General features: G+C 40.4%; 4 protein-coding genes across 4 annotated transcripts; 2 read left to right on the forward strand and 2 right to left on the reverse strand.

Moving 5' to 3' along the window:
- Positions 1–6,286: 6,286 nt before the first annotated feature.
- On the forward strand, positions 6,287–23,516 carry RPF1 (ribosome production factor 1 homolog). Its single transcript, XM_062191635.1, has 9 exons — positions 6,287–6,539; positions 7,853–7,909; positions 9,420–9,500; positions 14,582–14,677; positions 15,240–15,393; positions 21,503–21,585; positions 21,965–22,146; positions 22,340–22,466; positions 23,237–23,516. Exons 1-9 carry the CDS (start codon positions 6,312–6,314, stop codon positions 23,276–23,278), a joined length of 1,050 nt encoding a protein of 349 aa, XP_062047619.1. The 5' UTR covers positions 6,287–6,311; the 3' UTR covers positions 23,279–23,516.
- Positions 23,517–24,511: 995 nt separating this feature from the next.
- GNG5 (G protein subunit gamma 5) lies at positions 24,512–32,782 on the reverse strand. Its single transcript, XM_062191636.1, has 3 exons — positions 32,589–32,782; positions 29,758–29,896; positions 24,512–24,735 (listed from the first exon to the last, which is right to left on the reverse strand). Exons 1-2 carry the CDS (start codon positions 32,667–32,669, stop codon positions 29,771–29,773), a joined length of 207 nt encoding a protein of 68 aa, XP_062047620.1. The 5' UTR covers positions 32,670–32,782; the 3' UTR covers positions 24,512–24,735; positions 29,758–29,770.
- On the forward strand, positions 32,042–89,861 carry SPATA1 (spermatogenesis associated 1). The gene is given in 14 exon segments (XM_062191633.1): positions 32,042–32,155; positions 39,896–40,069; positions 43,898–44,004; positions 47,772–47,889; positions 57,811–57,864; positions 57,960–58,188; positions 66,863–66,965; positions 67,714–67,768; positions 77,632–77,743; positions 78,508–78,633; positions 83,831–84,009; positions 87,464–87,562; positions 89,688–89,740; positions 89,742–89,861. Coding segments are annotated over 13 exon segments (1,371 nt in total). The 5' UTR covers positions 32,042–32,155; positions 39,896–39,967; the 3' UTR covers positions 89,776–89,861.
- A 2,969-nt stretch (positions 89,862–92,830) lies between these two features.
- On the reverse strand, positions 92,831–109,764 carry CTBS (chitobiase). The gene is made up of 7 exons (XM_062191634.1): positions 109,545–109,764; positions 106,097–106,235; positions 104,691–104,899; positions 99,833–100,004; positions 98,152–98,249; positions 97,658–97,819; positions 92,831–93,654 (listed from the first exon to the last, which is right to left on the reverse strand). Exons 1-7 carry the CDS (start codon positions 109,719–109,721, stop codon positions 93,454–93,456), a joined length of 1,158 nt encoding a protein of 385 aa, XP_062047618.1. The 5' UTR covers positions 109,722–109,764; the 3' UTR covers positions 92,831–93,453.
- Between the last annotated feature and the right edge of the window lie 34,415 nt (positions 109,765–144,179).

Genomic DNA, 144,179 nt, shown 5'->3' on the forward strand with positions numbered 1-144,179 from the left:
ATCTTGTTGCAATAAATCTTTTGGTATCACTTAGTATGGACTCAACTTTTTCTACAACAACGCATAGAAAAAGGCTTATTTTGTTACTAAATCTACCAGTTAGAGAAGCTTACCCTGAACAGCAGAGAAGCAATTTTCTAAATGGTCTGCTTAAACGTATCAGAAGAAACTAATGGATCAAGACTAGTGCGCTGGTGCCAGCACTGTGGCATAGTAGGTTAAGCCTCCACCTGTGGCGTCGACATCCCATATAGGTGCTAGTTCGAATCTCAGCTGCTCCTCTTCCTATCTAGCTCTCTTCTTATGGCCTGGGAAGGCTTGTTACCTGAGTTTTTAGAATCATATCCAAAAAACCACTGTCAAGACCAATGTCAGGAATCCTTTTCACTATGTTTTTTCTGAGTATTTTAAAATTTCAGTCTTACATTTAATCGTTGATCCATCTAGAATTGATATTTAGTATAAGAACCTGATTTCATTCCTTTGCATATGGATTTGCAGGTTTCCCATCTCTACTTATTGAAGAAGCTAACTTCTCCATTATCTACCTGATTGGCATCCTTCTTGAAGATAACGTGACTCTATATGTATAGGTTCATACCTGGACTCTATTCTGTTTCACTGCTCTGTGTGTTTGAAAGGAGAACTGACATTGTAGGAGTCCAACTGACACTCTGAATTCCTGTAATAACATTTCAACAGCCTTCCAGGGTCAGTACAGCCTGGAAAACAAACTTCATTAGTCACTAAGATAACATAAGGTACAAAGAAAAAGAGAATTCTCAAAATTCCTTAGAATAAGTAGTTCAAATGCCAAAAAAACACTTGGATAGTACTGCAACATCAATAGATGAAAGGTCAGTTTTGTAATGGTTATATTGTTTTGGGGTTTTTATTTATTGATTTTTAAGATTTGTTTATTTGAAAGGCAGAGTTACAGAGAGGCAGGGGCAGTGAGGGAGAGAGAGAGAGGTCTTCCATCCACTGGTTCACTCCCCAGATATCTCCAATGGCCAGAGCTGAACTGATCCGAAGCCAGGAGCCAGGAGCTTCCTCTGGGTCTCCCAGCCAGGCACAGGATCCCAAGGACTTGAGCCACCTTTCACTGCTTTCCCAAGCCTTAGCAGAGAGTGGGATTGGAAGTAGAACAGCCAGGACTCTAGTCGGTGCCCATATGGGATGCCAGCACGGCAGGCAGTGGATTTATCTATTAAGCCACAGCGCCGGCACCCCATCCCCCATTTTTAATAGTTATATTGTCATTATCAATGTTCCTATACTGAATGGCATAATTCTTTATTTATTTATTTATTTATTTTATGTTTATCAAAGAGCTATACCATTGTAGATAAGGAATGTGTTAATCTAAAACTGATGCTTCCTCATTCTCATGCAATAAATTCATATTTTTGTGCCTTTGGAATGGTTTCTAAGATGTACAGAGCTTAAGTCCGATTGTAAAATAATAAAGCAAATTTTCTTTTTTTTTTTAAAGATTTATTTATTTTAAAGTCAGTTACACAGGGACAGAAGGAGAGGCAGAGAGAGAGAGAGAGAGAGAGAGAGAGATCTTCCATTTGCTGGTTCACCCCCCAATTGGCTGCAACAGCCGGAGCTGCACTGATCTGAAGCCAGGAGCTTCTTCTGGGTCTCCCACACGGGTGCAGGGGCTCAAGAACTGGGCCATTTTCCACTGCTTTCCCAGGCCATAGCAGAGAGCTGGATTGGAAGTGGAGCAGCCAGGACTCGAACTGGTGCCTATATGGGATGCTATGCCACAGCACCAACAGAAAACCTTCTAAACTGAATCTTGATTTGAATCTTTGAATTCATCTGGTGTCTAACAGTGATATTCTAGGGTCCCCCAAATGTCTGAATCAAAACAATAAACAAAAAATTAAATAATTTTATTTAAAAATAGCAATTATATTGGGGCTGGTGCCATGGTGCAGTAGGTTAATCCTCCGCCTGCGGCACTGGCATCCCATATGGGTGCCAGTTCTAGTCCCAGCTGCTTCTCTTCCAATCCAGCTCTCTGCTGTGGCCTGGGAAAACAGTAGAACATGGCCCAAGTCCTTGGTCTCCTGCACCCATGTGGGAGACCGGGAAGAAGCTCCTGCTCCTGGCTTCAGAACGGCACAGCTTCAGCCATTTGGGGAGTAAATCAAGGGAAGGAAGACCTTTCTCTCTGTCTCTCCTTCTCACTGTCTATAACTCTACCTCTCAAATAAATAAATAAAATCTTTAAAAAAAATAGCAATTATTATATTGAGACTGGGCCCTGAGAATAAAAATGGGCAATAAAGCAATTAGTAAGAAAAAGCGAAAGTCTGAAATACACTTGGTCGCGCACCCTAGCCTGATCTCTATTTATCATTTGACACACTAGAATTTCATCTTCTTCTAAACTATACACTATTGAAGGACAAACGTGATGTCTTTTTCTTCTACACTGCTTATCAGTCTCTATACCTAGAAAAAGCAAAATTTAAATATTATTAAATGTATCTGATTCTTTAATGTACACAATCTCTACTCCTTCCTATAGAAATATGTGGTAGAATAACTGGTCCTAGTTTGCAGATGCAGAAATTGAGATCTCAGTTTACAGATATCATATCACAGAGATAATGTGATGGAACTGATATTTTATAAAATTTAAATGAGTTGGCCGGCGCCACAGCTCAATAGGGTAATCCTCCACCTGCAGCGCAGGCACACCGGGTTCTAGTACCGGTTGGGGCACCATATTCTGTCCCGGTTGCCCCTCTTCCAGGCCAGCTCTCTGCTGTGGCCCGGGAGTGCAGTGGAGGATGGTCCAAGTCCTTGGGCCCTGCACCTGCATGGGAGACCAGGAGAAGCACCTGGCTCCTGGCTTTGGATCAGCGCGGTGCACCGGCCGCAGTGCGCCAGCGCGGTGGCCATTGGAGGGTGAACCAATTGAAAAAGGAAGACCTTTCTATCTGTCTCTCTTTCTCACTGTCCACTCTGTCAAAAAAAAAAAAATTTTTAAATGAGTCAAGATCTGAACACAGAACTGATTCACTGCTCCCACCATATCTACCAACTTGACTTATTTAATCTGTAGCATAAAATACATATTCATTGAATTGAAATGATGTTTTTGTGACTTCTTCAGAATAAAGATTGTATTCTGGCCATAGACGTCCTTTCAACTCATACAACTATTATTATGAGTAAGGCATGAAGGAAATAGAGGAAGTCTCAACTTACGGTCTCATTTGTACAGCACCACTGAATAAAATTAAAACAGTTACTTCAGTCTTTCAGGATTTTGTGTTCTTATGAAGAAAAGATATATTTAGGGAGATGGACTATTGAGTCTAGAATACACATCCAAAATATTTTTCAGCTTGTATTTTACAGATGAAGTTCCGTCTTTTCTTCCTGCCCCTCCTCCCCCTTCTCTTCTTTTTGATTATTCTTTTGAAAATAAATTACACCTGAAATTTATGCTTTATTCAGCCAAACCCATATCAGTGATTTAAAAGCTCAGCATCATTTTTATTGTATAATTCAAATCCAATGTCAAATCTAAACATTATGGTTTTAGCTTTTTAACTGTAATTTTAGACTTGTAGCTTAATAGCAGGATTTGATAAAAGATGTAGTTTTGATAGTTTTAATACTCAGTTTTTGTTAAAAAGAACTTGAATGGGTAAAAAAATGAAGTATGACCACCAAAACACTAGATTATTAAAAGGCTCGTTGCAGACAATGGGATTTTTGAGCATATCAAGAAAACTGACTCCTAGCAGTAAACCAAAAGAGCTCTTTTGTCTGTTTGGAGGGAATTCTCATAAAATTAAAATGGATACAGCAAATTTAAACAATGGGGAACCCCTTTCTTTTTTTAAAGAAAAATTTATTTATTTAAAAGTCATAGTTACAGAGAGAAGGGCAGAGGCAGAGAACCAATTTCCCACTTGAATTCCATGACCCTTTACTCTCAATTTTCTCAGTCTTCTTTTTTAACGGGAGGCGGGGTGTGCATTATGGCACAGTGAGTGAAGCCACAGCCTGTGACACCAGCACCCCATGTGAGCATGGGTTCAAGTTCTGGCTGCTCTATTTCAGATCCAGCTCCCTAGTTTTGTGCTTGAGAAGGAAGCAGAAGGTCCCTAAACTCATGGGAGACCCAAATGGAGTTCCAGGCTCCTGGCTTTGGCCTGGCCCAGCCCCGGTCATTGGGGCCATCTGGGTAGTGACCCAATAGATGGAAGACTAATTCTAGCCCCTCTCCCCAGTTCTGCCTTTTGAATAATCTTTTCGTTTAAAAAAAAAATATATATATATATATCTAAAAGTTGAAGTTACAGACAGAGAGGGAGAGAGAGACAGCATGAGAGAGCTCTTCATTCAGTGGTTCACTCTTCATCTTCCAATCCAAGATTCATCCCCCAAATGGCTGTAACAGTTAGGACTGAGAAAGACTGAAGCCAGGAGCCTGAGCCAAAAATTCCAGACAGATATTCCACGTGGTTGGCAAGGACTCAAATACTTGAGTCATTGTCTGCTGCTTCTCAGGCACATTGCCAGTGAGTTGGATTGGAATGGGAGTAGCTGGGGCTCAAACCATCACTCTGATTTGGGATGCAGACATCTCAAGGGCAGTTTAATCTGCTATACCACAATGCTTGCTGCTTCCTATTCTCCTGTTTTGAGTCAAACTTTTCTTGCCAGGTTTTCAAATCTTACTGTTCTGTGGTTTAATCCTTGGCCCTCACCTCTTTTTTCAGTTCATCTATAACTACTCTAATGCTTTGAAATATTTATATGCCAACAACTCTCAAATTTTTATCAATAGTTCACACACCTCTTTCTTGCTGCAGAACAATACATACCAATGGATTACTGGACAATATCAACTTGATATTTCCAAAATTGAAATCCTGAATTTTTTTATTTATTTATTTGACAGGTAGAGTTAGAGACAGTGAGAGAGAGAGAGAGAGAGAGAGAGAGAGAAAGGTCTGCCTTCCATTGTTCACCTCTCAAATGGCCGCTACGGCCAGAACTGCACCGATCCGAAGCCAGGAGCCAGGTGCTTCCTCCTGGTTTCCCATCCAGGTGCAGGGGCCCAAGCACTTGGGCCATCCTCCACTGCTATCCCAGGCCACAGCAGAGAGATGGACTGGAAGAGAAGCTGGGACTAGAACCTGGCACCTATATGGGATGCTGACGCCGCAGGCGGAGGATTAACCAAGTGAGCCACGGCGCCGGCCCCTGAAATCCTGATTTTTTAAATATTTATTTATTTGAAAGGTAGACTGACAGAGAAGGAAAGACTGAGAGATTGTCATCTGCTGGTTCACTCCCCAAGTGGATGCAACAGCTGGGGCTGAGCCAGGCCAAGGCATGGAGCCAGGAGCTTCATGTGGGTTTTCCACTTGAGTAGCAGGGGCCTAAATACTTGGGCCACCTTCTACCATTTTGTCAGGCACATCAGCAGAGAGCTGCATCAGAAATGGAGCAGCCAGGACTCTAGGGCACTCATGTTTCTCCTTTTTACCTTTTATTTATCTGAAAGGCAGAGAGATCTCCCATTTCTCTGGCTCACTCTCCAAATGCGGGTAACTTCTGAGCCAAGCCATCATCTGGGGCTTCCCAGAGAGCACATTAGCAGGAAGCTGGAATCTGGTGGTGCCAGAGCTCAAACCCAGACAGTCCAATATGGGTGTGTGTGTGTGTCTGTCTGAGTGTCTGAACTTCTATGGCAAATGGGGCCCCTCCATGGTGTTTCTTGAACAGGCCCTACATGGGTCTCTGGCCTAGACTTTTTTCCTAGATAATCAGCTTTGCTTGCATTAACAGCTCTTCCCCTAGTTAATCCATTACTTTTCACGTAACTTTTTCAATGATGCTTACTCTGAGAATCCTATTTAAAGTTGCAATGTGTCACTCTGCCCTCTCATCTTTTTATTCTATTTTTTCCATACTGTTTTGCCCTATAGCTCCCCCACAGAACTTGTGCACTCATTTTCTTTCTTTCCAATAAAACGTCAGCGAAGTAGGGCAAAGATTCTTTTGTTTCATTATTTCGAAGAGTTGGCACACAATGGACGCTCACTAAACGAGTCCGCACACTGATCATCTCGCTGTTCACACAGCTGGGCAAGTCACCTAAAAGTCCTTCAACCCTCGGTTTTACAATCTTCTAAAATAGCTAAAACTCACTAAGGTTTTTTTTTTTTTTTCTCCCAAGTTCGCGACACCGGAAGTAAACCTGTAAGGCGGGGCTCAAAGAAATACCACTTCCGTTTCCGTGCCGACGCAAAGAACCAAAGAAAATGGCGAAAGCCGCGGATAAGACCGGCAGTGGGGGGAAGAAAAACCTGAAAAGGAAAGCCGTTACCGAAGAACCGCAGGAGGCCACAGTCGCTGGGGATGAGGCGACAGAAAGCGGGGTTCAGCCCCCGAAAGCGGCTGCGTTTCCGCCAGGTTTCAGCATTTCCGAGATTAAGAACAAACAGCGGCGACACTTAATGTTCACGCGGTGGAAGCAGCAGCAGCGCAAGGTAGGCGACGGGCGGAAGCGGCCAGGGCGCGTGCGCAATGTGGCTCGCGCGTGGTCGGGACGGAGGCGGGGAGCGCACAGGCGTCTTCGTCTCTTCCCGGGGGACCCGAGTGGGTGTCAGTTGCGCCCGAAGGGTTGTCCGGAGGGGCGCCTCTTTGCTCTCGTGTTAGTGGCGCTCTCGCTGTACTTTGGGAACTGCATGTTCAGCCGTTTGAGCCTCAGGGTGGAGTTTTCCCTTCCGTGGCGGCCTCCGCCAAAGGAAAGCCGGCAGTCCTGCTCTCCTAGTGGAGAGTACCCGCTCTTGACGTCTCGGTCCCCCGCTTTGCCACTCTACACGACGTTGGTGAACTTTGAGAATCTGTAATGTAGACTGTACAGAGCAAGTCCAAACAGCTCTTGATTAAATTAGTAATGTGGGCTGGGCTGGTGGTTGGATTTGTTCTTTGCAACCTTTCCCTCATATCATTCTGGGAGGTTAAGGATAAGCTGAAAAGTGGAAATGTTTATTTGCCCGGCGTCACAGTGCTCAATTCTGGTTAAATCTCAACGAGAGGAAAGCATTTACTCATCATTTGTACGATGGAAGTTCACACACAATATTCTTTATATTTGCCTGCCCTCTTTTACTCTACTGTAGGGTCCCTGGACTGATTGTACTCACCGTTACGTGTGTAGGTGCTAACGGAGTACATACAACGGGCATCTGACCCTACCAGGATGCGGGATGTCTTAGGAGACTTGACACTGTGATTTCTAATCTGCCTTGATGGGTTGAGGGTCAGGAGACGCTAGAGACAGCAAGAATGTCAAGCATTCTGTTTAGAAATCTCCAGAAGATACTTTACAGTACAAATAATCATAACCAACATTGCAAGTTCTTACTGATATTAAAAACAGATTTGGTATGTGGATAACTAGCGTTGGCTTTATCGGAAACCTGAAACCCATCTTTCTTGTGTTTCTTTGCATTTTTAGCACCTTACAGAAAAACAAGCAGCTTGGTAAAACAAAACAACTGTGCTGGTTTAGATTTTACATTTTCTTTAATTTAACTTGCTTTATAGTAAGAGCTAATGCTAGTGAAATTTTAAATGCTGAAACTTACCAATTTAGATTTTGTTAAGGTGCAAGATCTGATTTTATTGACCAACATGTTTGGCTTAACGTTTAGGTATAAAATCTTTGTCCAGGTGGCTATGTTATTATATCATAAAGATTACCTAATTTAAATACACATAGCATTACTAGTTGGTAGTTTTGGTGTATATGTGATGTAACTGGTGGTTTTTCAATATTTTGTTTTCAACCTTTTAGGAAAAGTTGGCAGCTAAGAAAAAACTTAAAAAACAGAGAGAGGCTCTTGGTGATAAGGTAAATAAATTTTTTGCCATCTGCTTTCTGTTTTATATTAAGGAATACTTCCTAATTGTATTTGCAGTGACTTCTAAAGTTTATGAAATATTTCACATGTATAAAAAGTTATAAAAATTATGTAACAACTCCTTTTATATTTTTTACTCAGCTTAAGAAATAATACATTAGCAAATAACATTGGGATGCCCTTGTCAGTTTTTCCTGATTACTTTCCCCTCCAGACATACCCACGAATAGGAAGTTATTTTTCCTATGCACTGTTTTATATTTGTACTAATGCATTTCTGTATCTGAACAATAAGCAGAGTGGTAGCATTTCACATGTGATATTTTTGAAAGGAAGAGGCACCACTCCCTAGCTTTGGGAAAGGGGAATCTTCCCAGTCTAGGCCTAATGTTTCAGTTTTTGTAACTTAAAGCAAAGGCTCTTTGTCAGGGGAAAGACAGGACAGAGCTTCATCTGTAGTAGAATGAGCTTAGTAAGAATGAGAGCTGACACAGACGATATGAACCTGTGAAGAATGAGAATGGGACGAGGAGCAGGGTGAGACCTGGATGGATTACGGCAAAGAGAAGTGGAGAAAACATCAAGAAAAGACTTGGCTGTTTTTGTGGTATTAAGTGAACTCTTTCTGTTGAAAACTTCTAAAAGAACTACTAAATAAATATTATTTGTTGTATAGCTAAGTAATTTTCATTTTGTTACGTTTTGTTAGTAGTTACTCCCAGGTTACAGTCTACACTTGCAAATTTTAAAAATGTTCAATTCCCCAATTCACATCTGTTAATACAAGGAACCCAATAAGAATTAGTGTTTTTGAGGCGAGGAAATAAAGACTATATATTCATACAGAAACTCTGATCAGTTACAGCAAGTGAACATGTTGATCACCATTTGAAAATATCACCATTCTTATTTTTTGGACTGAAGGATGACTTCCTTGAACTATGTCCCTTAAAAGATTACTCAAAACTTAATGTTTGTTTCATAGTGTAATAAAAAAATCCCAAATGGTTATCAGTTCACATTTTTTCCATTTCTTTAGTAGTATACCTCTGAAGTTACATACTGTATTCTTACAGTTCTGTTTTCCTGCTCCTTAATAGTTCATTTATGCAGGTTGAGTCTGTATGATTGCTGATTGTAACAGTATTCCAGTCATTATTGATGTGCTGTTTGCTATTTATTTACATTATGAATAGTGATTCTTCTATTTCCATTATATTTTTTCTTCTTTTTTTTTTTAAATGTTTGTTATTTTTCTCCTTAGTGGATAATTATCTTGATTCCTCTTTCTTCTCTCTGCTACTTTCGCCAAACTCAAAGTTAGCCATTCTTCCAGTAGATGTATTCTTCTGCCCAGATTAAAAAGCCTCTTATTTAATATTATTAGAATCATTGTAAGCAGTAGCAGTGGGTTGAGATGAGAAACAGATTGTGTGTCCTATGGATGGATTTCTGTTCTTTCTTATAGATTCTTTTAGATTTCTTTTCTCTTGTATTTAGGCTCCACCAAAGCCTGTACCCAAGACCATTGACAACCAGCGCGTGTATGATGAAACCATAGTAGACCCTAATGATGAAGAGGTAATGTTAAAAGTCTTAAATGCGTTGGAATGATCCCGCTGGATAGATTATATGTTGATATTGTTGATATTTAAAGTGTTGGCTGGAAAAGTTGTATAATGAACTGATTCATATGTGATGTCGGTATATCTTTTTGTTTGGTACAGATTATTTCATAATTGATATTCTCAATGCTATAGGAAAAATGTGGTAAATACTTATTTCTCTGGAAATGTATTTTATGCCTAGATAAACTTAAAGGTTTTAAAAGAATTTCTCAGACTATAGATTTTTATAGTATTTGTTAAAGACATTTTGATAACCTAAGGGTAACATTTGATGATTTTTTTGATGTCTTCATAAAACTCTTGGTTTCAAAGTAATTTTCCCTTTGCATGTTTTCTCTCTTTAAAAGATTGTAACAGTGCAGTGAGAAAAAAATTGAGATTTTAAAACTTTGTGTATTTTCACATTTTTTCTAAAGGAAACTTGGTTTGGTAATGTTTGTTAGTTTGCTTTTAAACAGTGGTACTATCACTACTTTTTAACATACATCCTCATACAACCCAATGTAATTCATTCAGTCTTACAGCAAATATTTTTTGATTGCCTAAGTATTGAATATTTTAAGCATTAAGATAATGTTTTAGGGATTTGACATCCATCAGTGAACAATACACTCTGTCTGGCTCATTATTCAGTGCTTTGCTTAATTGCCAATGTCTGAGGACTTTCTAGATTTTTCTTACCATCACTTTCTAACTTAATTGTGGAACATAGAGCACTTTGTTCGATTTAAGTCCTTTCCAAGACGTTATCTTTGCTCTATTGTTTATTCTGAGAAGGTCTGTGTAGCTTTTGAAAAGGTGTATTTTTCTGTTTTGAGGATGGATTATTATGTATATGAGAATTATTTCAAAACATGTATTCTGTTGGGATGGGTTGTTGTGAATGTCAGAGTTGGTTTGAGTTGGTTGATAGTATTGTTCACATCTTGTATATTCTTTCTAAGTTTTTATCAAGTTCTATTAGTTGTTGAGCAAGAAGAATTGAGATCTTTAACTAGCTGCATTGTTCTATTCCTTTCAGTTTTTGCTTCACATATTTGAGGATTCTTTTGTTGGGTACATATACTTTTATAATTCTAACTTTATATACACATAATTACATAATTATAAGTACATCTTCTGGATGTATTTACCTTTAACCCAATATAAATTCCATGTATTTATTCCATAAATAGAATTCTGTGTCTAGCAGTATTTCTTTTTTTAAATGTCTATTTTGTTTAATGTCCATGTAGCTCCTTAAACTCTCATTACTGACTGCGTGGTACATCCTTTTTTAAAAATGCTTTTACTGTTAACTTACAGCTTTGTACGATTTATTTATTTATTTGTAAGGGAGAGGGGAGAAGAGAGAGAGATTGATCTTCCATTCTCTGATTTACTCTACCAATGCCCACAACAGCTAAAGCTGGACTAGTCTGAAGTCAGGAGTCAGGAACTCCATCTGGGCTCCCATGTGGATGGCAGGAACCCAAGTTCCTCACCCCCTAGGTACTTTCATGTCATATGCAGCATCGCAGTCTCAGGGGTGGCTTAGCCTGCAATGCCACAATGCCCACCCCCAATTCACATCTTTGTACTTAGGTTATACCACCTACAGATACCATCTGGTTGGATCTTGCTTTTTTATTCAGTCTGACAAACATTTTAAGTTGGTTATTGATATACGTCTACCATTTTGCTTTGATCTCAAAATATCTTGTATCTCTATTTTTCCTGTTTCTCCTGGACTGATATCCTTGGTATTAAATATTTTTTAGTATGCCATTTTTATTCTTATTCATTTTTAAGTTTTTGTTTGTTTGTTTGTTTTCTTTTTGACAGGCAGAGTGGATAGTGAGAGAGACAGAGAGAAAGGTTTTCCTTTTTGCCGTTGGTTCACCCTCCAGTGGCCGCTGCGGCCGGCGCATCTCACTGATCCAAAGCCAGGAGCCAGGTGCTTCTCCTGGTCTCCCATGAGGGTGCAGGGCCCAAGGACTTGGGCCATCCTCCACTGCCTTCCCGGGCCACCGCAGAGAGCTGGCCTGGAGGAGGGGCAACCGGGATAGAATCTGGTGCCCCAACCGGGACTAGAACCTGGTGTGCCAGTGCCACAAGGCGGAGGATTAGCCTGTTAAGCCACGGCGCCGGCCTATTCTTCATTTTTAAAGCTACAATTGAGTTCTTGGTCACTTTAGGAATTGCAGATTGCATCTGTATCACAATTAACTTAAAAAAAAATACTGACACAGTTCTGGAAAATATGGCAGGTTTGTACTAAGACAGTTTTGTTCCTCTACCTTTTTCTTATTATCATATACACTACATTTTTGTGTGCTATAAACTTAGTGTTATAATTTCTGCTTAAACAACCTCATGTTTTTTAAAAGAAATGAAGAATTATGTACATACACATATAGTGTTATATTTATCTACCTATTTACAATTAACAGTTTTCTTCTTTTCATCTTCCGGATCTCAGTTGCTGTCTGATGTCATTTTCTTTCAGCTTATAGGACTTTGTTTCGTCTTTGTTTTTATAGCAGATTTAATAGCAACTATTATCTCAGTTTTTGTTTATGTGAAAGTATGCTTCTTTTGTCTTCATTTAAAAAAATTTTTTTAAGGATTTATTTATTTATTTTGAAAGAGTTGCAGAGAGATATTGAGAGTCAGAAAGAGATCGTTGATCCATTGGTTCACTCCCCAGGTGGCCATCTTCTATTGCTTTACCTAAGGCATTAGCAGGGAGCTGGATCAGAAGTGGAGCAGCTGGAACACAAGCTGTTATACATATGGGATGCCAGCATTGTGGGTCATGGCTTTACCCACTGTACCTCAATGCTGGCCCCCCAAATTTTCTTTTTTCATATACTTGAAAGGCAAAGCAATAAAGAGATCTTGCATCTGCTGGTTCACTCCCTATATGCCTGCAATAGCCAGGGTTGTGCCAGGCCAAAACCTTGGAGTCTGGAACTCCATCTGGGTTCTCCACATGGGTTTTCCACGGGGGCCCAAGCACATGAACCATGATCTGCTGCTTTCCATTATGCATTTACAGGAAACTGGATCAGAAGCAGAGTAGCCAGGACTCAAGCCTGTGCTTTGATATGGAATAAGGGAGTTCCAAGAAGTGGTTTAAACCCCTGTACCATAATGCCTGCCTGCCTGCGCCTTCATTTTTAAAAGATAATTTTGCAAGATATAAAATTCTTAATTGTCCTTTTTTCCTTTTAGTACTTTGAATGTACAATTCCACTGCATTTTAACCATTTGTTTCCACTAATTATCAGTGTTTTTCACTATATCTTATTTCAGAATTGTTTCAGCTTTTAACTATTAGCAGTTTGGCTCTGATGTTTAGGTATTGTTCTTTTCATCCTCCTTGGGATTTATTGAGCTCTTGGACTTTTTTTTATGCTAATATTTTTCATCAAGTTTGGGGTATTTCCAGCCATTATTTCTTCAGCTATAACTGCCCCTTTGGGACTCCCTCTACATGTACAGTCATGCATCACTTAACAAAAGGAATACATTATGAGAAATGAGTCTTTAGCTGATTTCATCATTGTACAAACTTCTTTAGGTTGCTTATATAGACCTAGATGGAGCCTACAATGGACCTAGGCTACAGATATATAAAAGTGGTGTAGTCGATTTCTTCCAGAGCCATGATGAACAACTTTAGATTAAATAAGCACGAGAGAAAATGATGCAAACAAAAGACTACAATAAACATGAGGCAGGTGGCTACTGCTACATAACACTTTTATACAACTGCCAAAGCCTTAGTTTGTTTATACCAACATTGTACTTCAGCCTCACTGTGTGTTTTTCAACTCCTTTGTATCTTAGAGGATCACTGACTTAAGTAGTCCATAGTTGACCGGAGCACCATGATTCAGCATATGACTGAACTCTAGAAGTATCTGACATTGTCCAGTTTTATACTTGTATCCTGCAGACACGAAATCATCCAACCTATTCATGTTGCCATTAATACCAGTCCTTTTGTAAATGCCCTACCAGTTAGGTAATCAGTGTCAGAATCCTTTAAAATTCTGGACCAGTGGGAGACATTTGGCTTGATGGTTAAGATATCACATGGAATGCTCATGTTCTATATCAGAGCACCTGGGTTTGAGGTAGCAGGTGGTGGCTCAAGGAGTTGTGTTCCTTCCTCCCACAGGGAGACCCTAATTTGAGTTCTGGCTTTGGCCTGGCCCAGCCCTGACTTTCATGGGCATTTGGGAAGTGAATCAGCAGATGAGAGATCTTTCTCTCTTACTCTGCTTTTTTTTCTTTAAAGATTTATTTTATTTATTTGAAAGAGTTATATAGAGAGGTAGAGACAGAGAGTGAGGTCTTCCATATCTGCTGGTACACTCCTAAATGGCTGCAACAGCTGGTGCTGAGCCAATCTGTAGACAGGAGCTTCTTGCAGGCCTCCCACTTGGGTGCAGGGGCCCAAGTACTTGGGCCATCTCTGCTGCTTTCCCAGGCCATTAACAGGAAACTGGATCGGAAGTAGAGCAGCTGGGACTTGAGCCAGCACCCATATGGGATGCCGGCACTGAAGGCCAGGGCTTTAACCTGCTGCACCACAGTGCTGGCCTCACTCTGCTTTTAAAATAAATCTTAAAGATAAAAATCTGGGGGCCAGTGCTGTGGCACAGTGGTTTAACATCCTGGCCTGAAGCGCTGGTTCAAGACCCGGCTGCTCCACTTCCGATCTAGCTCTTTGCTAATGCCTGGGAAAGCAGTAGAAGATGGTCCAAGTACTTGGGCCCCTGCATCCACGTGGGAGACCTGGAGGGAGCTCCTGGCTCCTAGAGTCGGATTGGCGCAGCTCCAGCCGTTGCGGCCAATTGGGGAGTGAACCATCAGATGGGAGACCTCTCTCTCTCTCTCTATTTCTCTCTCTCTCTCACTTTCTCCCTCCTTCCCTCCTTCTGTGTAATTCTGACTTTCAAATAAATAAATAAAGAAAGAAAAGATAAAAATCTGGTCTAGTAAAGTATTTGTTGTAAAATTATCTCTCATCTCTGTTCTTAGGTTGCTTATGATGAAGCTACAGATGAATTTGCTTCTTACTTCAACAGACAAACTTCTCCCAAGATTCTCATCACAACATCAGATAGACCTCATGGGGTAAACAAATTGATTAGTGTAGCTCTTAAGTTCTTAATTTTCTTACATTAGTTTTACAGTTTAAAGTATTCTGCTCAGAAGAGTTAATTATTTAACTGCCTTATATAATGGAACTGAATAAGCTAAATGTACTGGTGATATGCTATAGATAAACTAACCATGATTCTTCTAGATAGGCTTTCTCAACCTCAGCACTATTAACATTTTGGGCTAAATAATTCTTTGTTATAGTGAGCTATCCTCTTCATTATAGGATGTTTATCAGCATGCCTGGCCGCTACCTATTACCAACCATCTGCCACCAATCATAACTACCAAAACTGTCTTTAGGGCATTGTTAAATGTTCATTGGTGCAGCAGAATCACCCCTGGTTGAGAACCACTGCTTTCGGACGATCAGCCTTTGGTAAAAGATGAGAAACATTGTTATATTTCATTCTTTCCCATCTTGCTTTCAGAAATAGCACTGGCTTATAATCATCATTGTTTCTTTCATAATGAATATTATACCATGTAAGATTTTATTCTGTCTCTTGAGAATTTTTGTTGCTTTGTTTTACAGAGAACAGTAAAACTTTGTGAACAGCTCTCCACAGTTATACCAAACTCACATGTTTATTACAGAAGAGGACTGGCTCTGAAAAAAATTATTCCACAGTGCATTTCAAGAGATTTCACAGATCTGATTGTTATTAATGAAGATCGTAAAACACCAAGTATCCTTTTTATTATTATTGTAATATTAAAGAAGTTTTCCTTTTTTCATTAAGGAGGCATTTCTGTACCTTCCCTCACCCCCTTTAAAAATGTGTTTTAAAGAGCAGGCATTTAGCCTTGCAGTTAAGATGCTCATGTATCACATCAGGGTACTTGGCTTGATTTCTAACTCCAGCTTCTTACCAATGCAGACCCTTGGAGGCAATGGGGATGGCTCAAAAGTAATTGGGTTCCTGCCACCCTCATGCGACATACAGATTGTGTTCATGGTTACTGGCTCCAGCCCAGGCTAACCTCAGCTATTTGTGAGCATTTGGGGAGTGACCTAATGGTTATATATATTAAGAGTAAGGAAATGGTCCCTCTAACTTTAAGGACTTTTTTTTAATTTAATACATTTTTACATAGATACAACTTTAGGAATATAGTGGTTCTTTCCCTCATGCCCCCCACCCTGCTCCCTTCCCACCTCCCATTCCCTCTCCCATCTCCTTTTTCATTATGGATCATTTTTAGTATGACTTTATATGTAGAGGACCATCTCTGCTAATCATAGAGTTCAACAATTTGCCCCCACACCCACACCCAATATATAGAGTACAGTTTGGGGAGAGAATTTGCAGTCGATTCTCATATTGCAATTCAATAGGGACAGAGGTCCTACCTGGGGAGCAAGTGCACATTGACTGCTGTTGTTCCTTTAACAATTAACACTTGTGTTATGACGCCAGTGATCACCTGCTGCTTGTCATGAGCTGCCAGGGCTATGATGGCTTTTTGTGACCATAGACTCCGTTGTTATTTGGACACAACCATAAGCAAAGAGGATGTTCTCTCCCTTCAGAGAAGAGTGTCTCCTTCTTTGATGACCCTTTCTTTACTCTGAGGTCTCGCAGAGATCCTCTGTGTAGGGTTGTTTTTTTTTCTGCAGAGTCTTGTGTTTCCATGCCTGAGATGCGCTTGCAGACCTTTCAGCCTGACCAGGAAGCCTTATGGGTTAATTCTGGGGTTAGAGTGTTATTTACTGCGAAAGTCATTCTAGGAGTCTACTGTGCAGACTGCTTCCCATGTTGGCACCTCCTTCCTTTTTTAATTCTATTATTTTTACTTTTTTTTTTTTTTTTTATTTTGATGTTCTTTATGTCGTCCCTTATAAACTTAGACTGGTCTATCTGTTGCCTTTAACGCTTAAGTTTATCATTGTAACACTGAAGATGGTGTTTATACCACCGGTTCTTATGGGTTTGGAGCCCCATGATTAGTTCTTAGGCTGTACCGTTAGAGGTGAGTCTGTATGCTTGTATGCATAACTATACTTTTTTTTCACAGTTTTAGATTACCTCCTCCATCTCTTATTCCCTCCCTTTTTTTATAGCTGGTATCTTTTTTCCAATTGCTTTAAAATACATATAATTAACTCTGTGTTACATAGAGAGTTCAGCCTACAGTGTGAGGTAGATGAGAGAGAGAGGAAGAAAACAGAGGAAAAAGAGAAAAGAAAAACAACCAACAAAACAAAACCATAGGGATATACACAGTAAAAAGTAACAATAGTTAACTGTCTCTCAACAATCAGGTCGAGGTTTCTTGAGGACATTAGTTCTGAAGGTGACATTATATATCTCTGTCTAAGACTCTTGAAATCGATTTTTCCTTTTTATTCACCATTTATCAGTTATATGCTCCAGTCAAGAAACTGTTTCAATGCTTAATAAAAGATGCGGAGATAAGAGATAGTCAAAGAATTTATAGTTGGATTAAACAGATTGATCTATTCATTGTTGGATTAAATAAATTTGGTCATCTAAAAATGACCAGTTAAATGAATTAAAATATCAGTGAACAGTTTTAAGTTAATAAAATATAGTATGGCTTAAACAGTTAAAGAGAGAAATGTAGGACATAGTAGAAATCCTATGTCTGGTAAAACAGCACTTTAGGATATCAGGGAGAGGGAGAAGCTCTTACTGGTTTCAGGAAGACAAGGGTGAGAGTTTAATAATGCAGATTAAAGGTGCTCGGGCAGTGGGAGAACCGTTTGGAAAGATAGAGACTTGAAAGGGCAGACCCAGTTAGGGATCTGCGTGTATTTTAGTATGGCTATATATTATATTGTCAGAGGTGGTATCAGGATTGTTTTTGAGGTAGGGATTTAAGCTGATTGGTAGTGTTTCAGCGGCCAGAGACAATCTGAAACTTTTTCTGTGAGTCTCAGATCTGAATTGAATGTGTCATTTAAACTCAAAAGTATTTATTTCTGTTTTGAAATAAGAAATCACATAAGAGATATCTAGGTTTATTTTTGTTGTTGGTGGTGGTTTACTGTGAATTCATAACTCTCAAGATGACCAATTAAATGAGTTATTAAAATATCAGTGAATACTGTGCTTAAGTTAATGGCTTAAAAATTATTTTTTTAAAAAATAACTTATGGCTTTTATTGTGTTCTATGTAGCTTGAATGTATTACTTTTTTTATTATTATTATTATTTTTTTTTTTGACAGGCAGAGTGGACAGTGAGAGAGAGAGAGAGAGAAAGGTCTTCCTTTGCCGTTGGTTCACCCTCCAATGGCCGCCGCGGCCGGTGCACCACGCTGATCCGATGGCAGGAGCCAGGTGCTTCTCCTGGTCTCCCATGGGGTGCAGGGCCCAAGCACTTGGGCCATCCTCCACTGCACTCCCTGGCCACACAGAGAGCTGGCCTGGAAGAGGGGCAACTGGAACAGAATCCGGTGCCCCAACCGGGACTAGAACCCGGTGTGCCGGCGCCGCAAGGCAGAGGATTAGCCTGTTGAGCCACGGCGCCAGCCTGAATGTATTACTTTATCCACTTGTACCTGTAACTTTCTAGAAACTGAAACAGACAAAACCCAACTTTGTAATAGTATGTTTATTGCCAAAAGTTTAGTCAATGTTAAGTACCAGAAAAGATGTATTATTAAGGTAGCTGCTGCTATTTTTTTAATCCCCCCCACTGCAAATAAAGTAGTAGGGTCTGTTTTCATTTTTGGCAGTTAAATCATTTTAGGGTTGCCAGAAACTCTGCTAAGCAACCACTCATCAATGAAACTTTTTAATCTTTGTTTTCTCTGAAGTGTTATACACATAAACAAATTTCACTTACACCATCTATTTCTTTCAGCTACACTGCCTTTTCTTTCTAAGAGTGTAATTTTTTAGTCAAAATGTATTAATAGTTTGCTATTTGTCATATTGGGTCTCTTGTAGGGTTAAGTAGGCAACTTTTCCTCATTATTGATAGAGGGCATGTTTGGTTAGGGATTAGCAATAACATTAATAAAGCTTGTACAATGGAAGTACTCAGGAAAGCAAGTTATATAGAAACTGATATATTTGGGATTTGTGCTTTGCTTTCAACATAAACCACAACTTAGTGTGAATGTTGCAGAAAGGAGTCAAGCCTTGATTTTGGTTGGAAGAAATGACTTTTATATCTCCTAGTCCTGTGAATATTTTATGATTTTCACATGTGCAATTGATAGAGCTTGTCTCGGCTTACTTCATTAAGATGAATCTGGGGAAAATCTTTAAAAAGGGGAAGAATGGTAATCTGCCACGTGGTAAGCACTAATATCTGTAAGAAACAGATCTATTTCCAAAAGTGAACAGATCAGTTAAGAAAGGGATTGTCATAATTGTAACTCAAATTTAAGTGATGAATGTTATGTTAATTAACCTAACATTTAATTAGAACTCTAATCTTGAGTAAAACGAGGTGGAATTTGAGGTGAGCCTTAACAGATAAGTAATACAAGTATTTGAAATAGCTTGAGCTAAAAATGCATGATACTAACATATACAGTGCATGAAATTGTGAATATCTGCAAAACAGCTTTGGGGGCCACAGGGTTAAAAAAACAGGTTAGAACAGTAGATTGTACCCAAGAGTGCCATACTTATGTCTTTTTTTTTTTTTTTTTTTTTTGACAGGCAGAGTGGACAGTGAGAGACAGAGACAGAAAGAAAGGTCTTCCTTTTGCCGTTGGTTCACCCTCCAATGGCCGCCGCGGTAGCGCGCTGCGGCCAGCGCACCGCGCTGATCCGATGGCAGGAGCCAGGTGTTTATCCTGGTCTCCCATGGGGTGCAGGGCCCAAGCACTTGGGCCATCCTCCACTGCACTCCCTGGCCACAGCAGAGAGCTGGCCTGGAAGAGGGGCACCCGGGACAGGATCGGTGCCCCGACCGGGACTAGAACCCGGTGTGCCGGCGCCGCTAGGCGGAGGATTAGCCTATTGAGCCGCGGCGCCAGCCATACTTATGTCTTAGTATGGGTGAATCTGTGGCAAGACAATGAAAGAATCTAGTTTTTCACTTAGCACATGAGAATCCATGGTACAGATATAACAGCCAAATCCCATAGCTGATTAGTTACAGAACCAAGGCCTAACTCCAGATTTGATTTACAGCCTCTTGTAGATGTTATACTTGAAATGGTGAGAGAGAAAGTAGGACCAATCAGTATACTGCTTTAATAATTTAGATGGAAAAATCCACGGGCCTTCAACAAAGACTCTAATGGTAAGAGTAAAAAGGAAGCTGAAGGGTAAAAAGAGAACTTGTGAAAAGAAAAGCAGTTAAGATTTAGTGAGAGATGGAGAAGTTGAAGATAACTAAAATAGCAACATCTGTTTTGTAAAACAGATTATGTTCATATAGACTTGAGAAACAGTTTTCATTTTGAGCAACATTAATGCTGTTCCTGAATCAGATGTTCGAAAATTTTTCTTAATCTAGAAAAGCATGCTATAAATTGAAAACTGAGTCTACTGCTATCAGTTCTGCCTGCTTATAGTGCTGTAAAATAAGAGCCTTAAGTTATTCATTGAGAAAATAAAGGTGTTGCATGTCGTGAAGTTTGAGCAGTGTTGAGGCAGTAATCTTCAGTTTGCTGCAGCCAGAATTTTGAGAGCTTTTGGGCAGTGAAACCTGATGATTGTAGGTAGGTATCCTGTATTTATTTTAGCCTAATTATCTGATCATAAGTAGTAAATGGTTATTAATCAGTTGATTATAATTTATGGCACAATAATTCTAAGAGCTTATCTTTTCAGAACTATTAATAACCTTGATTTCAGGAGCATTTAGGAGTGTACTCTTGGGGTGATATTTATTTTTTTAAAGATTTATTTATTTGAAAGTCAGAGAGAGGGAGAGATGAGAGAGTTTCTACCCCCTAGTTCACTCTCCAGATGGCCACAATGGCTGAAGCCATGAGCAGGGAGCTTCTTCCAGGTCTCCCATGTGGGTAGCAGGGGCCCAGGCACTTGGGCCATCTTCCATTGCTTTTTTTCCCAGGCCATTAGCAGGGAGCCAGATTGGAAGTGGAGCAGCCAGGTCATGGCTTTCTCTGCTGCACTATGACTCCAGCCCCTTGGGGCAATATTTAAAGCATACCCTAACCATACAAACATGAAGGTGGTATTTGTAGGGCTGGAAGTCTTCTGAACATGGAGATAAACCTGTATTGACAAGGCTACATCATTCTAGGATCTCATCCTTTCCTATCCCTGGCTGAGTAGTGGTCATTAAATAGCCTTTTCATCTACTTTGGAAACTCAGATACTCTATTAAAGCTATGTATTGCATTGTGAAAAGAAAAAAAAAAAAAAAGGACTATTTTCTTAAAATATTTATGTTACATGTTTTGTGTTTGGTATGGGAGGAATACTTAACTCAGTGGAATACATGCATCCAGCTATTCACTTAGCTACTGATTTGAGGGTCTGATAAAGGATCAGTTAAATTTTTTACCTATTTGAAAAGGAGAGAGGGAGGGAGATCTCCCATTCTACTGATTGACTCCCTAAAATGCTTATAACAGTTTAGTCTGGGCCTGGCCAAAGAGAGGAGCCAGGAACTCAGACTCTCACATGGATGGCAGGAACCCAAATACTTCAGCCATCACCTGCTGCCTCCCAGGGTGTGCATTAGCAGGAAGCTGGATCTGAAGCAGTCAGGACTTGAACCCAGCTCTCCATCATGGGATACTGGAGTCCTAAGTGGCATCATAACCACTGCAACAAATGCCTGCCACTACATAAACACGAGTTAAACTTTAATGTGTTTTCTTAACTTTCATAAACAGATGGACTGATTTTGAGTCACTTGCCAAATGGTCCAACTGCTCATTTTAAAATGAGCAGTGTTCGTCTTCGTAAAGAAATTAAGGTGAGTTTTATGTGTTCCTTCGTTAGCACTGTTCACAAGGTATTTGATTGTCATACAGACCTAATTGATTTTTAATAATATCCACTTGTTTTCCTAATCAAAGAAGTTTCTATTTACTGATAGTTTTCTTGTGGGATTATGGATTAAGGTTGTGGTGGATAGGAATAGTCAATACCACAAAACATGTTGGTTTTCTAGACTTTCCTGCTCTGTCCATAGCCTATTAAAGTAACTGATACATCGTTATCCATCAATTTGGTAAACCTGTGGTAGCTTGCCATTCACAAAAATTTAAAAATTATGTAAATTCCAATACTTGAAATTGCATCAAGATGTGTTATTTGCTAATTAGCCTAATTCATTATTGTATTTTTTCTAGAGAAGAGGCAAGGACCCCACAGAACACAGACCTGAAATAATTCTGAATAATTTTACAACACGGCTAGGTCATTCTATTGGTCGTATGTTTGCTTCTCTCTTTCCCCATAATCCTCAGTTTATTGGAAGGCAAGTTGCTACATTCCATAATCAGCGGGATTTTATCTTCTTCAGATTTCACAGGTGAGGAAGGTATTTTTAACTTGGATTTTGACTTCCATCATGAACTTTGTTTTCAATGTGAAAACTTTCTAACATACAAGTTTCTAATATATTGTGACAAATACTGAAGAGAAGAAATACTTGTAATATTAAAGAAATGACAGTTGGATTCATTGAGACTAATTTCTAGCTTTAATTTCTTTTGTCTTTAAAGATACATATTCAAGAGTGAAAAGAAAGCAGGAATCCAGGAACTTGGACCACGTTTTACCTTAAAATTAAGATCTCTTCAGAAAGGAACCTTTGATTCTAAATATGGAGAATATGAATGGGTCCATAAGGTATGCCCTTACTGTTTAAAAAATCATTTCAAAAGTATGGAATGAGAAGACAACCATGAACAACTTTGAGTGTTCATGTTTTAATTTATACTACTGAATTACTGCCCCATTAGCTAGAAAGAACAGATCTGCTTTGGTATCTGGTTCATTTTAAGTATTCCTGAGAATTATTGCAAGAGGCTTTACACAAGACTACAGATTATCACCTTAAATGTAAATATTATTATAGAATGTTTTCTGTCTGGTGTGTAGCTCACTTAAGTACATTTTTGGGGCTAGCATTGTGGCCTAGCAGGTAAAGTCTCTGCCTGCAAGGCCAGCATCCCATAAGGGTGCCGGTTTGTGTCACAACTGCCCTGCTTCCCATCCAGCCACCGGGTGGTTTGGGAAAAGCAGCAGACAATGAATGGCCCAAGTGTTTCGGCCCCAGCACCCATGTGGGAGACCCAGATGAAGCTCCTGGCTTCAACCTGGCACAAACCTGAAAAGTTGCAGCCATTTGAGGAGTCACCCAGGAGATGGATCTATCCCTCTCTCCCTGTAACTGACTTCAAATAAATGAATCATTTTCTTTAAAGTAGTATTTATTTATAATTATGCACTTACACATGGAATAACAACTGGCAAAATTTTTATATTAGTCCTGAAGTAGAATATTTAGGGTCTCAAACTCAAGTGTTTTTCAGAACTAGTGTTACTTACGAAGATCTAAGAAAAGTTAATTTTTATTGTGTTATCTGAGTAATTCATTTTTTCCTTTTAATTTTCAGCCTCGGGAAATGGACACAAGTAGAAGAAAATTTCATTTGTAAAGTACTGAGGGGATAACTTGGATTTTGCTGAACAGGCTTATCTTGAACTTGGTAAATTATTTCTGAATGGAATACCTTTTTTCAAAATGGCATTTACTGATTTCAAAAACTCCCTTTCATGTCTGGACAAAAATGACCAAGTACCCTGGACTGCCATTGTTTATATAGTAAATATAAGTCATTTTGCTGACAGTTTAAAGTGGTCATTTAGGTTTAATAAACCTTTTGTTTCATAATTGCCATGAGTCAGATTGAATTAAATCTAAATTTAACTTTCATTTGCATTTTCAAAGAGCACATGGGCTGGAGATAAAGTGGTTGATGGATACTATGCTAGATTAATCTTGGTATCTGACACATAGTTTGAAACTGGAGATAAGGTTTTTGGAATATTTTAACATTCTTTAAGCCTTTCAGAAGGGCAGAAGATTTAAAGCAATATGATTGATCAGGATTTGAAGGAAAGTTTCAAAACTGAAGCTAATCTTTTCTTTGTGCTTCATTACACATAGTACTTGAAGGATTTAAATTCTTTACTTTTGCTAATGAAATTATTTCAGTCTCTAACTGTTCTTGTTAACAAAGCCATGTGTTACGAAGTAACTTATTTTTAGGTACAATCAATAATACCCCTAAAAGGAGTTCATCTGAAATATTTGTTACATGGGTGCTGTGGCGCAGTGGGTTAAAGCCCTGGCCTAAAGCGCCCGCATCCCATTTGGGCATAGGTTCTAGTCCTGGCTGCTCCTCTTCCAATCCAGCTCTCTGCTATGGCCTAGGATAGCAGTGGAGGATGGCCCAAGTCCTTGGCCCCTGCGCCCACGTGGGAGACCCAGAGGAGGCTCCTGGCTGCTGGCTTTGGATTGGCGTAGCTTCAGCCATTGTGGCTATCTGGGGAGTGAACCAGTGGATGGAAGACCTCTCTCTCTGTCTCTAACTCTGTCTTTCAAATAAATAAAGATACATCTTTAAAAAAAGAAAAAAATATTTGTTACAAAATTAATCCTAAAGATGAAAAGCCAAAACTTTTTTGCACTGAAATAAATTCATGAGTAGAAACTGCAGAACTTAAAAAAGCCTCATCCTGACATAAAAATAATAAAGGTTTGCAACTTACATTTAATTTCCTGGTAGTCTACAAATTCATAGCATATCAGGTTTCTAAATGTTGGTGGAGCAAATACAAAAAACTTAACCCCAAGGTGTTTAAGACAGACTAATAAAGGACAACACTTTTATATTAAGTATTTTATTGTATGCTGCTGCCAGTGTATATAAAATAATTATCCTTGTGAAATAGAAATTCATGAAAACTCAGAGAGGTAGATGTTAGGACTGACAAAAGTAGAAGTTTGTATATTGTGGCACGTGTTAAGGGAAGCTTTTGTACAGGCTTCAAATTTAGCTCTCTTGAATGAATGAATATTCACCGGTTAATGAGAAGTGGTTCAGGAACCCTGAAATAGGTGGGGGGAAAAAAAAGGATGAATTAGGGTTAAATAGCAAAGAGCATGGTTTCTAAAAAACTTTTCATGAGTAATCCTGTTTTTTTAACTGCAGTTTATTAGAAATTGCTCGTGTCTTTTACCTACTTTTCTGAACATGGCACATCTGTGCAAGACGGTACAATCCAGACTTGTGATATATGTTCCATACAAACCATACTTCAAGTTTTGAATCTTCTTTATCTTTTTCTGGACTAGTGGTATAAAGCCTCCAGGCAGTCCCACAATAACAGTACTCTATATTGTGTTGCTGAACTATAATGTCCAGTAGAGGTTAGGTATATTAAATGCATTTTCAACTTGGGATGGATGTAACCTTAATTTAACTCAAGGAGCATCTGTACTGCTTTCATGGGATTCATTTAAATGTCAGTTTATAAAGGACTTTCAACTACATTAAGCTGTGTCCTATCAGTAGTTTTTAAAAAACAAAACAACAGGAGTTTTAAGAAAAAATGAGCATTAGGATGGAAAATGCCTGTCCTGTAGTAGGCAGTAAAATGTAATTTCGTCTTAATTTTCATAGCTACTCTCCATTTTATAAACCAACTTACAGATTAACTTGCTAAGATTACTGCCAAAATATACTCTATCAAATTCAAAAAGTTGATATAAAAATACTTTAAATCAAAAATATGAACAGTAGGAAAATTAGCTAGAATATTTAGGAGAGTAATTTGGCAGTATCTAGTTAAGTAAAAGATGCAACAATACTTCTATTTACCTAAACAAATGTACATAGAAAAAACATGTATAGGACTTTGAGTTTACAGTAGTGCTTTTAATAGCACAGAATGGGAAACAGCCTAATGTAACTCAGAAGAATAGATAAACTAACATATGTGATACAATACATATAACTATTAAAATGGCCAATCTATATGGCTAATATACCAAAAATAAAAAATTAAGCTATTCATTACCAAATAAATTATGACTTCAAACTATAAAATACAGAAAGTATATGTAGTAAAAAATACCAACTTCAGAGTAGGTTCTCTCTAGAGAGAGACAGCAAAAAGTATTAACTTTTATTTCTTTTAAATAAGTTAAAGTGTTTAATTCAGAATGGTTAGATGCAATGTTCATGAGATACAAACAAAATACTCTGGTACAAAACCATAAGTATTTAGCCTCACTTAGAATAACAGCAAATGGACAACTAAGGTTTGTTGGGCAAGGGCTGAGCCAAAGCTGATGGAAGACCAAGGAATACGGGCAGTGGTGATCAAGTATTGTATTTCTAAATATTCACTCCTTATTCATCAACTTGACCCATTTCTAGGAGTAAAGTATAAATATATGAATACAAAGGCACATCAAAAAGTTCATGGAAAAGGGAATTCAAAGATGAACTTAGGAGGGTGGACACTTTGGACACTTGGCACCGCTGTCAAGACACTGCCTGAAATGTCTCCATCCTATATACAGTGTCTGGATTCAAGACTCAGCACCTCTTCTGTTTGCAGCTTCCTGCTAATGGGCACCCTGTGAGACAGCAGTGATGCCTCAAGTACTTGTGTCCCTACCACCCACATGAGAGACTTGAACTGAGTTCTGGGGTCCTGGCTTTGGATTGGCCAAGCCCCAGCTGCTCTAGGCATTTGGGAAACAAACCAGCAGATACAGGATCTCTCTCTCTATTTATTTGATAGGCAGAATTTACTAAGAGAGATCTTCCATCTTCTGGTTCACTCTCCCAAAAGGCTGCAAAGACCAGGGCCCAGGGCCAGGACCTTCTTCCGGTCTCCCACATGGGTGCAGGGGCCTAAACACTTGGGCCATCCTCCACTGCTTTCCTAGGCACATTGGAAATGGAGCATCCAGGACTCAGACCAGCACCCTAATGGGATGCAGGTGTCATAGGCCATGAATTTAACTGCTATGCCACAGCACTAGCCCCACAAAGATAAATTTTTTAAAGGGGTATGTTTGATGCCAAAAATTAACCCATATTGGTTTTTCATAATACTTATTTTCCATAAACTTTGAAGACACTGCATAGACATTCATCTCACTGTAGCTTCAAATTTGGAAACAAATCTTTATTATTCAATGAAATACAACTAATGATACAACTACTAGAACTTCATGAAAAATGTTTTATGAAATAAGTTTTTAAATGTTTTTATAAAGCAGAATGAAAAACTCCACATACCCTTATTCTTTAAAAGTAAAAATATTATAAAGAAATGTGGGCCAGCACCGTGGCATAGTGGGTAAAACCACCGCCTGCAGCAGCATCCCATGTGGGCACTGGTTCAAGTCCTAGTTGCTCTGCTTCTGATCTAGTTTCCTGCTAATATGCATGGGAAAGCAACAGAAGATGGCCCAAGTCCTTGGGCCCCTGTACCCACATGGGAGACCTGGGAAAAGCTCCTGGCCAGCTCAGGCCATTGTGGCTATTTGGGGAGTGAACCAGCAGATGGAAGACCTCTCTCTGTTTCTCCCTCCCTCTTTCTAGCTTTCTAACTGTGCCTTTCAGATAAATCTTTTTTAAAAAAATAAAAATATAAGGAAATGCAATTCTGTTAACAGTGGTATTTCTAAGTGTGCTGCATGATGGTAATTTCTATTTTTCTTGTACCATGTTATTTTTAATTATGAAAAGCTACATTTACAAGTATGAAATCCTCAAAGTATTACAAGTATGAAAACTCCATGTATATCCTACATACATGCCTAGGACAGTAGATATCAGATGTATAACATAGGCGCTTTAAGAAATTCAAGTTCTATGGCGATACTTCAGACCTAGTAAATTCTAAGTTGTATTTTACAAGGTGGTTTGTGGATAAGTTCAAGTTTAAGAAGCAATACTTCTATATTCAAATATTCTGTCCTTGACCCAAACTACTTCAAATCATAATAGCCACGAAGCTTTTTTGTTATGCTGCAGGGATAATGGAATAATATCCATTGTTTTACTTTGAAATCTGTATTATTATCCCAACCATATTTGTAAACTTGACCAAGTTATTTAAAGAAAGAAAAATACTGACAGCTGCCCAGGCTTCTTAACAGTATTCTGTGTCAAATGAAAATAAACCACTTTACTTTGCACTTTTGTAAGGCAAATACAATAGGACCTGAGTTTAAAAACAATCTGTAAAAATACAAAGTTTCCAAAAACTGCCAGAAAGAATTAACTATGGGCCAGTGTATTTCATTCTATAACTTCCTGTACACTCCCAAGTCCACAAAGCTTTACTGGGGAGTACACAACCATGTAACAAGATGTTTTAGAAAGCAGCTTCCTGGGGCCAGCACTGTGGCATAGTGGGTAAAGCTGCCACCTGCAGTCCTGGCATCCTATGTGGGCACTGGTTTGAGTCCTGGCTGTTCCACTTCTGATCCAGCTCTCTATTATGGCCTGGGAAAGCAACAGAAGATGGCTCAAGTCCTTGGGCCCTTGCACCCGCGTGGGAGATCTGGAAGCAGCACCTGGCTCCGGGTCAGTGCAGCTCTGGCCCTTGTGGCCACCTGGGGAGTGAACCAGTGGATGGAAGACCTCTCTCTCTCTCCCCTTCTGCCTCTCTGTAACTCTGCCTTTCAAATAAATAACTAAATCTTAAAAAAAGAAAGCAGCTTCCTGAACTTTTTAAGTCAAACCACTGGTAAGGGATATATTTATTTGAAAGGTAGAGTTACAGATAGAGAGGGAGAAGCAAAAGATCTTTGGTTGGCTGGTTCACTCCCTAAATGGCAGCAACAGCTGGGGCTGGCCTAGAAGCCAGGAGCTGCTTCTAGGTTTCCCATGTGGGTGCAGGGGCTCAAGGACCTGGGCCATCTTCTGTTGCTTTCCCAGGCCATTCGGAGCAGCTGGGACCTGAACCCGGAGCCTGTATGTGACGCCAACATTGCAGAACAAGGCTTAACCTGTTAGGCCATAGTGCCAGCCCTAAGTCTTTTTAAAGCAGTAGCTTAATTTTGCTATTCATGGGTCAACACTAGTGAATATGCACTCCAAGAACACTTCAAAAAAGCACATACAAAAAATGGAATTAAAAGTGTAATTTGACCTCCCCCACCCCGGAATTTTGAAATCCATACAAATGAAGGGGGTCTTAAAATAGTTCAGGGACAATGTGTATTATGAAAAAACTCCATGTATTCAAGAAAGAATTTCTGCACCAAAAATTATCTTTTAATTCCACTTTCTACAACTTTTTTGACATACCCTCATAATAAGGATTTATGAAAGATTATATCCTTAAATTATACAAAGCAGGTTTTTGGTCATATCTCTTTTGAACAACCATATTTTGCATGCAGGGCATCTGACCTGGAAGGTACAAATTAACATATAGGAACATGCCTTAGTAATACACTAAAGCTAGCAAGTCTTTAGTTTCTTAATCCTTTGAAGTCCAGTCCACTACCTATTCGCCACCATGAACTCAAATACTTCATTTTTCTCATTTTACCTTTGTCCAACAAATGAGAAAAAGTAAAACTCTTAACTCTATATTCCAAATGCCTAAATCATGCTGGCTTATTCAACTCCTGATTTTCTTTGGCATTCCCAATTCTCAATTCTGTATTATCCAAACAGCTGAGTTCTATTAGAACAGAAACATCAGATTTAATATAAATTAATTGGTAGTTACTTAAAAATCATCCCTATAAACATTGCAGGTATTTTTAAAACTGTCTGAATTATTTGTTACACACACAAAAATTAAACTATCCCTCAGGGACTCCAAAATTAATATGCCATTTTAGGGCAATATTATAAAAAATAGCACATGGCTTGTCTCAGTACTGAAACTGTGTTTTAGGAATGCTATTATTAATTCCTCTATTTAATTCTTTTAATGATTAAAAAACTGTTTTTGACTACTGAAATACCAAGTTTCATCAATCCTCACTTTCCTTACAAAACAGAAGAAGTCTATAAACTTGGAGTGCCAAGAGACTTGACTACTCATCCCTACACTGTTTGTTTTGTTTTGTTTTTTTAAGTAAACTTACCTCTGAAGGATTCCTACAAAAAGGAACAGACTTTCTGGGGTCTGAAGGGATTTGTACTCGAAGATACTCCAGTCAGCAGGGGGTCGTGTTGAGCATTCTGCAGACAAAACTGTTTCAAGTCTGCAGCTGCCTGAGAAACCTACACATAACAAAGAGGGGAAAGTGCCAGGTTTTAATGAAGGTTTTTCGAAGATCTTTGTAAATGCTTGGAAAAAACCGCACTTCTCCTGCCTCAAAAGAGAATGATATGTACTCATTAAAGACTAACAGTAAATATGAGTTTTTATAATACTTACAGCACTATTGTAAATAAGATTGGTTTAAACTATGTTTTCTTGTTGCTTACAAATCACAGCACATTTTACTTGCTTATTAATAACCAGCTTTTCAAATGCAAGCCTGCAGGTTCTAAACATCTTGTTTTTTACATTAAAAGCATCAAGAACATTAACATTCTAACAATTACTTTATCTTAAAAGCATTATTACTGGAAAAATGCTACTGTGAATGATCATAACATAGAATACAGAAAACCCAACACTGTAAGAATACATTCAGTATATTAACTGATAAGACCTATACTCTCCTTTTTGTATTAATCTGAAACAGGCATGCATTAAAACGGGCATGCATTCATTCACTTAAACATTTGCTATTTGTATAAAGAGATGTAGAATTAAAAAAAAAAAAAAAGTTGAGCCATACAAACTCTTTAGGTCCTGGTTTTGGTGGCACTGCATACATATATGAATATTGGTCAATCACACTTAAAGGCAAATACGGATTCTTAAAGGCAGGCTGCTCAGAAGTTAAACTGAGGTTTGCTTTTCACCTTTCATTCTAAAGTTTTGTAATTCTAAACAGCTGATAGTACACTAAGACCAAAACAATGTACTGAACCACTGAGATGTAGAACATGAATGATTAAAATGTTAAGTCTGGAATTAAGGTTTAGGAAGATAGGGAACTAACAACAACAACAACAACAAAGTATTCCAAGTTCTGGGAAAAGACTTCAACTGGACAAGCTGCTGGCTCCCAAGGCACTCTAACAGTCATCTTCCAGGAGGCTAAAGCCCTAAAATAATTACTGGTGCCCCCTTTCACTCTGGAAAGTGCCCTGCCCTGCCTATGAGAGATGTGTCTGGCACTTGGGATTTTATTTTAACCAAGTGTGCTCAAATGAAAAGGTTTAAACACAGTAAGCTTACAGAAAAACACCTAGCACAGTCATAAATTAACAATGAGAAATGGAACCTAGTGTGTCTAGAGAAAAGCTCATCTGAAATCCCAAGGCGGATGCCCTCTCCTCTTTGCTGCAGCCCTAATGCCACACAAAAATGGAGAACTCCAAAACCAAATCACTTGTGGTGGCTTTAATGATCCCAACTAGAAGCCACTGAAAAATTCTGTATACAAGGTAGCATCTGACTAGGGAGATGGGGGCAGTAACCAGAGTTTTCAAGGTTACAGCTTGCCGAGTTAACTGACTTCATCTCATCTAAGTACCCCTACTTAGAATTACTTTCACCAGCTTTGTTTTTTGTGACTCCCTCTCTCCCTGCCACCTGCTTTTCTTTACTAGCCCACTTCAATCTGTCATAAAGGCTTACCTGATGACAATATAATAGTTAAGAAACGATTTCAAGTGTCAGAGCTAAATTGACCAAAAATGATGACCATAAGCCACTGAGAATTTGAGAGATTAGAGAAAGGGATTCCAAACAGCAGTTTTGTCTACCACACTTAATGGTAACAGGTCAGGGGGAATCCCACATTAAGACCGACAGAAATTTCCCTTCTCTCCAGGAATGGCCACAAATAAGTAAACCATGTCCATCACATATCTTGACAGTCAAGGAAGCTAAACGGGAGACCCTCTCCCCCCAAAAAAGTGTCAGGAAGAAACAAAGACTAGACTAGTTCGGTGAGTACAAAGTCAAATCATCTTGGAAAGTGCCTACTCCTAACAGGGTTTATGGTCTACAATCTTTTTTTTTAATTACAAGGAAGTCTTTTCTATTGTAACCTAATTGCATCAGAAACAAGCCAATTTATCTGGGATTTTTTTAAATCAGAAAATATTTGGAATAGCGCTTGAATGTCAAGCTGCCCTACCAACATAGACAAAAAGCCTTTCCCCAAAGACAAAGCCAAGACCAACCAGCCGCCAAAATACCTAAGACCAGCTCCGGCCCAGCCTTCATCTCTCGGGCGGGCAGATCCCGGCCTGCTGGGCCAAAGAGGTATGAAAGGCACGCTTTGTAGGAGGCTGTGCCGGGCACGGCGGTAACCTCAGTCTCTGGGAACTTTCTGAACACAAACACACTTCTTTAATCCACAGTTAGGCAAGAATTCGTTTACACGTACGTGTTCAACAAAACGAGGTGATCTGGAGGTAAGAATCTATCACTAAACCAAGTAGGTGTGGCAAAAATCTGAATCTTAAGTCTGTTCTGAATCATAAGTTGGAAAATACCCTGCCCGAAACAGCGGAGGCTGTTGCAGAGGGAAGGGAAGGGAGGGATGGGTGCGGGCGGCGCTCCGAGAGGCCGACGCCGGGCCAGCGCGGACGGAGGCGGCCCGGGACGCGGGGTGCGCTTCAGCTTGGGGGCCAGCCCGCACCCAAAGCCCGGGGCGGAAGGGCGGACTGATCGGTTCCCCAACCCGCGCGGCAACTTCCGAAGCCGGCGGCTGGCAGACCGATGCCGCCCAGCGCGGTTCCCCCCCAGAACCGAGAGGCCGCGCGGGTGGCGCCCGCTCCCGCCGGCCCGGACGCCGGAGCCCACCCGCCGCAGCCGTCCCCTCCCCCACCCGCCGCCCCCGCTCACCTTCACGCGGTTGAGGCCGGCCTCCAGCCGGAGCTGCTGAACCACTTTCTTCATAGCGGCGACGCTGGAGGAACCAGACATGGCACAGGCGAGACGGGGGGGGCCCGAAGCGTCGGTCACGGGTCGGAGGGTCGGAGAGTCCGCGGGGCCAGACGGCGGGCTGCCGGGGGCGGGGCTCCGAACTTTGTGTCTAAGTTTCCGGTTCTGTGCCTGGCGACTCCACCCTCGGCACGCATGCGCGCCGCCCGCCGCGCCGGCCCGAGCGGGAGCGCGAGCCGGGGGGAGGGGCGGGGGCAGGGTGGAGCGGCCGGTGGGCGCGGCGGCGGCGGCGGCTGGAGGCGCTGCCGGACGCCCAGCCTGCGCTCCTCCCCTCTCCGGCGAGGCTAGTTTGGGAGAGGTAAGGGAAGAGCTCGTCGTTAGCCGCCGAGGCCCGAGAAGGGCTCCGAAGAGGCCACGTGACGGACTCAGAAGTTTGAGGGAGTTTCTCAGAGGCCTGGTGGCGGGCTGACGAGGGAGTCCCGGTCTCCCTCCCGGAGTTTTCGGTGGAGGCCTAGGGAAGGAAAAGGGAGAGAAGGCTTAGAAACGACAGGCGTAGGCGTTACATGTGCGTGGCGCGAGGCACCCGCACTCCAGGCGGTCTTCCAGGAGCCGTTTGTCCAACGGGCGTCCTCGGCCGTTGGACACCCCCCCCCCCCAACTCCGCCCGAAGCCCCAACCCACCGACGGGATCCGGGCGGTCCGGGAGCGGGGACTGTGATTGGCTGGAGAAAAGAGGATCGCTTCGTGGTTTGACTTTTGTCACCTCCCGGTTCTGGAAGAGAGAGTGGCCCAAGATGAAACCGTCTCCTCTGTTAGCCATTTCACTTGGGAAACGAACCCTTCTTGTACTTTTTGTGTTTGGGGAGTTTGCTCTGCTGTATTCCGGTTGTAATTTATTACCTCCTGGGCCAGCGTTGTGGCCTACCAGGTTAAGCCGCCTGCAAGTCCATGCCAGTGAGAGTCCCTGCTGCTCCACTTCCGATCCAGCTCCCTGCTGATGTGCCTAGGAAAGCCGTGGAGGATGGCCAAAGTGCCTGGGCCCCTGCCACCCACGTAAGAAATCTGGACGAAGCTCTTGGCTCCTGGCCCCACCTGGCCGGTGCAGCCATCTGGGAATGTACCAGTGGATGGAAGATCACACTGTCTTTCCCACTCTCTGTGTATCGCTGACTTTAAAAAGAATAAATAAATCTTTAAAAAAAAATCATTATCTCCTGCTGGAAACCGATCCCCAAAGGAGTTTTCAGGAGACAAAGAGCAATAGGCGTTAACCAAAAAAATAGGCTTAGCCAGCTCACGAGTCCAGTGTTCCAGAGCTCGGTTAGGCAGGCTATCTTTGAAGATACTGATATTTCTCAGTAAGCTAAATAATTTCATCATTAGTTAATTTTAGTTTTGTATAGTGAGGAGAGCACATACCGTTTGCTCCAGGTCAACAAAATGTATATATTTTTTCTTTTTTTTTTTTTTTTGACAGGCAGAGTGGACAGTGAGAGAGAGAGACAGAGAGAAAGGCCTTTTTCCATTGGTTCACCCTCTAATGGCCGCTGCGGCCAGCACATTGCGCTGATCCGAAGCCAGGAGTCAGGTGCTTCTCCTGGTCTCCCTTGCAGGTGCAGGGCCCAAGCACTTGGGCCATCCTCCACTGCACAACCGGTCCACAGCAGAGAGCTGGACTGGAAGAGGGGCAACCGGGACAGAATCCGGTGCCCCTACCGGGACTAGAACCCGGTGTGCCGGCGCCACAAGGTGGAGGATTAGCCTATTGAGCCACGGCGCCGACCAAAATGTATATACTAAGTAGTCTATTTCAGTTCACAAATGTAATGTTAAGTTTAATACTCTACTTAATTCATACAATGAATGTAATGACAGAGGTTAGAAAAAAGGGCTGGGGGCCAGTGTTGTGGAATAGAGGGTAAAGCTGTTACCTGCCAGGCTGGCATCCGGTATGGGCACTACTTCCCATCCAGCTCCCTGTTAATGGCCTAGAAAAAGCAGCAGAAGATGGCCCAGATGCTTGGGCCCTGTTGCCCATCTGAGAGACCAGGAAGATGCTGCTCTTGGCTTTGGTCTGGCTCAGCCCAGTCCTTGTGGCCACCTGAGGAGTGAACCAGCAGATGGGAGATTGCTCTGTCTCATCCTCTCTCTGTAACTCTGACTTTCAAATAAATCTTTAAAGGAAGAAAGGGAGGGAGGGAAAGAGAAAGACAGGCTTGAATTCAGGCTCTACCACTGAACTACAGTATCCTTGGACAAGCCACTAGACCATCCCTGAGCCGGTTTCCTCTCTTGCAAATGAAATAATGAAGCTTACTTGCTGAGATTGCTTTTGAGAATGATATGAAATGATTTCTGTAAAGAAGATGAAAGACATATCAACAAATAATGTTTCTTTCTTTTCCCCGGTGGTGTTTTAAATTATTTCTTGGTGCTTTGTTGACTGTGCAACACCACTGAAATCTCATTCATATTTTATAGATTTGTTAGGTTAAACACATAAATGTGTACTCAATGTCCAATTTTAAGAACCGTGGGATGGAAAGGATTTCAGGGAATATATGATCCAGTCTGTTTGGTGGGCAAGAATATTGGAGAATAAGCAAAGCCTATATTGTATGTGGGCTGAAGCAAAAAATATTTTTTTTCTTTTTTTTTTAAACTACTGCATTGAGGAACTAAAAAACAGATTCCTGTCTCAAAAACCAGATATTATCTTGGTTTTTGTAGTATGTGTCTAATAAAGGATTTGATTTAGGATAGGAAAAAAGAACATGTAGTTCACTTCCATTTCAGCATGTTGAAGTTACAATTTTTTTTAAAAAGGAGGTGTTCTTTGTCTACAATGGTCTAAAATATTTTAAAGATCTTAGCAACTATACAGACGTGTAAGTTCACATTTCAGTTGATTGAAGAAAGCTCTGTTGTAAAAACAATTTGTTACCAACAGAATCTTTATAACAGTGAATCACAAAAAAAAACTAAGAAGTATGTCATTTTGTGTTCTATCAGCACAGCATTGTCATTTAAATTTACCTGCACCTTCTTCACTCAGTGATCATAAGTTCTTTAATTGAAAGGGCCCTGAGACCAAAGAAAGACACACACATATCCAGGATTATACAGAATAAATTGGTTAGGGACTTAAAAATGAACATGTGATCCTGGGTGGCCACAAAACAGTGAATACTCACAGTATGAGTCAGGAGGAAAAGGATTTTTTTTAAAAAAAGATTTATTTATTTGAAAGAGTTACATAGAGAGGAGCGGCAGAGAGAGAGAGAGAGAGACATCTTCCATCTGATGGTTCACTCCCCAGATGACTGCAATGGCCAGAGCTGCACCGATCTGAAGCCAGGAGCCAAGAGCTCCCTCCGGGTCTCCCATGCAGGTGCAGGAGCCCAAGGACTTGGGCCATCTTCCACTGCTTTCCCAGGCCATAGCTGGATTGGAAGCGGAGCAGCCAGGCCTCCAACTGACACCCATATGGGATGCCAGCGCTTCAGACCACGATGTTAACCCACTGTGCCACAGTGCTGGCCCCAAGGACAAGGATTTTATAGAAAAAAAGTGGCCTTTGGCTAATGAGTATACCAGGGCTTTGTCAAGAAATACTAATATACAGGCATCAGATATGAACAACAGGTTATCTCAGCAAATTTATCTCAGTATTTGGGAAGACTCAGGATTACCTAAAGGGCAAGATGACAAGTACCAACTACCAAGATAGCTATGGTGAAGTCAAGCTGGATCCCTGCAACTGGAGTATCAATTAATTTTTAAACTTGAATATAGAAAGAACTAAGGAAATTTGGTTATAGGAAACAACAAAAGGATAAAAGTTACATAGTAAAGGGGTCTTAAGACTTTGTTGTATTTTTTGCTCAATATAGCTCAATGTCTATAGATACTATAACCAATTTTCATTGAAATGTTATATAACCCATTAATTTTAAAAATTACAATAGTTTGTTACCTTCCTGTATTATCCTTTATCACCAGACAAGTGTACGATTCAAAAACTTCATATTCCTTCCTAGAGAAAGAGATGTGGGGGTAGTATTCTTTCTACGTCTGCTTATAAATTCATGTTAACTTTCATTTTGTGTCAAAATCAAACTGACTAGTACTTATAATCAAGAAGAATGAGACAAGATTTTGCATTCTATATTCAACTCTGAGTATACTTGAAACTGAATCATTTTCAATCTTGTCTATTTTTGGAATATAAGCGTTGAGACTCTCTAACCAGACATTGAAATACCATTTTTGAAAAGAATCATTGTAATGTACAATGCTAGGCAACAAAATATCTCTATTGCTTTGAAAACAAGAAACAAATTTTTGTAGTTAGGTAAACAGAAATTTGGTTAAGTGTCCTGTTTCTATTGTATGGTTATAAAAACTTTACTCAAAAGAACTTGAAGGAATATAGGAAAAAGAGAATGCATTTTATAATTCCTTTTTTAAAAAAACGATTTATTTATTTGAAAGGCAGAGTTACAGAGAGGCAGAGATGGGGGGGCATCCATCCTCTGGTTCACCCCCCAATTGGCCATAACAGCCAGAACTGGGCCAATCTGAAGCCAGGACCCTGGAGCTTCTTCCAGGTCTCCCACGTGGGTGCAAGGACCCAAAGATTTGAGCCATCTTCTGCTGCTTTCCCAGGCCATAGCAGAGAGTTGGATCAGAAGTGGAAGAGCCAGGACTCAAACCGGCACCCATAAGGGATACCAGCACCGCAGGTGGTGGCTTTACCTGCTATGCCACAGCGCTGGCCCCTTATAATTCCTTTTCTGACATAGATAATAATTCTATATTATTCTGTTACTCTGAGAGACCTCTCCCACTCTAAAATGCTGTGCATATCCTGAGAAAATCCAAAATCCAAGTAAGCTATTTTGTCTATACTAGAATCTGTATGTAAAATAAACTTTTTCTTTAAGATTTATTTATTTGTTTGAAAGAGTTACACAGAGAGAGAAGGAGAGGTCTTCTATCTGCCCGTTCACTCCCCAATTGGCTGCAACGGCTGGAGCTGCGCTGATCTGAAGCCCGGAGCCAGGAGCTTGTTCTGGGTCTCCCATGTGGGTGCAGAGGCCCAAGAAGTTGGGCCATCTTCTATTGCTTTCCCAGGTCATAGCAGAGAGCTGGATTGGAAGTGGAGCAGCCGGGACTCGAACTGGCGCCCATATGGGTTGCTGGCGCTGCAGGCGGCAGTTTTACTCGTTATGCCACAGCACCAGCCCCGGAAAAATAAACTTCATTCCTCAATTGGTTCTACAAATGTAAGGATTATAATTGCTTAAGGGCTTTGGAGTACCTTCACAGGCATTTTAATCTGTTTACCTAAAACAGGTAACCTTTTAAATGGTTTAGAACTTTATTTAAAGCTTGATTAACCATGAACTAGATGGAGCAGAACTCAGGAAATGGATAAAACCTGGATTTTTTTTTTTTTTTCTTTTAAGGCAGTTACAGAGAGAGGGAGAGATCTTTTGTCTGCTGGTTCACTCCCTAAATGGCTGCAATGGCCAGGTTGGGCCAGGTTGAAAGCCACGAGCTTCATCTGGGTCTCTCACATGGGTGGCAGGAACCCAAGTCCTTGGCCCATCTTCTGCCTTCCCAGGTACATTAACAAAAAGCTGAATTGGAAGCAGAGCAGCTGAGACTCTTAACTGCTCTCATAAAAGATGCTGGCATTACAGGCAGCAGTTTAGCCTGCTACACAATACTGACTCCAATCTGGATTTATCCTGATCAGATAGACCTTAAGCCTAGATGATTTAAGAATTAGGAATTGTGTTAAGAAATACTCCCGGGCCGGCGCCGCGGCTCAGTAGGCTAATCCTCCGCCTGCAGCGCCGGCACACCGTGTTCTAGTCCCGGTCGGGGTTCTGGATTCTGTCCCGGTTGCTCCTCTTCCAGGCCAGCTCTCTGCTGTGGCCCGGGAATGCAGTGGAAGATGGCCCAAGTGCTTGGGCCCTGCACCCGCAAGGGAGACCAGGAGAAGTACCTGGCTCCTGGCTTCGGATCAGCGCGGTGTGCTGGCCTCAGCGCGCCGGCCGCAGCAGCCATTTGGGGGGGGGGGGGCGGTGAACCAACGGCAAAGGAAGACCTTTCTCTCTCTCTCTCTCTCACTGTCCACTCTGCCTGTCAAAAAAAGAAAACATAAATAAATACTCCCATCATCTGTCACAAGCTTGACTATATTCTGATTGCTTTTTCCAGAGTTTCCCTATCACTTTTTGCATTACTTGAGCAATCAAGTAATAAGAGTTTGAGCTGCAAAGGATCTTAAAGAATCCAAGTCATTTACTTTACAGATTAATTTAGACCAATCAGTGGTCTCATAGGTTACACAGAACTAGCAATCTGATTTTCTGGATGCCAATCCACTTGATTACCTAGTGTGAAATTCTGTTGTATTGGTATGTTTAAACATAGGCCATGTAAGAGTTCCAATTTTAATTTTTATTTAGAACTTTTTAAAGTCCTTTGAGCATCTCTTTGTAGAACCTATTGTCTGATCAGGAAATAAAGGTCACCAGAATCTTGGTTTCTAGGCAATAGGTAGGTATTAGAAATTAGTAAACTGAAGCGCCGGCATCCAATGTGGGCGCCAGTTCGAGTCCCGGCTGCTCCTTTTCCGATCCAGCTCTCTGCTATGGCCTGGTATAGCAGTAGAAGATGGTCCAAGTCCTTGGGCCCCTGCACCTGTGTGGGAGACCCAGAAGAAGCTCCTGGCTCCGGGCTTTGGATCGGCGCAAAATAGCAAAATATGTACTGATCACAAGTCTGTTAAAATTCATCAGTTTACTTGGTTATACAGATGCTCCTGACCTTATGATGGGGTTATGTCCAGATAAACCTGTCCTAAGTTAAAAATATTGTAAGTTGAAAATGCATTTAGTACATCTAATTTCTTGAACATGAAACCTTAATAGAATAGAGCATTGATTGTTTAACTTTGTAATCACATGGTTGCCTGGTGAAGAAAATATAGTGCCTCACATTACCAGCCCAGGAAAAAAATCAAAATTCAAAATTTAAGATTTCTGTGGAATATCACTTTCATACCATTGTAAATTTGGGGCTTTATAGAGTGTGTATTCATTTCATTGCAGTTACCAGCTCTATTTATCAGTGTATTATTTTTAAATTAGAATAATAATAACAGTATAAACATTCCTGTTTTCATTTTGAGTGTATTGTAAATCTTTTGTCCTTTCTTTTTTTTTTTTTTTTTTACTTTTTGAACAAATCAGAGACCAGAAATGAGTGGAATGCTACCTTAAAAAGCCAAAAGTCTATTTTAACTTTTGTTTGATACCATTTAAATGAAGAAAGAGAAAAAAAATCCCAAAATTTCAGCTGATGACTGTCCCGTTCAGACACTGGTAAAGATGTCACTCAATCTAAGTCGACCGTCCTCATCAGAGGTAAGAATATTTTTTTATACTAAGATCAGAAAAAGTAATTGTTTTTTTAAAAGTTTTGATGAAGCCAAAATGTAAATTATAATAAATATTAGGAATTGACTTTACCATGATCCCAATTTTTTGTGTCCCATTATCTGATTATACTTCTTGTGTCCCTAGCTTACTTCCTCTACTGCTTGTACTGTATTTGAGCATCCAGTGTATTGATCCTATCACTTTTTTTTAACCCTCCCCCAACTGGTGATATCCTGCATACACCAGTCACTCCTTTGCACATATTTTTGACTCCTTTGACCCTCTCTTGTGTCATTGCTCCCTTTGGCAAAACAATAACCCTATTTAGTCCATTTTCCCACCTATTCTATGTACACTCTTGAGCAGCTGAACATGGCTAGAGAAAATATACTAGCATAAGTCCTGTTCTCACTTTAAACTCATGACCATGAATCTCAAGTAGGCAATTATACTGTCTGCCACTCACTGATTCACTCTTCTAGAAAAGCATCTCATACCTTCTCAAACCCCCAGTATCTTCCCATTTTCTCTTAAACCAACCATAGACAAGCTTTCGCTTTTCACAAATCTACTCTTTGTAAATTCATCTCTTCATCATAAGATCTGTTGGTCAGTTCTTATCATAAACATACTTACTCTATCCTTGCACACCTGTTGACACCATTAATCACTCCCTTCCTTTAAATAATTTCTTCAGTTGGTTTCTAGCATGCACATTATCTTGGTTTTCATCATACTTTCCTGGATATTCATTTTGTCTTCTACCTGATATCTTAATATAGAGTATTTTTTTATTTTTAAGATTTATTTATTTATTTGGAAAATCAGAATTACAGACAGAGAGAGAGACAGAGACAGAGACCTTCTATCCACTGGCTCACTCCCCAAATGGCCACAATGGCCAGAGCTGGGCCAGACCCAAGCGAGGATCCAGGAGCTTTTTCCAGGTCTCCCATATGGGTACATAATGGCCTGCTGCTTTCTCCAGGCCATTAGCAGGGAGCTGGATCAGAAGTGGAGCAGCTGGTGGGCACCACAGGATGCCAGTGCCACAGATGGAGGCTTTACCTGCTATACCACGATGCTGACCTTGAATTAATTTTTTTTTTTTTTAACAGGTAGAGTTATAGACAGTGAGAGACAGAGAGAAAGGTCTTCCTTCTGTTGGTTCACTCCGCAAATGGCCGCTACGGCCAGCGCTGCGCCAATCCAAAGTCAGGAGCCAGGTGCTTTCTCCCAGTCTCCCATGCGGGTGCAGGGGCCGAAGCACTTGGGCCATCCTCCACTGTACTCCCAGGCCACAGCAGAGAGCTGGAGTAGAAGAGGAGCAGCTGAGACTAGAACCCGGCGCCCATATGGGATGCCCGCGCCACAAGGCGGAGGATTAACCAAGTGAGCCACGGCGCCAGCCCTAAATTTTTTAACATAAAAATTAGATTGTGATTATCTCATGGGAATCCTTACTTTCAGAAGATGGATGCCAAAATATTTAGGAATATATTATCATGTTGACTGATTTACTTAGAAGTAAGAGAGAGATACAGAAATAGGGTAGAATGTTAACTTAAAATAATTGGTATTTGACATCCATAGGATTTTTCTTTTTTATTTGTATTTATGTTTAAACGTTTTCATATTTAACAAGTGAAAATATAAAAGAAAGTCAGATCTTGTCTTGCTTCTATTAAAACCCTGCCTTGCCTATCCACTTTGTAAGGCTTTAGAATGGCCAAGAGGCCCTATGTAATTTGTTCCCCCTCCACTTCCTTATTTTTCTTTATTTATTTATCTCTTACTACTTTTTCCCCCAATCTCTCTGCTTCAGTCTTACTAGCATGTTCTCAATTTAAGGACTGTGCTTTAGCTTTTACTGCTACTCTTTCCCTCTGGATCTTCACTTGGCTGGTTCCTACTCTCCCTAAGTCTACTAAGATCTCACCTCTTCCATGATACCTACCCTAACTATTCTATTTAAAACTAAAACCGTCTCAATCCCTCTATTTCAAGTCTACTCTACTATTACTCTATTTTCCTACTAATTAATGCTTTCTAATGTGCTATATAAGCTATTGTTTTATATTTGTTGCTTATATTTTCTATATCCCTCCCAAGCACAGAACAAGTCTCAGGCATAAGAGATACTTGCCATTGCTGCTAAATTTAAGGGAGCACCAAAAAGTTCGATAATCAAGATGACTATTGTAATGAAATATTTTTTAAAATTAAAATTGATGCAAAGAATTTATTATGAGCAGATATTAATAATTAAAATAAAGACAGGATCCAACAGTATTCTGGTTAGCCATTTTAAAGCTTAAGGCAAAAGGAAAAAAAGCACAAAAATATATATGTATATCTTTTAATTTTTTTTAAAGATTTATTTATTTATTTGAAAGGCAGAGTTACAGAGATAGAGAAGGAGAGACAGAGAGGTCTTCCAATCACTGGTTCACTCCCTAAATGGCCACAATGTCCAGAGCTGGGCCGATCCAAAGCCAGGAGCCAGGAGCATCATTCTACTCTCCCATGTGGTGCAGGGGCCCAAACAGTTGAGCTATCTTCTACTGCTTTCTCAGACTCATTGGCAGGAAGCTAGATGGGAAGTAGAGCATGGAGCAGTAGGGACTCAAACTGGTACCCGAATGGGACACTAGCATCACAGGCAGCAAATTTACCTGCTATGCCACAACACCAGCCTCTTAATGTATTTTTTAAGTGGTTTATGATCTTAATGAAAATGTTATGTTATGTTTATTTCCAGTAAATCCAGGAAACTTAGAGTATAATAAATATTAGAGTTTTGTATAAATACAGTATTTAATCTTAAATAATATTGTGAGCTTTACTACAATGAACTATTAAAATGCCTTTTTAGAAACATGTATGAATGTTTAGTTCAAGAAATATTCCCTGCTGTAAAGTATTCATACATTTCAATAAAGAGAAGATCATATTTATTTCAAACTTCTTGTGATTTTGCATAATCTTAATAGCATAGCTAGGGAATAATCATTTAATGCTCTGGAGTACAAAATGACCATATGATCAATGTCATTATCTTGTCTGTACAAACATTTTAAATTGTTGATTAGTAATTCATCCTCAAAAATATAGGAATAATTTACTTTTACAAAAACAATTTGAATAAAGCTTTTTGTTCAAGAACCATATTTTTCTCTTATATAGATTACTAATATTAATAGTAGTTCATATTCAAAAGATATAGAAGAATTCTAATTAAGTTCTGAATAAAACATTGACAGAAACGTTGATACAGACATATCCTATTAAGAGCAAACATTTCTTTCCCCATTACTGGTCAGGAATAGGGGTTCCTGGGATTCTGGGGAGCAAATATGTTCCCCCAAACCACAGTATTAACCCTTTTGCAGGTGCTGAGAGCTAGCAGTCATCACAGCCCTAGTAGGGAGACATATGCAAAGGGTAAGGATCGCACAAGTCACCCCAATGGAACTGAGTAGGTGGGGAAGGGGTAGAGGTAAAAATTAGTAATAAGAAAACTGGTCTTTGCACTCTAGCATTCTTTTTGCACACCACAGAAAGAACACCATATGTCACAAATGTTGGGGGTAATCTAGGAGCCACAGCTATGACATGTTCCTAAGGAAAATGTGCTCCAAATGTGAAGTAGTCAAGAACAAATCTGAGTTCATTTTCTTTTTTCTTTGTCTTGATGGATGCACATATTCCATGTATATTTCCATTGTGATTTTTAAACTTAAAGTTCTGTAGTACCTCAATTGATTTTTTAATGCTTTAAATTTTAACTGATGTTCTTCTCAATTTATTCAGCTGGTGGAACTTCATGTTTTTTATGTCCCTGAAGGATCATGGAACTATAAGTTAAATACCATTTCAATACAAGTTGTTAACAAATTCATTTCAGCTGGATTTATAAGGCAAGTATTTTAAGTCATGTAACTGTGAAAAATACTCTTTCATTGTCAGAAAAAAAATGTTTTCTGGAAATTAAAAAAATTACAAATTAAAAATATCTTGTTCATAGAATAGATCATTTCCAAAACTTAATGCTTTCAATAAATAATGCTATGAACAGTTAAGTTAAAAAGTTCTTTAAGCACAGATGTCACTTGGCCATAAGACTGACACATAGAAAACAATATAAAAACTGTGTATTGCTGGCGCCGCGGCTCAATAGGCTAATCCTCCACCTTGAGGTGCCGGCACACCGGGTTCTAGTCCTGGTCGGGGCACCGATCCTGTCCCGGGTGCCCCTCTTCCAGGCCAGCTCTCTGTGTGGCCAGGGAGTGCAGTGGAGGATGGCCCAAGTGCTTGGGCCCTGCACCCGCATGGGAGACCAGGAGAAGCACCTGGCTCCTGCCATCGGATCAGCACGGTGCACCGGCAGCAGCACACCTACCACGGCGGCCATTGGAGGGTGAACCAACGGCAAAAAGGAAGACCTTTCTCTCTATCTCTCTCTCACTGTCCACTCTGCCTGTCAAAAATAAAATATATATATATATAAAAAAAAGAAAAAAAACTGTGTATTACTATGGTTTTGCATATAGAGAATTAGGAGAGAAATTATCTGAAATTAAAATCCTGTAGAAGGGCTGTGAATAATAAAGCATCATACTCACAATGCCTTTTTCTTTTAATTGTTTGAAAATATAAGCAACATAGATATACATTTATGTGTGTACTATGTAGTTATATGGATGTATGTGTGTATTTTCATATTCACAGAAAGCACACACAAAATTACATGATTTGACTGTCAGTTGTTACCTTTCTTTTTTTTTTTTTCCATAGAATAGTCTTTTTTTTAAAAGATATATTTATGGGGCCGGCACTGTGGCAGATAAAGCTGCTGCCTGCAGCATTGACATCCCATATGGGAATGAAGACCTCTCTCTCTCTCTCTGCCTCTCTCTGTATAACTCTGACTTTCAAATAAATAAATATTTTAAAAGAGAGAGGCAGAGAGAAAGGGGTCTTCTATCCGCTGGTTCACTCCCCAGTTGGCTACAACGGCCGGAGCTGCACTGATCCGAAGCCAGGATCCTGGGGCTTCCTCCAGGTCTCCTACATTGGTGCAGGGCCCAAGGACTTGGGCCATCTTCTACTGCTTTCTCAGGCCACAGCAGAGGGCTGGATTGGAAGTGGAGCAGCTGGGTCTAGAATTGGTGCCCGTATGGCATGCCAGTGCCACAGGCAGAGGCTTAGCCCACTACGCCACAGCACCAGCCCCAGTTGTTACCTTTCTTGAGTGCCCCTCTCTTCCTAATCTTCCACATTGCTTTCTTGGACAACAACCTTCTTTTTGTTCTGGACCACTTCAGACATGGCCCTAACTCAGGACCCTTGTACTTGCTGTTCCTATTATCTAGAAAGCATTTTATGCCCTTATGGTATGGTCTATTATCTCCTCCATGTCTTTACTCAGATATTATGTTTTTGTGTAGATATTTTCCATTCACTGTATTATAGGGGTGGGTGTTATGGCACAGCAGGTTAAGCTGCCACTGGAATGCCCACATGCCATTTCTGTGTCTGTGATGGAGTCCCACCTCTACTTCTAATCCAGCTTCTTGCTAATGTGTAACTTAGGAGACTGCAGATGATGGCTCAAGTACTTGAGTCCCAGCCACCCACCTGGGAGACCTAGATGAAATTCCTGGTTTCTGGCTTCAGCCTGGCCTGCCCCTGGCTCTTTCTGGCATTTGAGGTGTGAACCCAGGGATGGAAGATCTCTCTAACTCACTCTATTGCTCTGCTTTTCAAATAAAAATAAATAACAACTATTGTCCCTTTTTCTCTTCTGTTTTATTTTTCTGTATGGTACTTAGCATTGTCTTATGAATTATATTTTTTTGCTATTAATTTTCTGTCCAACTACTAGATTATAAGTTTTTGAGGGCAGAGACTTTTGTCTGTTTGTTGATTGCCACGTGTCCATCCCTTGAAACAATGTCTGGGGACCAACAGTGTGGCATAGTGCAAAAGGCTGCTGGCATCCCACATGGACACCCATTGGTGTCCTGGCTGCTCCATTTCTGATCCAGCTCCCTGCTAATGGCCTGAGAAAAGCAGCAGAAGATGGCTCAAGTGTTTGTGCCCCGCCACCCACGTGGGAGACCCAGATGAATCTCCTGTCTCCTGGCCTCAGCCAGGCCCAGCCCTGGCCATTGTGCACATCAAGATTGTGTACATGTGTGTGTGTGTGTGTGTGTGTCTGTAACTCTGATGTTCAAATAACTAAGTTTTTTACAAAGAAAAAATATCTGATATATAGTAGATATTCAATAAATATTTATTAGTTAAATAAATTAAGTCTCTAATATTCCATGCCTTGAAAAATAGCACATATTAAGTTTTCAATCAGTTCTCTAACATTCCCATTAGGTCACTAGAAAAACAAGAACATAGAACAATAGCATTAGTGATAGTGTTAAATTTTAGACATTGAGGAATGAAGTATCCCTTATGAACAAACAAGCAGAAGCTGACAAAATTTGATCATGGGAGACAATTTTTTCATGGTAATAGCAGCTTTATTGATGGCAGTTAGTACAAATCAATAAATATTGATCCCTGAAGAAGAGCTCATTTATCAGATTATTGGTCCATAGAGAGCTGAATGAAATTGAACCAAGTGATTACCAGGATGACTGAAGTAAATCCTTCTTGGAAAATGAAGACATAGCCAGCTGATGAATGGCATGTGATGTTCACAACTGTCAGAACCATGGAAGCTCTGTACAGGAGGCCATTGGCTTTCCTACCATTCAGATGAATTGGAATTCCATTACTCTCCTGAAACAGCGTTTTGTTTCTCTGGAACTTTATTTTCAAAATATGTGTCTGAAGCATACTTGTGGTCTGGACAGTGCTCTGGACAGTCTATAAAGAGCCAGAATATACTACAGCATCTTGACTCAGGTATTGCCCACTAACCACAGTTGAACACCAGGAGTCATTATGGAAATTTTTAAGTAGTAGCTACTCCTGTCAAACATTCAAAACAAATATAAATATATGTGGCTAAATTATTATTTAGTATATCTCTATATAAAAGGACATGTATTCCATAGCAAAGTTTTCTTTTGACAATAACATTTGGAGGAAGATTAACAAAGTATACAAAATTATTTTCCATTTCAGTACAAGGATAACTTTTATAAATTTCATTTGTATATTTTTTTATTTTTTTGTATATTTTTTGAAAGATGGAGAGATGTGGTTCACTCCCCAAATGGCTGCAATGGCCCAGACTGGGCCAGGCCAAAGCCAGGAGCCAGTAGCTTCATCTGGATCTTCCACGTGGGTGCAGAGGCCCAAGCATCTGGGCCATCTTCCGCTGCTCTCTCGGATGCATTTATAGGAAACTGGATAGGAAGAAGAGCAACTGGGGCTCAAGCCAGTGCCCATGTGGGCTGCTGGTATCTCAGGCAGAGGCCTAACCTGCTACTTCACAATGCTGGCCACCATTTGTATAATTTTAAAAGACAAACTTAATCATCTATCTTAAAAAATATTTAACTGAAGACCTACAAATTACAAAGCAATATGCAAACACAGTAAGCTATGTCTGATAAATTTTATCAGTATTCATGTTTGAGATAGCTGACAAATGTTACTGAAATGTTAGGATATCCAAAAATCTATTAAGTTTTACATGTAAGGCAATTTCATATTTCAGAGTATCTCCTCACCTTACTTTACAAGCCCTGAGGGAACGTCTTGGTGAGTTCCTTGGTGAAGATGCTGTTGCAGAAAAATTTTTATTTCTGAAATGCATTGGAAATAATTTAGCTGTGGTGAGTTTTCTTATGTTTTTCTTTCTGATTAAAGAAAAGCTTACTTTATCAAATTATATTTAAATCTTAAATGCTTAACAACTCAGCCCCTTAACATACTGTAGGATATGTCATCTTACTCATAATTAAATGGAAATATCAGCAAGTATCGAGAAAGATGGATCTGAATGGCATGTCATCAGGCATTAAAATTCTGAGGGAAGGAGGTTTTTGTGTCAATTTCCTTGAGAAGGGAAGGCAAACAAATTTAAAATATGATGAGGAGCAGATGTTTGGCCTACCTGTTGGGATACCTGCATCCCATATCAGAGTGTCTAGATACAGTCCTGGCTCCACTCTTGATTCCAGCTTTCTACGAAGGCAGACCCTGGAAGCAGCAGTGATGGCTCAAGTAATTGAGTTCCTGCTACCCCTATGGGAAACCTATAGTAACTTCCTAGCTTCATGAATCCTGGGAACGCTTTCTGTCTCCCCCTCTCAAATAAATAAATAAATTATAAAAGTGATCATGTAAGTAATAGATATTTTTAAATTTAAATGACTGTCTCCTGGAGAAAAAAGGATTCTCATTGCTTGAACTATAAATAGCTTCATTTGGTATAAAAATGATGTGGTTCCAACATAATTTTTGTGTCAATTAGTATCTGTTGATCACTTCTATTGGTAGTTTCTGTGATTTAGCAATAGGATATTCTAAGGAGATAGTTTTTTGACTGAAAGTTCCAATCCAGCATGCCATCAGAACCTAAAGTTTCTGGTTTCTCATATCCTTTTTTTAAAAAAGATTTGTTTTATTTATTAGAGAGAGACAGAGACAGAGAGATCTTCCATTCGCTGGTTCATTTCCCAAATGGCCACAATGCTCATGGCTGGACTAGGCTGAAGTGAGGAGCCAGAGCTTAATCTGGATTTCCTACATGGATGCAGGGGCCCAAGACTTGGGCTGTCTTCTGCTGCTTTCCAAGGATCATTAGCACTGAGCTGGATTGGAAGTGGAGCATTGAGGACTCAAACTAGCACCCATATGGGATGCCAGCACTGCAGATGGCAACTCTACCCATTATGCCATAGTGCCAGCCCCGGTTTCTCTTATCTATGTAAGGTTTATTTCTTTAATAAATATTTTCTGTATTTAAGCTTTTTAAATTGCAATCTATTCTTATTCCACTCTAGTTAGTAGATTATATCATTGCTATGTGTTTATTTCTGTGATTATTTACTAACATATAACTATGATTAGGTTATAGTTCCTTTTGGACAAGCATTTTATTTTATTCGCCATTGTATTTATAATCAGTGCTTTGCAACAGAAGTATTTAAATGTTTATTGAATAAATAAAAAATAAATGAAAAGGAAAAAATAGGCATTTTCCCCAAAGTACTACCATATTTGCTATGTAGAATTCTTTAATAGCAATTGACCTTGAAAAAGCTTTGTCATTAAGGCTCTATTTTGTAAGCCAAAGAATTCATTTTCTCATTGTTAAATTAATTTTCCTCACACTGGGTGGAATAGATACAATTTTCATACTTTCTGTTCTTTCCCATGATATATTAACATAAAATACCAATCACGGGGAGGTGCTGTGACATAGTAGGCTAAGCTTCCGCCTGTGACACTGGCATTCCATATGGGCACCAGTTCCTGTCCTGGCTGCTCCCCTTCTGATCGAGCTCTCTGCTATGGCCTGGAAAAGTGGTGGAAGATGGCCCGAGTGCTTGGGCCCCTGCACCCACCTAGGAGACCCTGGTGAAGCTCCTGGCTCCTGGCTTCAGATCAGCCCAGTTCCAGCCATTGTGACCAATTGGACAGTGAACCAGTAGATGGAAGAACTTTTCTCTCTGTCTTTCCCTCTATTGGTCTGTAATTCTACCTCTCAAGCAATTTTTTTTTAATTTAAATACCAATCACAGAATCCCGGGTTTACAGGGACCTTGAAGGTAATTAAGGTCAACTTCTTTTTCTTCTTTTTTTTTTTTTTTTGGTTGGTTTTTCCAAAGAAACCTTTTATTTAAGGAATACAAACTTCATGCATTTCATAAGTACAACTTAAGGAATATAGTGATTCTTCTACCATTCCTGCCCTCCTCCCCCATCCCCAGTCCCATTCTCCACTAAGATCCATTTTTGATTACCTTTATACACAGAAGACCAACTCTATACTAAAAGTTCAACAATTCGCATGAAAACAACAGTAACAAAAAAAATGTTCCTCAACAGTCGAGACAGAGCTGTTCAAAGTCATTGCATCTTGAAGTTAATTTTACTTCTTTTTTTTTCTTTTTTTAACATTTTAAAAAAAATTTTTATTAGACAGATAGAGTTATAGACAGTGAAATGAGAGACAGAGAGAAAGGTCTTCCTTCCATTGGTTCACTACCCTAATGGCTGCTACGGCCGGCGCTGCGCTGATCCAAAGCCAGGAGCCAGGTGTTTCCTCCCGGTCTCCCATATGGGTGCAGGGACCCAAGCACATGGGCCATCCTCCGCTGCCCTCCCAGGTCACAGCAGAGAGCTGGACTGGAAGAGGAGCAACCAGGACTAGTACCTGGCGCCCCAACCAGGACTAGAATCTGGGGTGCCGGCGCTGCAGGCGGAGGATTAGCCAAGTGAGCCACAGTGCCGGCCGAGTTCTTTTTTTTTTCTAAGAAACTTAATTAACTTTAAAGAAGCACCAAAGAATGATACACGTTTTGCAAGCACTTAGACATAATTACAATGCAACTCTTAGAGGACAGAGGTCCTGCATGGGAAGTTAGAGCACAGTGACTCTTGTTAATTTAACAACACTGTTACTTGTGACATCAGTGTTCACCTAGGCTCTTGACGTGAGTTGCCTAAGCTTTGGAAGCCTTTTGAATCCACAGACTCCATCAGTATTTAGAAAAGGCCATAAGCAAAGTGGAAATTCTCTCCTCCCTTCAGAGAAAAGTTCCTCCTTCTTTGATGATCACTTCTTTCCACGAGGGTCTCACCCACTGAGGTCCTTCATGTAGGACATTTTTTGCAAAACATCTTGGCTTTCCATACTTGAAATGATCTCATGGGCTTTTAAACCAGACCAGAATGCTTTAAGGGCTGATTCTGAGGTCAGAGTGCTACTTAAAGTGATTCTTTCTATGAGTCTGCTGTATGGACTTCTTCCCATGTTGGAGCATTCACTCCTTTTTAATTCTATCTATTATTATTACCAGACATGAAATCCTATCCATATGATCACTTTAACACTTAAGATGATATTTTTACCACCCAGCCTAAGGGGATGTGGGGCCCCATGGTAAGTTTTTAAACTGTACCCTTATAAGTAAGTCCATAAGAATGTATGCAGAACTATACAGCTTTACAGTTATAAACTTCAAACACTTCATAATTACAACTTTAAGAACATGGTAATTCTTCCTATCATGCCCACCCACCCATCCATACTCCCACCCCTCTTCCTCCTCCCTCTTATTCCCATTCTTATTTTTTACTAAGATCTATTTTCAATTGGCTTTATACGTATATGTTTAGCTTTATGTTAAGAGTTCAACAATTAGTATAAAAAAACTGTTCCTCAACAGTCAAGACAAAGGCTGTTCAAGTCATTGTTTCTCTAAGTGTCAATTTCACTTCTGCAGATTGCCTTTTAGGTGTTCTATTAGTTATCACAGGTCAGGGAGAACGTATGATATTTGTCCCTTTGGGAGTGGCTTATTTCACTAAGAATGTTTTCCAGATTAATCCATTTTGTTGTAAGTGCCTGGATTTCATTTTTTATTGCTGTGTAGTATTCCATAGTGTTCATATCCCATAATTTCTTTATCCAGTCTTCAGTTGATGGGCATTTGGGTTGATTCCATGTCTTAGCTATTGTGAATTGAGGTGCAATAAACATGGGGATGCAGATGGCTGTTTCATATGCTGATTTCATTTCCCTTGGGTAAATTCCCAGGAGTGGGATGACTGGGTCATATGGTAGATCTATATTCAGATTTCTTTGATATCTCCATACTGTCTCTTTTTTTTTTTTTTTTTTGACAGGCAGAGTGGACAGTGAGAGAGAGAGACAGAGAGAAAGGTCTTCCTTTGCCGTTGGTTCACCCTCCAATGGCCGCCGCAGCTGGCGCGCTATGGCCGGCGCACCACGCTGATCCGATGGCAGGAGCCAGGTGCTTCTCCTGGTCTCCCATGGGGTGCAGGGCCCAAGGACTTGGGCCATCCTCTACTGCACTCCCTGGCCACAGCAGAGAGCTGACCTGGAAGAGGGGCAACCGGAACAGAATCCGGCGCCCCGACCGGGACTAGAACCCGGTGTGCCGGTGCCGCAAGGCGGAGGATTAGCCTATTGAGCCACGGCGCTGGCCTCTCCATACTGTCTTTTATAGTGGCTTTACCAATTTACATTCTCACCGACAGTGGATTAGGGTACCTTTTTCCCCACATCTTCGCCAGCATTAGTTTGTTGATTTCTGTATGAAAGCCATTCTAACTGGAGTGAGGTGAACCTCATTATGGTTTTGATTTGCATTTTCCTGATGGCTAGTGATTCTGAGCATTTTTTTCATGCGTCTGTTGGCCATTTGGATTTCCACTTTTTAAAAATGTCTCTGTAAGTCATTTGCCCATTTCTTCACTGGGTTGTTTGTTTCATTGAGTTTTGTGATCTCTTTATATATTCTAGTTATTAATCCTTTATCAGTGAATAGTTTGCAAATAATTTCTCTCAGTCTGTTGGTTACCTCTTCATTTTCCTGACTATTTCTTTTTGCATTACAGAAGCTTCTAAGTTTGATGTAATCCCATTTGTTAATTTTGGCTTTTATTGCCTGTACCTCTTGAGTCTTTTCCAAGAACTCTTTGTCTATGCCAATGTCTTGCAAGGTTTCCCTAATGCTATCTAATAATTTGATGGTATCAGGTCACGGATTTAGGTCTTTAACCCATTTTGAATGGATTTCCTCAGAAAACTAGAAATAGAACTACTATATACTCCAGCATTACTTGGTATAAGTTCAGAGAAAATGAAATCCATATGTTGAAGGGACCAGCACTCTCATGTTTACTGAAGCACTATTCACAATGGCCAAGATATGGATCCATTTATGTGTACACTGATGGATAAATAAAGATATATATATATATATATATATATATATATATACACACACACACACATATATACACACAATGCAATTATATTCAGCCATAAAAAGAGTGGAATTCTGTAATTTGCAGCAACATGGATGGAAGTGGAGGACATTATGCACAGGAAGACAGCTATGGTTGGAGGGAATTAGTTGAATATTTCAAAGTTGTTGATGGTGGAGGCTGTGGGGTGGGGTTTGAATGTTCCCAATATGGGGAAATGATGTATTCCTGGGGTAATGGATGTTTTTATTGCTCTGGGCTAAGCATTACACATTGTGTACATGTGTTCAGATGCCACTCTGTACCACATAAACATGTACTATTAACATTAAAATAAAATTTAACTCCCCACCAACCCCCCAAAAATAGTTTTTCTCATCCTTCATCTTTGCAAAAAATACAATATTTATCTTTGTCTTTTAAAGATTTATTTATTCAGTTGAAAGGCATAGTGAAAGAGACCGAGAAAGAAAAACATTCCGTTTACTGCTTCACTTTCCGAATGGCCACAACAACTGGGGTAGGGACATGCTGAAGCCAGAAGGCAAGAAATCCATCCTGGTCTTCCAAGCCAGTGGCAAGGGCCCAAGTACTTGAGCCATCATACAATGCCTTCACAGGTGCATTAGCAGGGAGCTGACTGAAGCAGAGCAGCCAGTACTGGAATTGGCACTCTAATATAGGATGCCAGCATTGCAAGTAGTGACTTAATCAGTTTTTCCACATGCCAGCCGCCAAATATTGATCTATCAACATTCAAATTGATTGTTTCCTTCCTCAAAGTTCTTTGCCTTCCCACTTCCTCTGCTGGAAGTAATCTGGTTTTGCTTTTTTAAATATGCAAAATATGGTATTTAAAACAGTCATTTTTTAGATTTTATCTTCAGCATTACACTGAATAGCCTTTAAGGACAGGATCCATATGCAATTCTTTTTATAGTTTTACATAGAGAAAAACATCTATAAATACTACTGAAAATAAACTATTTTAAGGTTTTTCCCTAGAAGTTGACCTAACCAAAAAGAGGAGAGAGAAGACCCAAACTAATATAATTAGGTTAAAGAGAAAATGTAACAACAGACACCACATAAATAAAAAGAGTCAGCAGAAATTATTACAAAGATATGTATGCCAACAAACTGGGAAACCTAGAAGAAATAGATAGATTTCTGGACACATACAACCTACCTAAATTGAGGCATGAAGACACAGAAACCTAAACAGACCCATAACCAAGACTGAGATTGAATCAGTAATAAAGACCCTCCCAACAAATAAAAGCCCAAGACCTGATGGCTTTGCTGTTGAATTCTACCAGACATTTAAAGAAGAACTAACTAATTTTTCTCAAGTTATTCAAAACAATTGAAAGGGAGGGTCTCCTCCCAAATTCTTTCTATGAAGCCAGCATCACCTTAATCCCTAAACCTGAAAAAGATGCAACTGAGAAAGAGAACTACAGACCAATTTCCCTGATGAACTTGGATGCAAAAATACTCAACAAAATTCTAGCCAATCGAATTCAACAACACATCAGAAAGATCATGTACCCAGACCAAGTGGGATTGATCCCTGGTATGTAAGGATGGTTCATATTTGCAAATCAACCAATGTGATTTAGCACATCAACAAACTGAACCACAAAAACCATATGATTAAATCAATAGATGCAGATCGAGCATCTGATAAAATACCATACCCTCTCATTATGAAAACTCTAAGCAAATTGGGTATTGAAGGAACATTCCTCAACACAATCAAGGCAATATATAACAAACCCATGACCAGCATCTTATTGAATGGGGGAAAAGTTGGAAGCATTCCCACTGAGATCTGGAACCAGACAAGGATGCCCACTCTCACCATTGCCTTTCAATATAGTCCTGGAAATTTTAGCCAGAGCCATTAGGCAAGAAAAAGAAATCAAAGGATAGAAATTGGGAAGGAGGAAGTAAAATTATCCCTATTTTCAGATGACATGAATCTATATATAGAGCATGCAAAAGACTCCACTAAAAGACTATTAGAACTCTATAAAAGAGTTTGGTAAAACAGCAGGATATAAAATCAATACACAAAACTCAAGAGCCATTGAATACACAGATAATGCCATAGCTGAGAAAGAACTTCTAAGAGCAATCTCATTCAGAATAGCTACCAGAATATCAAGTACCTTGGAATCAAAGTTTTGGTCTTTAATGCATTTTGAGTTGATTTTTTCATATGGTGAGAGAGGGATCTAGTTTTAATCTTCTGCTTATGGATATCCAGTTTTCCCAGCACCATTTATTGGGAAACTTTCCTTTCTCCAATGTATGTACTTTCTGATGTTGTCAAAAATAAATTAATTCTAAATGTGTGGATTTAAATGTTTACTTATTATTTATTTTTTTTTTATTTCTGGGTATTTCTTTCCATTGGTGTATGTATCTGCTTTATGCTGATACTATGCTGTTTTTGTTACTGTAGTTTTGTAGTATATTTTGAAGTCAGTTATTGCATTGCACCCTAGCTTTGTTCTTTTTGCTAAGGATTACTTTGGCTATGCAAAGTCTTTTGTGGTTCCATATGAATTTTATGATTTTTCTGTTTCTATGATGGGTGCCACTTTGATAGGAATTGCATAAATTTGTAAATTGCTTTGGGGAGTATTGACATTTTAAGAATATTAATTCTTCCAATCCACTCATTTTTCATGTGTTCTCTATACTTTCTTTCATCAGTGTCTTGTAATTTTCATTGTAGAGATAGATCATTCACTTCCTTGGTTAAATATAGTCTTAGATTTTTGTTGTTGGTATTGTGAATGGAATTGTCCTCTTGATTTCTTTTTTTTAGCAATTTCCTTATTGATGATTTTAAAAACTACTGATTTCGTATGCTGCTTTTATATCCTGCACCCTTATTGAATTAGTTTATCGGTTCTAACAGTTTTTTGGTGGAGTCTTTTGATCTTTCTGTATATAAAATCATGTCAGCTGCAAACAGGGATAATTCAGCCTACACCTTTCTGATTTGGATGCCCTCATATTTCTTCCTCTTGTCTAATTTCTAAGGCTGAGATTTCCAATACTACATTGAGTGAAAATGGACATCCTTGTCTTGTTAACTGATGTTAAAGAAAATGACTTCAGTTTTTTTCTCATTCTCTATGACATAAGCTATGAATTTGTCATCAATAGCCCTTATTGTATTGGGATACATTCCTTCTGTACCTAATTTCTTGAGGGTTTTTACCACGAAGGGATATTGACTTTTATTGATGTTTTTCTATACCTATTGATATATCATCTGACTTTTATCCTTCATTTTGTTGATATTTTTATATGATGATATTTATACATATTTTTATATAATGATATTTTACATATTGATTTGCATTTGTTGGAGTGCAAGGCATCCATGGTATAAATCCCACTTGTTGGTAATATATAATCTTTTGAATGTGCTATAGGATTCAATTTACTAGCATTTTATTGCATTTATTTTATTGCATAGATGCAAATTTCATCAGGGACGTTAGTCTAGTTTTTTGTTGTTGAGCCCTTGTCTTGTTTTGATATCAGGATAGTGCTGGCCTCACACAGTTTGGAAGAGTGCCCACGCTTTTAGTATTTTGGAATAATTTGAGAAGCGTTGATGTGAGCTCTTATTTAAAAGTTTGGTAAAATTCAGCTGGTCATGGGCTTCCCATTGTTGAGAGACTTTTGATTACTAATTTAGTTTCATTGCTTGTTACTGGCTATTCAGGTTTTCTCTGCCCTCAGGGTTTAATTTTGGTAGGTTATATGTTCTCTGAAATTTATCCATCTCTTCTAGATCTTCTAATTTGTTGGTATATAGCTGTTCATGGGAAAAATTTTCTGAGCAGCAAAAATAGAATGAGCAGGGCTAGTGCTATTGTGCAGCAAGTTAAGCCGCCATGTGCATCTGCAGTGCTGGCATCCCATCTTGGTGCCAGTTTGAGTCCTAGCTGCTCCACCTCTGATCCAGATCCCTGCTAATGTGCCTGGGAAAGCAGTGGAACACAGCCCAAGTCCTTTTGCCCTGCACTCATGTGCGAGACCTGGATGAAGCCCCTGGCTCCTGGCTTCAGCCTGTCCCAGCCCAATTTTTTTTTTTTTTTTTGGACAGGCAGAGTTAGACAGTGAGAGAGAGAGAGACAGAGAGAAAGGTCTTCCTTCCATTGGTTCACCCCCCAAAATGGAAGGGGAGAGGGAGCGGGAAAGGGGAGGGTTGCGGGTGGGAGGGAAGTTATGGGGGGGAAGCCATTGTAATCCATAAGCTGTACTTTGGAAATTTATATTCATTAAATAAAAGTTAAAGAATAAATAAATAAATAACAAATGAACTTCATGAGATTAATGGGTAGGAAATAAAGTTTACAAGGTTGAACCCTAGAGTCAGATCACCTGTCTTGGAATCTCAGTGTGAAAACTCTCTGGGTAAATAATCTGAGGTAAGTAGTTGTCTTTGCCTCATTCTCCTTGTTTGTAAACTGTAGTTGATATTAGTACTGATGGCATGAAGTTATAAGACTTAGCTGATACATGTGAAATACTTAAAATAGTGCCGGGCACATAGTGGATCCATGCAAGTGTTATCTGTAATGATTACTAGTAGAAGACATAGAATTTCTATTATGTTGATGCAGTGAATCTAGCCATAGTTCTAAGCTTTTAAATTTGATTTATATGGCACAAAAATGTGCCTACTGCAAAAAAGTGGAGGTAAAAATTGGGAAAATGTTACCAAAGTTTTAATTTTTTTCTCACTTATTTATTTCTAGGTAAAGGAAAAACAAGAATCAGAACTGAAACTCAAATCTTTTGCTCCTCCATATGTATGTAATCTGACATTGTAAACTTATGCTAAGTTTTAAATGCAAACTATTTTTTTATTTTAAAACTAATTTTTAAAATTTCCTGTGTGTTTTAGGCTCTTCAACCAGAATTATATTTGCTTCCTGTAATGGACCATTTAGGAAATGTATATTCAGCGTCAACAGTTACTTTAGATGGGCAGCAGAGTTATAATGATGTTGCTGAGGTTGATGGAACAGTTCACAGACCAGTTAGTGTAACTTTGTCAGAAGAAGAATCTGGAAGAGACCCCAGTTTATTAGAAAACATTCTGAAAGAACTTCTTAACAAGAATCAGCAAGAAGGTGAATTTTACTAGTATAAGGAAAGATTATTATAACACATTTTACCGTGAAGTCTGTGAGGAAGTTCTGGGCAAACCCAGAGTATAGGCAGGAGAAAAGAAAAGCTACAGTTCCATTTAGAGGTTTTTAAAAATAAACTTTTCCAGGTAATATAAAAAAACAATTTAAATACTTAAAATAGAAACAAAATCAAAATAGTTATAGCACTTTATCACCTTTACTTATTTTATAATAAAAAAGTTTCAGTTAAAATTAAGGGTACAGAAGAAGAGAAAGGAAGTGTTTACCACATAAAACTCTGGTATTATTCAGAGGCCAGGGAATTATATAGAAGAAAATGGAGTTAAACCAAGGAAAAACAACTTTAGTGTTGGGAGATGTGTGTATTAAATTTTTATCTGATTATAAATCAGCTTATCAATTTAGTATTAGTTTTATTCTTAAAAATAGGTAATTAAAATTATATCAAAATTAAATTGATAAATATATAAAAAGATGTGACTCTCTAAGAACCAGTAAAAATCAGTTGAACTTTTAAATCATTACATAAGGAAATAAACTGAGGAAAAACAGATATGTAATTATACTTCAAAAAGTTAATAGAAAGATACGCTTAAAAGATAAATTTGTTTTGGTGCCAAAAAATTTGAACTCCCTGCAAAATTTTTTTAAGTTAGGCATTTTCCATATACTTTTTAAAGATTTTCATAACACTTTAAACATCTATAAATGAAATGAACCCACTCAAAACTAATGACAGTGTCTGTTATAGCTGTCAAATATGCTAGTTCATAACTAGATATGTTTCTCACATTCTACATCTAGGCTATTCCCAATGATTTTCCAAACTTAGCACTGTCTTTAATCGTAGGCACATTAATATTCACTACTTTTTACTTAACACCACTGAGATGCTCAGCAAATCTTCACCTTCTTTGTCTTGACATTATTCTGTTTTCCAGTCATGATAGTCACATGAAGGGTAAATGGGGATGGGAGAAAAAACACCTGGGAAACAAAATTGCAGAGTGGAATCTCAATATACCTGAAAAGTATTAGGTCAAGTGGCTAATGAAATGAGTAGTTGCCCTAAATAAAGTAGCGAGTAGTGTCATATTTCACATGCTGGGCTATTGGCCAAATCCCTGAACTATACTGTTTGCATGAAAACTCTGTCTAAAGAAAAAACAAGCAAACAAAAAACACACACAACTTTGGCAGAGTTTTAAACTCTGTGAGTTCCATGAAAATGTAGTTTTAAAATAAAACTAATTTCTTGGTTCTTACTCAAAAAAAAAAAAAAAAAACAAAAAACAAAAAACAAAAAAAAAAACCCTCTTTAAATGGGAAACTACTATACTCTCATTAGTAAGTATAAATTATAGTTCTACTTTAAACTCAATGAATATAAGGAAAAAAATAAAGATTAACAATAATTCCACCACCCAGAAACAGCTTCTATTAGTATTTTGATATATATCCTTCGGGTTATTCTTTTTCAGTTCTTATATGTAATATGTGTTTTTCAGTTATTCAAAAATAAGAGCTCACACAAACTCTTTTAAAAGGGCTTTTATTTTGTGGCCAGCATTGTAGCATAGCAGCTAAGCTGCCACCTGTGATGCTGGCATCTCATATGGGCACTGGTTTGTGTCCCAGATGCTACACTTCTGATCCAGCTCCTTGCTAATGGCATGGGTAAAGCAGCAGAAGATGTACCAGGTGTTTGGACCCCTGCCAACATATGGGAGACCCAGAAGAAGCTCCTGGCCTGGCCCAGCTCTGGCCATTGCAGCCATCTGGGAAGTGAACCAGTGGATAGAAGATCTCTCTTTCTCGGTCCTTCCCTCTCTCTTTGCATCTCTGATTTAAAATAAAAATAAATAAATCTTTTTTTAAAAAAAATTCTTTTATTTTGGGGCCAACATGTGGCACAGTGGATTAAGCTGTCACCTGTGATGCCAGCATCCTATATGAGTGCTGGTTCGAGTTGTGCCTGCTACACTTCTGTACTACCTCCTGCTAATGTGCCTGGGAAAGCAGCAGAAGATGGCATAAGTATCAGGCCCAGATGGAGTTTCAGGCTCCTGATTTTGGCCTCCCCCAGCTCTGGCTTTTGTGAACATTTGGGGGTGAATCAGAGGATGGAAGATGTTTCTCTCTGCCTCTGTTTTTTTTTTTTCCCATAACTCTGCCTTTCAAATAGATAAATAGATCTTTAAAAAGAGAGAGAGAAATTACCCTTTTAAAAAACTACATCACAGATACTTCATATCAATAAATACAGGTTTCATCATTATAGAATTCCTTTATGTCATTTTGCTATTATGAATAGTGCTAAGATGCAGCTTCATTAATTTGCCCTATTTTTTAGAAGTTTAATTGCAGCTTAAAAGGTAGTATAGTTTTGTTACCTATTCTTCTTGGAAGACTTTCTCTTTTTTTCCCAGATTTTTTTTTTAACTTTTATTTAATAAATATAAATTTCCAAACTACAGCTTATGGATTACAATGGCTTCCCCCCCCCATAACTTCCCTCCCACCCACAACCCTCCCCGCTCCCACTCCCTCTCTCTTTCCATTCACTTCAAGATTCATTTTCAAATCTCTTTATATACAGAAGATCAATTTAGTACATATTAAGTAAAGGTTTCAACAGTTTGCACCCACATAGAAACACAAAGTGTAAAATACTGTTTGAGTACTAGTTATAGCATTAATTCACATTGTACAACACATTAAGGACTGAGATCCTACATGAGGAGTAAGTGCACAGTGACTCCTGTTGTTTGTTGACTTAACAGATTGACACTCTTGTTTATGGCATCAGTAATCACCCTAGGCTCTTATCATGAGTTGCCAAGGCTATGGAAGCCTTTTGAGTTCGCTGATTCCGATCTTATTTAGACAAGGTCATAGTCAAAGTGGAAGTTCTCTCCTCCCTTCAGAGAAAGGTACCTCCTTCTTTGATTGCCCGTTCGCCCATTCCTTCCACTGGGATCTCACTCACAGAGATCTTTCATTTAGGTTGGTGTGTTTTTTTCGTGGTTTTTTTTTTTTTTTTTTTTTTTTTTTTTTTTTTGCCAGAGTATCTTGGCTTTCCATGCCTAAAATACTCTCATGGGCTCTTCAGCCAGATCCTAATGCCTTAAGGACTGATTCTGAGGCCAGAGTGCTGTTTAGAACATCTGCCATTCTAGGAGTCTGCTGTGTATGCCGCTTCCCATGTTGGATCGTTCTTTCCTTCTTAATTCTATCAGTTAGTATTAGCAGACACTAGTCTTGTTTATGTGATCTCTTTGACTCTTAGACCTATAATTATGATCCATTGTGAACTGAAATTGATCACTTGGGACTAGTGAGATGGCATTGGTACATACCACCTTGATGGGATTGAATTGGAATCCCCTGGCATAGAGTTTCTAACTCTACCTTCTGAGGCAAGTCAGCTTGAGCATGTCCCAAATTGTACATCTCCTCCCTCTCTTATTCCCACTCTTATATTTAACAGGGATCACTTTTCAGTTAAATTTAAACACCTAAGAATAATTGTGTGTTAATTACAGAGTTCAACCAATAGTATTAAGTAGGACAAAAAAATACTAAAAGGGATAGATAAAGTATTAAGTTGTTCATCAACAGTCAGGACAAGGGCTGGTCAAGTCACTGTTTCTCATAGTGTTCATTTCACTAGAAGACTTTCTAACCTCATTTTTTTCCCTGGTCACATTCTTCTCCTTCCCCAATAAGGATAACTAATTTGTTACTTTCTGTGAAAATTGTTTTCTTGTTTTTCTTTATACTTTTACATCCCTCCTTTATATCACTTAAAAATATGGCTTTGTTTTGTTTTAAATGTCATATATTTATAGATAGATGGATAGGTAGATAGATATAAGATGTATTGCATTCATCAGTGTTGTCACATGTAGTACTACTTTAATTGCATTTTATACCATGCCATGGTAATCCATTTACCTAGTCTAATACTGACATTTGGTTTGTTTGCAGTTTGAAGCTGTTACACATATTCTATAATACACATTTTTATACCTGAGTCCTAAATGTATGTGTGCAAGAGAACTGTTATTGTGTTCACATGTTTGACTTTACTAAACAATGTCCATGTGTCTATGTGTTTCCAAAGTAGTTTACCAACTGCAATGTCTAATGCAAAGTTCCTACTGAACCAAAACTTGCTATTATATCAGAAAATCTCCTATTTCTCTGCTAAACATTCTGGATAGTTTCTCCACATTTTCTTCCAAAGGTATCTTATTGCCTCTTGTGTTGTGTTTAATCTGTTAAATCTTTTCATTGAATTTTTAATTCCAAATATTTCATTCGTTTTCTAAAGTTTTGCTTTTGTTGAGCACTTTTTTGTATATTTAATGGATTTGCCTTCATGAAATAGTCATTCAAGTATTAAATTTTCTGTTCTTTTAAAATGCTGATTCATTACATTTATCATATATAAAAGTTCACTGCTGTTAAAATGAACCAGTATTTTAAAATATGATGAATCAATATTTTTAAATGTTTATATAATGAATTGGTATTTTAGAAGATTTTTTTTGTGTGTCTATTTGTAATTCGTTCTAGGTTTCAATTTGTGACTTCTTTCCCTTTTTACTCTATGATTCTTTTGGTGAGACAATACTTGATTTTGTCAACATGCTCTATCAATTACTGAGAGAGGAGTGTGATATCTGCAAATATCTATGTTTGCTTTACAAATTTTGAAGCTCTGTTTTTGGTGCACACATATTTATAATTATTGTATCCTGATAACTTTATCCCTATGTTATGTAATATTTCTCTTACCTCTGATAATAGTCTTCACTTTGAAGTTTACTTAGTCTAGTATTAATAAAGGTGCTTTAGCTTTCTTTTTTTAAGATTGATTTATTTGAAAGAGCAACAGAGAAAGAGAGAGAGTCTCATCCCAATGGTTCACTCCCTAAGTGGCCACAACAGCTGGGTCTGAACCAAGTCAAAGCCAAGAACCAGGAACTGCATTCCTGTCTCTCACAGGGGTGTTTTGGCCCTACATACTTGGATCATCTCTGGCTGCCTTCCCAGGCTCATTAGAAGGAAGCTGTATAGGAAGCAGAGTAGCCAGGACTTGACTTGGCACTCTGATACTGGAAGCCAGCATTGTAAGCAGCAGCTTAACCTGTTGTGCCACAAGAAAAATGAATTTATTTGCAAATATTTCATTAGTCTATTTTAACAGATCATTCCTTCATATTTCTTCCTATTTATTCTGCCTATTCAATCCTAACTTTACAGTATTCATTTTCCTATCATATTTGAGTCATCTTCCTCTTTGGAAAATTATGACTGGTGAGATATGCAAGGTTTATGTCTTGTAAATACATTAAAGAAGGACAAAACTACAATTTGAGCATCCCTAATCCATGCAAACATCCCCAAATCCAAAAAACTGCCAAATCTGAAACACTTGTAGTCCCAGAATTTTAGATAAGGGGTAATCAACCTGCAATGCTTTCTCCATTTTTACCAATTTAAATGAATATCCCATCCATTAATTATCTGCTGTTCTTTCCCACAGGCCTGTGCAACATATCTCTTCATTTATGACACACCTCAACTTTAACATGTTAAAATTTTTATTCTAATTTTATTTGAAAGAGAGAGAAATCTTCCATCTGCTGGTTCATTCTCTAAATGCCCACAACAGGCCAAAGCTGGGACCCTGGAAATCAGTCTGGGTTGCCCACGTGGATGGCAGAAATCCAAGTACTTGAACCCCACCTGCTGCCTCCTAGGGTACACATTAGCAGAAAGCTGGAATGGAGAGGGATGTCAAGAATTGGACCTAGGCAGTCTGATAGGGAATGCTGGCATCCCAGGCACTGTCTTAATCATTGTGCTAAATATCCACCATGAACTTTAACACATGTAGTGTTTGACTCCATCATTACCTCCAACCAGTAGACCTTCTTGACTTTTTTTTTTGTTTTATTATTCCTTTAAGATTTATTTTTTTAAGGATTTATTATTTATTTGAAAGTCAGAGTTACAGAGGGAGACAGAGAGAGAGATCTTCCATCCACTGGTTCACCCCCAAGATGGCCACAACAGCCGGGGCTGGGCCAGGCCAAAGCCTGAACTTCATCTAGTCTCCCACATGGGTGGCAGGGGTCCAAACACTTGGACCATCTTCTGCAGCTTTCCTAGGCCTTTAGCAGGGAACTGGGGAAGTGGAGCGTCCAGGACTTGAACCAGCACCCATATGGGATGCTGGCACCGCTGGCAGTGGCTTTACCCACTATGCTACAATGCCAGCCCCCAGACATTAATCTTTGAAATTATTGTAGAATGAATAGATTCTTAAGGTAAAAAAGCCTAAAAACCATCTTGTCAAGTCTTCTTGTTTTCAATCTCCTTTACAACCTCTCCTTTACAGAGCTATCATCATCATTCTTTTTAAATTGTATTTTTATTTATTTGAAAGGCAGAGAAAAAGAGATATCTTCTACCCACTAGTTCACTCTCCCAAATGCCCACAACAGCCAGGGCTAGACCAGAAACCCAGAATTCCATCAGGGTTTCCCATGTGGGTGGCAGGTACCCAAGTACTTGAGCCATCACACGGTGCCTTCCAGGATGTACACTAGCCAGAAGATGACATGAGAAGCAGAGTGTGGTCTCAAACCCAGGCATTCCAATGTGGGATGCAGGCATCCCAAGTGGTGTCTCAATACTGTACCAAACACTTGCCTCTCGTCATCATCTTTCTTACAAATTAAATTACCACCCTGCTTAAAAAGCTTTGAAAGACTGTGATTACTACTTGAAGCCTGAGCTTCTTAACATGGCATAAAAAATCCTCCTCCTCTGACTTCCAAGCCAGAGTTGCAATGTATGACCATGAAGATTATTCATTGCCTACCTCCAAAAGGCTTTCTTCATGTAGGTCATGTTATGAATGGAGTCTCCAGGATTGACTTAATGTGGTAGTTGGTTTGGTAATTTTTACCTATTATTAATGCACTATTATTAGAGTATGTAGGTAGCGAGAGGAGTGAGAAGTATCATGAACTGGCATTTCTGGAAAGGTAGGTAGAGATTTAAATTGCAAGAGCCTTATTTATAAAGCTAAGGAATTTAGTAGTCATTGGTAAGCCATTTTGAAGCCTTTAATAGGAGTGGCATGATTGGATTTTAGTTGTAGAAAAAACAACAAAAAAAAAAATCTTAGGTGACAGGACTGAAAGGGTATCTTTAGGTAGTAAAAAGCTGAACTAGGAGAGTGCTAGTGGGACAGAAATCAGAGCATGACATCAAGAGACTTCTAAGGATTGGGCATTGTGTTGGGTGTTTTACTTACTTGATGCCATTTCAGAGATAAGAAGGCTGAAATTAGAGAAATGACTTACCTAAAGTTGTACCTGCTATGTCAATGCCAGGCCTTCAGCTCTTGATTTACAACACTGTACATACCAAAATTTTCACTGTTAATACAAATGCTGCATACATTATTAGTACCATGTGCATTATACATGCCTGTCTCTTTGCTTACATTCCTCTGTCATCTTTGCTATGAAAACAGCTTGCAGTTCAAAACTTAATTTCACAGTTATCACTCCCTTTTCTGTGAACCTACCTATCTAATAGATTATGTATCTATAAAAATTACAGTTCTCACACCATTGTATTACTTTTTTCTAAAGTAAATAGGTTTGCTTTTATTTTGTTATATTGCACAGGTGTTGCAGGGAGCAGTTCATCCTGTTCTAAGCTGTTCCTAGGAATAATAGATACATATTCTATATACCTATCAAAATTAACTCAGAATCTATTGAGTTTTGCAGTGGTAATTCTTTTTGGGGGTGGGTAGGAGAAGTAGTATTTTGCTATTAGCTTTTAAATGGCTGTTATTTCTATATATTTTTCATTTTGCATTGAATAGATCTCTCAGAAAATTGATGCCAGTTGGGAAATAAATGGTAGCAGCCAAACTAAAATTAAGCCAATAAGCGCTTCATCTTACAATTATTGTGGCAGTGCTTGTGAAATGACTTTTCAAATATTAGTTTGACTCATTTGTTTCTAAGTTTTTTTCTCCATGGGGAAAAAACCCTACATTAACAGATAATGTACAACAATAATGTTAATATTTTTAAGACAGATGAAGACATTCTGTTAAAGTGAAAGAAATTTTATAAATGAAAATGTTATTTCACAATAATAAATGACAGTTTATGCTCAGTATTTTCCAGAGGTTCCTCAGAGCACTATTTCAAAAGAGGCTTTTGATAAAAAGTTTCTGAAGAGAACTAAAGTTAAGAAAAATCCATCTTATCTCCTTTCAGACTCATTTTGTACATTGAGATGGAGAAATCCTGCAATAAGAGTATGTGTGTGGATGGGTGTTTAGGGTGTTATGTTCCTATTTAGTGTTGCTTGATTAAATGCCTCTCAACCTGAATTGACCAAAGAATATTCTTTTCACAAGAGCTAATGTTTCATGAAATTCGCTTTGGAAATTATTGTTTTGCATCTGTAAAGTTCATGGAGATTCTGAAACATATATAGGACAAGATTTTAATGTATACATATAAAAACAAAATTTTATTTTAGTATTTTCTTAATATTCTGAACTTTATCTGCCATGGATGAATATCAACATCACCTGGGGAAAAAGCCGTTCGAAAAGAAAGCCAGACTGCAAAAAATCAAATTGGAAATTCTGAGTTGCCAGAATCATTGGAAGATTCAGATAATGATTATTGTAGCAATAAAAAAAGGTAATTAGTATAGATGCTGATTCCACATGTTATACTCTAAACTGTAAGAAAAAGAGTGCGGTATCTAGAGTACTATTATGAGGAGTTCTAATCAGAACAAATATATGAGTGAGATTAGTGATTTTTTAAGCTAAAATTTGTTTGATTCTATCTTTACTGTTACAGATGAACATTCCTCTTGAATATAATGAGTAATCATTTCTTATATGTATTTCTATTGTAATCTTTTTGTTATCAGAGGCAACCTGATCACAGAGAAATGTTTCTGTTTATTTGTCTTTGTTAGAACAAATTTATCCTCTCTTGGATTCTTGGTTATAGGTAAACTAATCAATATGCTTAAATTTTACACTGGTATCATTTCATTCAAAATTATAGTACTGAGAATTTTGTAGAGTCTTTTGAAGTTAAGATGAATTTTAATAGACAGTTATCATTCACAAAAGATCTATAAGCAAAATACTTTCTAAAATTTCTGGTTATTTTTTTCCTTCCATAGAAATTGGACTGTGATTTGAATTTGGTAGTACTATAATGAAATATGATTTTGTTAGTTGTGTTAAAATGTAATTTCTGCTAATCATTAATGATTTTGAAAGAAAATATGATAATGTCATCAGGCTTACTTAAAAAGAATAATTTTGTATTTGTGCCTAATAGACCACCAAATAAAATAGTTAAATTATGAAAAGCTAAATTCATGGAATTATGTTTTAATATGAGTTTCATATCTGTCACTCTCTTTAAGTCAGTTTATTTGGAAAAATGAAGATGATGCAGCTATCAGAAGACAGGACAATCAGGTAAGTTTTTTTAAATGTGACATTGAGAAATAATATATAGAAGTTGAAATAAAACTAAAATACCTAAGTTCCCTTGTAATACATTCTAAAATCATTATTGCCAATGGTAGTCCAGTAGTTATCTCTGCTTTTGTGACAGTAGACAATATGCCCAAATATGAAGGGGAATATATTACACACTAACACTTTTTGATTCTCCTCTCAAATTTTATTACTAGTATTAAGGTGCACTAATCTTCATTTAAATGGCACTTTTAACAGCTGACTTGTACTTTAATACATTGATACTTGTATTTGATTGGCTCAGCTCTTTAGGGCAGATTAGCACATTAAGAAGAGGTATGCTAGTGGTTAGCTGTGTGATCTTCACTAAGTTAACTGATTTGAATAGCAGTAGTTTCAAGATGTTAATGCTTCAAATATCAGCAACGTAAAAATTCAACAACAGAAAAACAATCCAATTAAAATTGGGCAGAGGACCTCAGTAGTTCTCAAAAGAAGAAATACAGATGGCCAACAAATATATGAAAAAATGCTCAACATCAGTAGCCATCAGGGAAATGCAAATCAAAACTACAATGAGATACTACCTCACCCCTGACAGAATGGCTAAAATGCGAAAGACACTAACAAATGCTGGTGAAGATGTGGAGAAAGGGGAACACTTATACACTGTTGGTGGGAATGTAAATTAGTGCAGCCACTGAAAAAAAAATGTGAAGATTTCTTAAAACATTAGAAATAGACTTGTATTTGATTTGTTGATGCAGCAATCCCACTGCTAGGTATGTGCTGCAAAGATTTGAATGGAATGTATCAAAGAGATACCAGCACCACCATGTTTATAGTAGCACTGTTGATAATAGCCAAAATTTGGAATCAACCAATGTGTTCATCATCAGATGCATGGATAGAGAAAATGAGGGATATATACACAATGGAACATTATTCAGATATAAAAAAGAATGAAATTCTACCATTTGCATCAAAATGGATCAACTGGAGGACATTATGTTGAGTGAAATAAACCAGACACAAACACTGCATGTTCTCCCTTAAATGTGGAAGCTAAAATTAAAAAAAAAAAAAAAAGAAAGAAATGCTTGAGTGTATCAGTATTGCTGCAAATATGGTTTTGTAAAACTTGTTTTATACCTTTATCAAACCAATGGTTCAGAACATTATCCTACTATAGTTTTAATGATCTGTGATTATTTTAAAATTAACTCTATATGGGTAAAATAGTCATATTTGCATTCAAGTATTGTTTATAACCATTGTCTGTATTCCCACTAAACTAAGGTTTTTTTGCTTTTTACTTGTTAAACTTATTATTTGGTGAGGCATTAAGCATTTTACTGTAATTTAAATTTAAAATATGTTATCTCAAAGTAAAAAAAGAAAGGGAGAGGGGGGAGAGAGGGAGGAAGGAAATAGTTATCTTCTTAGAATTGTATGCATGTATTAAAAACTAATTAAAAATAAAAAAAGTTTTTAAATCAAAAGCAAAAACAAAAATAAAAATATCCATTAAACGCCAACCAAAAAAAAAAAAAACAAAAAAGAAAAAAACCCAGCTGACTAGTGGAAGGAAGCTTGGGCATACATGAAACAGAATTAGCCATGTGGTAATAATTGTTGAAACTGGGTTATGGACTCATAAGAGTTCATTATGTTGTTTGTTTCAATTTTCAAAAATGTTGACAGTTTCTATATAAAATGTTTTTTTTAAGAAAGAAAGAAGAAAAGAAAAGAAAGAAAGAAAACCCCAACAGTGTTGATGGGAATGTAAATTAGTATAGCATTATGAAAAACAGTGTGGAGGTTCTTTAAAGCATAAAAAAACAGAACTACTGATCCAGGACCTCAATTACTGGGTACATGGCCAAAGGCAAGGCAGTCAGTCTATAGAAGAGACATCGGCACCCACTGTGTTCACTGCACCACTTCTCATAGTAGCCAAGATATAGACTCAACTAAAGTATCCATCAGTGGATGAATGGATAAAGAAACTGTGGTGTAAGTGCTCAATAGAATACTGTTTAGCCACACACACACACACACACACACACAGGAATCCTGTCACATGTCACAATATGGATGAGACTGGAGGATGTCATGTGAAATGAAATATGCCAGCCACAGACAACAAATTCTACATTTTCTCAGTCACATGTGGAAAGTAAATGGGTTGATCTCATAGAAATAATGGTTACCAGTGAATGGGAAGGTAGTGAAGAGGGCAGTGGAGTCAATCTAGACCATTAGGATCAAATTCCAGTTCTAGTACCTTCCAGCTGTATGTATGACCTGGGCAGGCTACTCAGCTTCTTCATCTGTAAAATTCAGTTGGTAATTGGATACCACCAAACAGAAAGGAGGAATACATTCTAATGTTGCATGGCATAGTAGAGTGACTATCATTAGCAATAATCTATTATATATTTCCAAATAGTTAGAAGAAAAGGTTTTTAATGTTCTTAACATCTCAGTGTTTGAGATGATGCATATGCTAATTACCCTGGTTTGATCATCACACATTCTTACATATATGGAAATACCACACGGCACTCCACAAATATGTACAGCCCAGCCCCAGCCATTGCGACCATTTGCAGAGTGAACCAGTGGATGGAAGACCACTATCTATGTTTCTTTATACCTTTCTCTCTGTAACTCTGCTTTTCAAAATAAATATATTTTTTAAAAGAATGATTTCTTAGTATGAATTTTTTCTAAGATTTTATTTATTTATTTGAGAGGTGGAGTTACAGAGGGAGAGACAGAGAAAGGTCTTCCATCCACTGGTTCACTCCCTGAATGGCCACAGCAGCTGGAGCTTAGCTGATCTGAAGCCAGGAGCCAGGAGCTTCTTTTGGGTCTTCCATGTGGGTACAGGGGCACAAGCACTTGAGCCATCTTCCACTGCTTTCCTAGGCCATAGCAGAAGAGGAGCAGCTGTGACATGAACCAGTGCCCATATGGGATGTCAATGCTGCAAGTGGAGGCTTAGCCTACTACACCACAGTGCCAGCCCCAGAATAAATTTTTTTCCCAGCTGCTCCATATCCAATCCAGCTCACTATTACTGTGCCTGGGAAACAGCGGAAGATGGCGTGAGTGCTTGGATCCCTGCCATGCATGGGGAAGACCTGGATGGAGTTACTGGCTCCAGGTTCTGCCTGATTCAGCCCCAACAGTAATGGCCATTTGGGGAGTGAACCAATGGTTGGAAAACTCTCTGTCACTCTACTTTTCAAATAAATAAATCTTAGGGGGGAAAAAAAGTGTGTATGAATTGGTGTACATGTTTCCTACTTCTGTCTGCTTAAAGGGCCTAGAAGAAGTGAGGACACCCAGAAATTGATTTATAAGCACCATTCACCAAACAATAAGGGAAACTTGGAGAAATGATGAATTGATTAATTCTTTGGCTAAGGCAAGAAAAATACAAGATGAGCTTGGAATATCTTATGGCAGAGAATAAGGAAATGCTCAAAAAAAAAAATGTCTGGAGCACATTGGTACAAACTTGAAAGAGTTCCTAATGCCAAGGCAACCAAGTAAATATGGATAATGTTAGATTATGGCCCATACACCATAGATAATGGTTGTAATACTGCTATAGTTTGAATAGGATATGGCTTCTGAAGTCATGCAGATAGTTAAATCTCATTTATAAACTGATGATATTAAGAGGATAGAAACTTAATACAATTATGGTGTCTAGGAGAAGGGCCTTAGTGGGAGGTCCATAGATCCTTAGGAACAGACCCTTAGAAGGTGGCTGTTGAGCCCAATGTCTCCTGACTTACCATGTGGTCAACCCTGCATACACAGTCCACCATTGCTGTCTTCTAGCCGGAAACAATAGCTGGACCAATGGGGCCCACCTGGTCTTAGCCTGTGAACCTCCAAAACAGTGAGCCAAAATGAATCTCCTTCATGAGTAGGTTGTCTGAGGTATCTTGCTGTTGTAACAAAAAGCTAACTAATATAAATATCCAAACTCACCTGAACATTTTGTCTTTTCAGTGGGGGAGAAAAGACAGTTCTTTGTTGGAGTAGCATCTCTGTCTTTAATGTGCTGTACACTCTTATTTAATGCTATAACTAGTACTCCAACAGTATTTTTTTTTTTCACTTTGTGTTGCTATATGGGGGCAAACTGGTGAAATCTTTACTTAATATATACTAAACTGATCTTCTGTATATAAAGAGAATTGAAAATGAATCATGATGTGATTGGAAGGGAGAGGGAGCGGGAAAGGGGAGGGTTGTGGGTGGGAGGGAAGTTTTGGGAGGGGGAAGCCATTGTAACCCATAAGCTGTACTTTGGAAATTTATATTCATTAAATAAAAGTTTAATAAAAAACAAACAAACAAAAAAGATTTATTTATTTGAAAGAGTTACAGAGAGAGAGAGAAAGAGAAAGCACTTCCATCCTCTGGTTCACTCCCCAAATGACCACATCAGCCAAGGCTGGGCCAGGTCAAAGTCAGGATTCAGGCACTTCATCTGGGTCTCCCATATGGGTGCAGGGGCCCAAAGACTTGGGCCCTCTTCTGCTGCTTTCCCAAGTACGTTAGTAGGGAGCTGGATCAGAAGTGGAGTAGCTGGGACTTGAGCACGCTGGCCTCTAATTTTTTTTTAAGATGTTGAAAGGCAGAGATACAGAGAGAGAGCGAGCGCGCGCGGAAAAGAGATCTTTGATCTGCTGGTTCACTCTGCAGAGGGCCAGCCAGGGTTGAGCCATGCTGAAGCCAGGAAGCTGAAACTCCATTCGAGTCTCCCATGTAGGTTCAGGGTTCTAAGTACTCAGGGCATCTGCTGCCGCTTTCTCAGGCACATTAGCAAGGAGCTGGATTGGAAGTGGAGCAGTCAGGTAAGAATCAGCACTCATAGGATGCCAGGTGGCAGCTTAACCCCACTATGCCACAATGTCAGCACCATCCAGTGTATTCTTTGAAATAATGGAGAAATTTTAAGAATTTGTAAAATATTTGTAAGATGAATTGGTTTTAATGATACCAATAAAAAACAACTGCCAGGCACTGTTTTAAGTATTTTACACATATTGATTTATTTAATCCTCACAAAAAGCTTATAAGGCAGGTATGGTTATCATCCTCATTTGTGAAAAAACTACCCAGGTCATACTTGTAGGTGGAAGATACTGGAGCTGGAATTTGATCCTAACGGTCTAAACTGGCTCCAGAGTTCATGCTTTGAACCACTGAAATAAATATCTATTATCATCATAATAAAGCAGCAAGCAATTAAATAGCATGTATTGAGCCAATCTGTGTCCTAGGTGCTTCACATATGTTATCTCATTTAATTCCACAACACTCTGAGGAGGTACTATTATCCTCCTCCTCAGATGAGGAAACTAAAACACAGAAAGTTATATTACCTTTTCCATGGTTGCAAGTTAATGGAGTCTGCACAAGCCCTGGTAGGAGAATCACCACTCATGGCCCTTGGGTTCTGCCTCAAAGGCATGAAATCTCCAGCAGATTTGTTGTTCAGTTGTTGATAGATATTTATATCATTTCCAACCTTTACCTCTTACAAACAGTGCACACAAACATGAGAGGAATGTACTGTGTCTAGAGTTTTTGAAAATGGTTATCTGTTGTTTAATTAAGTTACGTTAAATTGTGTTCTAAGATGCTTGTACAAATGAACACTCCCCCTAGGAATCCAAGAGATTTCCTGTTTTTCTACATCCTCAATAAAACATGCTGCCTTCACACTTTAAAACTGGTGGCAGTCTGGTGGCTGCTTAACATTATTTCACCGTGATTATCCACAAAGTTCATCATGCTTTCATATTTCATTGATCACACTTTTATAGTCTTAAAAATTAGTTGTTCAAGTATGTCTATTGGGTTATCTGCCATTTATTTCTGATTAAGTAGGGATATTTAATACATTCTGGGAGATAGTCCTTTGATGCTTCTGGGTGTTGCAATTATCTTCTCCCACGTTATGATTTATCTGTTGTCTACCTTGGTGAATACATTGTTTCAATATCCCATAACCCTATTTAACTCTTTCCACATTATCTTTCTATGTTTTAGATTTAGAACAGTAGGTTAAAATCTCCTTTGATTAGTGTGTTACTATTTATCCTTGTATCTCCTGTGCTTTCTTAGGTAAGTTTATCTGTATTATTTAACCTAAAGTTGTTTTTGTGTGGATATTACTGCATTTGCATTACTAAGTGTCCTTCTTTGGCTCCTTTAGTGCTATAATTTTTTGGCCTCAATTCTTCCTAATTGCATATCAAGACACTTGAGTTTCTTTTTTCTTGTTTAGTTGGTGTAGCTCCATTCATCAACTTACTCCTTTTTGTCAGCTGAATCATTTCATTTTAAAAAAATATTTTATGTACAGCCTAAAGTCAGGTTTTGCTTTGTGACCCAGTTGAAAAATCTTTTTTATTGAAGAGATGAACGTTTCCATTTACATTATTGATAGGACTGATATGTTTGGTCTTAGATTTGTCATTTTATTTGTTGTTATAGTTACTGTGTATCTTTTACTATGCTTTTTTTCTATCTGCTATTTAGGAAGTTTTGTATCTTTATTGTAGTGTTTATTTTTCTAATAATACATTTGTGCCAGTGTTCTTGGTCTTTTGTTTTCTTTTTTAAAAAATTATGCTTTGGAGAGGCCAGTGTTGTACAGCAGGTTAATCTGCTTTCTGCAACATGAGTATCCCATATGGGTGCTAGTTCATGTCCCAGCTGCTCCACTTTCCACCCAGCTCCCTTCTAATGAACCTAGGAAAGCAGCAGAGGATGACCCAAGGGGCCCTTGTACTCATGTGGGAGACCCAAATGAATCTCCTGGCTCCCCGCTTCAGCCTGTCCTAGCCATGGCTGTTGCAACCATCTGTGGAGTAAACCTGAAAGATATCTCTCTCTCTCTCTCTCTCTCCCTCCCTCCCTCCCTCCCTGTAACTCTGCCTTTCAAATAAATAAGTAAATTTTTTAAATGAGCAGTTTGCAAAATAATTAAGAAAAATAATTCAAGGAGTATCAAAAGGAGAAAAGTATCAAAACTGTTTGACTAAATATATTTAAAAATTATGCTTTGGTTTTGATTTGTTCTATTGAAAATTGTGCTCTGTCTTCTGTCTTATATTTAGGACAATCAAAATTTTTCCATCATGTCTTGGTTGAACTACAACTTGTAGTAGGAAAAGCTCCTGAGTACATTATTGCTTTAGTTCCAGGACATTTAAAACTCTCTGGAGCAGGAATGAGCAAACTAAGGCATATAACATCTTTAATAAGGCTTGCTAGCTAAGAGTGTTTTTACATTTTTAGAGAATGATGACAAAGATAAAAAGAAGACAGTATGGCTGAGACCATATGTGGCCTGTGCATATTTATTTACTCTCTGGCCCTTTATAGAGAAGGATTGCTGATCCCTTCTCTTGAACCTTGATAATTAAGGGATAATTTGATTGACTGTAAAATCCTTGGCTCAACTCCCTTGAGTCTCCTTAAAATGTTGCTCTATGATTTCTTGATTTATGTATTATTATTTAGCAGTATGATACCAACCTGATTTTTTTTTTTTCTTTGTAAACTGATTTGGGTATTTTTTTGCCTGGAAAGCCAGAGGATTTCTTTACTATATTTACCTGGCTATCTCTCAGTTGAGAATTCTAGGTCTGTTTTTTGTTTTTTGTTTTTTTTTTTTTTTCTAGGTACATAGTGGGCCTTTTTCAGTATAAAATTCAGGACTTATTTTCATTCTTCCTTCTTTCCTTTCTCTCTCTCTCTCTCTCTCTCTCTCTCTCTCTCTCTCTCTCTCTCCCCCCTTTTAAAGTTATTTATTTTGAAAGTCAGAGTTGGAGAGAGAGATCTTCCACCTACTGGTTCCCTCCCAAGATGGCTACAATGACCAGCACTGGGTCAGGCCTGAGCCAGGAGCTTCATCCAGGTATCTCATGTGAGCAGGGGTACATTATATAATGTGCAAGTTATAGTGGAATGGAGAGTCTGCTTTCCACAGGCCATTAGGAAGCTGAGTGGGAAGTGGAGCAGCCAGAACAAGGCAAGAGCCTATATGGGATGCAAGCTTTACCTGCTATGCCACAACTCCAACCCCAAGATTTACTTTATTTCAATAATGTTTTTAAAATTATAACTTTAAATAGATCTATCTTTTTACAAGGACCACAATTTATCTTAGATCTTCTTTACCTTTTGTATCTTACTCTTTCTGCACCATTTTATTATTTTCTTTATGTTTCATTTTCTTGGCTCCTTTTATTTCTCCTCTTTGTTATCCTTACTGTATTTTTGGTCATATCTATTCCCTCTTGGATACCTGTGAATTTACTCAATTTTGAGACAATTTTGGTTTTTTCTTAATTTCTTTCTTGTATTTGGCCAACTTAGATTTCACATCTTCCACTTGTTTTTCCATTCTTTTTTGAATATCTATTTATTTATTTAATTGGAAGAATTACAGAGAGAAAGATAAAGAAAGAAAGACAAGTCTACTATCTGCTGGCTCACTCCCCAAATGACTGCAACATCAGGGGCTGGGCCTGGCAGGAGCCAGAAGCTTCTTCCAAGTCTCCCAAGTGGGTGCAGGGGCCAAAGCACTTGGGATATCCTTTGCTACTTTTCTAGGCATATTAGCAGGGAGCTGGACTGGAGGTGAAGTAGCTAGAACTCAAACCGGCACCCATATGGGATACTGGCATCACAGGCGGTGGCTTAATCCACTACACCACAATGCTGGCCTCTGTTTTACATTTTCATTCAAGCTTTTAAATGTCTATTTTATGGTGTTTGATAATATCTACAAATGCTTGCATAATTATATTTAATCTATTTTTGGATCATTGTTAAGTTCTGTGCTTCATAATTCTGTTTTGTCTTGTTTTCAGCTCTCAGAGTTGAGATTTTATTAATAAATAACTGTGTGGATGCTTGATTATTTCATAGACTTTGTGTTTACTTAATTTTTTTGTTGTTGAGAAATATGGAGTGTTTTGGAGTTTCTTAGAACAGGAGCACCCTCTTCTGTTGCTGTAGTGAAATGCAGTTTCCCTCCTTCCCTCCCTCCCTCCCTTCCTTTATCCTCACTCCCTTCCTGTCTCCCTCCCTTCTTTCTTTCCCCCCTTGCTTCCTCACGTCCCTCCCACAATCCAATTCTCCCAGGCTCTGCTCTCCATTCCAGTATCCTGCTAATGCACACTCTGGGAGGCAGCAGGTGATAAAACAGGTAGTTGAGTCTCTGGCATCCACTTGGGGGACCTGGATTGAGTTCCTGGTAATTTGCCAGCACTTGGGAAATGAACCAGGAGATAGATCTCTCTCTTTGTCCCTCTCTTTATCTCTCTCTCTCTGCTTCTCTGTCTTTCAAATGGATAAAATATGTAAATTCGAGAAAACATTTGTTAAATAATAAAACACAAAAATTAGAAAAGATTAAGGCAATATAAACACAAATACAGGTAAGATAATATATGAGAATAAAATGTTAAACTGCTAGAATTTTAAAAGTGATAAAATAATCAATTTTCTAAACAACTGTAAGTTATCACAATTGACTAAACATGAAAAAAATCAGTAGTTACCCTAGAAAACTTTGAAAAGTTATAACAAGTGACTGAGACCAGAAATCTTGTCAGGAAATTATGTTTGAAAGGAAAATAATATAATGTCCAAGTTACGGTGGAGTGGAGAGTCTGGAGCATGAGAGAATCTGTAGCTATAAATACAGAATTGGGAGTTCATCTCCCTCTAAGTAAAATAATGCATTGCTCATATGCATCATCAAATACAGAGACGTGGAAAAAAGACGTGATTTTCATGTTTCCTTACAGACAGGTGAAAAAGAGTGTATCACCCTACCAGATCTTGCTGATTTTCCTTCACTTCCTTGTCATCCTGTTCTTTCTTCAGAAATAACTGATCCCTCTTTTTTACAGATTGAGAGTAAGTATTGTCACACTTTAAGTACAGATGATTCTGTGAAGTAAAGTATGTTACGGGATAGTCATTATTTTATACATACAGAGTTTCAGGATGGGAAAATTGAAAAGTTCTGGAGATAAATGGTGGTGATGATTGTGCAACAGTGTGAATGTACTTAATATCACTGAATTGTACACTTACAATGTTAAAATTTATTATAGGCAAGAGGTATTCAAAAAGTTCATGAGAAGTAGTATTGTACAAAAACTGCATGGTTTAAAAAATTTTCTGGTACTAAAATGAATTTATCTTTAATTCCATTTCAACAAACTTTTTAAAGTACACTCATATCTTTTACTGTATTGAAAACTGATATTAATTTTATGTTGACTACTGCATTGTGTAGTCACTAATATTTCATTTTAAAAATACACTCTACTTTTCCATGGAAAATCTAAGTGCAGTAACTTTGGATCCAAGATAAATTTGCCAAAATAATTAAACCAAAAAAGCATAAGCATAACTATCTGAGCTTTACCTAGTTTCTAATCATATATGTAAATGCAAAAAATGTACTATTTTATAAATCTCCTGTGTATCACTCTTTGAAGCTGAAATTACTCCTCTACATTTTCCATATTGGTAAATGCAGCAAGAAAAATGCGAGTTTGGGTCAAATTTCATTCTTGTTCTTTTAGACACTTAAGTTTTACACTCCATCTTTTAAAATATGAACCCTTTTGTGGCTTTTAGACATTGATGAATGTGGGTTATAATCTCTTTAGGAGAGAAGATTATTGAGCAAATGAAACAAATAAAGGAAGAAAGAAGACATCTGGAAAGAATTCGAGAAGTACTATTAAAAAAAGTTGAAAAGCTATTTGAACAGAACAAATTGAAGCGCTATCATGGTATAGTTTATTACATACTTCTGAAGTTTTGCAGAATTAATTTTGGAATATTAATACAGTTATAATTAATATTTGCTGTCTTAATGTTCAAGTTCTAGATCCACTTCTGATTCCAACTTCCTATAGATGTTCACCCTGGGAGGCAGTGGGTGATAGTTTAAGTACATGGGTCCCTGCCACCCATGTAGAAGGCTCCTCAGGACTGCTTAGGCCTTGGCCAATCTGGCTGTTGTAGGCTTTTGGGGAATGAACCAACAGAGTAAGAAAACTCTTTCTCACCACCTTTGTCTCTCTCTCTCTCTCTCTCTCTCTCTCTCAAATAAATAAAATTAATTTACTTAAAACAATTAATTATAGATCCCAATGAATGTTATGATAGAGGAATCATACAACTCTATGGCTGGGAATACAAAGAACACCTAAATTAGATTAAGAGATGAAGAGAGGGCTTCAGGAAAAGTGTTGAGTATGCTTCTTGACTCCAGGCCTTCAGGCATTCTTTTCCCTTCAACATGTACTTCATCCTACCCTCTTCCTTTTTGTTCACCTGGCTGTCAGCTTAGATAGCACTTGTTGTAGAAGCCTTCGCTGAGTCCCCAGGACTCCCCTAGGTGTTTGGTTTTCCTGGTGTGTGTGTGTGTGTGTGTGTGAATGCCTTACTAAAGTGAATGAATGAGGGAAATTAGGAAAAGTTAAGTCTTCTTGCAATATGATTGGAAACTGAGTTGTTAGAACTGGTGGAAATGGAAAGATGAGCCAGGATGAAGAAAGTGTAGAATAATGGTTTGAGAGATTTAAATTATTTGAGAGGCCAGCATTTTGGGTTGTATATTAGGATTATGAGGATAAAAGGAATATATGGCATTTAACTAGTTTTAGGATTCTCAGTTTATAGCAAAATTATTGTTTTTGTACTGACTGAAGGTTATAGACAATGTCAGGAAATATTTCTGGATATTTTGCCTTATATTGTTAAAATGTTATCTTTGAAATGGTGGCAGTGGCCAGCCTTGTGGTAATGTTAAAAAGTGATTTTACCAGACAAATTGGAACAGTGAAGTAGAAATCTCAAGGCCTGGATTCTAATACCAAATAAGTCTTTTACTTATGCAGGTTATTTCTCCTTCTTGTGCCTCACTCTTTCTGTTTATAAAGTGGGAATGATGAGTCACTTTCTATTTTAACAGGAGTGCTTCAAGGTAGAAGGCATGTATTAGCCATGAAATATTTATTGAGCCTACTCTGTGCCAGACATTGTTTCAGCTGCTGAGGATGCAGCAATGAACAAGACAGACAGGGAGCTGGTTTTCCAGTGGGAAGAGACAGACAAGAGACAAATAAGTCTGTATCAGTTACTGATCAGAGTGAGACGCCAACTAAGAAGAGCAGAGTAAAAAGGAATGGGGCAGGGCAGGAAATGCTTTAGCTGGGATTTCAGGCAGGCTTCTCTAAGGAGATACCATTAAAATCGTATTAATAAGGAGACAGGTAACTAAAGTGATATAAAGCAGTCTGAACAGAGGGGACTCTAATGATCAGGATCTGGCGATAGAATGACCTTCAGAGTATTAAGGGCCTGAAATAAGGCCAATATGGCTGAAGTGTGATAAATACAGAGGAATGTAGGAGATAAAATCAGAAAGGTAGACCAGGAACACACAGGCCAAGTCAAGGAGTTTGGATTTTATTCTAAATATGGTGGAAGCCATTAGAGGATTTTTTTTTTTTACTTTTATTTAATGAATATAAATTTCCAGTGTACAGCTTATGGATTACAATGGCTTCCCCCCCCCCATAACTTCCCTCCCACCCGCAACCCTCCCCTCTCCCGCTCCCTCTCCCCTTCCATTTGCATCAAGATTCATTTTCAATTCTCTTTATATACAGAAGATCAATTTAGTATAAAGATTTCAACAGTTTGCACCCACATAGAAACACAAAGTGAAACATACTGTTTGAGTACTAGTTATAGCATTAAATCACAATATACAGCACATTAAGGACAGAGATCCCACATGAGGAGCAAGTGCACAGTGGCTCCTGTTGTTGACCCAACAAATTGACACTCTAGTTTATGGCGCCAGTAACCATCCTAGGCTGTCGTCATGAGTTGCCAAGGCTATGGAAGCCTTCCAAGTTTGCCGACTCTGATCATATTTAGACAAGGTCATAAAAGACAGAGTGAGGATAGTAACCAATGATCCTAAGAGTGGCATTTACCAGGTTTGAACAATTATACAGCATTAAGTGGGGAAGAGGACCATCAGTACACACATGTTGGGAGTAGAGCCATTGGTGGTAGATTCACTTCGCCTTCAGCGAAGTATACAGTAAGTAAAAAAAACCTCCCTTTCAGACCAAAGGGAAAGAAAGTTTTAAAGTGAGAATATAATTTTCCTCATGGGCATTGTCTACCTTAGAAAAACTACTACAGAACATGCCTGTGACTATAGACTTGTAGTTCAGGCCACCGAAGATTAGAGATGGGAAACGGGCACTCCCTTGACTTGCATCCTCTGGTCTGCTTTAACACAAACCAGGAGGAAAAGAAAGCTCGGCATCAGAAGCAATGGGTGGCAGGCCTATTAATGGCTGATCTGTACAGTGATCTGCCCTCAAGGAGACCCAACAGGCCAGTCCACTGCAGTGGCTTTCAATGTGGTAAGCCTGGGCTTCAGCAGAAGTCAGCTTGTGAAGAGCCCTGGCAGCTCTGCCAAGAGTTGGATCACTGGAAATGGACCTGCCCTGGAGTCGAAGGATGCCCAGGTCAGAGCCACAGATCTTATTGGCTCTAAGCTGAAAAGCCCTTCACTCAGCCCAACTTCCAAAGTGACCACTGCAGCTGAGGGGATGGTCAAGTAGGGTCAGCAACATTGCAGGCAGAACTGTAAATTTCTTGTTAGAGATGCCCCCTGACTTTACCTGGCCAGCTCTCCTCGCAGGCCAGCCAAGTAATGAAAGTCAACAGAGTGCCTTCCCCTAGGAGGTTCACACCTCCCTTAGGATATACCCCATGTGAAGAGATAGATAGGTCTGGGCCTCTGAATTTACAAGGCCTAAAGCCCAACAGATTATTATCAAGCCCCTTCTATCAGGTTCTATTTGCCTCTCAATCAGAAAACTTAATTGTAGCTTAGACAGCACCTTTCTTAGCTCCTCTAATAATGACTCTACTCTACCACCAATGGCTCTACAGCCATTAGAGGATTTTAAGCTAAGGATTGACATGATTTGAAAAATATTTCAGAAGTGACTACTGTATGGAATAGCATTTAGAGGGGCAATGGTGGATGCAGAGATACCAGTTAGAAAAGCAATACAATTTTTTCTTTATTTTATAAAAGATGAGAGGGATTGACTGGAGACAGCACTGAAGAAGGTAGAATATATCGTATGTTGAAAGTATTTAGGCTTGGGGCTGGCGCCATGGCTCACTTGGTAAATCCTCTGCCTGCGGCGCCAGCATCCCATATGGGCACTGGGTTCTAGTCCCGGTTACTCCTCTTCTAGTCCAGCTCTCTGCTGTGGCCCAGGAGGGCAGTGGAGGATGGCCCAGGTGCTTGGGCCCCTGCACCCGCATGGGAGACCAGGAGGAAGCACCTGGCTCCTGGCTTCAGATTGGCGCAGCACCGGCCGTGGTGACCATTTGGGGGGTGAATCAACGCAAGGAAGACCTTTCTTTCTGTCTCTCTCACTGTCTAACTCTGCCTATCAAGTAAAAAAAAAAGTATTTAGGCTGTAGTACCAGAAGTTGCTGAGGAATTGCATAAGAGAGCATGGGGGAAATAAATAGCTAAAATCTAGAGCTGAAGTTCTATATGACTATATAATTTTCATCAGATCACCTTATAATGTAGAACTTTCAGATTTGGGGTATTCATTCCCATGGTATTCTGAAAGAAATAAGCATAGTATATTCTAGTAAAATAGCATATAGTTTACAGTCTGTTTTACATTTTTACTTAGAATCTGGTGTCAAAGTAATTTCCTAAACTGGATGTGTTTAATTTCTATTATCAACCAAGGGTTCCAGAATTAAGAAACTCTGACATATTATAGAATTTGGGGGAAATATTTGGAATAATTTTGATAAATAATGAATCAGCAGATTTCACAAAACATTGATTATGAGAGCTAAAAAAAGAACCATCTTTTTTTTCCCTAAGATTTATCTATTTATTTGAAAGGCAGAGTCACAGAGAGGCAGAGGCAGAGTGGGGGGAGGGTGGTCTTCCATCCACTGATTCACTCCCCAGGTGGCCACAATGGCCATAGCTGCGTTGATCCAAAGCCAGGAGTCAGGAGCCTCCTCCAGCTCTCCCACACAGGTGCAGGAGCCCAAGAACTTGGGTCATCTTCCACTGCTTTCCCAGGCCATAGCAGAGAGCTAGATTGGAAGTGGAGCAGCTGGGACTCAAACCGGTGTCCATATGGAATATCAGCACCACAGGCAGAGGATTACATACTAAGCCACAGCGCTGGCCCCAGAACAATCTTTTAAAGTATATAATGTCTTCTACTTGTGCAGTTTTAATTATATAGATAATTATTACAAAAAGATTATGCAAAAATAAGATATAGTTTTTAATATGTATTATATATAATAGTTTTAAATATAGTTTTTTAAAATTTAGTTTTAGCTAGTTTGGTATTTGTTTATGTTTAATTTTGGTTTTGAGAAAGAAAGAGAGGGTGATTCCATCTGCTGGTACACTCCACAAATACCGGCAAAGGGCTAGACCAGGGCCAAAACCAGGAGCCAGGAATCCAATCCAGGTCTCCTATGTGGGTGGCAGAAATTCAATTACTTATACCACCAGCCACTGCCTCCCGGAATCTACATTAGCAGGAAACTGGAATCAGGAGCAGGACCAGAATCAAACACAGGCATCTTAACTGCCATCTTCATGACTAAATACCCACCAAAGTATTTTTTTTAACAAAGACTTTACAGACTCGATCACATGTTTAAAGGAAAATGTGTTTGTGACCTCTGAATGCATCACTTTTTTACTGTATTACTAGACAATTTCTTTTTCTGGCCAACAAATATTTCTCTCTTAGCTCTGACGTCCTCAGAATATAAGGGAGGGAGAAGAGAAGGGGAGGAAAATGATTTAAATACACATTAACTGTTTGCAAGCTGAAAAATTTAATCCTTTAACCATATTAAACCTAGCCTTTGCTTTTTTTGTAGCCTGTGATAGTTGGAAGAAAAAATACCTTGAAACTAAGAAAGTTACAGCATCATTGGAGGAGGTCTTAACAAAACTTCGAGAAGATTTGGAACTTTACTATAAAAAATTGATGATGCAACTTGAAGCCAGGGAGATCAAGATGAGACCAAAAAATCTGGCAAACATTACAGACTCTAAAGTATTACCAAATATGTCCCTGTACAATTATTCTATTCAAAATGCATGTGTTATAATTGTCAATATTTAGAGGTTTTAGGCTGCAGATAATGAAACTTGGACTTCAACTTGCTTAAACAGAATTTATGACCTCATGGAATGGGAGGATGGTTGATGAGGAGATACAGTCAGCAGCTTAATAATGATATCCTTAAAAACCTAGGTGCTTCTAATGTTACCTCATTATTTTTAGTGTTGGCTTCACTGGAAGACTTCTTTTTCTAATAAATAGCAACTGAGTTGCCAAAGGCAAGGAGGGCTACATATCTCAAAAATAAGATGGAAGCCACTCCCTGAATCATGGAATATATAAATCTTTCTCTTTTTTTATTATTTTATTTCATTTATTTGACAGGTAGAGTTACAGACAGTGAGAGAGAGACAGAGAGAAAGGTCTTCCTTCCATTGGTTCACCCTCCAAATGGCTGCAACGGCCGACGCTGCATCGATCCAAAGCCAGGAGCCAGGTGCTTCTTCCTGGTCTCCCATGCGGGTGCAGGGGTCCAAGCAGCTGGACCATCCTCCACTGCCCTCCTGGGCCACAGCAGAGAGCTGGATTGGAAGAGGAGCAACCGGGACTAGAACCCGGCGCACATATGGGATGCCGGTGCTGCAGGTGGAGGATTAACGGCACCAGCCCCAAATCTTTCTCTTTAGCTTAATGGTGGATCAACCAGGCCCAACCTGAGATCATTAATAGTTACCAAGGAATGCTATGTACCAACTGATTTAGACTGATCAGCATCTACCTCTTAAGTGTAGATGGGGCCACATTTCCTGACTACAGGAAAGATGAATACCTGATGAAATAGAGTAGGAGATGGGGCCGGTGCAGTGGCTCACTTGGTTAATCCTCCACCTGCAGCACCAGCATCCCATATGGGTGCCGGGTTCTAGTCTCGGTTGCTCCTCTTCCAGTCCAGCTCTCTGCTGTGACCCAGGGGCCAGTGGAGGATGGCCCAACTGTTTGGGCCCCTGTACCCGCATGGGAAACCAGGAGGAAGCACCTGGCTCCTGGCTTTGGATCGTAGTGGCCATTTGGGGAGTGAACCAATGGAAGGAAGACCTTTCTCTCTGTCTCTCTCTCTCACTGTAACTCTACCTGTCAAATAAATTAAAAAAAAAAAAATAGAGTAGGAGGCCAGCAGTCCACTACAGTTATTGATAGTGTAAAGAAAATAGGAAATTTGGATCAGTTCACTTTTTCTTGAGATAATCTTGACTTAGATCAGAAGCATGAAGTTTATTATTAATTCTATATAATTAAACAACAGATAAAAAATTCTAGAGGCCATTTAATAACTTGATTTTCGTTGGATTGACCTCACCCAAAAAAGATTTTAAAAATAAGTAAATTATGAAGAGCAAATGTTTAACTTTAGACATGATGAAATAGTAAAAGCTTACTATTTTTGATAATTTAATATAAACTCCAAATAGGCTTAAGTAATGGTTTGTCAGTACTAATGATCCTTGAGGTTGGAGCTGTGGCATAGCGGGTTAAGCCCCAGCCTGCAGTGCCAGCATCCCTATGGGTGCTGGTTTGAGTCCCATCTGCTCCACTTCTGATCCAGCTCCCTGCTGATGTGCCTTGAAAAGCAGCAGAAGATGGCCCAAGTCCTGGGGCCCTTGCACGCATGTGGGAGACCCAGAAGTTGTTCCTGGCTCTTGGCTTTTGTCTGGCCCAGCCCTGGCCATTGCGACCATTTGGGGAGTCAACCAGTGGATAGAAGACCTCTCTGTCTCACCTTTTCTCTCTGTAACTCTTTCAAAATAAATAAATCTTTTTTAAAAAATCAGTATAAATCAGTTTTTAAAAAATACTAATGATCTTTTTTATAAAAGCATAGCTGATACTTCATTCTTTTATCAAGTTCAGGATAAGAATTTTTTATAAATGTAGTTTAAATTCTTACATAAACTTCTTTAATGGAGATTGTACCTAATTAAACTTCTCTGGACAAAAGTCTTCATACTTTATTAGATTTGTTTGTATTAAAAATGTAGTGTTTCACTACTAAATATTTTTAAATAATTTTAATCTGACTTAACTAACAAGCTATTATGCCAATTTCTTTTTTTTAACAACAGTTTTTTTTTTTTCTTAAGATTTAATCATTTGAAATTCAGAGTTACATTCCTCAAATGGCCACAACAGCCAGGGCTCAGTCAGGTTGAAACCAGGAGCCTAGAACTCCATCCAGGTCTCCCACGTGAGTGGCAGGGGCCCAAGCATTTGGACCATCTTCCATTACCTTTCCAGGCACATTACCAGGGAACTGGATCATAAGCAGAGCAGCCAGGGACTGGAACCATTGCTCATATGGAATGCTGCATTGCAGGCAGCTGCTTAAGCTGCTTAGCCCTATATGCCTTTTTTAAAAAAAGATTTATTTTATTGTTATTTGAAAGGCAGAGTTACAGAAAGAGGGAGAGACAGAACAAAGAGAGATCTTGCATCTGCTGTTTCACTCCCCAGATGGCGACTATGGTCAGGGCTGGGCCAGGCTGAAGCCAGGAGCCCGTAACATCATCCAGGTCTCCCACGTAGGTGGTACAGACCCAAGTACTTGTACTATCCTTCCACTGTTTCCCCTGGAACATTAGAAGGGAGCTGGATTGGAATTGGAGTAGCTGAAACTTGAGACTGGTGCTCATATGGGATGCCATTGTTGAGGGCAGTGGTTTAACCCACTGCGCCACGACGCCAGCCCCATTCATGTGCCAATTTCTAAAGTTTTGCTAGTCTTAAACCTCACTTATTTCTATTTTTAAAAGATTTTATTTATTTGACAGGTAGAGTTACAGACAGTGAGAGAGAGAGAGAGAGAGAGAGAGAGAGAGAAAGGTCTTCCTTCTGTTGGTTCACTCCCCAAATGGCTGCAACGGCCGGAGCTGTGCCGATCCGAAGCCAGGAGCCAGGTGCTTCTTCCTGGTCTCCATGCGGGTGCAGGGGCCCAAGCACTTGGGCCATCTTCTACTGCTATCCCAGGCGATAGTAGAGAGCTGGACTGGAAGAGGGGCAACCGGGACTAGAACCGGCTCTCATATGGGATGCTGGTGCCGTAGGCAGAGGATTAACCCCAATGTGCCATGGCGCCGGCTCCTACTTATTTCTTTTATAGCAATAGTTGTTGGCTTTATAGTTTTAATTTAATGGAAATTTTTACAAGTTTTGTTTTAAATAGAAAATGAATAATGGTATTAGGCAGAAGAGAAATGATTCACAAAATTAAGGAAATTAACAGTAATCAGAATAGGAATTTATTCCAAAGTAATGTGTATTTTATGGAATAGGGTGTTTTCATGATTTGTCTTTCAATATTTGTTATCACTTCATAATTATGTTTGAAAAGCAGTATATCTTGTATAAAATGTATAGACTAAATAAATACATCTTTATATATCTCACACAGAATTACCTTATAATCCAGATCACTGAGGTACAGCATGCAATTGACCAACTTAAGAGAAAATTGGATACTGACAAAATGAAACTCATAATAGAAGTTAAGGTAGTTTAAAATTTTCCTCATCATATTTATAACATTTGTCTTGAAATAAAATATTTCAGTGTCTTAACGGATGTTGATACTATAAAGGTAGGCAGGAGTGCCTGTCTTAATACTGCTGCCTTAACAACAATGAGCATGAGAAAAAAAAGTGCAGGAAGTAAACCCTGTGAAAAGATGCATGTTGTAACAAATTTTAGCAAATTTTCACTAAGAAGAATTAAAGTTAAAATGGCCTTGTAAGTCATTATGGTCTCAAAAACTATTTTAAAAGAGGTAATTTTCCTATATTACTGTCATTTATAAATACGTCTGACAAACCACTGAACTCTCCTTTTTAACTCCCATTTAATTTTTCTCCCTCTATTTGGTAATTATCTCATTCTCGCTGGTTTTATATACATATATATGTATATATATATATACATATATAGTGTATATTACCTATATACACTACTATTTATGTGCTGTTTATTTTTAATATGAATCATGGACCTTCTATTACATGTTAAGTTTCCTTCAAGGCAGAGACTTACACCTTAGTTAACTTTGTTTCTCCCTTAGGAGCTTTTATATAGTAGATGCTCAGTGGAGCGTTTTGGGCATAAGATCTGATAAGAATTGTGTATAATTATCACATCACATGAATACTTTCTGAAATAAAGAAGTCTTGAAAAGCTTTTGTTAAACAGAAAATAGAAGATTACATATTTTCATACAAATAAACTCATAGAACAGGAAAATAAGAAATTACGTGAATGCTCTCAATTCATTCTTTATCAGAAAAAGCTTGCTGACACAGAGTAATGACCCCTTTCTAGAATTAGGATTGTCCACTAGAACTTTTTGTGGTTATACAAATATACCATATGTATACTATCTAACATAGTGACCACTAGCCACCTACAGCTACTGAGCCTGTGCGATGTAGGAACCAAATTTTAAATTTTATTTAACTTTAGTTAATGTAGATTTAATATATATAAAACCAGCTACTATATTGAGCCGTAATGATTCTAGATTCTTTTCACTAGCAGTATTTTTGAGGCTACACCCTGGCTTAGCACTGGCAAGTTTAAAATTTAAAAGAGAACAAAGTTTTCAGCTTATAAAATGAGAGGGGAAAATCTTGTGTTTGTTCTCTTATGTGATTGGCACATAAGAGACATTATAATAGTATTTATTAGTTTCTGAATGAACTATCCAAAACAGCCCTATCTCAGATTCAGAACTAAGGTTTTCTCAAAGTTTAATTGATATCTGGGGAATCCTGTTAAAAAAGATTCAGGAGGTCTGGGTACCAGAGACTCTTTAATCTTGCCAAGTTCCCATACAGTGCTAATGCTACTGGTTCTTAGACAGTAATTGGAATAGCAAGGGTTCTGGTACCAGGTAGATTGGGTTTGGATCCTGACTGCGTCATTTTCTAGTTTTAAACCCTAAGCATGTTACTTAGCCTCTTTGGGTCTCAAGTTTCCTCAGCTATAAAATGGGAATCCATGAATATCTGCTTCAGATAAAATTTTTGAAAAAATTCAAAGGGGTAAATACACTAGAAGATTGTTTATGTTTCTTAAATATCTGTTCAGTTACTAAGTGCTAAGAGTTAATATTGTTTTTGAATTTCTGAGTTTTGGTTTTTTGTTTACTAATTTTTGTACATATTAAAAACAGCAAATTTTGAAGCTCAAGCAAAAAATAAAACTTGTTCTGTCTGGTTTGTAGGACAGTTCAATTATATTATCCCTAAATAAAAGGGCACTTCAAAAAGTTTGTGGAAGATGGAATTGAATCTGTGCATACAAAGAGTCTTCAAAAAGTTAATGAAAATGTCTATTATGAAAAAACTATGCATGATCTCAAGATTTTTTGTGCCACAATAAATATATTTTAATTCCACAGTCTTTTTGAAGTAGCCTTACTATAAAGGAAATTATCCCATAACATATAGATAAGCATGTTAATTAAGCAGAATTTATGACCTACATATTTATTATACTTATGGAATCACTGAAGGCAAATAATGGTTGAAGTAGTTATTTTTAAAAACTTTATTTACATGAAGACTATGATGCGTTTTTAAAAAGGTAAAATGGAGTTCATTTTTAAAAGGTAATTGTTTTTATAGATGAGAAAACAAGCAGTTTCAGATTTACGAACATTGAAAGCTGAAATGGCACAGAAAAAAAATAATCCATCTTTACAATCACAATTAGGTATGTTAATTCAAAATTATTATTTGTTAAAAAATTTAAATTTTTATTTGAGAGGATTTATTTATTGTTCTCTTTGGTAATATTCTATATAAATTATAAGGCTTTCTTCACTTTTAACATATTACAAACAATTTCTGGAAATATTAATTGTAACATAAAGCAGCATGGTTGCTGTTTGTTTTTTGAAGATTGCAAGTCTATTACCTGTTATTTTATGGTACTATGTTTTATAATTGTTTTCATTTTAGAAATTTAAAATTTATTTTATTTATTTGATGAGCAGAGAAGCAGACAGAGATCTCCCATCTGCTGGTTTACTACACAAATACCTGCAACAAATAGGGCTGGCCAAGCTGAGGCCAGGAATCAGGAGCTCAACCCAAGTTTTCCATGTGGGTGGCAGGGATCCAAGTATTTGAGCCATCACATGCTGCATTCAGAGAACACATTAGGAGGAGGCTGGAATCTCAAGTACAGTCAGGACTGGACCTCAGGCATTCCCACATGGAATGAAGGTGTCCCAAGTGACAATTGCTGCACCAAATGCCCATTCTGCTTTTCACTTTTAATCTTAAAATTTAAGAAGAAATATAGCTGAAAAATCCAATTACAAAGGGAAATGTATTAACAAAGATCAATACATTTGCATGAAAATACACTTAGTTTGTTATTTTGTCATAATCTAAAATAATCTGGAGGTAGAATAGATATATTGAATTTATATCCAATGAAAGTGATTAGTATATTTATTTATTTCAGAATTCATTTTTCAGAAATAAAAATATATATAAAACATTTAAATATATAAAGTTATTATTTTAAAACTACAAAATGATTCTGTATGGAAATAGTTCATTTTACTGTTATAAACAATTATGTAAATAGGAAATGTAATTTCATAACAGGTAGTTGAATCATCAGTTTATTCTAGTTGGGGTGGGAGAGAATGTTTAGAGAAGGCAAGGTTTATGTAAATCTAGAGTTCAAGGATGCACATTTTTAATCTGTATGTTTAGAGGAACTAATATAAGTGAAAAACAGTATTGTTCTTAACTGCCTTGACAAAGAGAACAGAGACTCCATAACATTTAGAAAAGTTATTTTCATAAAATTAATCTTTAAAAAGGTAAGATTAATCAATGTCTTTAGATAGCTAAAAATAAAATGCAGATATAGAAAAGGAAAACTATCCAATAAGTAAATTATAGATGTCCATAAATGGAGATGAGTAATTAGAGGTATAAATGATAGTTAATAAAACCAAGTTATTCGTATTGGAAAATATTTTGCAGATAAACCTTATAAAAATAATCTAGTTAGAAAATATTAGGCAGCCCTAACTTACTAATTCAAAATATTACCAAGCTTTGTTCTTACATTTTGTGGGTACATTTAATTCTTTGCATTATTGTTTTTCTCTCATTCACATGTTTGGAGGTTTAAATGAATCTATTCCAAGTACCTCAGAGAACCTGTGTACATTCCATATAGTGTCAGGAACCGGAAAAATTATTTTCACTACTTTGATAAAGAGAAGACATGTATATTCTATATTTTAAATTTAAGATCTACAGAAAAAAATAAGCACAGGCACAAACTGTTTCTCAAGAGCTAGGTTTTTAAAAAATCTTAAGAAAACAATTTACATTTCAAATTATATGTTTTTAAAACCAACATTGATTTATAAATGTATATTTTTTAATTGAACTTTTATTTAATGAATATAAATTTCCAAAGTACAGCTTATAGGTTACAATGGCTTCCCCCTCCCAAAACTTCCCTCCCACCCACAACCCTCCCCTTTCCCGCTCCCTCTCCCCTTCCAATCACATCATGATTCATTTTCAATTCTCTTTATATACAGAAGATCAGTTTAGTATATATTAGGTAATGATTTCAACAGTTTGCCCCCATATAGTAACACAAAGTGAAAAAAAAATACTGTTGGAGTACTAGTTATAGCATTAAATAAGAGTGTACAGTACATTAAAGACAGAGATCTTACATAATATATTTTTTAAAAAAAATTAATTTTCTATGCCATTTCCAATTTAACACCAGGTTTTTTCCTTTTTTCATTTCCAATTATCTTTATATACAGAAGATCGATTCAGTATATAATTAGTAAAGATCTCATCAGTTTGTACCCACGCAGAAACACAAAGTGTAAAAATACTGTTTTAGTACTAGTTATAGCATCACTTCACATTAGACAACACATTAGGGACAGATCCCACATGGGATGTAAGTACACAGTGACTCCTGTTGCTGACTTAACAATTTGACACTCCTGTTCATGGCGTCAGTAATCTCCCTAGGCTCTAGTCATGAGTTGCCAGGGCTATGGAAGCCTTTAGAGTTCGCTGACTTTGATCTTATTCCGATAGGGTCATAATCAAAGTGGAAGTTCTCTCCTCCCTTCAGAGAAAGGTACTTCCTTCTTTGATGGCCCTGTTCTTTCCACTGGAATCTCACTCATAAAGATCTTTCATTAGGTCTTCTTCTTTTTTTCTTTTCCATGGTTTCTTGGCTTTCCATGCCTACAATACTCTCTTGGGCTCTTCAGCCAGATCCAAATGCCTTAAGGGCTGATTCTGAGGCCAGAGTGTTGTTCAGGACGTCTGCCATTCTATGAGTCTGCTGTGTATCCCACTTCCCATGTTGGATCTTTCTCTCCCTTTTTGATTCTATCAGTTAGTATTAGTAGACACTTGTGTTGTTTGTGTGATCCCTTTGACTCTTAGACCTATCAGAGCCATCGAATGTGAACTGAAATTGATCACTTGGACTAGTGAGATGGCATTGGTACATGCCACCTTGATGGGATTGTATTGGAATCCCCTGGCACATTTTTAACTCCACCATTTGTGGCAAGTCTGATTGTGCATGTCCCAAATTGTACATCTCCTCCCTCTCTTTTTCCACTCTTAAATTTAACAGGGATCACCTTTCAGTTAAAATTTAAGCACCTAAGAGTAATTGTGGGTTAATTACAGAGTTCAACCACTAGTACTAGAACAACAACAACAAAAACAACAACAAATACTAAAAAGGATAAAGTAATATAAATGTATATTTTAATATCAATGGTGGGGGAGATTAGTATAACATTTTGAAAGGAATTTTTTTAAATTACATTATAGTATTGGAACAGAGGACTATTCAACATAGTAAGCTGACTTTTTTCTAGCTTTTATTTCCTGGATACTAAAGATAGAACTTTCTTCTTCTTTTTTTAATATTTATTTATTTATTTAAAAGTCAGAATTACAGAGAAAGGGAGAGACAGAGAGAGATCTCTCATTTGCTGGTTCATGCCACAGATGGCCACAACAGAGCCAGGAGCTTCTTTCATGGCTCGCACATGGGTGCAGGGGCCCAGGGACTTCATCCATCCTCTGCTGCTCTTCCAGGTGTATTAGCAGAAAGCTGTGGATCAAAAGTGGAGCAGCCACGACTTGAACTGACGCCCATATGGGATGCCAGTGTCACAAGCTTTACCCACTATGCCACATTGCTGGCCCCAGTTTTCTATTCTTTATCTGGGTTTTTTTCCTCAGTATATTAATCAGAAAAGTATAGAGAAACATAACAAAAAGGAATACATTTTTTTATCTCTTCAAGAAACTATATTTATAGATCGTTTTTCTAAATGGTTAATAGTTTGACACAAGATGTTCATCTCTGTGCGGGTTTTGGCTTTAGGGCTTTCCACATTTCCTCAGTTTGTTGTTTGGCTTCAGCACCTCCAGAGTAGTCAAGACAGTCTGCATTCCACATGCCAATACCGCGTAAGCCATACTGTGGTATATATTCTGCCTTCAAGGAAATGCTGCGAGGGTTATCATACCACACTTGATGTAATTGGCCAGAAAGATCCTATACAAATAAATGAGAATGGAAATTTGAAGTATTCAGTACAATAAGAGGGAAAAATTCTTAAATCCAAGAATTCAAACAATATACAATGAAATAATGAAACTTAGGGTGTAATACTTTCCCATTCTGTTATTTCATGGTTCCATATATGATGCCTTCTAGATATTATTGTTTATGGTACTTGTAAGAATATTAAAGATTACACAAATCAATCTCCTGAAATCTGCTTTTTAAGGTCCTTCTCATGTCCTGAGATTCTTTCCTTACTCTGACCTAATGATTATCAGCCAAGATGAAAATCTGAATCACTTATAGAGCTTTAGAAAGTAAAGATATCTGGTACTCACTTCACACCAAACCTTACTGAATCAAAATTGTCCAGGGTTGATGCTATGACATTTAGAGTTTGTTGGTTTGCTCTTTTAATGTTCCATTAGGTAATTCTGATATGCAACCAAAGTTAAAAAGAATCACTATTCTAAAACTAGCTAACACACATTTTTGTATTCCCTACAGTTCCTGGAAATGTGCATAGCTAGGAGCTGGACAGATGATTTTGTTTGTGATTAATCGGTCAAATCAAAAGGTAATAACAGAGAAGGAAAGTGCTCCTTTTATAGATATTGCAAAGTTGATTATAAGAGCCTATTAGGGCTGTATGGGTAGTTTAACACATACCTGAATAAGAACCACAAATTAGATTCTGGATATGCTCATGTTCCACTCTGCATAGCTCTTTAACTAGGTGATGCCTCTGCCTTATACTATCAGTCTCTCTTAGGAGGCACAAGAGTTATTGGATAAAGGATAAAGGAAAAGGATAGGATCAGATTTAGGCAAAAGGGTAACAGAAAGGAAAAAAGATAGGAGGTAAAAATAGAAAGATCTATAACTAAAAATAATTTGCCAACTTTTACATACATCTAGGATATTTCTTAAAGGCAACTAACAATGAATGCTAGTGATATTTTTATTTACGGTAGCATTCTCCTGGAATTGGAATAGTTTCCTAAGATGATTTCTTTAAAGGACAATAGTCGGCTGGCACCGCGGCTCACTAGGCTAATCCTTTTGCCAGCAGCGCCAGCACTCCAGGTTCTAGTCCCGGTCAGGGTGCCGGATTCTGTCCCGGTTGCTCTCTGCTGTGGCCCGGGAAGGCAGTGGAGGATGGCCTAAATGCTTGGGCCCTGCACCTGCATGGGAGACCAGGAGGAAGCACCTGGCTCTTGGTTTTGGATTGGCGCAGCACGCTGGCAGTAGCAGCCATTTGAGGGGTGAACCAACGGAAAAGGAAGACCTTTGTCTCTGTCTCTCTCTCTCACTGTCTAACTCTGCCTGTAAAAAAAAAGGACAGGCCGGCGCCGCGGCTCACTAGGCTAATCCTCTGCCTTGTGGCGCCGGCACACCGGGTTCTAGTCCCGGTTGGGGCACCGATCCTGTCCCGGTTGCCCCTCTTCCAGGCCAGCTCTCTGCTGTGGCCAGGGAGTGCAGTGGAGGATGGCCCAAGTGCTTGGGCCCTGCACCCCATGGGAGACCAGGATAAGCACCTGGCTCCTGCCATCGGATCAGCGCGGTGCGCCCGCCGCAGCGCACCTACCGCGGCGGCCATTGGAGGGTGAACCAACGGCAAAAGGAAGACCTTTCTCTCTGTCTCTCTCTCACTGTCCACTCTGCCTGTTAAAAAAAAAAAAAAAAAAAAAAAAAAAAGGACAGTCAGTTGGTAAATTAATAAGCTGTGGCATATTTAAGTATAATAGACTCATTACATATAAACATCTCATCCTGTATCTTGGGTTCTATTCTTTACCATTTTTTAGAACTAGACAAAGCCAAGCATGGTCTCATATCAGTTGTGATTCACAGTTTAAAGGCAACCAGAAGAACCTGTACCTAAATATAAAAGATTTTTGAAGTCTCAGGGGCAAACTCAAAAATGTACTCCATACATCTTTGATTTCTGTTGTCATTCTAACTAGCACTTTGAGCCTTTTTCTTAAAAAGATGTATTTATTTATTTGAAAGGCAGAGTTACAGAGAAGCAGAGACAGAGACAGAGTGAGAGGTCTTCCATCCTCTTGTTCACTCCCCAGATGGCTGCCAACAGCTAGAGCTGCGCTGATCCAAAGCCAGGATCCAGGAGCTTCCTCTGGGTCTCCCACATGGGTGCAGGAGCCCAAGCACCTGGGCCATCCTCTGCTGCTTTCCTGGGCCATAGCAGAGAGCTGGATCGGAAGTGGAACAGCCAGGACTCGAACTGGTGCCTATATGGAATGCCAGCACTGCAGGCAGCGTCTTTACCCGCTATGTCACAGTGCCAGAGCCTTTTTGACATTGTTAAGGAAGTCAAATGGATCAAAATAGTGAAAGATCAAAGGGTGAAAAATGACATATTTATAGATTGATTTAGGCATGGTTTGGGCATATGTGCCTTCCAGAATACTGAGTCCAAGATGAAGCTACTATTGCCAAGGCCATGTAAGAAGGCAGAGTTTATGCTAATAAATATATATTTTTGCTTCTAAAGTTCAGAAAGCTCTACACTAGAGTTTTCTATGTAACTGAAAAGCTGTATACATGTATATCAATTATAATTTTTATATATAAGAAATATATAGTCATTTTTCATAAATGGGTATTAGATAATGATCTGAACTCAACTCACATCATAGCATTTCACAATCCTTTTAATCTAACATAATCTAAAGTAAACTTAAAGATTATATGTTCTTTGGGACAGATATTTGGCTTAGCAAGAAATCACTTGGATGTCCCATATTCCATATTGGACTGCTTGGGTTCAAATCCTACCTCTAATCTCAGTTCCAACTTCCTGCTAATTGCACACACTGGGAGATAGCAAATAGCTGGATCCCTGCCATCCACATAGGAGACCTTGATTAAGCTTCCAGCTCCCAGCTTCAGCTTGGCCAAACCCAAGCCAGGCATTTGGGAAGTGAACCAGTAAATGAGAGCTCTGTCTCTGCCTCTATGTCTCTCTGTCCAATTAAAAAGAAAAGATTATTTGCAGAATTTTGAGATACGAAAGTTTTTAAAGGTAAATTATGAAAAGCTTAACTTTTCTTTGCCTGTTTGGTATAGCAGCTCCTGTTTATTAAACACTACTTGACAAGTAGTTAGTTAATTTACTGTACTCTTCAGGTTTTGTTTTGTAATAATTTTCTGTTTATAATTTTTTTTTAAAAAAAATTGTTTATGTATTTGAAAGGCAGAGTTAGAGAGAGACAGAGATCTTCCATCTGGATTACTCCCCAAATGACTGCAACAACTGGGCCTGCATCAAGCTGAAGCCAGGAGCCTGGAATTCCATTTAGGTCTCCTACATGGGTGGCAGGGGCCCAAGTACTTGGGTCATCTCCCATTGCTTTCCCCAGGTGCATTAGCAGGGAGCTGGATCAGAAGTGAACAGTTGGGATTTAAACCAGTGCTCCTATGGGATGCCAGTATCACAACTGGCAACTTAACCTGCTGTGCAACAACGCTGGCATCTCTGTCTCTAATTTTTAACATTAGGCATAGTTTGTTTTAATTATTAAAGAGATTTGAAATGATCTTGTTTTTCCATTGAAAAGTCCATGACAATACATCTGCTGTTCTCAGCTTCATTTCTCACCTCAGAATCTTTAGGCTACTTTGATTTGAAGGTTTTCATGGCTTGTAACCTATTTTGGGCCAAAAGCAACAGTCAGCCATACCAAAACTGTCAACTATTAAGGAAATCCTGTTGGTGATATGCATGCTTTTATAGTATCATTTAAAATGGCAAGTGGCCCCAGCAGGGTAGTTTGTACTATTAGGGTAACTTGAATTGCTCACCAGAGAACTAAAGTTCCTGATTACACACAGATTCAAAAACAAGTTTACTCACGTCTGAATGTTTTGCCCTGAAATAAAACTGACAGAAATTATTACTATCAAATATATAATTATAAAAATATATAATTATAAAACTAATAAAAGGATCATAACATGTAGAAAGTCTTACTTTATAGTTATAATAAGGAGCTTGCTGATCTTCATCCCATTGGCTTCCAGAAATAGAACTATGTATTTCCTTCATAATCACTTTATAGAGCACCTGGTGTCCTGCTGCATCACTGCAGGGCGCCCCCCGGAAAGGGACTTTTGCAATGGTACAAACATGACTCTAGAAATGCAAAAATGTTCTCATTATAGATTATCAATTAAACAAATCTTAGGAGTCAAATCAGAAAAATAAAGAAAAACTGGTAATAAAATACATGCTTTCAGTAGAAAACCTGACTTTATAGAATAAAAGTTTAAATAAATTTAATGATTAGATGAAATTGTATCACAATCAAAAGCTACCATGGGATCAAATAATTTAAAATACATAATTATTGGTCTCAAAGTATATTTCAGAAATTCTAAAGTTTGTATATTTATAATGAAACAAAAGAAGTTATAAAATATTATATATTCTTGAAAAAAATGAGATAACAAATGACCTATTCTTACCTCAGATAGATTCAGGCAGGTGTAATCATAACCATACCAGGGAACGCCCATTACAAGTTTCTTAGGGTTAATGCCCATCTTTATGTAGTCTCTATATCCTAGTCAGTAAGACAGAATAAGCATATTTGTTTCTCTTTGTGTGTCTGCTAATGTGTTCATAAAACCATGCAACACTTAGAATCTAAGTCTGTAAAAACAAGCACATTTATGCAAAGTACTAAAAGTTTCTCAAACATAACATAATAAAAGTAATTCCTTAAAAACTATAAACCCATATCTTGCTTTCTTAGCTGTTTCTTTCTGGATAAGATAAAGTTTTCAAAATAATTAAGATCATATTGAAGGAAAAATCTACAAAATCTAAGAATGACACATTTCAGGAAAACATGTTAATTGTTATCTATTAACTGCTAAGATATATCTAAAAAGTGTTAACAAAACTGTATAAACCTTAAACTTTTGACATTGATGGTCTCAGAAAGCAAAAGTGTTCTATGTTTACAATATCCTATAAGGATCTTAGTGATGGCTAGGGATGGGAAATGTCCCCCCTCTTATTCTATAGTAGACAATCTGTAGTTGGAGGAAAGAAAGAGAAAAATAAGTTTTGGTACTATCAATCCTTTTTCTTACCCAATACTGTAAAACATATTTTCTTACAAAGAGATACAGTTATCTAGAATGTTGAGTTAAATACATTTAATTGCATTTTCAGACCCTTTAATATCACTATGCACTGATAAACATCTAAAAGAGGGATGGGATATGCTTTATTTCTGAAATATAGTTGATAATAAACCTTTTACTGATAAAACATAATATCATCTCTTCCATGAAACACAGTTGGAGAACACTGAATTAAGTTCTTTGTAATTTTAACAGAATGAAAGTTAATTTTCAAATTTAAATAATAGATATTTATGATCAGCCTATTCTGGCCCACCATCATGATATGATTAAATGAGGCTGGGTTCTAAGATTTTTACCTTTACGTGAAAGAGGAAAAAATTTTATTTGCAAATCAGTCAACAAGTAGTCAGTACCAAGTATCCAGAAGATTTCAGTTGAGTCCAAAAGATAGCAAGCAATCTTTTATTCAATTGACTGAAGGATACAAACCATTCTTGGAGAGGGTAATACAGATACTATAACCTGATAGGTCAGAGTAGTCTTAATTATAATAGGAATATAATTTTAATATATTATAAGTAATAATGTTAAATAAGATAAAGTCAATCCCAAATATAGGAGGTAGCCATACCAAAATTATCTTTGCTATTATTTAACAGGTTATTTCAACAAAAATATCAAGTTCTAGATAAGCAAATATCTTCTTCATGTAATTTTATGATAAAAGTTGGACTTAAGGTTAGAATACCTGTTTGAGTCCCAACTATATAATACTTACTAGATATGCAATCATGAGCTCTTTTCATCTCATCTATAATAGAAGGTTAATGGTAATATATCAATCCCATAACATTGTTATATGAATTAAGGGCAAATTTAGAAACATTCTGTAAACATTAAAACCCTCCAAATTAAGTGACTTTTACATGTTTCAAACAAGCTTTACAAATGGAAAGGGTATACAAATAACTTAGAAATACCACAAGATATCTTAATGTTTGAGATTCTGGAATTAATATTACTAATAAATGATCACTTTGTGGCTTCTTACCAGTTAATGTCTGATTGAAGGGAGCATTGGCTGCTGCGATACATTCTGACCAGACCTGACTTTGTTCATCGTAAGACATCACAAAGAGAAAGTCACAAGCATCTGCAATTCCAGTATAATTATAGCACCTTCTGTCTATATTCTTTGGAGACCAAGCTACATCAAAGGTTACCTGTGAGAAAAACACAAATTGTTTTGTGTAACATGATCGAACATCTATATTATATCAGATTTTTTTATTCTATATTCTCTTACCTCATGCTACCCAAGAAAAAAAGAACTACTTAAAGTATATAAATGTTGAGTTTTACATATACAGAGCTACAACAGTACTAAGAAATATATTTTTTTACTACTTTCAACTGGCCCAGACATACGTTTGGACATACAATGACTAGGACCAGGGCACTCTATAGAAGAGAAGCTTGATACCCAAATGGTTTCAATCAGCTGGTAACTCAACTGATTGAAAGAAGCCTGTTTAATGACAATGGGAGAGGGGAAGCTGAGTAACTGGAGAGTAAAGGAACCCTAAAAGAATTTAAATACAATACTTATTAAAGATAGTGTGGGGGCAAAATAGGTCACCTGATGACACACCAGACTGGGTTGTGAGTTTAAGCTTCTGATGCACAATTACGTTAATTGGTAGCTTTGGCCCAATATTTTATTATAGTGGTGTTTTATGGCCCACAGTTATAATCAACTCAAAATGGTAAACAAATCATTTAAAATGATCTTTTATGGAAACAGTCAAATAAAACTTGAGTGATGTATTGTCTTTCATTTTGAATGCTGAGAGACTCTTTAAATTGTTTGTTGCTTTAGCCAAATATTAAGCAGCTTTATTTATGTATACAAATATTCTAAAACTTCATTAGAGGTTTTTTCTCCTTAACGAGACACTCAATAACACCTAATAATTAATTATTACAAAAGTTGATGGGGCTGGAATTGTGGCGTGATTGATTAAATTGCCACCACCTGTGACACAGGCATCCCATGTGGATGCTAGTTCCTACAGCCCCACTTCAGATCCAGCTCACTGCCAATGCACCTGAGAAAGCAGTGAAAGATTACCCAAGCACTTGGGTCCCTGAACCCATGTTCAGAGAACTAGATGAAGCCCCTGGCTTTAGCCTGACCCAGCCCTTGCCATTGGCAGCCATATGGGAGTGAACCACATCAGCTATTATTTTACCAATGATTCTCTCTCTCTCTCTCTGTCTCTCTTTTTCTCTCTGTCTTCCTCCCCACACCCTTTGCTCTTGCTCTCTCTTTAACTCTTCCTTTCAATAAATAAATAACTTTTTTTAAAAAAATTGAAATACTGGAGGTAAAGTTTTTATATTTTGACCAATTTATCCTACCAAAGCTCTTTTTAGGATTTTCTCAGTTCTCTCTCAATTTTTTGAATATTAACATTAATAAAATGAAATAAAAGAAGCTCAGCTTTACAAGTACTGGCTTTGCAACAAAATAAATTATGAAGTAAAATTGGACCCCATTTTGTCACTGCCTCCTGTTTCAAAATGGGAACTACATGATAGGAATTGAGAAAATAAATAAATACATCTAAGTATGGAAATTTCAAATCTATTTTGAAAGTCTTTACCTTTCCCTGAGTATTAAGAGAACTACCACCTGAATTTTCTGTCACAGTTTACCTCATATTTCTGAAACGATATATATTAGATACAGAAATCAAAAGATGTGGCTTCTAGTCTTGGCTGTGTTATAACCAGGTCTGTGTCATTGTGAAGTCACTTAAAGCTTCTGACTCTGTTTTCTCACTTATGAAACTAAGAAAGGAGAAAGAACTCTTCAAAGGCATTTGTAGCTCTTTTATGAGCACAATTTCATAAACTTAAACATCATCTTTTCCCCAAAACTCATTTCCCCTTCTATTCTCCCTATTTTAGTTGTTTCTTAATTTTGCTTTATTTTTTATTCTTTTCTGGTCACCAGTGTAAGAATCTTTTGGCCATTTTTTTTGACTCTTCTCTCACACTCCAAATCCAGTCTCACTTTTTCCTTTGAGTGGCCTCCCACAGTTAGCTCTGCTTCTTCCTTTCCAATAATCCATTAATTCAAAACAAATTTATTTTAACACCTGCTGAATGTGTTAGGGTTATGTCATTATCCCAGTCCAAACTATAAATATCTCATTATTGAACTGATAAATTAGTTCTTACGAGCCTTCCTTTCTCCTATAGCTTTACATACTATTACAAAATAATATCCAAAAACACTGTTCTACATATGTAAACCATTATAAACAGAATAAAATGGCATACCCCTCAGCCTGATACACTAGATCTTCCATAATCTGGCCTTTCTGTACAGTTGTACCTCCGTTTAATTCACTTAACAGCAACTTAACATAGTAGCCCCAGCCATTCTACATGCCCTTCAAACATGGAAATAGATACTACTACATAAAGGTTTTCCTCGGTCTTCATCCTTGCCTTTTCATTATAGCTTAATCAGGACTGGCAAATAGTTATTGGCACACACCAATATTAAGCTATTAGTAACAACTAGCTAGAGAATGAAAGAACAATTTCTGAAACCAAAATTTGTGAGTTGAGGGGGGTATTATGGCCTGCATGCCAGGTACTTGTTACTCCTCATCTACATAGTACTCACCTGAAGTTTCCCTAGTGACAAAACTTCCTTATTTGCATAAAACGATAGAGATGTCAGTCCTCACATCAGCTATTATTTTACCAGTGATTCTCAAATGCATAACAACCAACAGAATCATCTACAGCACTTGACAAAAATGCAGTTCTCAGGCTGTATCCCAGGCCCAGTGGATCAATCTTGGAAGATTTTAAGTGAATGCTCCCAGGTGATTCAAAGGCTCTACATTTTAAGTACAGTCAACCCTCTATATCCATGGATCATGCATCCTTGCATTCAACCAACTGGAGATCAAAAATATTTTCTAAAAATCTGTGACTGGGGGCCAACATTATTATGTAGCAGGTTGCGCTGCTGTCTGCAACACTGGCGTCTCATATAGGTACTGGTTCAAGTCCTGACTGCCCCACTTCTGATTCAGCTCTCTACTAATGGGCCTAGGAAAGCAGTGGAAGATGGTCCAAGCACTTGTGCCCTTGCACCCATGTGGGAGGCCCTGAAGAAAGTCCTGGCTTCTACCTGGCCCAAAACCAGGCCCCTGTATGGGATGCCAGCACTGCAGACTGCAACTTAACCCACTGAGCCACAGTGCCAGCCACTTAATTTAAAATTTTAAAAGATCATTCATTCACTAAGTAAACAGATTTTAAACAGTGTGTTGGACATCAAGGAGCTGGTCTCTTTCTTCGGAAAAAAAAAAAAAAAAACTTATTGTCTAGGCCAGTAATGCTTAACTATAATCAACTGTGAAACTTTGATAAAATTATGGGTTCTGGGGTCACTCAAAACCTCTGAATAATAATTTCTCAGGAGAAGGTATTGTGGTACAGTGGTTAAGACGCCACTAGGGACACCCACATCCCATATCAGAGTACCCACATTCAAGTCCCTGATCTGCTTCTGATCCATTGTCCTACCGATGTATACCCCTGGGAGGAAGCAGGTGATGGGTTCCTGCTACCCATGTGGGAAACCCATGTGAAGTTCAAGACTTCTGGTTTTGGCCTGGCCCAGCCCTGCTTGTTGTGAATATTTGGGAAGTGAACCAGTGGATAGGCACTTTACCTTTAATTAATTAATTAAAATAAATAAACAGAACTTTAAAAAATTGAAGGGATTACCTGGTATAGGTACATATTTGTACAGATGCACACGTGCATGTATTTACTCTATTTTTTTAAGACCCGTTGTTATCTTACCACATGGCCAGATCTGAGAATCTGATCTAGAGTCACACTATCCTTTGGTACCTACACATTGCCAGGCAAGATGCCCTGTGTTGTGATCTGCTCTAATCATGCTCGTTATGGCCATGGAAAAGCACATGGCCTACTGTCATCACTCTGAAGATTTCTGTGGATTTAGCCCTTGACTCCTATTGGGCCTTGGGTCCTCTGCAAGAAATTCAGACTATAGGCAGGCGCCGCGGCTCAATAGGCTAATCCTCCGCAAGTGGCGCCGGCACCCCGGGTTCTAGTCCCTGTTGGGGCACCGGATTCTGTCCCTGTTGCTCCTCTTCCAGTCCAGCTCTCTGCTGTGGCCCGGTAAGGCAGTGGAGGATGGCCAAAGTGCTTGGGCCCTGCACCTGCATGGGAGACCAGGAGGAAGCACCTGGCTCCTGGCTTCTGATCAGTGCGGTGCGCTGGCTGCAGCGCGCCAGCCGCAGCGGCTATTGTGGGGTGAACCAACGGAAAAAGGAAGGCCTTTCTCTCTCTCTCTCTCTCTCTCACTGTCTAACTCTGCCTGTCCAAAAAAAAAAAAAAAAAAAAAAAAGAAAAGAGAAAAGAAAGAAAGAAAAGAAAGAAATTCAGAATATAGAGCAAGTGAGACACTTCCCTAGCACTAGTTGTATGCTTAGGCAAAAGCTGTTTCAGTCCTGCATGGGTGGAAGCCAGGTAGGCGTTCCCTGATTCTTGCTGCCCCCATTACCTATCTAATGCTTGTAACCCTACTGCAAGGCAAGTAGTGGGGCAATCCACATGTGTTGTGAATAGAGAACAGATTCAGTGTCTTAAAATTCCATAGTTAAGAACAGCAGAATTCTTTTTACTAAATAAGTGCTGAAATTCTTTCCCATTCCATCACTATGACACTAAGATCACATTAATGTGTTTGTGCAGATGCATATACACAGGAATTGACTCTTTTAGGACTCCTCATGAGTACAGTTTGATAGGGAAAGTATGGGATTTCCCCAAAAATGAGCTTTTACCTGTGATCCCTCAATTTCATGATGGAATGCATCTGCGGTTTCTTTGACTAAAGCAGTTAATGCATCATATTCTGGCGATGAACATGTAACTTCTTGCTCTATGTCTATATTAATTCCATCCATATGCTGTGCTTTGGCCAAATTCAGTTTTTCAGCTATCCAGGATGCTCTGAAAGTTGGATCAGTTATCTTCTTTAAAGATACATCTCCTATGGAAAAAGGATACATCTTTTATACATACATATTTTCAGTTTAATGACATTTATTCACAAACTGATTTCCAAAGATATCAAGATGTCTTTAAAACACTTCACTGTTTTGGAATTCTAAGCCCCTAATTGAAGTTTTCCAGATAGAAAAATAATACACCAAAATAACAAATACTCATTACTCATTAATCTCCATAATAATCATTATAAATAATTGGTAAAACCTTGTTTAAATTAGCAGCAGAAATTGTGGATTATGACTAAATGTTATCATGATAATTATTTTTTAATTTTATTAAAATTTTTTTATTTATTTGAAAGGCAGAGTTATAGTGAAGAGGAGAGTCAGAGAGAGAGAGAGAGAGGGAGAGAGAGACAGAGAAATCTTCTATCTGCTGGTTCACTCTGTATATGGCCACAACAGCTAGAGCTGAGCCAGACCAGAGCCAGAACCTCCTTCGGGTCTCCCATGTGGGTACAGGGGCCCAGGTACTTGGGCTATCTTCCACTGCTTTCCCAGGTGCATGAGCAGGGAGCTGGATCAGAAGTGGAGCAGTTGGGTCTTGAACTGGCACCCATATGGGATGCTGGTGTCACAAGCAGAGGCTTAACCTGCTAAGCCACATTGACGACCCCTATCATGCTAATGAACAATACTGTTTTGCTCCAGATTACACACTGGTTTATTTAATTCTTTTTAAAAATCTACTTATAAATGAATTTTTAAAATAGTTTTAAAATATTTATTATTTATTTGAAAGGCAGAGTTACAGAGAGAGGAGGAGACACACACACACACACATACACACACAATCTTCCACCCACTGGTTCACTCCCCAAATGGCCGCAATGGCCAGACCTGGGCCAGGCTGAAGCCAGGACTTTCTTCCAGGTCTCCCATGTGGGTACAGGAGCCCAAGCGCTTGGGCCATCCTCAGCTTCATTCCCAGGCCATTAGCAGGGAACTGGACTGGAAGTGGAGCAGCCGGGACTTGAATCAGTGCCCATATGGGATGCCAGTGTCACAGGTTGAGGCTTAACCTGCTACACCACAACACTGGCCTCTATAAATGAATTTAACAATGTCTATAATTAATAGTAGGATAAAAAAAGGCAAAAAGGAAATATCTTAGGAAGTCAGGACTATAGCAAATGATACAGATAAGTTTGTCAACTGACTGGACAATAAAAACATACCTTTTAGCACTACCCTGGCTCCTTTTGAATGAGCATGGCACATAAGTTCTGAGTCATATCTTCCAAAAACTGCCACAGTTGTAATCTGTGTCCAATCATAAGATTTCCAAGTTTTCTGTCCAACATTAAATACAAAGACCTGCCAGAGCAATAGGGATAAACGTCACTTCAACCAAGAACATCATGTGGACCGTACAAGCCACATGCCATGGTGGACACTGAGAGCGTACAGTGAGTACAACAGAGGGGCCCTGATAGAACTAGGAGATCCTGTAGCAAACTAACAGTACTTTGTGATTCACTGAATGAGAAGGCAAGAGACTGGGAGGAGTTTGATAATATTCAAGTCTCTGGCTTTGCAGATGCAGCCACAGATAGTGAATTACTAGATGTGGTTTTTGGTGAAACTGCTAAGACTACTACTCATATTCTAAGGCAGCTGATGTTATGTTTTCCAGTCTTTCTTATGACAGATAATTCTAGAAGTTCATAAGTCTCAATGGTCATTTTAATTTTATCCCAATATATTAATTCAATTAAGTTTCAATAAGTTATAGGGAGATTATGTTGTTAGGCACTAGGATCACAGAGGTTAACAGAGGCCTGGCCTGCTTGGGAGTTAATTACTGAATTACAGTAGTACTTAGGACAGTACTGGGGGCCATGACAGCATGCAAAGGAGACCTATGATCCAGGTGTGGCCGGAAAACTTCCCTGTGGACCACACGTTTTAGGGAGATCTGTGGAATGAAGGATGAAGGCTACCTATGGACAAAAGAGAGCATTCTTGGCAGAAGGAATAAAAAGGTCCAAGGTCCCTACACCTCAGGAGAATTTTGAGGTGATGGAACTAAAAGGTCAATGCAACCGGTTACATGTAGCACAGAAACCCTGAAAGTATGAGAGTGTGTAGCTGGATAAAACTAGTAAGGTGAGTGGTGACAAGATCAAGTAGCTGTCTGTAGGCCTCTGAGGGTTTTATATTTTAGCCAGAGATCAATGGGAAGCCACTGGAGTTTTAAGCAGGAGTGGACATCAGATTTATATTATAAAAAGTAGATCACTGGGTGACTGTGAAGAGAATGGATAGGGAAGGGGCATTAGCTATAAAAGTTAAGACACTTCTTAATTTCATGAATTTTTTTTCTGGTTTCTCAGAGTTAACTATGCATAACTCATTTTTCCACTAAGTAACGGCTGGTGAAATTAAAAAATTACAGAATGCAAAACCGAATGACTCATTCTTTAGACTCACATTTTTATCAAACCTCCTCCCCTGTTTTAATTGATAATTTTTAAAAACAAATTGAGAGCCTGTGATACAACAGAAATCCTTTAAAAAAGATATATGAATCAATTGAAAATATTTATGGAAAAAAGAGAGTGTGTTTGAAAAATAGACAAGACAGGTAGAAAAAAGCCCATTTATTATGAACATACACATAAGCATAATTCTGTTTCTTTATATAATTGGTTTCCAAAATGTCTACAACAACGCCTTACCCACTAAGTATTGAGTTCTGCAATAAATCTTTCAAAATATCAAAACGATTTTAATTGAGAGGCTGTTAAACAGCTCACATCTTGTATGACTACTTAGGCAAAATATAGCCCAATGTAAACAGTAAAAACATAAGGAGAACCAATCAAAAACCTTACGAACCTCCAAGTAGGGACTTTACACCAGATCATACCCCAGTAAGGCAGACCTAGTCGCAAAAGAAAATTTCTAGGGGCTAGCACTGTAGCACAGTGGGTTAAAACCCTGGCGTGGAGCACTGGCATCCCATATGAGCGCCGGTTCTAGTCCTGGCTGCTCCTCTTCCAATCCAGCTCTCTGCTATGGCCTGGGAAAGCAGTAGAAGATGGCCCATGTCCTTGGGCCCCTGCACCCACGTGAGGGACCCGGAAGAAGCTCCTGGCTTCGGATCAGTGCAGCTCCAGCCATTGCAGCCAACTGGGGAGTGAACCAGCAGATGGAAAACCTCTCTCTGTCTTCTCTCTAACTCTTTCAGGTAAATGAAATAAATCTTTTTAAAAAAAATTTCTCTGAATCTCTTAGGATTACATGCTGCCAATTTATGGATTACACTTTGCTCTTAAGCCCTGTTCAATTTCATTTGAAGTTTTCCTTTTAACACAGCATTAGGTTCTCCATAAACTTTCACCACTTCTATTTCTTCTCCTAAGCAATGTATATCTGCTTTTTAAAATTTAATTTTAAATTGCCCCTACTTCAAAATTAACCTGTTCGATTAAGAACTAGGAACTGTTTCTATCTCTACAACAGAAATGTTCTTTATACCACTAGACAGGAAGATAGAAAGTAGCCTCCGTGTGAGACAGGGGGCTAAGGAGAGCAAAGCACCTGGACAGGAAGGCAGCAGCCTCTAGCAGCCTTGGAGCACACCTGGCAAGCGGCCCGGCATTTTACACTGCGAAGTCCTGCCCTCACCCCAGTACCACCGTAGATGGTTACCCCCAAGGAAGACACCCCAGGAGGATCCTCTCTGCCCAGCGCCAAGGAGGAGGGGGACACAGGCTGATAACATCTCGCAGTAAAAGCTTGGGAGGAATTTGACCAGTTTCACACCCAGCAAACCCTTTTGTCCAGAAGAGGGTGAGGGAAGGAGAACTAGCAGGAGAAGCGGACCCAATGCCCGTGTAAGTCCGGGTCTAAATGCGGATTGCACTCTGAGCCCTCTGTTGAGACGCCCGCCTGGTTACCAGGTGTATGTTCAGCTCTCAGCCCGCAGTCTGGCTGAGAGATGCCCGCCGGGCCTGTCAGGTGTATTGGCTCCACCTTCCTCAGTCCGGATGGGCATGCTCAGATTCCTCCAAGAGAGGCGCCCGTCGGTCCCCGCAGATGCCCTGCTGCATTAAACCTCGCTACCTGGCTCGCCGCCGGTACTTTGTCTCACGTCTGACAAGAACCTCGGTTCAGTCTCCTGAGCCTTCACCCTCCCTGACCTACAGTTCCTGCCGCAGCCGTCAAAGCGCCAGGCAGGCAGGTGGTTTGCAGTATTACCTCCCAGCAGGTGTTCCGCTGAAGCTGCCAGAAGCCTCGGAACTCTTTGAGTAGAGGCAACCTTTACCAGCAGGCCTATTTTTACCTCTCTTCTCGAGGCTCAAGCAGCGTGAGAAAGTGAAGGTATGCAAAGCCCTTCTGCCTGCCCGGCCTTGGAGCGCGGATTCTGCGGGAAGCCAGGCGCGGGCTTACCAGGCCTCCTCGCTCCTGACACCCAGCGCGCCGCCACAGGGGCAGAGCGGGGTGACGAGCTGGGCCGGCCTTCGGAGGCCCCAGGAGGAGGGCGTCGGCGCCTCGGAGCCCGAGTTTCCCCATGAGGAGAAACTGGCCCTAACGAGCAGGCCAAGTTGGTTTCGGCCCCCACACCCTAGCGTGTTAGGGCTCGAGGACCGGACCCAGAGGAGATGGGGAAGCGCTGACCTCGAAGTCGGGGCGCTGGCGGATCGGGAGGCAGAGCGCGGGCTCCCGGCACGGGCAGTGGTTCGCGGCCGCGGGGACAGGCGCCAGCAGCGGCAGCAGCAGCAGCAGTGGCGGCGGCAGCGGCAGAGGCGGCCAGCGGGCCGGGAGGCGCCGGCCTCGGAGCTGCGGACCGGCCATGCCTGCAGATCGCCGCGCCACTGAAGTGGGCTCTTCCTGCCTGGCTCGGCTCGCCTTGCCGCGTGGGCCGCGCGGGGCGGGGCGGGGCGGGCGTGGGAGGTGCGGACAGGGCCAGGCTGGGAGCCAGGACGGGTCAAGGGCCGCCCCGGCACTTGTCCCAGGAATGAGCCAGTGCTGGACGCCAAGCGGGCGTCCAACGGAAATCCCCTGTCCAACTGGTAGTTGGCTCTCCCTGGTGTTGGTAACCCTTTGGGTCTCTCTGGTGGCTTGTGTACTCATAATGGGAGAGGGAGCCCCCAAAATGGGAGGCCAGGGTGTCTTTGGAAGGCACTGCTAAACAAGATGGTTGGAGGGGCCAAGAGATTTTTAGCATCCGGATATCTTGTCCTTTTCGAATTAAGATGGCTGTTTGAATACAAGCATCCAATTCCACTTCCTCCCATACTTATTATTTATTTATTCGAAAGATAAAGGAACAGAGAGTGAGCATCCGTCCGTTCACTCAAATCCCAAGTACTCCCAATAGCCAGGGCTGGGCTAGGCTGAAACCAGGAGCCCGGAACTCCATAGAAATGGCAGGAACTCAATCCCTTGAGCCATCGCCCGCTGCCTCCCAGGGTCATATTGTCAGCAAGCAGAGTAGTCAAGACGCATTCCCAAAGCCGGAAGTCGACCTGTCCTATATTTAAACTCCAGTAAAAAGACAGAGAGGGGGAGGAAGCGCTGTGGTGTAGAGGATAAACCCACACCTGCAGTGCATCCCATGCAGACGTCGGTTCGAGTGCTGGCTGTTCCACTGTCAATCCAGCTCTCTGCTGTGGCCTGGGAAAGCAGTGGAAGATGTCCCATGTCCTTGGGCCTATCCACCCATGTGGGAGACCTGGAAGAAGCTTCTGGCCCCTGGCTTCAGATTGGCTCCACTCTGGCCTTGCAGCCATTTGCGGAGTAAACCAGCAAATGGAAGGTTTCTCTCTCTCTCTCTGCATCTCTAATAAGTAAATAAATCTTAATAAAAATGAATAACTTAAACATCATATTCCATAGTACAGAAGAAAACTCAGGTCTATCTGTGTTGGCCCTTAAGATCATCCCCAAATTTAGTGATACATTAGAGGAACACCTAGCACTCAGCTGTATGCATGCTCACAGCTAAGATCTGTCACAACAGAAAAACACAAAGCAAAGTCAGTACAGGGGAAGAGATTCAAAGTGTGAACCAAGCACAAGCTTCCGAGAGTTCACTCCCCTTGGAGAGGCACGGAAGAAATCCGTGCCTCCCACGGATCTTCAAAATGTTCACGAAAAATGCATGCTATCCTCGGACTTCAAATGTCTTTTGCACATTGCCACCTCCTTTTATTTTTGCACATTCTGAAAGATTAACTACAAGAGAGGCAAAAGACCATCCTGTAACATCCTCTTAGGTTGCCGGATGCAAGTGCTTCAACTGAAGCAATTCAGATCCAGTGTACGCACATTGAGGAAGGTCTGACTGCAAGGTGCCTGAGCTGTAACCATATCCTGAGTCTCCACTTTTACATGCTTCTCAGAGGTCTTCAGATTCATTTTTGAAAATTTGCCTAAAGTCTCTACATGTACAAATGCTCCCCTCACTAAGTGTACAGGGAAAAAATGTACTTTGAAAGGCTGAAAAACATAGATCCTATTTAACCCATATTTATACACCATGAAGACCAAATAATAAGCTAGGACAAATATTTGACAACCAATGTCAACTAGAGGTCACTAAAAACACTTGGAAATCAATAAGAAGATAAATGTCACAAAAGAAAAATAGGTGACAGATATAATATGCAAATCAGAAAAGAACCGAATAAATAGGGAAAAACATTCAACCTTATTACAAATTGACATGCAAATAAAGGTAGGCTATGGCCTGTGCGGTGGCTTAGTGGGTTAAGCTGCCACCTGCAGCACTGGCATCCAATATGGGTGCCAGTTCCAGTCCCAGCTGCTCCACTTCTGATCCTACTCCATGCTAACATGCCTTGGAAAGCAGTAGTCGGATGGCCCAAGTATTTGGGCCCCTGCACCTACGTGGGTGACCCAGAAGAAGCCCCTGGCTCCTGGCTTTGGATTGGACCATAGAGTTCCAGACCTCTGGTTTTGGCTTGGCCCAGACCCAGCTGGTGCAGCCATTTGAGGAGTGAACCAGTGGATAGTAGATCTTTATCTCTCCCTGTCTCTCTCTGCAATTCTGCCTTTCAAATAAATAAATATTTTTTTTAAAAAAGATAAGGTAGCATTTCTTTTGCATTTTATGTGGACCAATAAAGATACTGACAAACATTAAATGCTAATAAAACTCACTTCAGCTGTAGATAAAAATAACACCACATGCTTTTTGGTAAGAGTATAAATTGGTATAATTTTTCTGGAAATCACTATTTCAGTTTAAAATTTCATGCTTTTTGACCTTCCCCCTCCAATTTTTTTTGTCTAAATACCTGTGCTAAGTAGATAATTACAGAAACATGGAGACATACATGGCATGCTCCTTCATCATTAGTTGTAGTTGCAAATATTGGGAACAATCTCAATGTCCATCAGTTGGTAATTAGGTAAGAAAATATTGTTTATTTTTTGCAATAAACATAATTTTTAAAACAATACAATTCTTTCCTTTTTCTTTATTTATCTGAAAGAGTATAGAGAGGAAGAGACAGATCTTTTTGTAAAATATTTATTTATTTGAAAGAGTTAGAGAGAGGAAGAGAAGAGAGAGAGAGAAAGAGAAAGAGAAAGAGAGAGAGAGAGATTCTACCTACTGGTTCACTCCCCAAATGGTTGCAATGGCCAGGGCTGGGCCAGGCTGAAGTCTGGAGCCAGGAGCCTCCTCCAGATCTCCCATGTGGGTGCAGGAACTCAAGCCCTTGAGCCATCTTCCACTGCTTTCCCAGGCACGTTAGCAGGGAGCTGGGTTGGAAGTGGAGCAGCCAGGACTTGAACTGGTGCCCATATGGGACGTTGGCACTGCGGATAATGGCTTAAACCTGTGTGCCACAGTATCAGCCCCAAAGCAATTGTTTTCTAAGAAGTTCTTTCAGAGTTGCACCAAAAATAATCTTTTCATCCTATTTTCCACAAACTGAAATACCCACTAATATTCATATGTTTGCTTTTGACTCCTCACCCTTTTATTCTTCTGAATCTCTCAGCATCTCAGAATAAGATTTAAAGAACTGTGACTGTTAATTAAGTACTTTACTGAATTCAACTTGTCAATCTACCTCCTTCTGGATATAAACAGAGCAAAATATCTAGCCTTGCCTTGAACTGTTTCTTAGAATGAAAACCCCTACAAGGACACATACAGGGCTGTCTGGAACTTGCAATTAGAGAAGTGTCACACAGCCCCAAGCTGTATTTTTACATTTTCTATAGAGTCTTTACTTGTATAAGCAATGGAAAAAAAAAAAAAACCACCTTGAAAAGAAGTTGCTTCTGAAACCTCTAAGTAGTCTAGTTACCAGTAGTTAAATAAAAAGTGAGTTCAGATGTTGAGAATGCCACTAACTTGCTCTGATTTTTCATGTGCTCTGTTGTAATCATCTTTTTTTTTTTTCCTCTAATCTGCACAGCAATTTGAAGCTTTGCAGACTTCAGTCTGGAAAAGAATCACCTGCAAAGCTTCCTGAACTGCAAAATCCTGGGAGATTCTCTATTGCTAGGTCTAAATGGCACAGGAGCGTGAATATGAAGAGCCCCTGGCAACCGTGATGCCGGTGGGCTGTGGCATTTAATTTTTTTAAGACTTATTTACTTATTTAAAAGTCAGAGTTACATAGAAAGCAAGAAACAGAGAGTAATATTTCATGTGCTGGTTCACTCCTCAGATGGCTATAAAAGCCAGGGCTGGGCCAGGAGTTTTATCCTGGTCTCCCGTGTGGGTGCAGGGACCCAAGCACTTGGGCCATCCTCCGCTGCTTTCCCAGGCCATTAGCAGGGAGCTGGATCTGAAACAGAGCAGCTGGGACTTGAACTGGTGTCCATATGGAATGCCAACATCACAGGCTTTATCTGCTAAGCCACAATGCCAGCACTTTGACATATAATTTGAAAGATTCTACCATAATTAGTGTTTTCATGATTTTTCTTAAGTACAGGGTTTTTTGTTTTGTTTTGTTTGTCATTTCACCACTTTTGTAAAGCCTTTCCCTATTTAGTTACAGTGGTGTTTCCCAACCATTCAGGAGCTCACAGGAGGATCTATAAAAAGCTATGTACTCTCTCTCCTGAAAAGTATATATACATATTCATGTAAATCTTGTGAGCAACGCTATCCATGGGCTGCTGGGGCACCTGATCCTAGATAGAGAACTAAGAAGTGGTTATTCACATGTACATTCCTCCAGTGGCATTCATGATATTTCTTTTTTTTTTTTTTTTACTTAGTAAATATAAATTTCCAAAGTACAGTTTATGGATTACAATGGCTCCCCCCCCCCGATAATTTCCCTCCCACTCACACCTCTCCCATCTCCCGCTCCCTCTCCCATTCCATTCACATCAAGATTCATTTTCAATTATCTTTATATTCAGAAGATCGATTTAGTATATATTAAGTAAAGAGTTCATCAGTTTGCACCCACACAGAAACACAAAGTGTAAAATACTGTTTCAGTACTAGTTATAGCATTACTTCACATTGGACGATATTTCAGTTACTGACAAAATTCACTCATGCCCATTTCTCTGAAACTTGCTAAGTTCTGCTCCTTCTCATTCTTACCAGTTGGCATCTCGTCATCTCACATGGTTAACTCTACATGTAAAAGTATCACATTGCCCTGAAATGAAAATCGGGATCCCAAAGGAGTCATGACACTTGATAGAAATGACAGAAAGCTCAAAATGCAAAATTCTAGGTAAGTGAAAGTTGCCATAGTTATTTTTCTTACTTTAGCTTTTTTGTTTTGTTTCACGTTTTATTATTTATTTAGTTTTAGTGCAACTTGACAAACTGATTCTAAAATTTACAGAAAAATACAATAGCCCTGATACTAAAGAACAAACAAAATTTATTCTACAGTATTTCAAAATTTAAAGATTAAGTGATTAATTTCACCCTCTAGTGGTGCTAGGGCAGACAAATTCACAATTTAGAACAAGAAATTTATGTATATAAAGAAATTCGGTTAATGACAAAGGAAGTTCTGGTGAATATAACTAATAATGGGATGTTGCAGTTGATTTCTCAACAATGTTGCAGTGGATTCGTTTCTGAGAGGAGGAGGGTGGGGGGCAAGAGGCGTGGAGTCACCACACAGACCCTGGGGAGTCGGGTGAAGGCGGGCTTGAGGCAAGCAGCCCACAGAATCATTTATTTCAGTTAGTCCAACAGCTTATATAGCCAAGAGCAGCCATTCCGGTCAAGGGGCGGTCTATGCCCCAATCAATCACAGCCTGTTGCTAGGCAGTTTCCAAAGCCATCCAATCACAGCCTGTTGCCAGGCAGTTTCTGTTGCCAGGTGGGATTCAAAGCCATTCCTGAGTAACTGACGCTCGCTTGCCAGCGGCCATCTTGGCATGGCTTTCTCATTCCACCACAATGGACAATTGTATATCAGTATGGGAAAAAAATGACACTTGATTTCCATCTCACACCATACAAAAACATCAAATCCAGGTAATTTGTATAGCTAAATGTATAAGGCAAAATAACAGAGTTGTTAAACAATAGAAGAGAATATTTTCCTAACCTCTGGAGAAAGAATAATTCCTTAAATGGAACACAAAAGGTATGAACTAAAAAGGGGAAAAACAGCAAAACATTTGGCTACTTAGTATTTAGGAACTTCTGCTTATCATAAAACAACACTGAGAGTGTGAAAAGTACAGCACATAGTGGAAGAAGACAGTTGCAAAACATAACTAGCAATGCACTTGTAGGAAGAACATACAGTGAACTCACATAAATTCAAAGAAAAAGGCAAATAAGCTACAGAAAAAGAAGCAGGAAACCAGAACAGGCATTTTACAAAAGAGGATATTAAATTATCAACACACTTGGGGAAGATGCTAAGTCTTCTTGGTAACCGGGGAGATACAGCCCAAAATTGTAATGGGACACTGCTATATATCCATTGGAATAGCTAAAATTAGAAAGACTGATATTAGCAGGTATTGACCAGGAGGAAACACAAAGGAAACTTCCATATGTGACTGATGTTACAGAGTGAAGTGGTGTAATCATTTTGGAAAACAGTACGACATTAGCTACTAAAGTTTAAGATAACATCCTCTATGAACCAGTAATTCTGCCTAACAGGAATGAATGAATATGCATGCCACTGTAGAAACAGAGTCTCCCATTTAAAGTCAGTGCTCATTTACCATAAAAACAATTTGTAAATTAGGTAGAGAAGGAATGACAGAAAAAATGTTAATTTATAATGCTGTCTCCCAATTGATCTATAGATTTATAGCAATTTCATTCATAATTCCATCAGGAACACAAGGAACCTAACAAGCTTTTCTAAGTATATGTAGAATAACTAAAAGAAAATCCACCATGCACAGTTAGAACCCATATTATTGGTAGAGTATAAATTGGGACCACCACTTTGGAAAATGAGTTGTCATTAACTTATCAATTCACACATCCTGGACTCAGCAAGTGCACTTCTAGACTAGAGAACTTTTGGCACAGCTGTGCTGAGCAGATGTATAAGAGTATGTTCATGAATGGAGGAGAGGGTCAGATGGGTACAGGAGGCTCATTTCCTCTGCTTTTATTGGTGTGGGAGAGAGCTGGCCCAGCAGATCTGAATTGAGTCTGCTGCTCTCATTTGCTGAATTCTGGAGGCTTCCCCTTTTTAGCAAAGCTCCTTTGATATAGACCCCAAAGTTTCTGTTCCCGAATCATTATATAATGTCCCTGCTTCCTGTTTTTGAATATACACCACACAGAGTAGGAGTTCCCATCTACTTGAATTTTGGCCGTGGTATATGCAAGTCATTTCTGGTCAACCTAAACTGTGGTTGAATGTAATGAGTGTTTAGAAAAACGTGTGTGCTCTACTAAATCTCTAATTGTGAACTTTCCCCCTAATAAACCCTATCTCAAGTCTACACTATTTAGCCCTAGGGGTGTGCATCAAAGCCCTTTACCTGACAGAACCATTGTATGTGTTAGCAAAAAAACCAAATGCCCAGCAATATAAACAAAGATGCAATGTGCTTTATTCCTACAATGGGATCCTGTGCAACAATGAAAAGGAATAAGCCAAAGCCATGGGCATTAATATGAATGAATCTTAGAACCATGACTGGAAAAAAAACAAATTGTAGAGGAATGTAAGCCATGATACCATTTTTATAAAGTTCCAAACTTTCTGCAAGTAACAGATACTTACATATGGATAAAACCATAAAGGAAAGCAAGGGGATGACAGGCAAAGATGATAGTGATTTCTGGGTGAGGATTGGGGGTTCAGGTAATGGGATCCACAGCAAGCAGAACATGGAGGAACTTAAAGCTATGGATACTATTCATCTTAATAAAGCTGGGTATTCAGTTTATGGCATTTTCTTCATTGTTGTCTGTCATAACTTAAAACTATATTATCCTTTTGCAGTGTTAAACACTTAGTAACTTTTAAATATGAAAAAGAGGGGCCAGCACTGTGGCATGGTGGTTAAAGCCACCACCTGTGATACCAGCATCCCCTGTGGGCGCCAATTCAAGTCCTGGCTGCTCCACTTCCAATCCAGCTCCCTGCTAATGTGCCTGGGAAAGCAGTGGAAGATGTCCTAAGTACCTGAGCCCCTGCACCCATGTGGGAGACCCAGAAGAAACTCCTGGGTCCTGGGTTTGGCCTGGCCCAGCCCTGGCCATTGTGGGCATTTTGGGAATGAACCAGTGGGTGCTAGATACTCTCTCTCTCTCTCTTTCTCTCTCTGTCTTTCAAATAAATAAAATAAATCATTTTTTAAAAAATTAAAAATAAATAAACATGAAAAAGAGAGTGACATAATTTGTTCCTTCAGCCGGTGAATCAGGCAGCCTCCTAACTGTGCTGAAATTCTCCCGGGTGGAGGTAGTCATAAGTTTGAGCATGAGGAAAGGGATGGGGAAGGCCCTGTGGCATGTGTGCACACAGCTTCCTCTGCCTGTTCCCATCAGCATATGGGAATTAAAATTAAGCAATTAAAATGCTAATACCCTGATTCCTCCAGTGAGCACAGGAGCGCAGGGTAGGGGTGCTACTGACAAGCAAGTGGAGCAGTCTTGTCAGGGTGGGCATGCGTGATTCAAATTGTGACAGAAGCAGGGCTGGGCAGCAGTGGGCCAGATCGAGAGCAGAGGGAGAACCTACAAAGTCCCAAAGCCATTCAGTGCTTACTGGATTCAAGTCCTCAGTGCTTGTGACATCAAGACCTTCTTATTTATTTATTTATTTATTTATTGCAATTTGTTAATAGGTACATGAGGTTTTTTTTTTTTCCTTTTTTTTTTTTAATTTAGTGAATATAAATTTCCAAAGTACAGCTTATGGATTACAAAGGCTTCCCCCCACACAACTTCCCCCCTACCCGCAACCCTCCCCTTTCCCACTCGCTCTCCCCTTCCATTCCCATCAAGATTCATTTTCAATTCTCTTTATATATAGAAAATCAGTTTAGTATATATATAGATTTCAACAGTTTGTCCTCCCATAGCAACACAAAGTGAAAAAATACTGTTGGAGTACTAGTTATAGCATTAAATAACAGTGTTCATTTTATATGAAAGGCAGAGTTACAGAGAGGGAGAGAGGGAGAGAGAGAGAGAGAGAGAGAGAGAGATCTTCCATCTATTGATTCACTCCCCAAATAGACACAAAGGCCAGAACTGGGCTGATCTGAAGCCAGCCAAGGGTCAGGAGCTTCATCGGGGTTTCCCAACTGGGTTCTGAGGCTCAAGCTCTTGGGTCATCTGCGGCTGCTTTCCCAGACACATTAGCAGAAGTGGAGCAGCTGGGACTTGAACCAGCGCCCATATGAGATGCTGGCACAGTAGACAGTGGCTTTACCCGCTCGCTATACCACAGTACCAGCCCAGACATCAAGACCTTCCTGGCCTCCATGCATAGGTGATAGGTGACACCAGTTCCACAACTCAAGATAGAACTAAAATGAGGATTAGGAAGCCTAGCTTCTTGGATAGAGGGCCAGGGAGCTAGGAGAATCAGGTGGCCTTTGCACCTGTCATTTATCTGCCCATCTCAGGAGCCTGTTGGGATGCCGAAGTGATCTATAGCCATGAGCTCAGTATCTCCACCAAGCTCATCATAAACCAAGTGCTTGATAAGTGCTTACTGTTTGTAAAATTTAAAGAACTCACATTTTCTTTTAAAATTTCAACATTTATTGGATTGACACACATAAGGGAATTTTTTTCCGAGTCTCAAAACAAGATGTTAGAAAACCCATAAAATAGATGGGACAATATTATTTTCATATTACCAACTATCTAGTTAAGTATGTTTTGTGATTTCCCAGGAAAAAAATAAATTTGAATAAAGATAAAATACATGTAGTCCTATGGACTTAAATGAAGTCTGACTTTATGTAGGCCACTGCCTTTTCCTCCAGGAACACGATGTGTGAACATAAACAGTTTCTATCAAATATTCAGATGTGAGGTCTGGATTATTCTGCTCTTCAACACCAGTGGCTCTTAGAAGAAAATAACATTTTCAAAGTTATTTACGTCTTTGGGAATTCTTCTGTTTAAACATCAGTAGGAATAAACATTATCTTCATGGCTATAAAGGAAATTAAACACCATAGACTTCATAAAATAATAACAATCAAAATGCTAATCACAGCATATGAGTTTAAATTTATTTCAAACCCCCAAACACCAATACAAATTTAAATGATGTAAATTCCTCTCCCAGAACCAAAATATTATCAGAATAAAGATCTCATTGCAGCCGTCTCAGAAGATCACACACTTCTGCTTTTCGTAGATTTGGAAAGCTTACCATGAAATGCCATTTCTGATAGGAAACCACATTTATTTCCCCATCTTGAAGTCCTCTTTGTGGTTCTTGGCACCACTTCTGGTATAACACAGTTTTAGACTTCTCACCATCACACTTTTGGATTTGTTGGAAGGATTTGGTGTGAAACTTATCTGGGCAGGCATGGTCTGGCCAAGGCATAATACAGCAGTTCTATCTCCAGTGAGCTGCACGCCTTAATACTTTCCAGGCACTCACAATGTCTTAGCTTTATGGGCAACATATCCCTGTTGGCTCATGATAAATTCATGATCAACAAAACCCTTAAGCCTCTTGCTATGATTGTTGGGAAGTATTGTTCAACCAGCTCTCTCTCGCCTTTTACCCATACAGTAAACTTATTTGGCCATGGCTTCACATTCATCTCTTAAAATTATATCTTATTTGAGCCAGTCCTTCCTGAATGCAAAGACTCAGAGACAATGTGCTCATGTACTCCAGTTATAGCGGTGTAGGAAACAAGATGACAACCTGAGAATATAATATGTTAAAGTGGCTATTGTTGCCATGGCAACAATAAAAGGTGTCCACTTGCCAGCTGCCATCGAATGAAAACCAGCAGAGACTGAGACTGTCCTGGGTGGCCAGGCTTCTTTGTTGATGTGCGAAGGCTAGCTGAACTGAGAAGCAGGTGGAAGCCTTCTTTTTGGAGCCTATGAGTTGCTGTCTCTCTGACTTTCACCACAGCCCACACACTGGGAAGATTCTCACAACATTTCATTTGGTATCTGTATGAGTGTTAGTTTGCTAGGGCCATAACATGGCACAACCGTCCTGAAGACTGAAAGTCCAAAATCAATGTGTCGGCCAGGCTGGTTCCTTCCCTGGGCTGTAAGGGGAAGATCTGCTCCAGGCCTCTCCCTGTGGCTGGTAGATGGTTATTCTTCCTGGTGTTCTCCCTATGTGTGTCTGTCTTTGAATTTTCCCTTTTTATAAGATACCAGTGATATTGGAATACAGTCCATCTAGATGACTTCATTTTAACTTGATGAAGACCCCATCTCCAAATAAGTTCATGTCCTCATTAATGTTAGAGGTTAGGAATTCAACATATGACTTAGAGGGGGTATGGGGGACATAGTTCAACCCATAACAGTATCCAGGCACAGGAAACCTTGAAATGTCAATTTCTTCCACAAGGATTAAGATCCAGAACATAAGACTCTCCTGTATTTTGATAGACTTAAAATATAATGACAGTGAAGTTAATGATGACACTGACCGTGGAAGTAGAAAATTTATTAAGAAAAATTGCATGTAAATACTGTGCACAAGACAGTATACTGCTGGCCTAAAATAACTGTTGAGCTTCAACATGTTCTACATGCTCCCAGAGCCCAAAACATATATCCCTGTAAGTCAGGGGGCAGATCAAGTAATCAGACTTAAATTTACAGAGAGGTAGCATTTGCTACTAATAACATTCCGGTTCTTAGATCCTGATCACCACCATGATTCCATCAGCATTGGTGCTGCCCTTTCAGCACCTCTTATTTCAGACAGAGTCAGAAGCCCTGAATTCTACACTCACATCTATATCTTTATTAGCTATAGGCCTCTAGGAAAATCACTTGACGGCACTGATTATTGAACGGAGGAAAGACAAAGAAATTGACATTCTAGGTTGCACATTCATTTCCGGATTCAGTTTGCAGGAGTCAGTCCTTCGGAGGCTTATAATTTGGGGAAACCAAGGAAGTCAAGTTGATGCAGCAATCAGCAAAGCCAAGGCCAGGATTGGGGCAGTGGCCACTCTGCTGTCCACTCTACGCTGCCTGAGTAGGTGTGGGTCTCTTCAGCTGATATTGCATCGATGTCTTCAATGGGATTTTTAAAGAAATTTAGTTTGCTATCTTAGTACAAATGTAAGCATTTGGGATATTGGCAACTCAAGGCTGAATAAGATATATTCCTTTCATATCTGACTTACACGAATTATTTGTTAGCATGCAATGCTAAACAGAGCTCACTGCATCTTTAGCAAGGGATCCACCAGACATTTGGAAGTCTGATTTTTTTGTCAGCATCAAAATTTCCACAGATACCATGCATTTTTGCAGTCATCTGTAAAGAAAGTTGGATCTTTGTTTCTTTTAAAAAAGGACAAAGACAAGGAAAGAATATTATGTATTTTAATAAGTAGACAACCACAATATTGATAACTATAGTGGATGGTGCTGTGGCAAAGAGGATAAAGCTGCGGCAGTGACATCCCGTATGAGCACCGGTTGGAGACCCAGCTGGTCCATTTGTGATCCAACTCTCTGTTAATGAGTCTGGGAAAGTAGTGGAAGGTGTCCCAAGTGCTTAGATTCTTGTACCCACATGGGAGAGCAGGATGAAGCTCCTGGCTTCAGATCAGCCCAGCCCTGGCCATTGCAGCCATTTGGGGAGTAAACCAATGGATGGAAGATCTCTTTCTCTCTGCCTCTGCTCCTCCCTCTTTGTAACTCTGCCTTTCAAATAAATAAATTAATTTTTTAAAAAAAAAGGTAACTAGTATTCACAATGGTGATGACAATACCTCTAATGTTTTTCCATAATAAAAAAGTTTAGGCCAGCGCCGTGGTTTAACAGGCTAATCCTCAGCCTTGCGGCGCCGGCACACTGGGTTCTAGTCCCTGTTGGGGCACCGGATTCTATCCCAGTTGCCCCTCTTCCAGGCCAGCTCTCTGCTGTGGCCCGGGAAGGCAGTGGAGGATGGCCCAAGTCCTTGGGCCCTGCACCCGCATGAGAGACCAGGAGAAGCACCTGGCTCCTGGCTTCGGATCAGCGCGATGCGCCAGCCGCAGCGGCCATTGGAGGGTGAACCAACGGCAAAAAGGAAGACCTTTCTCTCTGTCTCTCTCTCACTATCCACTCTGCCTGTCAAAAAAAAAAAAAAGTTTAATGCCAAACTTAGAAGCTCTTCCTAGGAGACCATGTTGTCATGGTCCACCAGCATGCTGAGCTCTATAATGAAGAATAAAGTTTAAGTAGAAAATGCGTATTCTAATATTTCTTATTATAAATATTAATTTTATACAAAAAAGCTACATTTAACATAACCCACACCGTGGCCAAGGAGGCTGCTGTCGGGGTGGCCCCTGCTGTTAGTGTTGAGTTCCAGGTGTGATGTGGCAGCAGCTGCGGCTCCTACCATGGCTTTCGTTACTCTCCTTGCTCTTTATACCTTCCATCTTTGTGAATCCTGAAACAAACAACATAATTTTTAAGAAAATAATAGGACACAAAATATTTTCAACGTATATAGAAATATACCTTATAGTCTGCAAATATTCCTTTGACACAGTTTGTGCAAACATTGTATGGGGGGCTTTAAAGCACTGCGAGTGCAGTCTCTTAGAATGAATTCACACTCCTTGAAAATAGCTAGGCTGTGCTGGCAATGTAATCAAGCCTTCAGCAGTTTGTTTTTCTAGTTTATGGCTTGCTTTTATGCAGCCATACATATACTTTTCAATGTTTTGTCATAGTAACTTTGTTTCCAAACAAATGTTAAAGTTCTCATTTTTCATAATTTAAAATTAAAAGTTAAATAAGTGATTTAATCTTTGCCAGTCGTTTTTTGTTTTTTTTGTTTGTTTGTTTGTTTTTGTTTTTGTTTTTGTTTTTGTTTTTTTTTAGCCCTCTTATCCTTCCCAATGTTAAAAAAAAAATAGTTTTTCTGGCAAGTACCAGAAATAAGCAATAATGGCTCTGATTCGGCATTCCTTAAATCTCATCCTTAGTGCATGGGTGATCACAGCTAAAGCTTGTTTTCTTCATCAGTAGATGTGTTCATCAAAGAATTTGAACTCACTTGAGGAATAAGACCTACTTTGTGTTTGTGGGATGATCTGAATTTTAATTGGGAGGTCTCTGGTGCAATCTTTCAACCAAAGGAAATAAATCAATTGTAGTACCTTTTGATGAAGTAGTACTCTGTGTTGTTGTCATTTGAAGTGGAGAAACAGAACCCGAGATATCACAGATAAAGCATAATTTTAAAAATGTTTACTTGGGGTAGGCATGGCCTGGTGTTTAAGAAGCAGTTCAGAATGCCGCATTTTGCATCAAGTACCTGGGTTCAGTCCCCGGTTCTGGCTCCTGGTACCGGCTTCCTGAAAATGCAGACCCTGGGAGGCAGTGGTGATAACTCAGGTAATGGGGTTCCTACCACCCACATGGCAGACTTGGACTGAGTCCCTGTCTCCTAACTTCAGCCTCTGGTTGATGTGGGCATTTAAGGAGTCAAACAACATGATGGGAGTCTCTCTCTCTCTCTCTCTCTCTCTCTCTCTCTCTCTGCCTCCTTCTCAAATATGTAGAAATTTTATACTTTATTTTAAAAACTAGTATACACTATACACTCAAAACTGAAACCTCACTAAATGCCATCTACCAAAAAAAGTATCTAAAGTAGGATGCAATGAGAAATAGACATTTAAAGGCAGGCATGAGGCAGGCAGACTCAACTTGAAAAGCAGAGGGACTGGGCTAAACAAAGCAGTGAAATCATATACAGAATGATTAGCCTCACTTGGTACAGATCTAGCTGGTATAGTCCAGTTGACCATCCTTGCAAAGTAAGTACTATACTATATCATGATTAGTCACAGAATTAAAAAATCAAATTTAAGTTACATTTCAAATTAACAAGGGTCGGGCCGGTGCCGCGGTTCAATAGGTTAATCCTCCACCTAGCGGCGCCGGCACACCGGGTTCTACTCCCGGTCGGGGCACCGGATTCTGTCCTGGTTGCCCCTCTTCCAGGCCAGCTCTCTGCTGTGGCCTGGGAAGGCAGTGGAGGATGGCCCAAGTGCTTGGGCCCTGCACCCCATGGGAGACCAGGAGAAGCACCTGGCTCCTGGCTTCGGATCGGCACGATGCGCCGGCCGTAGCGGCCATTGGAGGGTGATCCAATGGCAAAAGGGAGACCTTTCTCTCTGTCTCTCTCTCACTATCCAGTCTGCCTGTCAAAAATAAAAAATTAAAAAAAAACAAAAACAAAAACAAGGGTCATCACCAAAAGCATCTTTGGAATGAGTAAAAATATTTGACACTTTTAATTAGTAGTAATACTATTTGTAACTTTTATGTCTTTAATAGCCACAGCATAATAATTATTTTAAAAAATATTTATATATTGATTTACTTGAAAGGCAGAGTTACAGAGAGGTAAGGAGGGTGAGAGAAAGAGATTTTCCATCTGTTGGTTCACTACTCAAATGGCCGCAATGACTGGGGTTGGACCAGGCCAAAGCCAGGTGACAGGGGCCCAAACACTTGTGCCATCTTCTGCTGATTTCCCAGGCACATTATCAGGCTTGCAAGAAGCCAAGAATCAAATCAGTGTTCGTATGGGATGCTAGTGTCGGCAGGTGGTAGCTTAACCCGATGTGCCACAGTGGGCCCCTTGGTAATTATTAATTCAATGTGCCCTACAATAGTGATTTTTAATCATCATATTACTGTTCACAATGCATCATAATATGCATTATCTCATTAAAACACATCCAAGAAATAATCAGGATTCCAATTTAGTATCTATCTAGTATGTTCCAAATAGATTTCTGAGGACAATCCAGAAGCCTAGTGGGATAATTACAACCAGCTCTAGCCCTTGCCGTTGTGAAGACGGCAGTGAGTCACCTTTACCTCCTGGCTCTCACTACCGCTGCCATTGCTGGGGTGTGCTGCCAGGGCTCACTTGGCTCCGTCCACACTGCCAGTGAGGTTCTGGTGCCCTCTCGAACGCTCCCACGGCTATTGTTGCTCTTGGTACTCCTGCTGCTCATCTGCCCCAAATCACTCCATCTGTTGGGCCTTTTTACTTCTGTTTTCTTCCACGAATGTTTATTTTTGCTCTCTCTGCTGCTCCTGTGGCTGAAGCTGAGGCTGCCCAGGCCTTTTCATTGCGCTGCTATGGGTGTTCTTACAGGGGAAGCCCACGCTCTGACCTCTGCTGTGGCACTGCTGGTGCTGCGCCTGTGTTGTGTTTGATCCTGTGTTGGGAGCCCACATCTTGCTAGTAAGCTGGCTCTTTCCAGAAGATCTTAGCATTTCCACTCATATGGGATGCCGGCACTGCAGATGGTAGCTTTACCCGCTATGCCACAGCACTGGTCCCATCTTATCTTCTTTAATACTTACAACCTGTAGGGTAGTTATTTTATGGCCATTATTGTTTCTTTCTCCTGTGTTCTAGATGAGGGCATAGAAGTCTGCAAGGCTCAGCACTTTGACCAGCACAGCTGGGCAGAGACAGAGAGACTCTGAGAAGTGGCAGGTGCAGCCTGCTGATACTTGCACAGTTCGTGGAAGCTGTGCCTTGGGCCTGGGACTTTCCCTTATGTGGTTGGAAAAGGAGCCTTACAGTGTATGCTGGCCTATTTCCTAGTCTGTGACTTGCCCTCCCCATTCTAGATCTGATTTGTACTTCCTTGTTTTGTTGCAGTGTATGTCATATGCTGTCACGCGGCACCTTGCCCACACCACAGCTCTGTGTTTTCCTGATGGGTGGGGAATCGGCTCCTTCACCCGCAGCTCAGGAAGAGTGCACACAGGCCATCTCCTGGCCTGGCTGTGAGCCACGGAGAACCAACGCTCCCTGTTGAAGCTAGAATCACTCGCTGCGTTCTCTACATGAGTGTTGTTCCGGTCACTGCCATGGCTTTCTTGGCAATGCCATCACCTGTAAGCCAGGCCGGGGGTGGGCTTCAGGGGACAGCTGTTCCAGGTAATGGGCACGCTTGTTTTGTCCTTTGTCCTCCTCCACCAAGCGCACCTCCTCCCCTGGAGGTGGTAATAGACATCACTTACTGCATAGTGAGCAGGGTCACCAACAAAATAATGGCATAATGGAGGCGCAAGGGTTTGTGGGTGCAGCCACCCCCAGGTGATGCTGGCTCCCGGGGTGACAGAGTGGCAGACGTGGCCACACAGGGATAAGTGGGATGGATGCAAATCGTCTATCAACAGGGAAGAGCTGGGGCAGTAATGAGGGTGGACAGGTGAGGTGGGCCCTAAACAAGAGCAGGGAAGCTGTGTGCTGGCTCCTGGCTATGTTTGTGGCCTCATGCCAATTGCCAGCTGCCAGAGTGTCCCAGGGCCTCATGCCTGAGGGGAATCGAGGGTCTCTGCCGGGAGCTCCACCAGGGCTGGAGGCTAGGAAGCTCCAGGTAAGACCTGGTTTCACTCAGCGAAGACCCACTGTTGACATTGCTGAGAACGAACTTTTGGAACAAGGCTCTTCTCAAGAATAAAATATGGAAGTCGAGAGACAGATAGGAGCAGAAGCAGAGAGTCCCCCTGGCTTCATTGGTGCGTCCTCTGCATGAGGGGCTTTGCAAACCCAGCTGTCTCCCATGGTGGGGTACAGTCTGGGGAAGCAAATCACTGGGCCCTTCCCACAGGTGTTTTTGCCCCCACTGAACCAGATGGAAATAAGCCCGGGAGGCTATGGATCTGGGAGGCAGGGAACATGTAGGCAGTTTGCCAGGTCAGGGGGTGCTTCCCTAAGAGTAAGACCCCCCCTGGAAAACCATTCATGAGGCCATAGCTGCCCTTTAGGTAGAAGTCATCATACTGGCTCTATCACCCCACTCCAAGGGATATAGATGACACAGTCCCTACCTGGACTGCATTGGAATTCTTCAAGTGGAGAGAGCTTCCCCCAGAGAAGACTCAGATAGCCCCATGGTCTCCTGGAATGCTGGGTGGGGGGCAGTGCTAGAGAAGCTACAGTGAGATGTCCCACTTTGTGGCGAAAACCTTAAAATGCTTTCAGTAGTTTCCAATGACTCAGGCCCAGTGAATGGAAACCCAACCAAGAGAAGCTGTGCCCAAAAGGTCAAAAGAGTAGTCCAGGAGGTGACAAGAGGACAAGGAAGTAGAAAGCAGGGCCAACCCCCAGAACAGCGTAACTTTAGAGATGAAATGGAAATTGATGAGCTCCCTCAAAAGGCCCCCACCCATGCTATCAGGGGGAGGAGATTGCTCTATATTGGAGGCCAGGCTCAAATCCAAGTCATAAAAGAACAAAAAGAGAAGGAGGAGATAGAGGAGGAGACTCACAAGACTAGAAAGATTTAAAATCTTGTATAGCAACTCTGACTCCTGAAGGGTCTGGGCCTGGGGCAGTGCGCATGTTGCTAAGACTTCGTTGTGCTCCAGTGAGAACCATGAAGAAGACCATTTTGACTGGAACTACAAAGCGTCAGACAAGGATGATGATTGCATTTTCCCCAGCCTTACAAAGGGAGCGATTAGGGGTTTGATGGAGGGCTTTAGGTCCCCTCTGGAGAGTGATGGCCCTACGCAGCTGCCAAGGTAAAAGGAGAAACAGGAGGGAGGAACTCAAGCTCTGATACTGGCGTCCAAGTGACATTCCTTCCAGACCCCGGCAGGGGAAGGTTATCTGGAGGCCCTCGGAGGTTTTGGAATGAGCGTGGTGCTCCCTGGCAGTCAGGTTCTCATGCTGTTGCTGTTTGGGTCGTTGGTGCCTGGCGACGGTGGTTCCCACTATGAAGCGCATGGTGGCTGTTGGTGGTGTGGTACCTCACTGCTGCCCCAGGGGCTAAGCCTCCTCCAGCAAAGGACTCGAGTCTTCATAGTGGGGCATATCCTCTTCCACCTACCTCCTAAATTGCACAACCACCAAGAGGTTGTTCAACAAAGGTACTACTGCACACCCAGCACAGAAAAGGATATTTCCTGTTGATACAGGACTTGCTGTAGGCAGCAGTATCACACACCACCGTGTTGCCATTTCATAGTCCAGGCCGGCTCGTAAGAGAGGCCTCAGGGGCATGGAAGCTGACTGTGGACCCCCGCAGGCTGAATGCTGCAGTACGGCCCTCATCCCCAGGGTACCCAACCACACTGCCGGGACCAAAGCTGGCTGAAGTGGCTCACATGGGAGACTGGTCTGCTGTCATGGATCTAGCTAGTGTTTTCTTTCTTTCCTTCTTTCTTTTTTGTTCTGATCTCAGAACAAAAAAATTATGCTTTTTTTAAATTAAAAAAATTAAAAATTATGCTTTTTAAACATTTTTTATTTATATAAAGGGAAGAAATTTCATGTATTTCATATATGCAGGTTTTTTAAAAAAGATTTATTTATTTATTTGAAAGACAGAGAGAGAGAAAGAATGATCTTTCATGCACTGGTTCATTCCCTAAATGGCCTCATAGCTGGAGCTGGGCCTGTGCAAAGCCAGGAACCATAAGCTTCTTCGAGTTCTTCCACGTGGGTGTCAGGGCCGAAGGACTTGGGCCATCTTCAGCTGCTTCCCCAGGAACATTAGCAGGGAGAGGCTGGGACTCGAACCAGTGACTTGAACCAGCGCCCATATGGGATGCTGGCATCGCAGGTGGCAGCTTTACCCACTGTGCCACAGTGCCAGCCCCCATATATACAGTTTTAAGAACATAATGGTACTTCCCACCCTACCCTCCCTCTCTCACTCCCATCCTTCCTCTCCCTTTCTTATTTTTCTTTTAATTTTTGCAATGACATATTTCAATTTACTTTATAATCACAAGTTTAACCCTCCACTAAATAAAGAATTCAAGAAGTAGTAAATAGAAAAACCACTGTTCCTTAGGAACATAAACAAGGGCTATAAACAATAATCAAATCTCATCTCAAAAATGTCAATTTCACTCATTGCTTTTTTTCTCTATATATTAGTTACCATAAATCAGAAAAAACAAAAAATGGAATATATACACAATGAAATTCTACTCAGCCCATTTAAAAAAAAAAAAAGAATGTCTTTCACAACAAAATGGATACAATTGGAGATCATTATGCTTAGTGAAATAAGCCAGTCCCCAAATGTCTTCTTTCTGAACATTTTGTGGGATAAAAAACAACCCTAATCACATGGAGTGGCCTGTAGAACTTTGCAGGGCTACCTCAGTTTGTTTTCAGTGTGCCAGCCAGGGTTTGGGCTAGAGCCGCAGCAAGGCAAATTAGCCCACAGAGGCACTTGTCATCCACCATGCTAATGGCATCCTCGCTGTAGCCCTGGAGACTAGTTGCTCGGGTGTCAAATAAGGCCATAGGCCATAGACGCTATGACACACATAGGCTGGGCCACCAACCTTGTCTAAGTGCAGGGATTTGCTTGACAAATGCACTCATGGGAGCCACCTAAGCTGGCAACAGGAAGCGTATTCTTGATGAAGACAAACACAAATAGGTGTGACAGCTGGTGGGCCTGTTTGGTTACATGTGCCACATTACTGAATGTTAATGCTGTTAAATGCTTAATGAAAAATCTGTGTTGAATTCTTTTCCATTTTCTTTTGATAAAATTCACAGGAATGGAAACGCAGTCCTTCATGTTCCCATCTGGGAATGGAGTTCAGAAAATCAGTGCCTCTTTGATCCACTGATCCACATATGCATGTGTAAGGTGCTTACACAGAACAGAGTCCCGGGTCAGATGCAATGATATTCAGGAACCCAGCAGAATCCTTATCCATTGCCTCATGAGCTATCACTGTATCTAAAGAAGGTAGCATTTACATTCTGATAAAATTGTGAAAAGCTAATGTGCAAAATCAATTAAAAAACAAAAAAACACACTGTTCAATTTAGAAGAGATGCTTCAATTTTTGCATTTTTACCCACTCCCCCCCCCCCCGCCCCAGGAATCCTAAGAGACCATCTCAGACTAGGTAAGATCAATTTTCTGTTTGCTTTTTTTTTTTTTTTTTAATTTTGACAGGCAGAGTGGACAGTGAGAGAGAGACAGACAGAAAGGTCTTCCTTTGCCGTTGGTTCACCCTCCAATGGCTGCCGCGGTAGCGCGCTGCGGCCGGCACACCGCGCTGATCCGATGGCAGGAGCCAGGTGCTAATCCTGGTCTCCCATGGGGTGCAGAGCCCAAGCACTTGGGCCATCCTCCACTGCACTCCCTGGCCACAGCAGAGAGCTGGCCTGGAAGAGGGGCAACCGGGACAGGATCGGTGCCCCGACCGGGACTAGAACCCAGTGTGCCGGCGCCGCAAGGCAGAGGATTAGCCTGTTGAGCCACGGCACTGGCTCTGTTTGCTTTTAAAATATTGTTTACATGAAAGGCAGAACGAGAGAGAAAGAGATCTTCCATCTACTGGTTCCCTTTTCAAATGGCCACAACCACCAGGGCTAGGCTAGGTAGAAGCCAGGGGCTTGGAAAACCATCCAAGTCTCTTACATGTGTGGTAAGGGTCCAAATAGTTGGGTCATCTTCCGGTACTTCACAAATACATTATCAGGAAGCTGGATCAGAAGTGGAAGAGCCAGGACTTGAACTAAGCTCTTGGATATCCCAAGCAGTGGGTTCACCTGCTGCACCACAATGTCTACCCTTGTAGGGCACAGTTGAAAACCACTGATCGACCCAGGACAGCATTGATTAAAGAACACAGACACTGGATGCCAGGCTCCCTGGGTACTAATCCATGGAAAGTGCTTAGGAGACCTAGACCTGAAACCCATTGAGTACAAACTGGGAAGCTGTTCATGTATGCAGCCCCCATAGTATTCACAGTCATTTCTTAGCAAGGCCTGAGGTTCCTGGGCTTGCTTATAATCACTCAGCTACACTTTTGGTCTTCTAGGATGGCATGTCTGGTAGGCAAAGTCCAGACCGCACAAGAAGAGAGAAAGCAATTTTTATGTCATTTGAGCATCCCACACAGCATCTGCAGGGAAAATCAGCAAGCCTGGGGCTGGTTCTGCTGTTTTTCTAATGGTCGTATGCAGCAAGTGGAGGGTTTCTTGGAATATGTCGATGATAGCATTCATATTTTCAGAGGCATCATGTTTGCAACCTTTCCACGTTGTGTTCAGATTTCACAGGAACAGGGAGCTGGGCTGCCAACACAGCCATCAGCTTCCAGAGAAGAATATGAACAGCTGAGAAAGCTGTGGATTCTGCAAAGTCATGGCAGGAATAAAGTGGAAAGAAAGCACTTAAAAGAAAGCAAAACTGGACATGGTCCCCTCTGTCTAGTTTCTCTAAACTTGGATCTTCTGACACATGGACATTAGGAAAGTCCCCGCCTCAGGCAGACGTTTATTTTGGATGTATTACAGCTTCCTCTCTGTTGGAAGATGTCTGTGAAACACCGCATGCCACCGAGGATCCAGAGCAGGCTTATAAATGTTCCAGGAGAAAAACGAAAAGTTGAAAACAGAAGTGTGGGATCTCTGGCTATTGCCTCAGAAAACTGCCTGTTCAGGAAATAAACCCGTCCCTGTTTTATATCAAAGAACTGGAACCTGATCCAATGGATGCTCCAGGTTTGTCTAGAACCCTTGAATGAGCAATCTTTAAGAGAAAGCTTTATTTATGTCCACAATGCCCAGCAAGCCCCATTTATATCTCATCTCATTTAAAAAAAAAAAAACTAAAAAATATAGAAACAAAAAATGGATAATTCATGGACACTTCATTATAGTAATTGATACAAAGGTGGTTAGTCATGTTTCTAAGGAGCAGAGAGACCAGGAAAGTGTAAGATGTAAATACATCTCTAGGACTTAGACTCTATGTGAGTCTCAGCTGTGTTTTAGCCTCATCAGTTTAGACAAGTCGGATTGTGTTGTCTAAGTTAGGAACAGTAATACATTCCCATCACAGATGGGTTTCCCATAAGCTATTTTGGTACAGAAAGGTTAATAAAGACTTGGAGGCTTAAACATTCATGTCTGTTGTGACATTTTCAGCAACCTTTATGAATTCTTTTGGAGTGGGGTTAGGCAATGAAAGAAAATGTGAAAAATAAGTTGCTATTTCATATGGATGCAGATGTACAATGACACAGAGCCAAGAACTCAATCCAGGTCTCCCACATGGGAACGGGACCCAGTTACTTAAGCTATTACTAGTGTCTCCCAGGGTACTCATTATCAGGAAACTGGATTGGAAGACAAGACAGGACTCAAACTGAGGTACACTGATATAGAAGGCTGGCAAACCAAGTGGTGTCTTAATGCACTAAACATCCGCCTCTGGAGTCTACACTCTTAACCGCCCAGTCTGAGAGAAGAGAGAGAGACTTGTTTGGAGCCATTATCCATTATTCACTAGTTCAACAAACCCTTCTTCAATGACTGCCCCATTCTTGACTGAGAATATAAACAGGACGGCAATAGGGATCACAGTTGCTTATAATCCTGCCCTCAGAAAGGTCACATTTTAGCAGCAAAGAGAGATCTAGAAGCCAATGAATATGGTTCGCCTAATGACAATCACCAAGGGATACTCAAAGTGCTATGAGATCCAGCAACAGGCAGGATGGATTTGCTCTGTTAGAGGATGACATGTATGATGGATCTTGCAAGAAGAGCATAAACTCACAAAGTAGAGAAGGGAGAAAGGGAGAGAGATGAGATTGAGGGCAGAAGGAAACACAGGCATGACGTGAAGGAGGGACCATTGTATTGACAAGTCTACAGAAGGATGAATTGTCCCAGGAGGCTGCATTGAGGACTGTGTGCCAGACACCCAGGGAGACTAACTCGGCATCCAGTCCCAGGCTGTGTGCCTGTTCTGCAAAACCTGAACTAACAGTACATGGGCAGAGTGCTTGAAGCTATGGCTCGAGGTATGATCCTGCCAATCAGGTGCACTTTGCAAGGCCTCCCAGTGTGAAGTCTGCAATGGCACAAGTTGCGTACATAATCACTAGCAGTCACTTGGGCAAAAAAAGTAGATGGAAGTAAAAATTCTGAAAGGCCAAGTGGCTATGGTAATAAGCCTTTATGGAAAGAGTGAAGAATTCCAAGAGTTTGGGCTTGGCTGCCTTCTTGAATCCCTCTGCAAAATAATAACAACAACAAAGATAAGTGTGGAGCATCCTGCAGCCTCCCCTATCTGGTACCGACTTCTGAGAAGTTAGAATTTGGCTTAGTGTCAAGGGACAGAGACTCAAAATAATAGTGTCAAACCAAGCCAGAAGTTTATTTTTCATAGCCGATTCCAGAGGCAGGTAGTCAGGCTGTGGAGGTCCCTGTGCAGAGCACTTTCCAGCCTGGTGCTCCACCTTCCTCTGTGTGCGAGCCTCCTCTTCCAGGTCCAAGATGGCAACATTTGCACTCTGAACCATAGGCCAGAGAAGGAAGCAAAAGAAAAGAGGCAAAGGACATGTGTGTGCTTCCTCTTGAAAATGTCCTTGGACACTCCCACATGATACTGCTGTTTACACTCACTATGCCACCTCTAACTGCAAGAGAGACTAGGAGATGTTGTAATGATCATTGTTGTTTTAACCAGGAAGGGGAGACTGCAAACTAGGCAAACTGGACCATAGGCAGCCATAGGATGAACGGAGGAGAGTGTCAGAGGAGACAGCTGGGACGATGAAAGCCAGATGGTGAAGGACTTGATGTGACATGACCAGAGTTTGGGCTTTCTCTCCCAGGCAATGGGAAAGTGTCAGATGGGTTTAAGCAGCAGGGAAATGTGAACTGAGCTATATGTTCCAGCCCTCTCTCCGACAGCCATGAGGATGGGTGCTGCTGCTGCTGTGCCCAGGGACTAGTTAGAAAGCAGCGGTTCCAGTCACATGAGAAGTGCTGAGAGCCTGAACCATGACGAGGAGCTAAGAGGATGGAAGGGTGAGGTTGCTTAGGGTAGAAGAGGACAGGAAATGGGGGGTGGAGGAAGAGCATGGGGCTTAGAATGATGCCAAGATTTCCAGCTGGAGCAATTTGCGGAATGGCAATGCTGCTAAACCAAATGGAGAAAGTAACCTGGAGGGCGTAACAGCTACCATGGTGGGGGAGAATATGACTAGTTTGGTTAGGGATATGTCAGGTTGAAGACACCTATTTGGTAGGAGATGTTCAGAAAGCAGAGGAAAATGCACCGGGGGTGTTGGAGAGAAATCAGAGCTCTATCAATTCAGAGTTGTATGGTTTTAAATGTCAGCTGCAGCCACAAGTTGGAAAGGATTGGCCTGAAAAGAATGAAGGAGCAGAGTCAAAGATGAAGCCTGGCCAAGCACCAATGTGTGACGCCTCCTCAAAGTCTGCTCTGATAGGAGGTTCTTTAAGAACTGCAGTTTAAGGAAGTTGAGGCTACAAATGCACCCGTTTCCCAGCATCCAGGATCTGGGTCAATCTTTCTATTTCAAGACAAAATAAAACCACTAAAGGAGAACTATTCAGATCTTCCATCCGTTGATTCACTCTCTAAACAGCCACAATGGCCAGGGCTGGGCCAGACCAAAGCCAGGAGCCAGGAACTTTTCCCAGGTCTCCCACGTGGACACAGGGGCCCAAGCACTTAGGCCATTTTCTGCTGCTTTCCCAGGCACATTAGCAGGGAGCTGGATGGGAAGTGGAGCAGCTGGGACTTAAACAGATGCCCATATGGGACACTGACACTGTGGGCAGAGGCTTAACCCACTACGCCACAGCACTGGTACCATGAAAAAATACTTTGATACCAACCAAATTCAAGTTTAGAAAAAGTCACATTAAAGTTGAGATTTCCATTTCTACTCTGTGATACAGTAGAGCGTGTGCCCAGGAAAATTCCTGCTGCCCTTATCCGGGAGCCGCCTTGTTATGATCCTGCCAGGCCTGGGAGCTGGACAACGTCAGCAGGTTGAGACTCAAGTGAGAGGAGCTGACAAGTCCGAGGAGCCTCCTACAAGCCGCTTGCAGCTTCCGGGAGATTTAATGCCGTTATGATTGCTTTCAAGAATTCAGGAATTGATTGTGGGTCCTAGTACCTGCTTTAATTCTAGGAAAGGTTTTTAAAAACTTGTTTGTATATAGCACCCCTTTCATTTCAACTGATGCTTGCTGTCCTGCCACACCCCTTCCCCCTCTTTTCATTTTTAAGTTGTTGGCTAGTAAAACCAATCTTCAAAGCATGGCTTTCTTGAAATTCAATGATTATAATTTGAAAAAGACTTATTCAAACAATGTGATATCAAAATTCTCAGTTCTTTGGGTGATCACTAGCAGAGTGCCTTTGACAAGAATCCAAGTAATAAGACCTTCATTTATCTAGGAAATTCTACAGCTCCAAACTCAACAAAAACAAAAACACACTAAAATCAAAATGAATATCAGAGGCTACGCTTGTGGTGCTGTTATTTAAGCTGCTACCTGAAACACTAGCAACCCCTGTGAGCAACAGTTGGAGTCCAAGCTGCTCTGCTTCCAATTCAGTTCCCTGGGAAAGCAGCAGAGGATGGCCCAAGTGCGTATGCCCCTGCCATCCATGTAGAAATCCCAGGAGGAGTTCCTGGCTCCTGGCTTCAGCCTGGCCCAGCCCTGGCTGTTGTGGCTATTTGAAGAGTGAACTAGCCAGTGGAAGACTCTGTCTGTCTCTCCCTCTGTAACTCTGCCTTTTAAATAAATAAATAAATATTTAAAAAAAAAATAAGATAAAATAGCCGTAAACTACCTAAATTAGACAAATTTTTATTATCATCTCTGGAGAGCTTGATTGCAGTATGTCTTGGGGTTGACTTGGTTGGGGTGAATCTCATGGTCACCTTTGACCTTCCTGCACCTGGATAGTTGGAGCTTTCTCAAGGTTTGAGCAGTTTTCTTTTTGATATGCTTTCTACCCCTTTGTCATTGTCAAGTCTCTCTTGAACCTCAAAAGCTCAGAAATTTGCTCTTTTCATGCTGTCTCAAAATTCCTGTAGGCTTTCTTTATTCTCCTTCATTCTTGTATCTTTTTTCTCCAATGGTGTATTTACAGATAGCCTGTCGTTGAGCTCACTGATTTTTTTTCTGTTTCATTAGTTCTGCTATTGATGCCTTCTATTGCATTGTAAGTTTCACTTAGTGTACTTTTCAGTTGAAGGCTTTCCCTCTGATTTAATGATTTCCACCTCTCTGTATTTCAGTACTAACTCATTTCTGTGCGTTCACTTGAAGTTCATTGAGTCTCTTTAAAACGGCTGTTTTGAAATCTTCATCCAATCGTTTGAAAATTCTACTCCCCAGATGGTTGGTTTCTAGCCCCTGACCTTGTTCATTAGGTGAGGTCATGGCACCCTGGAAGTTCTTCAGGCTTGGTGCGTGCCACCTGTGCTTTGAGGAATTAGTTACAATAACCTGGCTTTATCTGGGGCTGCCCTGCCAGAAATCTAGGCATTCTGTTTATTTTCTCTGAACCTGTAGACACTTCAGCACTAACGAGAGTACCCTAAACTGAGGTATAGACCACGGCGCCACTGTTGTGTTTCACTGTTTCAGTTCTAAAATACAACCCAAGCTCAGGTTTATCGCAAATCTGCAGTTGATATGTTCTTCAGAAAGAACTGGAGAAGTGCCTAAAAAGGAGTATCCTGTCTCTACAACCCTTTTTAAGATTTATTTATTTATTTGAAAGGCAGAGTTTAGAGAGAAAGAGAGAGAGAGAGAGATCTACCATCCTCTGGTTCAACCCCAAATGACCAAAACTGCTGGGGCTAGGCCAGGCTGAAGCCAGGAGCTAGGAACTTCTTCCAGGTCTCCCATGTGGGTGCAGGAGCCCAAGTGTTACCAGTGAATGCTAGGGTTCTTGTCTTCGTGCAAGAAAGAATCCAGGTGTGAGACAGAGAGTAAGTGGAAAACAAATAGCAAGGTTTATTAGGGTAGGGACATCCATAAGATCGGATGGGCACCTCTCCAGACAGAACCTGAGAGAGAGTGCCCAGTCACTCAGACTGAGGGAGAGCGAGGTTACATGGTTGAGTGGAGAGATTACACCTGGGCAGGCCAAGCGGGCGGCTCAGCATAGAGGCAGAGGGCTGAGCCCACAGTCTGGTTGAGGCTGGGGATTTTTAAGGGGATGGGTCTTGCCTCTCTACCTCTGCTCCTCTTTGAACAAAGCACTTCTTGGATGTAAATAGAAAAATTCCTATCTGAGTTTTCCCCCTGAATTTATCAGACAAGGGGAAGCCTGCCTGGTGCCATCCCAGTTAGAGGAAGGATGGGCAGGACCCCCTGGAGGATCAGGATCCTTAACAGGATATTTGAAATGCAGATACTGGGCAGAAGGGGTGGGGACCCCCACCTGGCAGGTTATCGGGTAGAAGGGGCAGGGCAAGATGCAAATACTGGGCTGCCCCTGGAAGGTTATTGGGATGAGTTTGAGATGCATATGCTGGACCTAGATGTCAACTCTTTAGGCCTTTGTCACATACACAAAAGCTCATATCTGACTTCCTACCTAACACAAGCACTTGGGCCATTCTCCATTGCTTTCCCAGGCACATTACCCGGGAGCTTGATCGGAAGTGGAGGAACTGGGACACGAATTGGCACTCATATGGGATGCCGGCATTGCAGGCCGGGGCTTTAACCTGCTTTAACCACATTTGTTTTAAAGAAACCACTGACAAGAACAAAAGTCGGCTGGCGCCGTGGCTCACTAGGCTAATCCTCCGCTTTGCGGCGCCGGCACACCGGGTTCTAGTCCCGGTCGGGGCGCCGGATTCTGTCCCGGTTGCCCCTCTTCCAGGCCAGCTCTCTGCTGTGGCCAGGGAGTGCAGTGGAGGATGGCCCAAGTGCTTGGACCCTGCACCCCATGGGAGACCAGGAGAAGCACCTGGCTCCTGCCATCGGATCAGTGCTGTGTGCCGGCCGCACCGCGCCAGCCGCGGCGGCCATTGGAGGGTGAACCAACGGCAAAAGGAAGACCTTTCTCTCTGTCTCTCTCTCTCTCACTGTCCACTCTGCCTCTCAAAAAAAAAAAAAGAACAAAAGTCATACCAGACTGCCCCAGAAGGGCAGCAGGGCCATGGAGACTGCCTATGAACCCCTCACAAACACCACACCCAGCTCGGTTTAGGGTTCTATGTGCTGACAATCCAGCCACAAACCCTTCTCTCTTGGGAAGGCAAGGAAGAGACATGTAATCTCCACCTAACTCCCACAGGGAAAAGATTCCAAGTTGGTGAAAACAAGGTATAAATTGGAACTTGAGTTCTCTGGCCTCCAGAATCAGAGGAAAGTTTCCAAAATTGCATTTTAAGAACCAACAAGAAGTGCCCTTTCTTACAGGTCTAAATTGTTATTTCTCAGAAGCCAGCAGGACATGTTCCAATTGCTCCTAGAGTGGATAAAATGACAGGCAGTAGTCCATTATGATCACTTCCCAGGGAAACGCAAACCTCCGGCCGTGTGATTAGCAGACCCAAAGGGCTTTTTGGTGAAGCAGAAATGACTTCCTCAAGCAAGACAATCAGCCTGTGTATGTAGAAATGACGATAACCTTCAGAGTAGTTGAGTTTTGAAAATAGCAACACTTCTCCCCTGACACACAACAAACACACACACACACAATTTTCACTGCAGAACATTAAGAAATTAATAATCACTCACTATTCTATCACTTAGAAGTTACCACTGTCAAGTATTTTTTTTAAGTTATCTGAGTTATTTGAAAGGCAGAGAGAGACAGGCAGAGATCTCCCTTCTCTTGTTAGTTCACTCCGCAAATGCTTTCTGACAGCCAAGAGCAAGGACCTCCATCCTATTCTCCCACATGGGCGGCAGGGACCCACTAACTTGAGCCATCACCCGATGCCTCCCATGGTGTGCCTTGGCAGGAAGCTGGAGTCGGGAGCACAGGTGTTAACTTGAATCCAGACACTCCAATACGGCATGTACGCATCCTAAGTGGTACCTCAACTGCTGTGCCAAATACTCGGTCCCCTCTGCTAACACTTGGATTAATTTCTTCCAGGGACATATGGCTGGCTGGCTGGCTGGCCAAGCATACATACAGATAGCCACACAATACACATGTGGGTACTAATACATTTAAGAACTTACTGCTAGTACTCATCTATGGAAAAAGGAATTGGTAAGAAGGTGGCAAAAGGAGGCTGCTTTTTTAATACACATACAGTGTTTGCATTTTCCACAATCGTGTATTATTACATATATTGTGAATAGTAAAAGGGAAATCATGATAGACACTGAAGTTTTCAGGTGGAATCAGACCACTAAAGGAGGAAATATTACCAAGCACTCTAGCTGCTGCCAAGGACTATAAACTTTGGCTACCTTCTGTTTTCTTTTTAAAGATTTATTCATTTCAAAAGCAGAGTTTGAGAAGGAGAGAAAGAGATCCTCCATCTGCTGGTTCACTCCTCAAATGGCCGAAACATCCAGGGCTGGGCCAGACTGAAGCCACGAGCCAGGAACTCCACTCATGCCTGTCATGTGTGTGGCAGAGTCCCAAGCACTCGGGCCATCCTCCGTTGCTTTCCCAGGGGAACTAGCAGGGAGTTGGATGGGAGCTGGAGCTGCCAGGGCTGCAACCAGCACTTGGATATGGGATACAGCTTTTTTGTAAGTGGCAGCTGAACCCAGAGCACAACTCTAGCCTCTAACTAATAGGCAGTGAGGATCAGGCACCGGAGGCTTGCGGAGGGGGCTCGGAGGTTTCAGGTCTCCCTCAGGGTACCCTTGGCTGCAGGTTTCCCATTCGGGTCTCCCCAAGGTAGGGCGCTGTGCCAGCCCTGGGAGGCGGCAGGGCTCAGGTGTGCGGGTCTTTGCTTTTGCCTCTTACTGCACCGCATGCTGCTTCCCTGGGCACATTGTTAATAAAATGGTACTGCCTTCCTGAGCCAAGCCTGGCTTACTAGAAGTCAAGTGACCAGATGGCCCAGCCACCTAACGGGACTCGCTGCTCCCGCTTCCTTACCTCTACAAAGCTATCTAAGACCTGTTCTCCCGGTGCACGCTGCTGTTCTCTGCGCACGGGGAGGCAGCCTGTCGGGTCTCCCCCACCCGACGATAAACCGGCTCCCTTACTCCAGTGTTTGGTGTGTTTTGTGGTGACCTCCCACACAGGGCGCATTCACCACCACACTGGCTCTCCGGACCCTGAGACGGTTTACTGGAAACAACACCTAAAATCACAGTCCCTGGCACCAAATCAGCCAGAGTGAGGACTCAGCGGCGCCGTCCCTTGGGCGCCCTCTTCTGGCCGGAGTCAGATTTGCCAGTCCCAAGCAAAAGGAAACTAGTGGTTGGTTAAGCCAACTGTTGGGTTTTGTTTTGTTTTAGATTTTATCTATTTATTTGAGAGGCAGAATTACAGAAAGACAGAGACAGAGAGAGAGAGCAAAGATCTTCCATCTGCGGGTTCACTCCCCAAATGGCCACAACGGCCAGAGCTGGGCCGATCTGAAGCCAGGAGCCAGGAGCTTCTTCCACGTCTCCCATGTGTGGGAGTCCAAGCACTTGGGCCATCTCCACTGCTTTCCCAGGCCACAGCAGAGAGCTGGACTGGAAGTGGAGCAGCCAGGACATGAACCGGTGCCCATGTGAGAATTCCGACCCATAAGCAGAGGCTTAGCTTATAATGCCACAGCGCCAATACCCTGGCTTTCTGAGATTGAGTTTTTGTTTTCATTTCCACCTTCCTGCTTCTCCATCCACATTACCTTTCTTTGTTTTTTGTTTTTTTTTTTTTTTAATTTTTTAGACAGGCAGAGTGGACAGTGAGAGAGAGAGACAGAGAGAAGGGTCTTCCTTTTGCCGTTGGTTCACCCTCCAATGGCCGCCGCGGCTGGCGCGGTGCGGCCAGCGCACCGCGCTGATCCGATGGCAGGAGCCAGGTGCTTCTCCTGGTCTCCCATGGGGTGCGGGGCCCAAGTACTTGGGCCATCCTCCTCTGCACTCCCTGGCCACAGCAGAGAGCTGGCCTGGAAGAGGGGCAACCGGGACAGAATCCGGCGCCCTGACCAGGACTAGAACCCGGTGTGCCAGCGCCGCAAGGCGGAGGATTAGCCTAGTGAGCTGCGGCGCTGGCCTTTTTTTGACTTTTTAAAAATTGTATTTGAGAGACAGATAAAGACAATGGGATGGGGAGCTCCTGTGGCCTGGTTCTCTCCACAGGTGCTTGCAATGGCTGGGGGTGGGCCAGGGCAGGATGCAGCCCTGGTTTCCCACATGGCTGGCAGCAGCCCAGGTGCTTGAGCCATCACCGCTGTTGTCTGGTTAGAAGCTAAAGGCAGAGCTCGAACCCAAATGCCGATGGGGGACTATGAAGTCGTAGTCACTGGGCTAAGCGCTCGCTGCTGTGTTTTTTTGGTTTGTTGTGTTTTAAATAATTATTTTTTTCAATTCTCCAAAGTAATGCTTATTCATTATAAAATAATTGGAAATACACAGAAAAGCATAAAGAAGGTAATACATGCCTTTCATCTCATCATTCAGAGATAAGCACATGACAGTATTTCAAAGGTGTTTCTTTTCTTCTAATGCTTTTTTCTATACACAGTCATTATAGATAACAGGAAGCAAAGGCAGTATTTAAACCAACTGAGCATCGCTGTCGGAGGAGCCAGGCCCAGTGTTGAGGGGACCTCAACAGAAGGCCTGTGACAGCGAGAGAGGCTCCCTGCCCTTGACAGTGGGGCCTGGCGGCCTCTTGCCTTCACGCACTAATTATTCTAGTGCCTAAGGAAGCTTGCCTTTCCACCTCAGCTGCAAGTCACATGAGCTAAACTTACTCCTTACTGAGGGGAAGTGTAGGGTAGCCAGTTGCCCTGGGGAGGAAAGTTGATCTTAATGTTAATGTATTTTTAAATGTATTTGAGACAGAGAGCGTTCCTCTCATTCTCCAAATGCCGGCAGTGATGAGAGGGGTATGTGTGTGGTGGGGCAGTGGGAGTGGAGGGGGACGGAAATGGAACGAGGAGCTCAATCCGGGTCTCCCATATGCGTGGCAGGAGCCCGATTACTTGAGCCATCACTGCTGCCTCCCAGGTTTGCGTTAGCAGGAAGCGGGAGTCAGGAGCTGGAGCTGGGAACTGAACCTCAGCACTCCAGTGTAGGGCAGGGTGTCCTAGCCAGTGTCTAACCACCAGGCCGAATGCCTGCCCCTCAGTGTTAATCTGAAATAACCAAAAGACGCGGACTGCTTTGCCACGTGCTGGAGCGCGGCCCCACGCGCCTGCTGCTGTCTCAGTGAGCATGCGTAGGCCTCCTGCCTCCTCAGCAGCCTGTGGTTCCCTCTGGCATGCGGGAATATTCCTCAGAGCTGTGTCCCTGTCCCCTTTTCCTGGCAGAGTCCACTGGGCCACTCTCTTTGCCTCTTTGTCCTCCATACTAACACTTTATTTTTTAAAAGATTTTATTTATTTATTTGAGAGGTAGAATTACAAACAGTGAGAGGGAGAGACAGAGAGAAAGGTCTTCCTTCCACTGGTTCACTCCCCAAATGGCCGCAACGGCCGGAGCTGTGTCGATCTGAATCCAGGAGCCAGGAGCTTCTTCTGGATCTCCCACATGAGTGCAGGGGCCCAAGCACCTGGGCCATCCTCCACTGCCTTCCTGGGCCACAGCAGAGAGCTGGCCTGGAAGAGGAGCAGCCAGGACTAGAACTGGCGCCCATATGGGATACCGGTGCCACAGGGGGAGGATTAACCTACTGCACCACGGCATCAGCCCCTACTCACGCTTTTTCTTATAAGGACCCTGCTCGCTCACCACTGTCACCTCACATGAGCATGCAGGCTGGATGAAAACAGACACAGCTTAGAGACAAGCCCACCCCCCACCTCCACCTTCCTCCCAGCTAGACTGGGACCCCTAGGCAAGACCCTTCTGTGTGGAAACTCTGCAGTTGCTGTGGTTAGACTCGGGATCCAGTCATTGCTTTGGGAGGCTGCATCTACTTCACAGTTTTTGGTGGCATCTGGGGCTCTCCTCCCTCCCTCCCTCTTCTGCAGAGAGGAGAGGACCCCACTGTGGAGGTGATGTTTGTGGGTTTTTTTAGAGTTATTTATTGATTGATTTGAAAGGTGGAGTTAGAAGGAAAGAGGGAGAGACAGAGAGAGAGAAATCTTCTACCTGCAGGCCAATCTAAGAGCCTGGAACTCCATCCAGGTCTGCCGTGTGGGTGCAGGGGCACATACACAAATACCTGTTGCTTTCCCAGGTGCATTAGCAGGGAGTTGGATTAGAAGTGGAGCAGCCGGGACTTGAACCAGTGTCAGTATGGGATACCAACTCCTCAGACAGTGGCTTCCTGCAGCGCCACAATGCCGGCCCCTGAAGTGATGGTGTTGAGCAGAGTGGTATACAAGGTAACATCCTCCAGCTGTCATTCCCTTATGTGGTGGAGTGCAGTCTGGAGCGACCACACTGCTCAGCCATGGGTGGTGGACCAGATTGGCCTCTGCGAGCGCGCAGCAGGGCTGAGCTTCCCCCACACCCGGAAGTTCCACCAGGGTGCAAACACAGGCCCCAGGAAGTGAAAGCCAGCGCAGCTGGGTGCTGTGGAGGAGACTGGTGTGGCTTTGGCTGTCTGCCTGAGTTGTCTTTTTATGGAGTCGGTGGGCGAGGGAGGGGCTGCAGGCCTCAGCATCACAGGCCGGGTTCTTGTTGGGCTACTTAACAACTGCAGGCTTGGGTGTGAACTACTTAACCTCAGCTAAGCTCAGTTCATTCAGCGCCAAAAGGGAACAA

The sequence above is a fragment of the Lepus europaeus genome, chromosome 5 (genome assembly GCF_033115175.1).
Source record: "Lepus europaeus isolate LE1 chromosome 5, mLepTim1.pri, whole genome shotgun sequence".
Taxonomy (NCBI): Eukaryota; Metazoa; Chordata; class Mammalia; order Lagomorpha; family Leporidae; genus Lepus; species Lepus europaeus.

Coding starts and splice junctions, on each gene's coding strand:
- CTBS (XM_062191634.1), bottom strand. CDS start 109,721: ATGGCCGGTCCGCAGCTCCGAGGCCGGCGCCTCCCGGCCCGCTGGCCG. Junction 100,005..104,690: donor ATGAAATTGAGGGATCACAG/GTAAAAGCTCAT, acceptor TTTTTCTCACAG/GTAACCTTTGATGTAGCTTG. Junction 97,820..98,151: donor CCTGCCTGAATCTATCTGAG/GTAAGAATAGGT, acceptor TTGCATTTCTAG/AGTCATGTTTGTACCATTGC.
- GNG5 (XM_062191636.1), bottom strand. CDS start 32,669: ATGTCTGGTTCCTCCAGCGTCGCCGCTATGAAGAAAGTGGTTCAGCAG. Junction 29,897..32,588: donor CCGGCCTCAACCGCGTGAAG/GTGAGCGGGGGC, acceptor TGTTATGTGTAG/GTTTCTCAGGCAGCTGCAGA.
- RPF1 (XM_062191635.1), top strand. CDS start 6,312: ATGGCGAAAGCCGCGGATAAGACCGGCAGTGGGGGGAAGAAAAACCTG. Junction 6,540..7,852: donor GGAAGCAGCAGCAGCGCAAG/GTAGGCGACGGG, acceptor TCAACCTTTTAG/GAAAAGTTGGCAGCTAAGAA. Junction 7,910..9,419: donor GAGAGGCTCTTGGTGATAAG/GTAAATAAATTT, acceptor TCTTGTATTTAG/GCTCCACCAAAGCCTGTACC.